The 138,977-nt window shown below is 42.8% G+C and overlaps 8 protein-coding genes across 10 annotated transcripts in view; 3 read left to right on the top strand and 5 right to left on the bottom strand.

The window, feature by feature from the left end:
• The window catches only part of disc1 (DISC1 scaffold protein), a 57,829-nt gene extending 43,314 nt beyond the window's left edge, over positions 1-14,515 (bottom strand). Inside the window, exons 1-6 of one of the 2 annotated variants that reach the window (XM_062519463.1) lie at positions 13,978-14,515; positions 8,342-9,432; positions 7,501-7,570; positions 5,005-5,158; positions 4,152-4,251; positions 2,629-2,861 (exon numbers count right to left, since the gene is read on the bottom strand). In XM_062519463.1, coding sequence (XP_062375447.1) covers positions 2,629-2,861; positions 4,152-4,251; positions 5,005-5,158; positions 7,501-7,570; positions 8,342-9,432; positions 13,978-14,071 — 1,742 coding nt within the window. In that variant the 5' untranslated portion in view covers positions 14,072-14,515. Of the gene's footprint in view, positions 1-2,628; positions 2,862-4,151; positions 4,252-5,004; positions 5,159-7,500; positions 7,571-8,341; positions 9,433-11,772; positions 11,899-13,977 lie in introns of those variants that run through there. The other variant, XM_062519464.1, reaches the window with a different exon arrangement.
• A 4,559-nt stretch (positions 14,516-19,074) lies between these two features.
• On the bottom strand, positions 19,075-30,037 carry tsnax (translin-associated factor X). Its single transcript, XM_062519860.1, has 6 exons — positions 29,729-30,037; positions 29,406-29,516; positions 28,994-29,108; positions 28,773-28,903; positions 22,154-22,275; positions 19,075-19,831 (listed from the first exon to the last, which is right to left on the bottom strand). Exons 1-6 carry the CDS (start codon positions 29,742-29,744, stop codon positions 19,451-19,453), a joined length of 876 nt encoding a protein of 291 aa, XP_062375844.1. The 5' UTR covers positions 29,745-30,037; the 3' UTR covers positions 19,075-19,450.
• A 1,266-nt stretch (positions 30,038-31,303) lies between these two features.
• Positions 31,304-52,780, top strand: egln1a (egl-9 family hypoxia-inducible factor 1a). Its single transcript, XM_062519460.1, has 5 exons — positions 31,304-32,143; positions 43,329-43,448; positions 48,418-48,557; positions 50,690-50,757; positions 51,234-52,780. The coding sequence occupies exons 1-5, from the start codon at positions 31,613-31,615 to the stop codon at positions 51,287-51,289; spliced, it is 915 nt and encodes a 304-aa protein (XP_062375444.1). The 5' UTR covers positions 31,304-31,612; the 3' UTR covers positions 51,290-52,780.
• A 993-nt stretch (positions 52,781-53,773) lies between these two features.
• On the top strand, positions 53,774-59,015 carry las1l (LAS1 like ribosome biogenesis factor). The gene is made up of 13 exons (XM_062519307.1): positions 53,774-54,236; positions 54,647-54,772; positions 54,899-54,968; positions 55,123-55,204; positions 55,471-55,641; positions 55,983-56,029; positions 56,391-56,500; positions 56,594-56,679; positions 57,390-57,590; positions 57,707-57,836; positions 58,031-58,368; positions 58,514-58,664; positions 58,766-59,015. Exons 1-13 carry the CDS (start codon positions 54,091-54,093, stop codon positions 58,854-58,856), a joined length of 1,749 nt encoding a protein of 582 aa, XP_062375291.1. The 5' UTR covers positions 53,774-54,090; the 3' UTR covers positions 58,857-59,015.
• Positions 59,016-88,553: 29,538 nt separating this feature from the next.
• Positions 88,554-94,304, bottom strand: tbp (TATA box binding protein). Its single transcript, XM_062519715.1, has 8 exons — positions 94,171-94,304; positions 93,206-93,405; positions 92,693-93,024; positions 92,443-92,530; positions 90,588-90,679; positions 90,043-90,210; positions 89,567-89,661; positions 88,554-89,451 (listed from the first exon to the last, which is right to left on the bottom strand). The coding sequence occupies exons 2-8, from the start codon at positions 93,257-93,259 to the stop codon at positions 89,372-89,374; spliced, it is 909 nt and encodes a 302-aa protein (XP_062375699.1). The 5' UTR covers positions 93,260-93,405; positions 94,171-94,304; the 3' UTR covers positions 88,554-89,371.
• Positions 94,305-95,434: 1,130 nt separating this feature from the next.
• Positions 95,435-98,939, bottom strand: psmb1 (proteasome 20S subunit beta 1). The gene is made up of 6 exons (XM_062519743.1): positions 98,746-98,939; positions 97,989-98,096; positions 97,769-97,850; positions 97,476-97,605; positions 95,871-95,977; positions 95,435-95,767 (listed from the first exon to the last, which is right to left on the bottom strand). Exons 1-6 carry the CDS (start codon positions 98,844-98,846, stop codon positions 95,582-95,584), a joined length of 714 nt encoding a protein of 237 aa, XP_062375727.1. The 5' UTR covers positions 98,847-98,939; the 3' UTR covers positions 95,435-95,581.
• A 335-nt stretch (positions 98,940-99,274) lies between these two features.
• On the top strand, positions 99,275-112,216 carry phf10 (PHD finger protein 10). Of its 2 annotated transcripts, none has more exons than XM_062519577.1 (12): positions 99,275-99,349; positions 101,789-101,901; positions 102,005-102,135; positions 102,228-102,311; positions 103,213-103,355; positions 103,660-103,800; positions 103,935-104,044; positions 105,539-105,689; positions 105,883-106,026; positions 109,628-109,736; positions 110,115-110,303; positions 111,879-112,216. In XM_062519577.1, exons 1-12 carry the CDS (start codon positions 99,281-99,283, stop codon positions 111,971-111,973), a joined length of 1,479 nt encoding a protein of 492 aa, XP_062375561.1. In that variant the 5' UTR covers positions 99,275-99,280; the 3' UTR covers positions 111,974-112,216. The 2 variants fall into 2 exon arrangements, with proteins under 2 accessions (XP_062375561.1, XP_062375559.1); XM_062519575.1 differs by having other exon boundaries at positions 103,657-103,800.
• Positions 112,217-137,490: 25,274 nt separating this feature from the next.
• fam120b (family with sequence similarity 120 member B) overlaps positions 137,491-138,977 on the bottom strand; it is a 15,582-nt gene continuing 14,095 nt past the window's right edge. Inside the window, exons 9-10 of the mRNA XM_062519843.1 lie at positions 138,538-138,598; positions 137,491-138,191 (exon numbers count right to left, since the gene is read on the bottom strand). Coding sequence (XP_062375827.1) covers positions 138,155-138,191; positions 138,538-138,598 — 98 coding nt within the window. The 3' untranslated portion in view covers positions 137,491-138,154. The remainder of the gene's footprint in view (positions 138,192-138,537; positions 138,599-138,977) is intronic.

Here is a 138,977-nt window from a genome sequence, read left to right as displayed (position 1 = left end):
GCGAATAATTTACACTGATAAAAGGAAAATAATAAGACACAGACCAAGAGAGATACAGCCAAACATATTACCCAGGCATCAACCTCAAACATATACCGAAAAGAACGGCCACGCCATGGCCAAAATCATTGGCAAGAAAGGAAATTGAAAGAATGCCTCGCAGCTCCCTTTTCGGTGGGCGAGCGCCAGCCATCGGAACAGCTGTAGCGCTGTCTGTTTAACAAATTCACAATAACAAAGGGATAATGAACATGATTAATAAGGCTGCCTGCTAGACAACATAGTCTGGCAGGGAAAGAGCAGGGACTCCGGGGCCCCAGCTGGGCAAAGCTGGTGAAACACTGCCTCCACTTGGCCACGGCCGGTACTGCCTCTCCAGGAAAGCCAAACCAGCACAAGCTAAAATCTTACTCTTCTACAGGTAGCTTGTTAATGACACGGTAACAGGGCACGTTTTTTTTTTTTTTTTACCCCGACTGTTGTGGTGAGAACCTGTCAAATATCAAATGTCAGAGAGACACCGGGGGTCACGGCACACAGACAGCCCGCTGACAGCCATAAACAGTCATCTGCATTTCCCCGCCGGAGGAGCAAAATGGCCAAGATTGCTTTCCATTACGCCTGCTCCGAGGCCATTAACTCAAGCTGGCATGTGCGAAAGAATTAATTTGCATCTGAGGAACAAATAATAAAAATTCATGGCGATGGTGACAGAAGCCACAGGAAGGTTCAATTTCATTTGCCAGCCAGGTAGGACAGGTGAGGAGGAGGTAGGGGGTGAAGAGATAGGATGGATAGAGGGACACAGAGAAAGAGATAGAAGTAGAGAGAAAGGCTGAGAGGGAATGAGAGCTGAGAGAGAACGAGAACGAGAAAGAAAGAAAGAGAGAGAGGGAGAGAGGGAGAGATGGAGAGAATAACCTGACCCAATATTATTTCCATCAAACTTCAAACAAACTGCCCCAGCCTCAGCCCACTTCTATCAGCTGAGCTGGATAAAAAGAAATCTCATTTCTAAAACTGTGTCCGGAAAATAAATCACTGTCACTGAAGGCCCCAGTTTTTGAGGTGACGTCTGTTTTCTGCAATTAAAAGTGTGTGTGTGTGTGTGTGTGTGTGTAAATGTGGGTGTGCGTGCTTTTTTTATCTTCTTTCTAGCTCTCTCACTTTTTCAAGGATCAAACCACACTAGCATATGACACCAGAAAATCTATTTCTCGAGAGCATCTGGGTCACTCAGTGAGAGAAAGCAGTCCAACTCACTGCAGTCAAGGGCTTGCATGATCACGAGACGATTAGACAACCTTTTAGCTCTCCCGATGCAGAAGCGTTGGATTACACACACCTATACTAGTGTTCTATTCACCATGGGATTTCTCAGACAGAGCACAGAGCTCAGTGTTATCCTGTACACGTCTACTCCATACAGATTCAGCCAAGTGGTCAGGGTGAACTTCTTAATAGCGGAGGCAATCTTTGCAAAAGGTCTTTTGCGTGATGGAGGATCCCTGATGCCGGCCATTATTAACCCCCACCTCAGACTGAGGAAATGTCACAGATGATATCGCTAAACACCAGCTAATGCAGCAGTGTGCATGGATTAGCTTTTAAATGTCAGCCTGGGAGATGACTGAGATAACGGTGAAGGCCACAAACAATAAAACGATTCATCTTCTTCTCTAAACAAACACTCAACAGTTTTCAAATCTGGGCTGAATCTATCACATCAAATCCACAATATCCAATGCAAGCTTAAGGCCCTCCTGCACATTGTCCTTATCATGGGTTGCTATGATGTGCATTTTCACAGCTCAGTGCTGCCCCCTGGCTGTGTGAAGGCTTCGCACAACCACTCTCTCGACGGGCCTATTCTATTTCTCACTCTAACTTCTCTGTATACCATCAGGAGGTGAAACAGTAGAGCAGCATTCTTTTTGAGGCTGAGGCACCAAAGGTGAACCCAAAAGACCAGGGCACACTGAGTTATGGTAACGTTGTCTCTGTACTTGTACTCATTAATCTAATCTGATCTATCTAATCTTCCATACATACAGTATGAGTGTTCATGAGATGAACACTAAAGAAATCAAGATGTTATACTATTCACAGATTGACAGGGAAGAGGTGCTGCTCAAGTTTTGAGACTCCTCACTGATCAGACTGGTTGCTAGACGTGATTTATTTGATGCTCGAGGAGGCAGGTGAAAGTTACAAAATCTCACAACCACTGGTAATAAACTATGGTGGCGAGCTTGCCTTGAAGGAGTCATGAGATTAATCTCATACACATCATGAAATCAAACTGAGAATGGTAGCCGCCTAAAGACCAACAACAACAAAAAAAGTTGTAAATCTCTACGTACAACCATTTTCAGTTAAGAAGCTGCATCATTGAGGCATTCAAAAATACCTCTCTAGCCTATTTCACAAGCCTGTACAACTGGTACAATTGTACATTGGGCTACTCAGAATTCCTCATCCAACCTCACTTTGCCTCACAGTACACCAGTGAGAACCACTGATCTTATCTCCAGTGCCAATTCCTGACCTTAGGCTCAAGCTGTCCTTCCCCACACTCTGCTCTCTGGCACCCTCTGGTGGTTAAGCTGGCCAGGCGCAGGCCCTCACCTGAGGAGCAGAGGTGGCGGCGAGAGGCAGATGCGCGTGCGGTGCTGCGAGCTGAGCAGGTCCTCCAGGGCGCGGCCCATCTGCCGGAGGAGCGCCGGGGTGCAGCTGCGCAGCACGGGGCCCTCCACCTCCTCCAGCTCCTGCTGCTGCTCCTCGCAGGCGATCCGCTCGTCCAGAGCCGCGCTGCGCTCCTCCAGCTCCGCCAGCCGCGCACGCAGCTCGCGCACCTCAGCCTGACAGAGAGAGAGAGAGAGAGAGCAAGAGAGAGAGAGAGAGAGAGAGAGAGTGAGAGAGAGTGAAAATGATGGGAGGGACGGGCACAGAATGAGGACAAGGCAAGGGGACCGCAATGAAAAGCAAAGCAATTTGGGGTTAAGTGCCTTATTGCTCAAGGGCACAATGGTGGCGGCCAGGAATTTTTCACAACTTTTCTGGCTCCTTAGCCACTACACTACCACTGCCCCAATAAGATAACTAGGGCATTTGACTTGTGTCCCTATATTTTTTAAATTTCATGAAATAGAATACTGCTACGTAGAATACTGCTACTGTACACAGTTCACAGTTACTTTTATTAAAGAAGTTGAATACAAACTAAGTACTAATACTAACAGATACTTTTGTATTTCTCATTTTACTCAACATAAATAAATAGGAAGTGGGCTGTAAGTAAAGGATGTGATAAAAAATAAAAATAAAAACATCAGAACATAATAGGGAATGGCGAGCAAGAGTCAGCTGTGTAAAGTCTCGTGTGGCGTAAACATGAGGCATTAGCACACAGGATCAATGCTTTACACAGATTGGCCACTTCTCCTCTCAACAAGCTTTTAACCAAGCAGTGCAGTACAATCACTTTACAGGCCATGCCATAATAGCAAGGACAGGTCTCAAGGTTCGGTCTTTAAAATGCAAGTCGAAAGCATCCATGCCTGGAGTCTAGGTGGTTGGTGCATTATAGCAATTAAATCAAGTCAATTTGATTAGCTGATTTATTGAAACTTATGTACCTTAAGGCTGATATAAAAATACTCTTATATATTTTTGAGCACTTCAGCGTGCCAGAATTACACTCTAGCAGCTGTCATAAAATCCAGTGCTCTGAGAATTAAACTGAGAAACCTCCAGAGTATTACAGCCCCTAAACACTGGATGTGCTTTCACAGAGACCATCCAGGGATTGCTATTATATTAGTGCTATATTAGTGTCCTGAATAGTCTCTTGAACTCTTTTAAGATTGAACATTAGTATGGGGAGGCTGCCCTTTGTTTCTACTACACAAGAGGCGCGATCAATGGGCATCATTCAAATGACTGCACGCTTGGATAGTCCTTCAACCAATCAGACCAATGATCCAGTGCATCTTTTGGATGCTTTTTTGGACGTTTCTGACAGGAGCCAAAGGTTCTGGCAGGAAACGGAGGATATAGACGCGCTGGTTTCCAGCCTGAGCTGCCAGGCGAAATCCAAATTCGCCAGAAGTTCAGGCAGGGTTCACCCAGCCTACTGTACTTGAACTCACCTCGACGAGCTGCTTCTCCTGAAGCAAGAGCTCCTTCCTCCGCTGGGGACTCTCTGTGCTGCTCGGGGTGTCCAGACATCCTGACGTCTCCGCCGTATCCCTTGAGGAGATGAAAGGAACATTTTGTTTGTTGGTCCTGATTTGTTTGTGTCTCTATGGAAGATGAATGGTTTCCTATTCTTATTATTCCTTATCATTATCTGAGAAATAAACCCATGGCTATGTTTTGGGCTCTCCCTGCTGCTCTTTGCTCAAGAAATACTCAGGAAGCTCAACCAGTATTTGGGCATGAAACTATAGCTCAAACAGACACACACACACACATACACACACACACACACACACACACACACACAAACACACACACACAAACACACACACACACACACACACACACACTCACACACACAAACAAACACACACAATGGAACCCGACGGTGGGTCCTCTTACATGCCATTCCAGCAGAGAGACAAGAGCAGGACTCCACCTGACTTCCTTCCTGCTTTAAAGCCTATTTTCAGACAGCCTCCTACTGGTGCTGCTCTTTACTCTCATACAAGAGGACTCAAACAGCTTTGGTCTGTACATTACGTGTATCAAATTGGTCAAATGTATAGACTAGTCAGTGTGAGTTTTATTAGCTCTATTTGTAAATTAGCATCAATAGTGTCTGTAGTCTAGTAGGAGAGAGGGGAGACACACAACTAGCAGATTCTCTGTAATGTGCACAAATTGTTTACAAAAAACTTATGTAGAACTAATTATACAGCAGATGTACTGTATTGTAACTGTATTCTAATGTGGGGTGAATGTGGTGGGTCATGTATGCAAGAAGGCAGCATGTGGACTAACCTGCATTCTGTGCTTGTCCTCTGGAGGGCGCTGTTGACAGCTGTGCTGAGCCGGTCCAGGAGGCCACACACGGCTGGGTGTCTGGAGGGGAGGCCCGGCTGGAGGGAAGCCCGCTCTCTCCTCAGCTCCTCCAACTTTTTCCCAAAGCGCTCCGCTAGGAATACGACATGCCACTTTATGTTAATGTCTCTCAATTCAGCTGCGGTGGATTTCAGGAAATACAATACTGTGTTGACCACTTTCCCTCTCCGGAGATTGAATGAAAACGTGCACTTTAAAAAGTTATGAATCTCTACAGACTGAATGTAACATTTACACTAACACACAGCCAAATATTCATGCACTCTCTCTCATGCACACAGGCGCGCTCGCACACACACACACACACATACACACACACATATGTGCACACACATACATGTACAGTGCACAGGTTTGTACCAGATAAATGCTCCATTTGGCAGCCATTCAATCTCTTCGAACCAGACTACCAGTGGTTCCAGAATGGTCTGTAACTCAATTACTATGTTCAGTTCAGTGTATTCTTTGTGGTTTCAATAGCCAATATGCCTATTTCGGTGTCTCACATCTGCCTGCTCTGAAAGCATTCCACTTTGAAAACTGAGCACCTCTATAATATTTTGCATCATTTTCAGGTACATTATCCCACTGACATTCCTGTACCAATGCAATCATATCTGCTTGAGCAGATGTTGTGGCTTTGCTTAAGCTAATACTGGCCTGCGCTGTGAGCCCACTTCCTGTTTTGAAATAGAAATAAATATCATAGCTGTGCACTTATACAACCAAACAAAGCAACCTCTGTCACTTCAAGTATGATATTATAAACACTGGTCTAAATTCAGCGGTTAGGTACAGTATTGTGCTTCACTGAGGGGGTTGGTATATGTACTGTACAGTATATGTCACAAGACGACAGCTGAGTACAGGAGGGATGATTGCAAACCAAAACAGACCTGACCTACTTATTATGCCCTTAGATAGTTCCAGGCCTCAGAAAAAAAACTCAAACAATTTATCGCTGTCATGGGATCTTCCTGTTTAAAAATGGTGACATGTGGGACTAATGTGGGTCAAAGTCAAACACGTGCCTTAGTCCATAAGACAGACACTGAGATGCCAGGGTATGGGACAACTACTGGGAGAATGAAAAATCTAACTGATAAGGCATCTACTTTTTTCAATAATCATTAATTGTGTGTCATAAGAGAACACTCAAAGACTTTCAAAGATGGTGACAAACTACAAACTGAAGTCAGTAATAGGCAAGACAGATGAGTTCATGCTGATATCAAAGCTAATTTTAGTGCTTTTCACACAATAAGAGAGCTAGAGAGAGAGAGCAGAGAGAGAGAGAGAGAGAGAGAGAGCAAAGAGGGGGAGGGAGAACCAAATGCCTCAATAAAGCAGGGATCACACTGGCCAGTGGCAAGCGGCAGGTTTCCTATTGTCCTTTATGGTTCGGGACTGGAGTGGTGGCAGTGCTAGCGTAACGCTGAACAAGCTGCGCGTTGAACTTAGTTCAACTTCCAAAGCACAACACGAGAGTATTCAATTATCAGTTTAGGCAAACCGCTTGTGTTACTTGGAACGAGATAGAACTCATTATGGTCTGAGCGTTGCATTACGCTTACCACTGACTGCCCCTTGGTTATTTCCAGTGTGATCCCTGCCTTAGCGCAGTGGTGGTCACATCTCATAAGTAGAGAGGGAGAGCGGATGTAATGAGATATGATGTGATGTCTGTTTGTCTCACTCTGACATGGCACTGACGGACAGACAGATAGACAGATCTGGGACAGCACATAGCAGATTATACTCTGCTGAAGATCTAACCACTACAACCCCCCACACCTGCCCCCTCCATTCACCAAGTGATGGTAATCAATATAGCTATGGTTTGAGAGTTGTGGGGGTTTTCTACAGTATTCCATCTGAACTGAAGATTGTTCATATCAGTTTTGCTTTTGACGCATGCCACATGATGTGAACACACAGTAAATGGAAATGGCCATATAAGAATGTCTGCAAGGGAATGTGCTCTCACAAATGACCACTGTACACGTGTAAATATATGTGTGTGCATGTGTGCGTATTTGGGATACAGTGCATTCATTGTAAAGAGGAAGCAAGGTTAAGCAGCTAATCTGAACCAGCATCAGTGTCACTTGTTCATGAGCTGCATCAAAGTGTGAGTAATGTCAGCAAAACCACACAAAAGCAGTCATCAATTTTCTCTCCGCCACCCTCATGAAGAACACCCAGAGACCTAACATGACCTTATATGGAAAAGGTTTAGGACAAAGCCATTCCTTTCCAAGGTCATGTACTAACAGATGTTGAGGTGCTGAACTTTTCTTTAAAGTTATTCAACCTTCAGTCCATAAAGTTAATTAAAAAAAATGGCTTTAGCGCCAGTTTTAAAGTAATTTAGCAAATATTAAATGAAGAGATGTTACTGTAAGTCGGATTTACCTGAATCATAGTCGTCATCCAGCACTGCCTTCTGCTGTAGTCTCTGAAGTTTCAACATCATGGATTCAATCTATAACATAATCAGATTTAAATGATCAAGCCCTCAAACATGGTTTCATGTTCATCATGTATAACAATCAACTTCTGCTTGAGGACATTCCATGCTAAATATAGATCACACGTCCTCAGAAAAACAACTTCTATTTCTACAGTTCAATATTTATATTACATATCACCATGGCCAGTTATTTTTCAACGGCATGCTTTTCCCACTGGATTTCTCTCTCGGCAGAGGAAATGGCTGGGAGTGTCTCTCCCATGTTCAGCAAGCATGATGACAGCAATACCACAGCAATACCACAACAATACTAATGTTGAAACAATTTTCATGACATAATGACTAGTTTCTCTTTTGTTCTAATTGCTCTCGTGTTCATTAAAATGTGGTTCGGATTAAATGTGCTTGTGAAAGGATTATGCTTTATGGTTTTGTGAACCAATTGAAAGCCTTCACAATGAACTTGTTGGCTGGTTATCCACACAGTCTAAAGGAGTTTTCCAAAATGGCTAAATGTGTTGCTTTCATGGATTTTAATGACCTACTTTCCCATATGGTCATTTCATTAAAATAACAACTTCCTGAGTGAAACGTTGCACAATTATTCACAGTCCTGTTCTACCATCAGTGTCTATAAAAACACAAAAGACTTGAGATGATCACAGTGTAATATCAGTGTGGATGGTACTTTCACGTCCTTCCAAGTCACATGACTTTGACCCTAAACCTAACATATATCTATCTCATTTTCTGTGCCTATTGCATTTAAGGGTAGCGGGGCACCTTAGTATTTGTTCGGGTGCTCTGCAGGCATTCCTGCAGCACGCCATCATACTTCTTCAGGAGGCCATCCCAGGTCTGGTCAGAGGACGGAGTGGTGCTCTCATACCCCGAGGTCATCGAGGTCATCGAGGTCAACGAGGACGCAGAGGCAGCGTCCGAGGAGTCCATGGACAGGGAGGACGTGAGCTCCGCATCCAGGGAGCAGCAGTCCGAGTCGGGCGGACTGTCCCTCGTGTCCGTCGAGGCCACGGAGGGCGACATCCTCTCCCGGCTGTTCCAGGGCATGATGCCAGCCCCCCTCCACGAGTCACCCGCTAGGTACAAATCCTGCATCTTCTCTACCCTCTTACAAGGCACAGAAGCAGGGTCCTCAGTGGCTAAACTTAAACCAGGGAGTGACTGACCTCCTGAGGTTTGACTTGTGGCCTGAGCACTGGCCCATGATTGCTCAGAGTTTCTAGTCCTTGATGGTGATTGGTCCCTTATCGCTAAATCGAGCCTGGTTTGCTCAGATCCGTAAGAGCTACCAAGTGAGTGGTCAAGTGCTGAAGATGTAAGTGTGTTTGAAGGAGGCTCAGGTGACAGTTGACCTACAGAGTCTTGAGAGGGAGAGTCAGTAAACGTTCCATCCAAGCTCCCGCTTGCATCCAGTGACATCTGAATGAAGCTGAAGCTGGAGTTGAAAGTGTCCCTCGCTGGAGAGGTCCGAGGAGACCCTGAGTGGTACGAGGAGCAGGACGGCGATCCTACACCGAACGAGCCCCTGCCTGAACAGCTGCCATCACGAGAGAAAGACAAGCTCCGCGTCCGACCGTTCTGGACCTCCGCTCCTCGCTCCTCTGCTGGCAGCGGCCGGTGACACTTGGCCTTGACGGGCGAAGAACCGCTGACTTGGCCAGCTCTCCTGGCACACGTGGCAGAGGCTTTGCGGGTCTCAGCACCGGGCTGCTGTCCGTTGGGCAGGCCGGGCGCTCTGTCCTCCTCTGCCCTGGTGACGGTGGCCAGCTGTCTAGTCAGCTCGGTCCTCATGTACCCTGGCCTTCGCTGGCTTCTCTTGCGGCAGACGCCAACCCCCGAGCCACCTGGGCCACCTGTCCACACGGAGAGATTACAGATTAGCACACTCACGGCAAATACCAATCAAGGGTAAACCACAGCGGCGAGAGCAGCATGAGGACTCGCTGGCTGTGTGCTACAGACTGTGTTAAATCAATCCTTCAGAGCGAATCGTGAAACTGCTGATTTAACATTCAGTTCACAAAGACTTTTACTTATCATTCTATAGTGAGACTGAAAGCATGAACAGAATAGCTTACGATAATTACGATGATACATGAAAATTATGATTCTATATGATTTTTGCTTTGCTTTGCAGCTACACTTTAATCAGTGTACATATCAAACATTATGCAATGTGCAAAATGGAACAAGCAAAAAGGAGACAAACATCACCAAAAGCAAGATTCAACACGACAAAAGCGGTACCACCACATATCAACGCATGACCAATTCATTCATCATTGACCCTATCATCATAAGAAATCACTTCATCTACCTTAATGCTAAACACTGTAGTTCTGGAGTTTCCCTGTTGTGCGTCTGGGCAAGAAAAACTCATGATGTGAAACGGCACAACGCATATCAAGTGACACTGCACACAGCTGAGGGTCCCATGTGTATGTGCCAGGGGAAGTACAAGTACGGCTAATATCTGTAAGTATGAAGCGTGACCATTGTGTGAGGCTAATCCAGCTGTTGCTAAATACCAGACTCACACAGTCATCTGCGCATAAAATTGGGAGACAAAGACAACGCACATAGCCAAAAGCATGGCGAGAAAGCAAGATTTTTTCAGAAAGGCATGTTTTCAGATTTCACTGCAAAAAAACGTTTGGGATGCGTTGTTATGCCAGCTTTACATAATTATTCAAGTGGCCAGTTTGATTTTTGCATTTATTTAATGTGGGCGGGTTCTTATTTTGAAGGAAGATGGGCTGCCGATTCAAACACAAATGTCTGAAAGTCGGTCTTGTTCTCTGTGAGAAAATACTGCAAGAGGAGGCACACTGGAAGCCTCAACAGCCTCTTTGTACTGTTCGCAGCTGTGGTACCCCCCTGCTCACACACACACACACACACACACACACACACACGCTGTCTCTCTCTCTCTCTCTGCGTCTGTCTCTAATTGTCCACTGCTTCTTGGCCTGTAGTAACTTTGGAGATGGTTGCTGTAATGTAGCCCTTTTGTAACAACAAGACCAGACCACAGCTGAACAAAGCAGGTTGAGTAGTGGAGAGAATACTTTGTCTTATAGTACATTTACTCTTAGACAACCAAAAACAACCACCAATATCCTATTCATACTGCATAATGATTTTTGCAGATTTGTTTATCTTTACATGTCTATAAATTGTCTTTATTACCTTTTATTGCCAATAAATGATTTGTTTATTAGCAACCACTGCATATCAAACCATAACAAAGCTTCATGTCCATGAAGTAACGACCAACAACCTTTAGACTGTTTAATGAGGTCATCACAAAGGAATGTCTTCTGCAGGCAGAACAGGGGAGGGGTGAGGGAGTTAATTGAGACGGAGCCCCATCAACATCCTCTTAGGAAGCTTGTGGAGTCAGCACGACAAAGACAGGCCATTGACCACAGACAACCCTTCTCTCTCTTCATCCTTCTACATCCCCCATTCTCCCCCTCACTCGTTCACTCCCCCCATCTCTCTCTCTCTCTTCTCTCTCACACACTCACACACACACACACACACACACACACTCTCCCCAGAGGATGCACCCCGATGTATCATATTACATAGGCCATTAGGAGAGTCTGAGTAAACTGGTTTCAATGTACAGCATCTGAGCTGAGCCTGAAGTGAAACATGAGCCCTACCATGTTCCATCTGCCACACGTATTGAGTGGCCCCAAGCTTTGTCAGAAGGATGAAAGTGGAAAACGTTACCATTCACACGTCAAACAAGCACAGACATTGGTTATAAAAGGGCCGGCCCTCCTTGCAAAAGGAAGGACATTTCTGCAATGCTCCCCATTTCTCAGCAGTACTGACCAGTCTGCTTTACTTGACTATGAAGTAAAATATCATGCCATCATGTAAAAATAGCTTTGTTCTTAAGAGCAAACAACAGTCAGCAGAAATTGCAGTTCCTATTAGTTGCTAACTTGCTACTGCTATGTCAGGTTGGCACATTTCAACCACACTGCGAATTGGTTGACATTCATAAACTGAATTACTGTTTGTTCCTCAAACATACCATGTATAACTCCACTGATACAACTGGCACTGCCATGAGAAACAAATAATTAAAATGCCATGGTAAGAAGGGCAGCATGTTACATAGCCACTAGTCCCCTTGAGAAGGAGGGGGTGCTGTTGATAGATGGCTGTGTATTTACCTTAGATGATTAAAGAGGCCTCTCCAGATCCCCCTCTGTTAAAACAAGCCTTCCCATTGGCTGTGTGCAGTTCTTCAGCACAAGGGTGCAGGAATGTGGAGAAGCTCGTAAAAAAGGAGAGAGTTTGAGGGGCAAAAGCATCAGTCTCTCAGACAGCGCATTCTTATGCGAGCGTGGCTCGTCTTTGAAGCTGACTCAGGGACAGCCCAAACTGTCACTTACAGCGAAGCCACCGAAAAAAAGGGGAAGTGAGAGAGGATATTTATTTCGCAACTATTTTCCTCCCCTCTTTTTTTTGAAACATGAAATGTGGCCAGTCAGAAGAAAGGCTGGTGCCTTCTCTGGAAAACATGCAAGAGGGCACATGGAAACAACCTTTGTCTTTGTGTTACTTTGTATCAATCTGTTTGAAATCCCCTCTGGTCCACTGTCTAAAAGATGTCATGTCCATGTCCAAAATCTAACTAAAATCAAAACAATGGAAGACAAGCGTTCAGGTTTTTCTTGAGAAATCATCTAAGAAAAGATTTGGTCATTTCTTGGTTGTTCTGTGGTTTTCTGTCTAGGAGACACCGGATTGAATTAATCTGTATATCTAATAATACTGAGCGAGTGTAGCAAATCAGCAAAGAAATTCCTTCCGTTGCCGTCTTGGCACTGCTGCGCACACACTTCCTCTTCAGACACAAGAGAGACATAAACCAGCAGAACATTTTGAATCCATACAAAGCTTCCCGGGGCTGGGTTCAACTGCTACTTACTCTGACACATCTACTGAAACTGAACTGAGCATCATGGGAACTGCCGAAACAAAAAAAAATGGACTCACACAGGTGGCGAAACCAATCCCTCTGATTTAGGATCAGTGGACAAATATGCAACATCTTGTATGAAATACCTCCATTGAGGTTCATCATCTGCCAAATACCATCTCTGATATATTAGAAGTCAAGTGGCTTATGTATAACTTCTGAGGGATTTAGAAAAGTGTGTGTGTGTGTGTGTGTGTGTGTGTGTGTGTGTGTGTGTGTGTGTGTGTGTGTGTGTGTGTGTGTGTGTGTGTGTGTGTGTGTGTGTGTGTGTGTGTCTGTGTGTGTGTGTGTGTGTGTGCGTGCGTGCGTGCGTGCATGCGTGCGTGTGGCAGGTATGGGTACCTGACAGCAGGCATCTATAAGCCTAGTGTCTGCTGACCCTAATCCCTTCCTTTGCTGAAGAGGTGCCAACCTGTCCCATCAGGCTTCAGGTTCATTCTGACTGCCACAGCATTCAACATATCACACACAATATTTGCACAACATTAAGACATTCTGTGGTTTCGGAAAGTTGCAATGTTCAGCAAATACTTGACTTTGTCAAACATCATTTGAGGTTGCAACAAGGTGGGATTACTTGATTAGAAAATCTAGGTTCAAATGTTCACTTTGGTTTATTGTATCTGGATTTCTTTGCGGTCTTGAGAGTAGAAATAACATTGTTTCTGAAAGTAAGATTCAAATCAGGGGCTCTAAGAGGTATTGCCATTGGAAAGACATTATGCTGACTCTAAAACCCTCATGAGAATTTCTCCGCAGTTTTGATAAAACTGTCCTGTTTTGCTGCTATTCTGATCCAGCTATTTAGTACAAGGCTACTGTTCTACTCATGGCAACATGCAGGGCATTGATGTCGATAATATGCATTGATTCGCTTTTGGTGACCTGAAAATGACTGTGTTCAACACACATGTAAAAGTCGGCTAGATGGGTTAAATAGTGGGCCCACTGAGCCATTCAAGGACCAGTTAAAAATAGGCTACATAAAAGCAAATAATGTCGGCAGTCTGCTGGTCCAATGGGGAAGAACATTAAGTAAGAGTAAACCATACTTTTTAACACTTAGTGTTGTTGTTTTTTTTAACTCTCCCAGTTAACACAAGACAAATGTAAGAAAGTATCCTTTTTTAAAGCGTCCACATGAACATAGGCTACAGTAACTTTGTCCTGGCATTGGCTCCTACAGAGCACATCTGCGTCAAGCCTAAGGTTCTTTAGATTTGACAAACATTGCTTCAGGCTAAAATAACATGGACACACACATTGCAGGACCTCTCTTGTGTAGAACTGAATTCAATATTGAATACATTCCAAATGTATGATTACAAAACTATAACCATAAGCTATAAGAACACAGGGACAGGGGGAAACGAGAAGATAAAGACACTATTACCATCCACAAATGTCGCACACCGGCGACACTGAACGCCGTCGGTGTTTGTCATCGATGTGTTCTGACATTCCAGTGTGACCATCCCGGCGAACATCTTGACCGAGAGCTTTAGAAAGCCTTTATGTTTTCCTCAACAGGATCTTCCACTGGCATGGTTCGGGGTGTGGGAAAAGTCGTGCTGCGAGGACTGCAACTAGTCTACGCCACTGAGATCATTTCCGTTAGTAGGCTACAGTTTTCCCATTAAAATAGGCATAGATTTGCGTCTCCCGATGGAAAAGAAAAACCAACAAGGTGGTAGGCTCAAAGGGTTGATGCAAGGGTTGTATTAAAGAAATCCAGACACACAAAAGCTAAAAATCAATGTCGTTGAAAGTCACGATTATATTCCCCAAGATTCGGTTGACACGTCGATCAAAAGTCAAATCTGTCAGATTGCGCAATGACGGACCGAAAGCAAAAGAAAGGCTCAGTCCACTGACCGGTGATAACGACGCGCACCGTTTCAATAATTTGATGGCTGATCTTGTAGTCGTTGGACGGGAGAGGGCACCCCTCTGCCCTTTGGTCCGTTATGTGTCTATGTGTCCTGGTATTATGTGGGAGTTCCTCCTACGTGTATAGGAATTTGACTCCGTGTTCCTTTTAGGCAGATCCTCACTGGCTAAATGGGAAATCCATTAGAATTACGCTGAAGCTGAGATCCTGCCGATTGGCAGCATAATGTACAGAGCCGGCTACTAGGCTACCATTAAGGATATATTATTTACATGTAGTAGCCTACTTTCAATATTATCTGTATATCCACATCTCTGGACATTTTATTGAAGACAGCAACATGTCGAAGAAGTCGGCTATGACAAAATATTTAGAAAAATATTTTTCAGAGTAGGCTGCTCATCTTGCAGTAGTCCAAGGACCCTAACTATAAGAATTTTATTGTATTTTTGGAACAAAATAAAATAGTAGACTAATATTGTAGCAATACTAAACTATAGATGGACTAGACCTATTATAGAATCAATTTTCTGTTTATGTAATTTACCGGACGCATTTTGTCCAAACATAAGACACACAAGACTGTTATAGGGTAAAGATAGGCTATATAGCGGTATTACAGATAGAAGTAATAGTCTACACAATCATTTAACTAAATCTTATAGTACTTTTATAGTTGTTTTTCATAAGGGGAAGGCCTACCAGGGGAAGTCCTACATCTTCCTAAGAATTCACAGTCTCACTCTCTTCTCCTCAACAAGACATGTGCACGACACGTCTTCCTTCTTTTTGGCCAATCTTTCAGACTGCCTGAACTTTTACTTCAGATGTGAATTCCTAGAGGCAACCAGCGGACAGTGGCTGTGAATACACAGAACTACTCTTTGTTAACATCACTGCAGCCCCTGGACATTCATTCCCGCCGTACTCACTGAGCATCTTATGGGCACAACGCAGCATCGAGCGAGGTCTGCTGACCAGCTAATTGTGACTAGCGCCTGAGGCCCATTATGATTAGAGGAAGGAAGACCTACCACTGGTAGGAAGATGACACAGCTGTCATATCAGCTGACTTCAACGCACATGCACTTCAGTTCTCAGTGTAAAGCTGGTACTGTAGATGTATGAAAGCTGCAGGAGAGGACAAGACAGTATATTTCATATGATAAGAACAAAAATGTCACTTTTTCACTATAAGGATCACTTTCGCTTTGGCATGAGAAAAAGGTATTTGTTTCGCCAAAGTGACCATACAGAAGAATGCATAGAACATGATATTTAGATGTGTATAAACATATAGATTTTAACTTAAAGAAAATAAATAACCATATATAATGGAGGACAAAAATACAATGTACGTGTATACATACTGTATGCTATACATACACACAGAGACCATAAATGTTTATGTCTTTTAAACCATTTACATTAAACTAGTCCCTCAGGTTATGGCATAGTGAAATATATTTTCACTATGCCACAGGCTCCCTGTCCCGAGAGCCATTTTTATCCAAGGTCCTCAATGGTTGGGTAGTTGGTTTTCAATTCATGGAAAAAGTAATTTTTTACTTAATTCTCTAGACTTTTCACAGTGAAGAAAAGAGTGCTCCGCCGTCTCAACCTGCCCTGTCTGGCAGTGACCACATGTTCTTTTGGCATACAGGTCTCTCTAGGTCTAGTTTCCATTGTAAGGGTGTGGTCACTGATCCTGTAATTGCCTCTGTTTTGTATCTCTGACAGAGATGAAATACTCTGCCTATGTATAATCTCATTTTAGGGTTAGATATAATTTCAATCTATTTTGGGTTATTTTGGTTTCTCTCTATATATATGTCACACAAACGAACAAACAAACAGACAAACAAACAAACACACATCTGTACCCAGGTGTAGCTAAATATGGAGTAGTGCAAAACTCTGACTGTGAAGTGCACAGGCAGACAGACAGACAAGCAGTGCTGTGTTTGGGTAAGTTACTTCCCCTTGCCAAACACCTGCCTATTTCGCAAAGCTTTCCCATGCAGTTGTGATTACTTGTGTATGGGAGCAGGAGGCTCTGTTCTCTTAGTTATCAGCTTTATCCCACTGTAGTTGGAAAGTTAGTGGAGAGTACATTGGCATGACAATGTGGCTGTTATGTGAACTGTTCTCGTGTGACCTGAAGTGAAACCTCTTCAATGGGGCTCCATTGGTTATTATCCTGTAATTCCACCATACGACCATCAATTGTGAAATAAATTATGAAATAATATTGGTATTATGGAATTATTCTGGTACATCCATTGTATGGCCAAAAGTATTGGAATACCAGGCCATTAAACCTACAGACACAGCCCATACATACAAGCAGGCTGGCAGAACCCTGCCTGACCCGCTGGCGAATTTGGATTTAGCCTGGCAGCTCAGGCTGGAACCCTAAACATCCATCTCCCCTGCTTCCTATCCAAAAGATGCACCCGGATCATTGGTCTGATTGGTTGAAGGATTATCCAAGCATACGGAGTCATTTAAACTATATGCCATTGCTCATGTCTCTTGTGCAGTAGAAATAAAGTGCAGACTACCCAGACTAATGTTCAATCTTTAAAGATAGAGCTTAGTATGGTGATAGCTAGACTAATACAACAGCTTCTTCTGTGGCTTTCCACAAGACTTTTGAGCATGCATTTTTGCCCAATCCATCCTAACAAGCATTTGTGAGTTCATCCACACCAAACTCACCCCACCAAGTCTTTATGGACCTTGCTTTATGACAGTACCAGCAGAGCTCTTCAGAATGTCCCATTCTGTCACAAATTGTGAACGCAGACTTCATGACTAGAGTAGGTGCTTGATTTTATACACCGGTGGCAATGGTCCGGTCTACATGAAACATATGAATTAAGTTATCTAGCAGTTAAGTGTCCCAAAACTTTTGTCCAAATAGTGCATTTTTAATGTGATGTGATATAGTTTAGTTCAACCCTTATCCAGCTCCACTGACATCATAAGTATATATACTATATCAGACAGGTATATAGAATGTTATCTTGTTGCATCTAAGTTCTTATAGATCAATATTTTTATATTCAGAGTAATATTTTACTACTAATACATATTAATGTAGTATATTAGTGCTTACAGACTAAATGCATTGTTTTTGTTGAGTGTGCTCCCCTCTCGTGCATACATTAAGTTATACATTATCATCATCCATTGTGTCTGACATGTAATGCTATGTCTTGTCATGTGGTTGAACTAAAAAAAATCAACCACCACTTTTGTCCACTAGGTGGCAAACTCTGACAAATCATTCTCTCTTCATCTCTCTCATGCTTACACACAGGAAAGATATTCAGAATTTGTTTAACTTTTCACACTTTGTTAATCATAACAATATTAAACAAATATAGTCAGAGATACATATAATCGCTTTAAAAAAACACACACCAACTCAAAATGTTGATTCACTGATGGCCCTGAAAAGTCCAGCAGCTGGCATCTGAGAAAGCACGACCCGCCAGACAGAGAGGGTGTTGTTCCCGCTTGAAAATGCTTGCATTCACACGCTGTGGCGCTCAGACCCGGAGCTCAGCTCTCCAGTTGTGTGCTTTGTCTTAAATTACAAAAAACATCTCTGTGCTGGAGAGAATTCTTAGCGATCCTTCTGTGCGCACGTTCCCACAGCCCCAAGTCTGGAGCAGTCCAGTTCCATGCTTTGATAATCTCAAAATCACAATCCACAGTGTGTTATGGAATGTGGATCATATTATATTTATAACTTTATGCACTATATTGATAGCTGCACAGCAACTCCATCAAAATGTAGCCTAAATAATGTCACAGTCTTAGGAAATCAGAGATTGTTACTTTAATCCAAAGTCTAGTTCCTCAATAAAATTATTGCAATATACGCAGTAAGTGTAATATTGTATATGTATAGAGAAAATATTTTAAAAAGTAAATGGAGAATTTAAGTCACAGCTCCAGCACCCAAAGTCTGAGCAATTGGATAATCAATTACATAAACGATTTCCTATTTAGAAATAAATGTATTCTACTGTAGATCCTTATTATGAAATTGAATCATGCCATGTTGGTAGATAGACAGACATGGTCATGCCCTCTAGCAGGGATAGGGAGGGCATCCGGGCAGCGCCACTCTCCTGGGTGGACTGGTATGTGTGGTACTCACAACATGCCAACAGCCAAGCACGTACCTCCCTCTCAAGTCAGACGTATCCAACAGCAACAACTGGAACGGTCGAGGACAATTGAAGCGTCTACCTGAGATTATCAGAGAGAGAACAGAAGAGTTCACATGCGAAACCCTCTAAACAGCACGTCTCTCAAAAATGAGATAACAATGGTGAGGGAACGTTCTCCACACATAATATACGTTAATCAAATTATTTCGATTGAAATATCCGAAATATCGATTTGTAGGCAAAACCCTGTAGGATCCTGATAAAAAAAATGCTATTTTAAAAGAAATCTGAACTTTTCAGATAGAGAATGCAGAAGAATAAACAGGACAGAAATACACATGTAGCCTAAACTCTCGCATACTTCCACAAACACCTTAGCACCCTCAAAAACAAACAAACAACAAAAAAACAGTACAGTTTGTAACAAAAAAAGTTTAATTAAAAAGTCATATACATTGAAGATCATATCAATGCTGCATTCCAATGCAAATATGTAAACCAATAAACTGAACAACATAAATCACATTTACATCATTATGAAATAGCAGTTTGCAACAAGCAAACAATACACTTTTCAACAAAGCCAACAACATTTCCTCATCGAACTAGAGATTGCATCAAGCTTGTAGAGACCCCACAACGCCCCCACACACCCCAAAACAAAATAACTACAAAAAAAAAAAAAACAACACCACATGGCTAGACATAAGGAAAACATGCTTGAATACTCATCCCATGCAGAACGTAACGAAATTAGCACGAGAAGGGAAGCACAGGCAGGCACTCTGCTAAGCCATGCCCTCATCTTGGTCCAGGAGCACGGCCCGGCTGGAGAAGACGTCGGCCAGCATGTGCTTGGGGATCTCGGAGCCGCGCACTCGCAGGGTGTAGCAGGCGTCCTCCACCTTGGCCAGGCTCTGTCGGAGCGTGTGCAGCTTCTTGGACACCTCGTACGGGCCCGTGTTGCCGATGTAGGCGAAGCCGTCGTGCACCTCGCGCAGGAAGCCGCCCAGCTGGAAGGGCGTGTCCATGTCGCCGTTGCCCACGCTGCTGATGCACATGCGCATCAGCTCGCCCGTCAGGTCGGCCACGCCCAGCAGGTAGTCCGTGGGGGTCACCTGGAAGGTCAGCACGGCCGGCTCCTGCCGCACGGCCACCTCCTCGTCACTCTGAGAGAGAAGAAAGAGGACAACGGATGGGTGTGGTGTGGTGTGGTGTTGTGTTGTGTTGTGTTGTGTTGTGTTGTGTTGTGTTGTGTTGTGTTGTGTTGTGTTGTGTTGTGTTGTGTTGTGTTGTGTTGTGTTGTGTTGTGTTGTGTTGTGTTGTGTTGTGTTGTGTTGTGTTGTGTTGTGTTGTGTTGTGTTGTGTTGTGTTGTGTTGTGTTGTGTTGTGTTGTGTTGTGTTGTGTTGTGTTGTGTTGTGTTGTGTTGTGTTGAAAAAAAGTCATTGTGATGATGAGCTTACGAAACAACAGAAACTGGAAGTACTACAAATACACTAAGATATTTTATTTAAAAAATGTTTGGCTGCTTCTGTTCTTCACTCAGGGTTACACAATTAAAGCACACATTTCCACCTTAATGTACTGTCTGCCTAGACTGGGTCAACTCTGCCTGACCTGCCGGCGAATCTGGATTTCGCCTGGCAGCTCAGGCTGGAAACCTGCACATCTATCTCCCCTGCTTCCTGTCCACAACCTTTGGATCCAATCACACGGAGTCATTTGAACGATGCCAATAGAGCTCGACAGTCCCGCCCCTACCGTGAGAGAGCATGCCTCTTGTGCAGTAGAAATTAAGTGCACACTCCCCATACTAAAAGATTGAGAGACGCTGGCTGGGCTACTTCAAAGAGACTAAACCCAGAGATGACCGGAGCACTCAGATTACTTAAGAACTTAGTTTATTGTGGTGCACAAAAAAAAGGCTTGAGCGCAAGTGACACCCCTCTTACAACTTAAAAGATTGAGCTTAGTATGGTGATAGCCAGACTACTGTCTGCCAGCCACAGTTAAACATTTGTGAAAGCTAATAAAACAGCATAAATGTGTAACACTAACACTTCAGAAATCATTTCAAAGTTTTGGTGGGGTGGTGGCAAAGGCATTCTTTTGTAAAGCCTTATTTAAATTTGTACACACTGGAAATCTTTTGAATTACATTATAAGACAAATGAAAGATATACTCAGTGGTTGTGGATGTATTCAGATTATTACCTTCGCCAAGGAGGTTATGTTTTCATCGGGGTTTGTTTGTTTGTCTGTCTGTCTGATTGTTTGTTTGTTTGTTTGCAAAATAACTCAAAAAGTTCTGGATTGATTTCGATGACATTTTCAGGGAAGGTCTGAAATGACCCAAGGAAGAAAATATTACATTTTGGGAGTGATCCAGGAGGCCGTTATGTTTTTGCTTTGCGGAGGTTTGCGCTCTCGGAGTGCTTTTCTAGTTATGCAATGCAATTAAAAAACTATGTCTATGGAGGCCCGAAATGGTCAAAGTTGTGATTTTGTCTTATGCGATGTCTCACGGAATGCAACACTATTGGGAGGGAATGCAGAAGTACTGTGAGGGAACAGAAAAGTAGCTCAAAAAATAAATGACAACCAAAAAGAGAAAAAAGGGTACAATGCATGCCTAACTTTATGGTTAATTAAAAGACATACATATATTCATCAAGGCATATTATCATTACTAGCATTATGGATTCAATTGGTCTGTATTGCCAATGCAACAGTTACAACCTGAAACGAAAGCCTTTTCATAGGCATTTCATAGAGAAATCTACCTTGAGATTACATCTACACCACATAACCAAAACAAACAACAACATAAAAAAAGATGTTGGTGCCCCCGTTACAGTAAGCACGTAGAATCCAAAAATATACCCCAGGCTGTTTGGCCAGGAGCCTAACGGCAGTTCTCCTCAAAAAATCTTGCCAGTGCAGCGTGCAGTAGCTCATCGTCTCGCGCTCAAAATAGAAAGCAGAGATAGCCGTTGGTGCCCATCTGATAAGCAGGGTGCAAGTGCTTTAAAAAACGTAGTCACTTTATTTCGGAAGTAAACAGACGGAAAGACAGACGGAGAAGGAAGGAGAAAGACTGCGAGGGTCAGAAAAAGAGGGTCAGAAAAAGGCTCAGTAAATGTACTGATTTTATATAATTTATATAATTTATATACAGGCACGGAGGAGAATAAAGCAAAACGCTGGAAGTCCACGTGTGGGTGAGGAAAAGACAGTAATGAATAACACAAAGAACAAAATTGATGCAGAGGGACAACTTCATTAATGACTAAAACTCAGCATAGGTCTCCATGCACTGACCAAAGTTTGTCCTGCACATATTACCTATAATTGCACATAGTAACTATAATTACTCTCTGCTATATATTATTGCTGAACTGCTGAAGCAAATATGAGGTTTTACGTTTAGCTACAGACAGATTGGGAGTTCTGCGTGGTGTTACGTGGTAGACTTGTACGGGAGGGATACCTTGGCATCTGTCTTCTCGCCCCTCATGAACACCAGCCGTGCATTGATCTCCTCCAGACTGATGAGGGTGCGATGCCTTATGAAGTGCTGGAAAGATACGGCCTCCACGTACTCCTGAATACCTGCAAAGGATGTGAATACGATACCTGAATATACAGCTCACAACACACATTAAAACAGCCTGTAGCTTTTTGGAATTGGAAGAAGGTATTGTTAATTATTCCATTGAAACCTTCTGAAGACACAAACAGCACATGCACTTGATTTGAGAAGCAGACATATCTTCTTCAGGAATGATCTAAGTAAGTTGAAACAAAAAGCTGCAGCTTTCTATCATGCCACATGGCAAAAGATTTCATGCACAAGTCACCAGATTAGACAGAGGTCAATATTTCCTTGCGCAATACCCAAATAACTAGAAAGTCTAAAAGTCCGTGGTTGACTTTTAACAGCTGCAATTAACATCAAAGGCCAACTCCAGCTAATACAGTTTACACAAGAGTAAAACACTCACTCATTCCCTCACTGTCTGCCTTTATGCTCAATGACTTTGGGAGACCAAACAGCAACAACAATCTCATGCTGCTGTTGACTTCAAAGCTATATACATATGAGCCTTGGGTTCGGCTCTCCTAACAGGAAAAGTGATAAGATTATCAAAGAGGATACAGCGGCATCCTTCAGCACACGCATCTCTTTGGAGGTTTACTTAACCAAACACACATCTATCCAAACAAGACTCACATTCCTACAGAGAGTCATTAAACAGGGGTGACTAGAATGGGATCATAGGAGTTTATTAAATAACCTTGCATACAAAACAGGGCTAGTGTTATATCAATGTTTTAGGTCACCAACAACCTAGAGGTTCAATACACTCTCTTTTTTTAGTCAATTTAAGCAAATAGCTCCTTGCAGTCTGTATTTTTAGTGTGTGCATTCTGTGCAATAAAACAACTCTGGTGTTTGTACACAGCCCTGAGCTCTATAAATGGAAAAGTAAACTAAACTGCCGGATATTTAGCAGATGCTTGCATCCGAAGCAACATAGACAGGAGATACTGGAATCAAATCGACCAATAGTCAGGTGGTGATTCTACTGCTGTTCCACCTCACCCAACGAAACATACTGGTAAGGACCAACTGATCAAGCCATAAACATGGACAGGGATATGACACAAAACCACACACACACACCTCACACAAAACTAAATTGATGATGGTATCCTAAAATGAAGGACACTATATAGATATAGACAATATATATATATATATATATATATATATATATATATATATTGCATATATATATATATATATAGGACACTATAACATTAATCGAGGCAACTTTATTGGTGACTATCTGACTTGCGCTATCATTCTTTCCCTAGCTTATTCGAAGACTAGTTTAACACTGGAAAAATAAGAATATTTTGTGTCAAATTCTTGTCATTTGGAAGACACAGATACCACCAAGCAAGCTATAATCCTTCCTCAATACCCAGCTGGGCAGTGGCCAAGAGACCACCTCTGTCCCCTAACGAGATTTATCTTTTGAAATCATCAGCCACCGTGCCAGTGGAAGATATTCCACCACTTTGAGCTAAAAATGAAGGATTAGTTATTTCCCCCTCACCCTCGCCTTCCATGAACAGATCGGCTAATCATATCTCTTTCCTTCTCTCTGGAGAGGTTACATTTGGTGCGTGCGGAAACGTGGTCAGCGAGCAGTCCTGTCCACCACACACACAGGGTCCCTGATGCCAACATTCAGGCTGGGCACTGATAAAGTCAGCTGTCATTATGCTGTTGGCGCCTGGCATTGCTTGGCTGGGTAAATAGAAAAGTCCAAAAAGGAGCTCCTGCCAAATGCTGACCACTAGTTGACCTCTATGTCCTGTCGACCCAACTGTCACAGCAATTCTTTTTGTGCTTGCTATCTGAACAATGCCTCTCAACACTCTCTATTTCCAATGGCTGGTGGTGTTGTGTTTGGTCCAGACACGCAACTCATTGCTGGATTGCTGTGTCCTTAGCATAGCGTCACCCCATTATTCAGGTTGACTGAATGTGTGGCTTTGAGTGGCAGAGGCCTAGAAAGCAAAGTAGGTAAAACAACACGTTAAAATGTCCCTCAAGAAGAGACTGTTACAGAACTGCGCCCAATCTGTAACACAAAGCCAGTTTGTCCCCATGACAGGTAGCCTCAGTTGCATAAAGCAATGTTCTTAATACGCATCATTAATACGTTACTAGTGCAGTGGTGTCAAACATGCCAGTACTGTAGAAAAATCCATAGCCCAACTTCAGGGATGCCTGCTTTAAAAATAGGATGATAGGGGAAAATATAATTGCAGCTAAGTATTCAATAATGAATACTGAATGTTATATTATAACGTATAAGCCTATAATTAAATTTAGGCATGGCTGCAAGTGTCATTTTTACAGATCAAAATGACATAAGCATAACAGCTGATAAGACTATATGTTTATTGTTAAGCTTATTGAATAACTTCCTGCTAGAGAAGACAAACGATTTTGTGGAATGATGCATCATCGTTTGGAATTTCATTTGCAAAGAGAGGACTTAACAATCTCTGGTAGGCAGCCTATAAGTGACATCACGCTCTGTCTGCCACCCCTCGTCTGTAGCTGACTGAAACAACATAAGCATATATGCTATAGCCTGTTTAGCCTATGCATAATTTAATGATGTAGAAGACACACCACTTTGTAGAAAGATGCATTATAATATGAGATTTACATCGATGTGACTCAAAAAAGCCTTTGATAGCATAAGTGACATGTCGCTCTGTCTGCCACTCGTTGTCTAGCTATGTGGCATTCTGAAAAGTACATTTACACAATTACATTTGGGACCATTAGCCTTGCACACAGAATTGATGTTTGTTTATTCAAACTCTCAAGTCAAGTAGCCTGCAGTTTATTGCACATCATTTTTACGTCATTTTGAATAGCCACTGCATACCCGTGTTTGTTGCCGTGTTATTGCAAAATCTGCAGAATCATTTTATGCAAGCAAACTGCATACAGGGAATCGCTATTGCTGATGTTTGGATGATTATCATGTTTGACATCTTGCATCTTGACCTTTCCTAAGCCCTGATTCAGTGCTGCCAAAATTCCGCTTACCCTCTGTGTCTCTGGTCCTGTGTTGTGCCGTGAGAGGGGGAGTGGATACAGTACAGCGATAAAGCAGAGAAAGTCAACGTGTGCTTTGTTTACTGATATATTCAATAATACATTTTGCATTACGTACCAAACAATGTAAAACTGGGCACTTACTCGTGCCTGTAGCAAGACACCGGTCAAGTTTGAAATCAATCAGACTAATGGTTCGACAGATATGCGGCGCACACACGCACACACCTGTAATTTATAGATAGGTGGGCTCTATGGAAACGAGGGGTAGCAGAGAGCAAGGCCAAAGTTTCTTTGATGAGTCCTTCAAAATGGTTTAAAGAACCATTTAGGGGTGCCATATGTGAAGCATGCAGGCGAATGATTTTTGGTTCTGTAGCACCTTTTTCCCCCCTATTCGTTCATTTGAAAAGGCTCATCGTATAAAGTGCACAGCATGTCTGTTTTCAACCTGATAAGACCTGTCTGTTCAGTAAATATGGTTTTAAAAAAAAGAGTCACTGTCCATTGGCTACCACTGGACAGTGGACATTACTCATCAGATCACCATCGTACGTGTCAGTCAGGTATTTAAAGGCTGCAGCAGCACTAACTGCAAAGACTGCAATGACTTGCCAATATCTAACACACCTGCTATGACTAGAGTAAAAAATACAGAGTTGCAATATTAGGGTTACCTTTGTTCTGACTTTTTCTGCAACATTTCAAGACCGCGCACACAAATGTAGTTTAGTAACCTTTCCAAACAATATACACCTGTAACTAAAGAAAATGTATGGCACATTTAAAAATGAGTAACTACCTATACAAAATCACTGTGTTCTGTGAAATTAACCTCATTTGATGGCCAACTTTCTACACAAAAAGAAGCACCACCACACAGCTGAAGCAGCAACATCCAAAACACATGTCGCATGTCCATGCATGCACATTTTCATGTGTTAAACAATGGCTCGGCTTATCTTGACCCAAAGAGGGGAAAAAAACCCTCAGTGTTTGAACCTGCAGTGATCACACTACACCATAAAAAGTGGTTTATCGGCTGTCTGGTGCGCTCTTCAAAGCTTCCCATATCAGTGGCAATTATTGTCAAATTTAGCCCTGCAATATCCGTAATGGCACTGTCACAAAAACAACACCATTAAACTTGCTGCCTTCCAACCCGGCTGGGTTTTTTTTATCAGCTTTCGTGTGAGAGGGTACACATAATAGTTCTCCCACACAATCTAATAAAGATGACAAAATAAAATCCATTAAAAAAAACCTAATTGATAGGAAGTGCCACTGGTCACGTCGCAAGGGATGAATCAGTGAATTCCCTGGGACCATAATCTAAAAACCACTTCCCACCAGCTGGCTATCAGCTAAAACGCTTAGCCCCCTCCCTCCTTGATGGCTTCCTCAGAAACACAACAGACCTTGTGTCTCCACTGCAGAGTGCAGAAGTGCTGATAGGGTACCAAGGGGACTTTATCTATAGTTGTTTCAGTCCCATTCTATCAGCTCTATGATGGATTTGCATGGTGTATACGTGGAATGGGTGCTCTCAGAAAATGACTCCCATATCAGTTCATTATGAAAAAGAAAACAGAGGAGGGTTTGGTCCTCTTATGAGGGGGAAACAGACCCAATCTGTGCGTTAATTGTGTGAACCTGCAGGCTGAGAGAGCTTTAATGTAACGACTGCAACAAATTTCTCTGATATGACATACCAGCTAATTGCATTCAAACAGATGTGGCTTGTTTTATAATATCTAAAAGAAAAACCTGGTGTGCAAAGATTTTATGTTCAGATCGGCTATAAATGATTTCTCACTGAAGTAGACTATGATCACAAATGGGGTATTGCGCATTTCCTCAAGAGTTCCGCAGGTGTGTTTTTATGCTGAATAACCAGCAACAGTCATAGGGTCCATTTAAATATGTTTCTACTGTAAGCTTCCAGTCCCATCTCCCCATTCCATTACACTGAATTAACGCTACCCGAAAAATCTCAAAATTATTATTAGTAAATGCACTAAGCATCAATTGCTTATTATGCACTCTGAGCAGAAGCAATGTCATGCCAGACTAAACTTTGAATTAGTCATGATGTACATGTGCAATACCTGCATGGCCAAAACATGTCTATATAATTCAAATAAATGGCAACCAGCAGTGCCACTGCTGGCCAATTCAGTGCCCTAAGCAAGTTGCTTTGTGGTGTTATAGCTTCATGATTTCCTTTTAAAAGTTTATTATATTACAAAGGAGATACACAATGACAAGCCAGCTGGATCTGCTACTCTCTTTGTCTCTCGCCTGCGCTTCCCTGTAGTAAATAAAGTTAGATTGGCTACGTGGTGGAGATTGAGTGAACCAAAAAAGGTCTCATCCTTGCATGCAACATGGTGTTGGTGCATTTTGACATTGAAAATGTTTTCGAGGAAGAGTGAAACGCAGTTTGCAGAAAACGTTACGATTTATTGGCAATATTTCTCCACCATGGTGTCCTACCCACAGAGTGTGATGCGTGTAGTCTGAGAGTCTGGGGACTCATAATTGGGATTTGTTTCCAACACTTGCATCATGACGGGCACCAACTTTGAAATCATTGGTCCAGCCTTACCAATCACATTGATCAGAGATTCCTAACATTACTTCGTAGTTCGCCTGAACTTTACAAACTGACAATAAACAGTATCAACAGTCGGGAAACAATACATGCGTGTCTACTGTATCTTTGCTGTAAATACATTTCTGCATTTTTTTTTTTCGTCAGAGGGAAATGGTTATGAACTATGGTGTTCCAGACTAGATCATTCCAAAAGAAGACCTAGGGTGGGGCTAGGCTAGGTATTGTGGGCCTAATGCAACGAAAACACAGATGACAGCCTGACTATGTCAGCGAAGGCTGCTCTGTTGATGATGTTTCTTGTGCAAAAAAATAGCTTTCTAGGTGATTTTGTTGAACTTTTTGTTGGGCACTAAGGCTACTGGCAGCATGTTATACCAAAAAGGAGGCCTCGACCAATCCAATGTACAACATGCGACACATTTGCAACGGCAGCCATCCAAAGTTGTTGTTGTGTCCCCCGCATTGTGCAATGTTTGATTGGTTTTCAGCTTGTCCCTGAAAACCATTGTCTTCGCAGAAAAATCTGTTCCATCTGGTGTAGGGCATTTTTGGGGAATTTTCTTCCAAATTCAAGGCATAGTATATAGCACATAGTTAAAAAGCACTGATCTTGCCATTACCCCACCTGAATCCAAGTATTATCAGGGCAAACTAATGATTTCGGAACTGAGCACTCAAGAATCTCTGGTAGAAGCCTTTCAGCGTATGGTCTTCTAATTAGTGATCACAACCTTAACTTGGCATCGCTGCAATCATGCCAACAGTGTTACAATGAATGCTGGTATATGTATAGTGCACAAAGGAGGCCCAGCAGTGGCTTGTGTTTGTGCACTCACTCACCAGGGGTGAAAGCTCTGTGGAACTGATACAAGTCTTCTCCTCTCAGCTCCTCAGCAATCTGCCCAATCTTCTGCCTCACACTGTCCAGCTTCCCATCAGCTTCTTCCAACACTTCCTCCACATTTGGAACACTGGGGATATCATAACATTTCCATTGTTTATAAAATAATCATCTCCTATAAAGTAGTGTGGATGGATATATGCAGTATATATTTTTTTACCTGGTAACTCTGTGAAGCAAAAATATAGTCCTCTTGCTTTCAATTGTGATGTCACGACTTATCTTGACCAGTCGCTCATACTTGTCATGTTTAGTGTCAAGCTCCTGCTGAAACGCTGACATGAAGAGGAAAGATAAACAAATGAGCCTATGCATAAGTATCAAACTGAGTCCAAAGATAAGACCAGGCAAGACCTTTTTAACAAGAACATTCTACGCATTTTATGATCAAACTATTCAAATCCCAGTGTTTCTGTACCCCTCAACGCTTGTCCAGTGTTAGACAAATGGCGTGAACTCTTTGACGCCAAAGAAGTTACGCAGCATGATTGGACAAGGATTAGGATTGGGTATCTCTGCTGAATAACGATCTTGGCCCACCGTAAGGCAGGGTGACAGGACAGGGCCTTTACCTTTGAAAGAACACAGCACAGCTGATGATGGATTAATGCTGGAAGTTTCACGTTGATCGTTCTTCTGAATCTGTGTACCATCGGCTTTCTTTTTGCGGGGACATCCTTCCCCTGATGAGAACAAAGATTATTTGACTCAGTTCAGTACGACAATGGGAAAATAAATACAAAGAAATCTGGAATAGCATGTTACATTGTAGCTATACAACCACTGTAAACATGCAATGCTGCAAGCAAGCCAACAAACGTGAGCGCATTTAGGAGATGTGTAGCCTAGGCTAAATGCGTGTAAAAGTCTTGTGAAGAAGACACCGACAACTTACCTTCTCTTTTACTCATGACTTGATTGTATCCCTGTGCCACTAGATAATAACAAGCTTCCAATGCCTCCAACAACAAAAAAGCAGATTTAAAAGACGACAACAATTCGGCGTGGGGTTCTTCGTTTGCTGTCGCCTACGTAACGTCAGTAGGCTATGGATGTGCATAGATCGCGGCAATGTCTTGTACACAAATATTAATTCACACAGGGATGAATTTCTTAATCCGGAAATAGGGGGAGATATATATATATATATTTGCAATAGTATTGCGTACTCAAGAGTCGAAAAACGTCTATCTAGTTTCAGCACTGGCATGTATAACAGATACCCTTCATTTCTAGGACTTGCGCCATATAAATGCGTAAAGAGTAGCCTAGTGCATTTTGGGAAATGTATTTTTCAACTACTCCCTGCAAACAATTCACAAAAGTTGAGCCTTATTGAATAACGTAGGGCTACAACATTTAGGGGATGACTGTTTAAACTTAAATGGTTAGATATGCTAACTCCCACAGTAGCTTATCATTCAAAAATGTGTGGCGTGCAGCTATACAATAATAGGCTAATAGGCCTATAGGAGTTTCAACAAGTGACATAGGCATCTTAAATTGCCTTAAGGGATAGAATAATGATAATAATGAGTATTACTATTATTTAAAGCCCCCACGACCACCACCACCCCAATAAATGAATAAATAAATGGATATCATAACGTTGTGGTAGGCTATCGATGAGAATAAAATGCTTGAATTAGGTGTTTTCGATTTCTCTTCGTCTATAACTGATAGGCATAAGCCTAAAACATGTGTAAATTAATGGCTTAAAATAAAAGGTCCAACGGTATTTGATGCAAAATTATCGCTGGTCTGTAGAGTAAAACATTTTGCAGTATGGTAACGTTCCATGTTTTAGAGGGCGCATTCCCTCTTGATTACACATATCAGATTACTACTTGCTTCTCCAGGAACCGTTCCACTGAGGAATCCTGCCAAATGTGTACGTGCCGCCCCGTGCCTCTTCATGGATCCCTGAATGAATGCCCGTCTGCAGTGCTGCACAAGCCTCAAGAGGCTGGTGCGAGTTTTTAGTAAATCCACAGGGGGCGGTGATGGTACACTATGTTATGTTGATTTGCCCAATCGTGCAACATCACTGCAGGTGTACAGATATGCAACTGCTGCAATGAATTGTCCTGAAGTATAGCCTAATGCTCGCAATGCTTTTGAGTGTCTCTAGGCCAGTTATAGAAAGTGAATGGCATATAGCCTAAACATTAAGGTGGAGATATTGGAAACGGCATATTATAATGGATATGTCCAAAAGTCCCTGTGCAGATAAAACATTGTACATTTAAAATCATTTGCAACAGTAGACGTGCCGCTATTCTTAACATATTATATAGGGTTGTTAGATCTGAAGAAGGGACATGGCCTAGTCTATTCTATGTCAAGGGTTTGCCAATTATGCACTCCTGTGTCCAGATTTGTGAATGTAGCGCATGGGCTTCTCACTGACTACAGAAGCGCTACGGTTCAGCTTTCGGTATGCTGACGTAGAAGAGGCAGGGTTTGTCCAAGAGAGTACGTGCAGGGCTCAGAAGTGAACGGCGCCATGCGATTGACTTATTAGACTGGGCAGGGAGTGAATGTTTCAAAGTCTCTAGATCTTTCGAAGTGCCACGGTCTATAGCTAGTCTATTAATGTACCACATCAGCATATATTAAGGACAGAAGAGAGCGCATGTGATGAATTCGTTGGGGCTTAGGGAGGGGGTTGGTTTCCTTGCGCTATGGTGTGACAGACAGTGGCTTACTTCTAAATGTAACTGTGACAGAATGCGTGGAAAGTCTTGGAATTAAAGGGATCCTGAGAATCCCGGCCAAAATGGAAAAATACGGCAAATTGGACCAAGAGCAAGACAAGCAGTGCTGCGAACTTTGCGGGAAAATGGAGAACCTGCTTAAATGTGGACGCTGCCGAAAGTCGTTTTACTGCTGCAAAGACCATCAGAAACAGGACTGGAAACAGCACAAGCTGAACTGCGTGGACGTTTCCGGGATAAATAACAACACAAAACCTAACGGTCAGACAAATAAGCGGCCTTTGGACAATTTAGTCACACGTAACATGAATGACCACGGCGTTTGCTTTCTTGACAACTTTCTGGGTGAGGAGACCGGCATGGCTATACTGGAAAACGTTGTAGCTCTCCATCAAACCGGCAAATTCACAGACGGACAGCTGGTCAGTCAGAGAAGCGATTCCACCAAAGACATTCGGGGAGATCAGATAGTATGGATCGAGGGGAACGAAGATGGATGTGAGAAGATCCGTCTTCTTATGAGTCGCATGGACGACCTCCTCAGACTTTGTAATGGTAGACTGGGAAACTACAGCATAAATGGCAGAACGAAAGTAAGTAGAGTGGTAAAGGTGCCAAAACTGCGAATTACGCGCACAAATTTATTCTGCAGGGCAGTTGCTAAAAATGGTCCTGTTGCTCATGAATCGTGCCTTCTGATACAATGATATGGCATTCATTCCCAAACTCTTAGTTCCTGCATGCAAGTCATATTTCACTTATTACTAACTTACTTCATGACATGCATCTAACAATCGCGCAAAGGTTTATCGTTGATTGCATAGTGGCCTAAATCACAATATTCACCCAAGTCTAAGGCGTGAGTCCTAATACCACTTGTTGCTTGTTATCAGGCTAATGTTGCCGTTTTTTCCTGATCAAATTGATCAGTGACTCTGGACTCCGAATAATCTGTTTGAACACATGGCCTAATATAGATTTCCAGGATTGGGATAGTTTGCAACACAAGACCTCGTTCCATCGCTTTCAGATTAAGACGATCAGTTAAAGAATAAAGGTGTACCCCCACCACACACACACACACACACACACACACACACACACACACACACACACACACACACACACACACCACAACAACAACACTGTCATTACAGAGGCATTACTGAATAGTTATAAATTAACCACATATTATTAATTTTTCATCATCCCCTTGTAGCTCGCTCACTCTCTTCTCTCTCCCAAACCTGCTCACATTGATGTGACGTCTTGTCCTTGATGATGATGATGAACTAAATTATGTCTGGTATACTCCCTGTCCTGATTCAGTTGTTCATATCCAGTTTCTCCCACACATGTCATTGACATAGGTGCATATTAGGGTAAAAGTACGCTATTCACTTCAGCATCTCTTTTCAGCAACAGGTGGCCATTTATCATGGGGCTGGACATCTTGCAGTGGCCACTAATTGTCATTGTCACTGTTAGTTATCTATGACCGTTTGTAGTTTAGTCGTATTGATCTGAGGCTTAGTGTCTGCAGGTTGACACCTACATGTTTATATACACAGAGATATACAATAAGCACAAGAAGAAGATCTGTATTCATGCTATGCTTGTTTACACTTAGCCAAGCAGAGGAGGCAGACTGCTTCTCTATGTGTTCTTCCCCTTAGCCTGCTGGAGTTCTGTAACCAGCCTTGTGGTGTTTAACATGTGTTTTATTTTAACCTGGGCCACATGCAGAGCAAATATATCTATATGGTAGTGACAGTTTTATTATTTTTATGGCAGAAGTGTATAAATGAAATTTGAGAAATGAGAAATTAGCGTGAAATTTAGAATGAAGAGACTTTGAAATGATTATCTCATGAACTCATTTGATAGTTGCCTATACAAACCCGAATAGGCAAAGGAATGCAGATATGTGACAGGCTACAGTATGGGAGAAGTCCTTAAGCATGCACAGAGGATCAGTAAGGAAGTCTAATGCATCATGGTTGATAGACTTAAACTTTTATCTCCATCTGTGATATGATGCACTCATACATACATACCATGTTGCTATATTTAGAAACAGAATAACATAATGGGTCATTATGTTATGGACTGGCCCTGACCGTTTGTCCACTTACAATGAATGCCAGTGTGATAGAACTGAGCCATTCCTACGTCATCCGGGTTATTCACTCAGATCCTATACACCCAACAATCATGAGTCTGCGGTCTATAGATCTACACACCTGCTAACACCAGGTGATGTACACAAATTCAAACAATGAAACCCTGTTAATCTGTCTTGCACTTAGCAGGTAACCTAGCTGCCGGGTGTTCAAATATCCTAACATCCATCTGAGTTGGGAACAGCGGACCCAAGACTCATAGAGCCAGACCCAGATTAATTTAATATAATAATAATAATAATAACTTGGACTTTGTCGCTTAACAAATGTGTGTGTTTTTTTTTTTTAACATGGGCAGGGACGGGGCAGAGCGGACATGGAGTAGACTATTCCAGAGTGTGGGAGCATTGACAGAGAAAGCCCTGTCCCCAAAAGTCCGCAACCCGGTTGAGCTTGAGCTTAGATTCTCCCTCCATTGCAGCGTGAAACAGCAGATTCGCGAGTCAGACTAGTCAGTGCATTTCAGACGTGAGTGAATTTTTCTCAAGCACTGTTTGTGAAAGCATAGCATGCTGTGCTCAGGTGAATTGACAAATTCATCCAGACGAGAGTAAGAAGTAAATATTGCAATAAGAAAGCAACTGTTCCACATGCAGAGTTGACTGAGTCTATGCATCCCTTTAAGGATCAGGGAATAGAGCTGGAAACATCACAGACACACTTACTGCTTAGCTGAGTTGAGTGGATCATTTTTCCTCCACAGCGCAAAACAGCAGACCTGTGGGTCACCCTGGAGGACTTGATTATGATTGATTGTGGGAGTCTCAGCCACTGTTTGTGATGATCTATAAGCATATAGCCTACAGTGCACAGATATTTTGACTGATTCAGTCAAGTCAAATATTGCTATATACAAACTGTACTTCCTCACTGTAGCCTATAGGTCTCAACTTTTAATTTATTAGGGCTGTTTGTAGCTGGAAGGGCTCATTCACCTTCGGAATTGCTGTACAGGTACTCTGGGTGATACTGACTCAAGTGACTCAAGGGAGATCGCGGGCCCATAAAAGGAGTCGAGTTTATCAGCTCTAAAAACCTGACATCTCAGAAGATGACCTTTGACCTAGATTTCTGGTGTGGGCTGGTGGGAAGTCACATGGTGTGAGCTTCAGAGAGCTACACTGTGCAGGGTCCCCCCCCTGCTTCCTCTCCAGGTCATTGTGACAGTTCAGTGGACACCTGTTGTTCACATTTGTACTTTAGCAAGCTTTCTGCTTGGCTTTGTGTCACAATATCTTGTTCCGGCATGGGAACATTGAGATGAGTTCACTGTGAGGATGTTTTGTTCACTTGTCCAGTGTCTAAGGTTTACCTTGAGAAAATCATGTGTTTTGGATTTTTTTTTGCAGCTGTCAGGATTTTTTTTTACAGATGTTCGTGAATGAAATAAGGGTAGGAAAAAGACCAAAAAGGATATCAGAAGTCGCTCCTGATCTCTTAGTTGTACTGTATATCCTTAAAATCTCATTAAGTCCAAAAGCATCACATTTTATCAGTCATTCCGCTGCTTGACATCCTCTACTGCCCCGTCACTGACTCATCAAAAGAATGGACGATTTGTAAGCTATCGTAGGCTGTTGTGCACACAACCATTCACAAACACACCCACATGCACTCCAAATAAACACAGCTGAGCGCAGCTAAGCAACAGGTATTTTAGCAGTTCAGTGAATCAAATAAATTATGGTCTAACCAATAAGCCTAATATTTTATTGATAAATATAGCAAATATAGACATAGCAGGATGTACAGTATCTCACTTCACTTTGCAGCAGGAGGAACCAGACCCTCTCTCTATACACACACCCTTCTCTGCTGTATAAACCACAACACTCTTATCTTTGTAGATCTCTCTTACCACTCACTCTTCCAAAGTGCTTAAGTTCATCTTCGTGTAAACCATTCTTTCTCCTCCTCTGTCTGTTATAGGAATGTGTGAATTCCTTTTTCTTTAGAAGAAGGAGATAAATATCTCTACTTTTAGAGTTCACAGCCATATATGGTGGAAAACATCCTTCTTAAACTACTTTACTTGAAAGTAGCATAGTCCATTGTTGCATCTGCAAAGGTACTGTGTGCTTCGACTATAGCTATTTTCGACATCATTATGTCAAGGTGCTTATTTGGTCTACATAAAACAAACTGTTTATTAGTAATGCACAATTTAGTTATAATCTAGGGCTGTAATAACATACCAATGTTCATGTGCCAGTCTGTGCCAGTCTGCGTGCTAGCCTGTCCACCCCATACAAATGTTTCTATAACCGGCCCTTTATGATACAGCATGTGGTGGGCGTTTGTCTTTTGGTTGATAGTCCTTGTTTCTGATAATGGTGCAGTACAGTGTATTTCAGTTGAAAAGGTAACTGAGTAATGATGAAGCCTTCTGATGTATATCTCTATCCATTGTTCTTACTCAACTGTAAAAAGAGAGGAGGGGACAACACAAACAGAAAGTAGGTCGTTACTTTAAACAGTGACTTCCTCTGAGAGCTGCACCCCTATGCAAGTGATAATATGCAAGTTATCCTCCGCCAGACCTCATCGTCATGTTTCCGTCACATCCAAGCTCATGCACACGCGCTCTCTCTCTCTCTCTCTCTTTCTCTCACTCTCACTCTCTCTCTCTTTCTCTCTTTCTTTCTTCAGGCTCGCTACTTTTTTGTCTTCCTGCAGACTGGCTGTTTGTGTTTGTGCTTGTGTTAGGGATAAGCATCTTTTCCGCTGCGGCAGGAGCAGAGCTCTCGTGCCTAAAAAACCAGGCCTCTGGCCTCTGGCCTCGTCCACTCCACTCGCCTCACCCTCAACTCAACTCAACGGCTCTGCTATCCTCTGGTGTCCCCGAGAACTGTCCCACGTTTCCAAATAGACTGATAGCATCGTTACCAACTGTACTGGATAGATATGCAGAGTCAACAGGGAAGTGAGTTTCTTATTTGAAGAATTAAGTAAGTAGTCCTAGAATAAAAGAGAATGTCAATGAAGACTTGCAATGAAAAAAAAGCTTTTAGTCTAAGACTATGCTTAATCCATGTCTGGGAAACTTGCCCATTATGGCTTGTGTTTCCTCTCTTTCTCTCTCTTTCTCTCTCTCTCTCTCAAATTCAAAATATCGCTTTATTAGCATGGTTGTATGACAGTGTTGCTACTGTAAAGCTATTGTAGTAACGTACAATAACACATAATAACACCATAAATTAAATTAGAAAAAATGCAAGGAGGGGGTACATTAGGATGGGGGTGGACATAAAGGATCTGGAATTGACAGCAGTAAAGAACAAGAGTGATAACAGGAATAATATGTGTGTGTGTGTGTGTGTGTGTGTGTGTTACAGACACAGATTTGTTTTAGTCCCTCAGATCCTCACATTTCAAGATAAATTGTGGTGCTAAGGCAGCAGGGTCAAGAAATATGGCCATTTTGTCATTGTTATAATCTTGAAAATGTGGGAAAAATATTTGGGATTTGAGGAAGTCTTAGATGTTCATGTTGCTCACACTGTAGAAAGAAGTGCTCCTCTGTCTTATAACCATCTCTGCCTGACAATGACCACATATTCTTTGTTCTCTTGGCAGCCAGGTTTTCTGTGTCTGCCTGTTTCTATTGCTAGATTGTGATCACTGAGCCTGTACTTGGTCAGGATATGCCTCTGCTTCGTATCTCTGATAGATATGACACACTCTTCCAATTCATATTCTTTTTTTAATATCAAATAGGGACACATGCTACTTTGGTTGGTCATTTGGTTTTCCAATGCTTTGAATAATCTTTTGCTTGATTCATTATTTTGTAGATGTTTGGGAAGCAAAGCTTGATGTTTATTTGTTATTGAGTTGGTTTCACAGCTTGGTGAGGTGACATCTTGGTTGATTGTACTGAAAATGCCACTGTGATAGTGTGCTTCCTCTGTGTGTTGTAATGCCTGTGTTATCCATGACAGGTTTACGGAATGCCTCTTTTTTTATCACATTTTTAAAATCTATTGCTTCAAGTACATATAATAAAAAATATATATAACCAAATATAAACAGGAACACATGTAAAAATAAGGCTGTGCCATTGGTGATCCTGCAATTACATTGTTGGTTTGTTGTATCGGTGTTTTTCTCTCTGCCTGACAGTTTACAGTTCATCTTACAGGCTGTTGAATTGGGTGTTGATATATTTATGGATTCAATTTTTGGAGGCCAAAGGTTAATCAAGGACACAGGCGACTTTTGGGACAAAAATAAACAGTGGCACGAGTAAGGCCTTTGTGGAATTGAACACTGTTTACATTTTACTTCTGTTATCAAATGATCAAACCAAATATTGTTGTTCCATTAATTAGTTGCTGTAAAAAGCCAAAGAAACTTTGGAACTGGCCTAGCTCAAAGATGTATGTTTGTTGTCCAGGGAAAATAGATGGCTTTTTATAACTATTGTCTATTTAACTATTTAATACTTCTTTCTGTAAAAATTTTACAATGATTTCCCTTTTCTCACAAGGCCAGCATGTGAAAAAAGTCTGAAAGAACATAAACAAACACCTTAGCTGAAGTTAGTTGGTTAGCAAAGCACCAAGCTGCTCATTGGAATTGCATTGCAATGTTGTTCATTTTTGCAAACAGAAGGGGTGATATTGCATCTCAAAGTTAGATTGTAAGTTAAGAAATATGTTGCTAAATAAGCATGTGGTTGATATAAAGAAAGACAGCCTACAGTAATATATGCTTTTTATTCTGCTTTTGAGATCCTGCACTGCATTCCTTTGGTTGGTTTGGTGAAGTCGTTTTTGCAGTATATTATCATATTGTTATACTCCATATTTACTGGAAGTGATGCTGTCTTCATGTTCAAGACCTCACTACCATGGCATAAATCCACTTTGAAAATGCTATTGCTTGCCTTGAGCATTGATGGTGTTGGACCAAAATGCAGAATGCTGCTGGGTTGTGTGTGTGCGTTAGTGTATGTGTGTATGTGTTTGTCTCCATGTGGGTTGGCTTTTGTGCAGAGAAAATAATCTTGTCCGGTGGGAGGTACTCAGAGTTCCCACAGCATTGGAGACATGACCACTAGACCCTTCACACCAGGAAATGCTCTCCTGATCTTACATCCTTAGACACAACGCTTCATTCGGATCGGATCTATTCAGTATTGTCCAAATGAATCACTTCCCTGTCTCTCATTTGTTATCTATTGCAGTATATTTACAACCCTTACTGGGAGTATGCCCCACTTCAGACTTAGAGACCAGCTGAATGGCAGTGCAGGCCAAATATGCCTTCTCAGTAATGTACACAGAGCTGCCTGGTCAGTGTCTTAATGAGCTGAGAGAGGAATGCGGAAGAGTGACTTTGCTTGCTTGGCAAGGCCATTATTCAACGCTAAATGCCTTCAACCCTGATGGTGTAAAAGTTGAGTAAGATGATTATCTCTCGTGATTACTCACACATCTATTGTTTAAAAAAGAGCACGGCTGGATATTAGACATTTCCACCCTTTCCAATTCAGTGCCACAACATATTATTTCCGGTGGTTTTAACGCGGCTACTGTGTCCACCGCTGCATGAGGTCTCCGAGACTCGCTGACTGACATGCCTTCATATCAGAGGCTGCCCGCCTCTCTCCGCCAGACCTGGACTTCTAACGTGGGCTGGTTTTCCCTTGTGACACAGGGGCTTAATGAGCAGGCTGCTAATCGTATTTCCATGATAAAGCTGATTCTGATTCTGATGATGTCCGACACCGGAGCAATAGTCATAGGAGTCAAGCATGTCTCCACAGTGGATTTGCTTTGGAGTTTTCAGGGCGATTTTGAAAACCCATTGCTCGCTGCAGTAGGGACTTTGAAGCTGAAAGCCTATTTGAAGGAATTAGTGTGTGTGTGTGTGTGTAGGGGGGGAGCATAAATTGTATACAGATGTGATTATGCTAATACTTTTGATTTACACTAAAGCTTTTATGAGTGTGCTTTGTACAGGTAAACACCAAACTACGCTAAATGAAAATTCGTAAATTATAGTGGACACAGGTCCAGAAATATGATGGAGTTAGTACTGTACTTGACTTTCAAATGGGCGTGAGAGGATTAATTTGCTAATACTGGCTCATTTAGAACGATGAAAACTATTTGTGTGGCTCAAGAGGGGCTTTGTGCCACATGCATTGTAAAGAGAGCAGAGTTAGAGACCACATACTGCACGAACAGCATGCAAAAGGCCACACATGGTAGCATGGGAGATGACCGGATGGCAGCAGACTGCATTGAATAAACGCAAGCCTTATGATCTCAGTGCATCCAAGGTCACAATGACCGTAGGCTGCCAATTAGTGAATAGTGAGCTGCTCTGTGGAGTACTGTACCAGTGGTCAGCGTAAGAAAGACCCTCACTAAGTATAACAGACACTGAGAACCCCACGTGTTGGTCGTTTTATGCCATATTGTTAGACGGAATTAAGGTGCAGAGGATTGTCTGAGTTTGCATTTTTGCAGTGTTTTTAATGTCTGTTCCCCCTATAGGGTCCCCCCCGTCTCCCATTTCGCCAGGCCGATCTCTGAGCGGGTCTCCATGCAAGGTCCTGTCTGACAGTGGGACAAACATGTTTACTCATCCCGGGGCTTTCCCCCCAGAGCAGGGCTGGACTGTGGAGAACAAGTGAACTTCCCTCACGCACTGCACGTAGCACAATCATTAAAATACTGCTCCTCTTGGAGGGAGGCCAACAGTGCAGAGTTTACATTAGTTCACCTCTCTCTCTCTCTTTCTCTCTCTCTCTCTCTCTCTCTCTCTCTCTCTCTCTTTCTCTCTCTCTTTTCTGTTTCTCTTTCTGTGTGCATGCGCGTGTGTGTGTGTGTGTGTGAGAGAGAGGGAGAGAGAGAGAGGGGGGCATCAGGGCTTGCTGAGCATGTGTCTGCGGGTAAGGGTTAAACAGGAAGTGCTGACACGCGCAGGAAACTGTTTCCAGTCAGCAGCGTGGTGCGCACCCCACACTCGGGACCCCCTAGCGTGCGGAAAATGACCCACCTACTCCACTCGAGCCCCAGCCCGATTGCAGACAACACCATGAGAAAGGCTCGCCTGACAGTGGCAGCGAAGCGCAACTTGCACCCACTCCCTGGATGTGGGTCGCAGAGAGATAGGGCTTTGAAATACTGATAAACGGTGCCCCCATCGTGACCGGTATCGAATGGACTGAAGCAAGAAGGGGTGTTGAGCGAGGCAGAAGAAAAACACTGATATGAAACGTGTGAGACGTGGTCGACGTGTATATATTCGCATGGCACTTTTTAGAATGACCTTCAATACAATGACGAATACAGTAATGTACACAAGGGTGTACATTATGTAAGGCGTATAGGGGTTAAGGGACGTAGTTTGAAGAATATACAGAAGGTATGGGATTTTTTGAAGACTTGTTTGCAGTCATCTTTGCATTGACAGATTGAATTTGAATACAGACATTTTGCACCAGTTTTCTTCATTTCTACTAGTTCGTAAATAAACTCAACTCTAGTGAATATTCTCATCATTTAGGATATTCCGTGTGCAATTCACTCATGTCTGTGGCTTTGCGTCATATCTCTGTACACGAAAATCTGTCTTGTTGACTTTTTTTTTACTCACCCTCAAACCTCCGGTTCAAATGAGACGAGCCTCCCACTCTCTTTCTCTCTCTCTCTCGCTCTCTCTCTCTCTGAGGAGGAGGAGGAGGAGGAGGTGGGTTTTACAGTAAATACTCATGCCTTGTTACTTTTGGCACTCGTCCATCTACAAGCACTTACTCCACAGCTTGTTTATAATAATGTTGCTATGGATGTTGTTTGTGTGAGTGCATGGTAGAAGGCGGAAGAACTGTGTCATGTAGATGCAACTGGGCAGATAAAGAGAGCGAACGTGCCAGTTCCACTCACATCATAAATGCCTTGTTGCCTTGTAATCTATTCTCAAGGCAGGTAAAAAGAAAAGTCCAGTGTCTCTGTTATAATGTCAGTTGAATATTTTAGCCATAAATGAATGTGAAATAGAAGTTTTGCAGTGCATGTCATACATATCGCCTGCTGAAATATCTTTGTACAGTACAAGATTTGGAGTAAGACAATTATACAAAACATTTCCCCCAACTCTTAAGGATCTACAGTTATGAGTGCAGCAATAAATTTCAATCAGTCAGGTGTTTTTTTGGTGCAGGGCTTGATACCCGGGAGAAATGTTGTAAACATTTTAGTTTTTCTTATGATAATGTAACCTATATGGTGCACTCAGCTCAAAGCAAGTTTGACTGACTGCGGCAGTGAATCATAGATTTCCTTCCCTGCACAGACCAGATGTCTGTTTGACTCCCTCTCTGCTTTCTAAGTCTTTGTTGACATGTTCCTTTCTCCTTTTCCCCCACGCTATGCTTGGGATCATGATTTCTCCAGCCTCGGGTCAAACTGAGCTTGAACTGCGGATGTTGTGGTCACCAAGACCTGGGTCTTCAACCATGACAGAATCAAGTGAATATGCCCCTGTGGAATTCAGTCTGAAAAATACCAAACAGAGCCTTCTAAAAATTCTAGAATTTCGAAAATACACAATTCATGTTGCTACACTGTTACCCGCCGATGAAATCTCAGATACCAAGTGTGGTATAGTATCAATTTGTCACTCATATTTCTCTTATGGTTTCTTTCATTCAACTTTCTAACAAGCTCTGAAAGGTTTGGACAACAGTTGACCTTTGACATACTTATTAACTGTAAAAAATGATGTAAAACATCAAATGTTGCAGTAAAACATATCACGTGTAGTTTAAAGACGTGCCAGCGTACACCTGCAGCTGTGTGGTCATAGTTTCCAGAAAGTCAATTCAGCAACCCCATTTCAGGGATATTATTCACATAGACATCATGTGTAAACATAAGCGTTCAGTCATTTCCTGAGCAGCTTTTCTATCAGCATGTGCAGCAGTGTACCTTCTCAGATCAGTTGTTTTACAGATGCATTTGTGCAGGAGGTACATGATGGGGACACTACTGTATATTGTGACTTCTGTATACTCTGCATTGTATTCACTACAAGTCAAAAGTTTGGATGCATTACACACACACTCATAGTTTTTTTGTTTTTTTTTACTATTTCCTACATTGTGTTCCGTCATACTATGTCTTCAGTATTGCTCTACAACATTCTATATAATTATATAGCCTATATAAATGTTTCATATTTTATATCCTTCATCAGTTAGCTTTGTATGAGACAGTATGAGAATTCTTTCAAGACGGTTGGAAACCCATTTCAGAGACTGAACAAAAGATGTCTACTAAATTCAAAGTAAATAAAAAATTGCCTTTGGTTTGGCACTATTGTGCTTACTGCATCATTCCATATGTGCTACATAACTTTCTGTATTGTTCTACTCTGTAAAAAAAGGTAAAAAGTAAAGAAAAAATACATTAATAAGTTGGTGTGTCCAAACTTTTGACTGTTTGTGTACTTCTACAATGTAAATCTACAATGTGATGCATTTGTTTACAAGTTGAAATCAGCCTGCATTGATATGGAATTTCATCACTGGACACAATTCAAGCAAACGTCTAACCAAAGTCTTCTGTTTTAAATGTTACAGGCAATGGTTGCATGTTACCCAGGTGAAGGAAAAGGGTATGTGCGTCATGTGGATAACCCCAATGGCGATGGGAGATGTGTCACCTGTATATATTATCTAAACAAGGACTGGGATGCCAAGGTACGTCAATGAGATTCTCTGCCTTCACAGAGACAAAGTGTTTTATTGTATGAATGCAAAAGCTTAGAGACATTACCAAGTTTCTATTCTATTCTATTTTATTTTATTCTACTCTAATCTATTCTATTCTAAACAATTATAATTACAATTTCATTTCCATTTAAACTTTTGTTACATTAATACCATGCTTCAGTGAACATCCAGGTTACTGACACACTGCTGTTAGAATATGATTAATGTTGATCTACCATAATCATTTGTAGCTGATGTGCTCTCATGGTGTACTTAGCTTGGCTAGCATTAGTCTTTTTCATACTGTAGGTCAGCATAACAAAAAGGAGCTGCCAGGTGGTGATTGACTTACTTGTCACCAGCTTTATGCTTCTTGGCCTGTCACATTCGTTTTGTAAACAAATCCACATGTACCGTGTCGAAGTGTACAACGAAGTGTACACCAGTCATGTAAAATACATGCTTGCAACTGCAGAAGGAGCCGAGTGGCAAAAGAAACCCTTCATTGGATATATTTAACCAAAGTCCTTATTGACCCCTTCACAGTCCATGTCACAGGAAAATGTGCACGCTTATCATAATCATCCATCCCATTGAACTGTGTGTGTGTCTATGTATGTATGTGTGTGTGTGTGTGTGTGTGTGTGTGTGTGTGTGTGTGTGAGAGAGAATTGACTGAAACATCAAGAAAACATCAAGAAAAATGCCTACTTGTACTTAGCCTGACGTCGTCATACTCAATTCTAGTCAGAATTAGGGTCTGGTACTGCTCCGTTTGGATACAGGGCTTCCTCTTCTCCACAAATGCCTTAACATTATTGTCTGGTTATTGCTCTGTCAATATCTTGTACAACAGATGTGATGGCGAAATCTAAATGTCTAGCTAATGTTTTATCAGCAACCTACATCCGTCGTCTCTCAGCCACAGTTGCATTTTCAACTCAGCTTCAGCAAAACTGTTCAGGTGTTCTGGTCCGAACCATGACTCCGAACTGCTCTGGTTCAGGCATAGTTGCACCATAACGGAACAAGTCCAGCCCTAGTAACTTGTACTACTTGCCTTACAGGAAGTGTTGGGATATGTGTAGACAACAGCCATATTGGCGATACGAAAGCGCCCCATACATTTCTGTGGAGGATTCTTTGGGTGCCTCCTCTGTGTCTCCACATTAGAAAGTCTCTGCTTTAACGTCCCCTGCCCAGTTCTAAGTTCTGTTGTCTATTTACACTGTAGTTTGATGGTCTATTTGATCAAGTGCTTCATCACAGACAGATGGAATACCTCTGCTCGGAAATTATTGATACAGACACCCTTTAGGGGAATTTCAGTTTTGTGTTCCACTGAAGCCTGGTCAGTTCTGCCACATGATACATAAATTGCTGACTTGCACAAGTTTTACATCGGGTTTCTCTAAGCACAGCACGCTGGCTGGTTTTATCTGGTATGTTTTGGAAAATCCTCAAGGCTGTAGTCGGGGTCGGAAAAATGTGCCACAGTAACTTTCCTCAACTACTGCCATTACGACTATCCCAAAGCACTCCACAGGGTCCCTTGCAAATTATATCTACTTGCAGTTTACCTAATACCTCCCTATAGATCCACTACAGATGCCATATCATACACACTCCACACCAACCCTAGCACATCTAGACAACATAAACTGCTATGTCAGGCGGCTTTTTGTGGAAAGCTTGTGATTTATCATTGGCGTCCCATCCAATGTCTTCCGCAAGGTAAGACTCAGCAGCACCCACCTGTTCAACTGAATTTAGGATTTTCTCAGGCCCCAGTATGTGCGTATTGCCAGTAACACCCAACTTAACCTTGATCCTCAACACCGGCACCCCAGAGGGACCTGTTCTGAGCCTGCTGCTGTACTTCTCCTTGTTTACAAATGACCGTGTAAGTCAGACACAGCTCCAATACTGTCATTTAAAGTTCACTGACAATATCACCCTTTTGAGTGTGATCAGCAGCGCTGATGAGACGGTCCTCAAGAGAGGAGGTTAGGCGGCTGGCGAAGTGGAGCAAGGACAACAATCTTGCTCTCAATGTCAGCAAAGCTAAGCAGGTGGTAATTGACTTAAAAAAAAACAGGATACAGCTCACACCCCCTATACCGAACTGGGAACACTGTTGAACGGAGTCAGAAGCTTTAGATTACTTGGGGCCACCCTGAGTGATGACATCAAGAGGACAGAGCACGCAGCAGCAGTCTCAAAATGCGCCCATCAATGCCGTCACTTCTTCAGGCATCTGTAGAAAGTTCAGATGGCCACTATTACCAGCCGTGCAGCCGTGGCCTACTGGTTAGGGCTTCGGGCTTGTAACCTGAGGGTTGCCGGTTCGATCCCCGACCAGTCCACGGCTGAAGTGCCCTTGAGCAAGGCACCTAACCCCTCACTGCTCCCAGAGCGCCGCTGGTTGGGCAGGCAGCTCACTGCTCTGGGTTGTGTGATTCACCTCACTGTGTGTTCACTGTGTGCTGTGTGTTAAATTCGGTTAAATTGGGTTAAATGCAGAGAACGGAATTTCCCTCACGGGATCAAAAAAGTATATATTCTATTCTATTATACTCAGCAGTTTTCACAGGTGTGCTGTGGGGTCCCTCCTCATAGGATGCATTGCATCCTGGTTTAGCAGCTGCACTGCAAGGGACATGAAAGCCAGAGACGGTTTATAAAGCTATACGATCTTTGTGAAAGCCCTACAAAGGGTGACTAAATCAGCACCAAGAATGATAGGCACACAGCTCCTTGCCATTCAGGGCACCTAGATCACAAGCTGAAAACAAGGCACATTATGAAAGACTGTAGCCACGCTGAACTGGCTCATTTCTCCTGTCTGCCCTCTGGTAAACGGCTCAGAGCTATCCGCACAGGCACTATGACACTCAAGGACCGTTTCTATCCTTATGCCGTGAGACTAAAATGCACTCATTAACATGCACGTACTGCCCATTTTTTGTCTGTTTTATAAATACAGTATATACAGTATATATATTCCAAGTATGTGAAGAAGCATTCAAGGAAGAATTCCATTGTATTTGGTACACCATCTTTAACATAAGACACTAAACGCTAAAACTAAACACTAAACTTGTTTTGGAACATCTTGATCTAAAAGAAGGCTGTGGAAAACATTCAATTCTGACAACCTTGAGTAGATACAGTACAAGCGTGACCAATGTTGATAACAAATCCAATAAGCAATGCGTATGACAACTGTTTTGTAAAAGAAGTGAAAGCAAAGACCTTCGTTCAAATTCGCCAAATGTGAAACAGAGGCATGCACCAATACACAATACAATGCACTCTCTGAGAGAGGTCAGTTGTCGGCCTTGATAATACAGTGATATCAAGAAACTGAATGTGGCCATGTCTCCACAAATGAATTGTTTTGTAACTGTCATTCTCTCAGAAGCCTGAGAATCTTTCAGGGCAGGAAAAGAGATTCATGTCAGTATTTTCTGTGCTAGAAATCTCTTTACTAGTCTCTGAACGAGTGGCATTCCTCAGTATAAATAGGTGTTTGGTAACTTGCGCTGGCAGGTGTCTGAAATACTCGCTTAATTCTTAACCTATTATAGGCATAAGATAGGACAGACTTTCTTGGTATAGTATGTGAGGACAGTGAGAACATGCTCTCTTAGTGTTGTCATCGGCAACAAACTGTCTCCTGTCCTGACTGGATGAGAATGGATCACACAAAGCCCAGGGCTACACAGGCCCAGTCCCAGTTAGTGAGGCTGGGCCGTGACAGGCATCTGCTGATGGGAACTACGATCCAGCTGCTTCCCCAAGGGGTAGCGAGGAAGCGACACTGTGAACGCACCCCAAATGCTCTTCCCAAGAGCGCCCCACACGCATGCACAACCCTAGGGCCTGTTCCAGATGGACTGGAAACCCTATATTTCCTGGATAACAGCAGGGACCCAAAATAGTATGCAAAAACGTGCTATCTGGGGAGAGGATAGTGTTAATCTAACAACACAGCCTTGGATTACGTGAAACGTTTAGATACTGCAAATGTTTTGTTTTCTGGGTTTTGTTTGTGTGTGAGCACATGTGTGAGAACAAACAAGGCAAGTTAGAGTAGATTTATTTGTACAAATTTTAAACACAGAAATTCAGGAAAGACCCGAGTGTTTTTTGTAGCCATGATGAAATAGTGGAAACAAATCAATGAATATTAAGTGAATAGTGAATAGGTAAGCACCTCTGTTGTCACATTAGCATTATTGAGGTGCTAAGTTACAGACAAGGAATATTTGGGCACATTGTGCATTGTGTCCGGAACACTGTTGTCCAAACAGCTTCTAGAGTGTACTTACCTGTACGAATAAAGTAGCCTATATGCATGATGGGTAAGGTGATGGACAGAACCACCCACTGCACCTTCTGAATGGAGTTCTGCAGCGTGGCGTGAGTTGTGTGTGACTCCACCCTCTCGACCCCTGTGAAGTGTGTGTGCGTGTGAGCGTTGTGGCCTCGGGGACCGTGCGTGTGAAAGGTTAATCCTCTCCCTTCTTCTGCGGCGGCCTTTTTCCCCTCGCGCCGGCCGTTATCCTGCGAGCGCACTTTTCCTGTGGATTATTCTCTCCGGCCCTCCTCAGGAAAGCCGTTCCCTGCTGGCGTTTCCTATCCTGGACGCTCCTCTTCATCCAGGGTAGCGTTCATGCGTGTGTGCATGCGTTCAGGCCTACATTCTTGTGTGTGTGTGTGTGTGTGTGTGTGTGTGTGTGTGTGTGAGAGAGTCTTTAGAGGTGTGTGTGTGTGTGTGTGTGTGAGAGAGAGAGATTTAGAGGTACAACATAATAGTTTTCATTCTCTTGTGCTTTCTGTTGTGTGAAGGGTAACCCTTAATGATATTTACGGCCTTGCAGGGAGTAGCATAAATCAATGTGCTGCTGCAGTGGTCAGTTTTGTAAAAAAAAAATGTCTTTCTTTCTTCAAGGCACAAGGAGGTCTTCTACGAATATTTCCAGAAGGCAAGGCTAACTGTACAATAGACATTGAACCCAAGTTTGACCGGTTGCTGCTGTTCTGGTCTGATAGACGGAACCCCCATGAGGTGCAGCCTGCACATGCCACCAGGTGAGAAAACTTTCTAGCACACACACACACACACACACACACGTACACACACGTACGCACGCATAGTACACGCCCAGGTGTGTGGGCAGGGCATTTTGAATTCCAGTGGTGGAAAAGTTCAGCATCAGAAAGTAAAAGTCCAACCATGTATTGGATCTACCTGTGCACTCACCAATTAGCTGCTCTACCTGGCTGAAGAGTTGTGCTAATTAAAAGCAGCTAGGGTTAGTTATAAAGTTATAAAGACTGCAAAGCGAGATATTTCAAGTCTTTATTTGTTATAATTTTGATGATTATGGCTTAAATCTTATGAAACCCCTCAAATTCAAAGAAGCAGCTTGTTTTAGTGAATGGTTGGCACAGATACAGGTGAAACTCAAAAGTTCATTTATTTGAGTAATTCAACTCAAAAGGTGAAGCTAATAAGTTATAAAGACTTTAATCAAGACTGATTAAATCAAAGCGAGATATTTAAAGTCTTTATTTGTTATAATTTTGATGATTATGGCTTAAATCTTATGAAACCCCCAAATTCAAACTAGAATATTACATGAAATCAATGTAAGGACTTTTAATCCAGACATGTATTTATGGACACACTATGGTTTGTGGCCCTTTGCATGAATTACTGCCTCAATGCGGCATGGCATGGATTGGACGCTATTCACTGTATAGCACTATGGAAGATCAGGATGCTTCAGTAGCCTCCCTCAGCTCTTCTGCATACTGTAGTTTGGTCTCATGTCTGTCATCTTTCTCTTGGTAATGCGCCATAGATTCTCTATCCGGTTCAGGTCAGGCGAGTTCGCTAGGCCAATCAAGCACTGTAATCCCGGTCATTGAACCAGGTTTTAGTACTTCTGTTAGTGTGGGCAGGTGCCAAGTCTTGCTGGAAAATGAAGTCAGCATGTATTGTGTACACATGCATGTCTGCTGAAAGAAGCATGAAGTTCTCTAAAATGTCCAGGTAGATGATTGCGTTGACTCTGGACTTCATAAAGCACAGTGGAACGACACCAGCACATGGCATGGCTCCCCAAATCAACACAAATTGTGGAAACTTCTCACTCGACTTCAAGCATCTTGGATTGTGTCTCCATTCGTCCCTCCTCCAGACCTTGGTTTCCAAATGAGATGCAACATTTTCTTTCATCAGAAAAGAGGACTTTGGACCACTGAGCAACAGACCCGTTCTTTTTTTTTTCTTTAGCCCAGGTAAGATGCTCCTGACATTGTTTGTTGTTCAGAAGCGGCTTTACAAGAGGAACACAACATATGAAGCCTATATTCAGGAATCGCCGGTGTGTGGTAGCTCTTGATGCAGTAACTCCAGCCTCAGTCCACTCGTTGTGAAGCTACCCCACACTTTTGAATGGCCTTTTCCTGGCAATCCTCTCCAGGCTGCGGTCAGCCCTGCTGCTTGTGTACCTTCTTCTTCCACACTTTTCCCTTCCACTTAATTTTCTGTTAATATGCTTTGATATGAGAACTACCCACTTCATTTTCAATTGACCATTGAGGCTTTCCCTCTTTGTGGAGAGTGTCAGTGACGGTTTTCTGCACAACTTTCAGGTCAGGAGTCTTCCCAATGATTGTGAATTGAACCAGACTGAGAGACCATCTAAAGGTTTAGGAACCCTTTACAGGTGTTTTGGATTAATTAGCTGATAGACTGTGTTACTTTGAGCCTTGAACTTTTCCACAATATTCTAATTTTCTGAGATTTTGAATTTGGGGTTTTGATCAGCTGTAAGCCATAATCATAAAAAATATCACAAATAAAGTCTTGAAATATCTCACATTGCATGTAATGAGTCTACATACAGTATATATTAGTTTCACCTCTTAAATTGGACTACTGATATAAATGAACTTTTGCACAATATTCTAATTTTTCGAATTTCACCTGTATGTGGTAGGACTTTTACTTTCTGAAGTTGGACTTTTCCACCTCTGTTAAATTATTTCTAATTAGCTTCTTTTATTCACATTCTGAATTGTTCATCCATAATGTGGGGCATATTTCTCCATGTCTTTGTCCTTTGTGTGCAAATCTTGTTGTGCAAGCATGTCTCTCTCCTCCTTCATATTTGGTTTGAGATGCTTCTGACTTTTGTTCCTCATCTTTGCAGGTATGCTATTACTGTGTGGTATTTTGATGGAGATGAGAGAGCACGAGCTAAAGAAAAATATTTAACAGGTATTTTAAATATACCGGCATTTATTTATGTTTATGTTAATGTAATGTATTTTGGCTCATGCTTTTGTCCAATGACAGTATAGAAGCACTACACTATTAGTTAAAGATAAGACTATTTACAGTGATCTAATAATAGATCATATTAAAGTTGAAAAACTGACATTGTCATTAATAATAATAATAATAATAATAAATCAACAAATAAAGAGTTTTCATATGAACAAAAAACATAAACATGCAAACCATAACTCTTTGAGATAAGTAATTCATTAAGTGCAGGTGAACAGATAAGTCTTTAAACATTTCTTGAAATATCTAAAACTATCACAAGACTGTACATTAGGTAATAATAACTCATTGATTGATGATTGATTATGTAACCATTCAGTCATCCATTCATAATGCACACAAAGGAACAAATGGCTTATACTAAGTAATTGATTACTTAGATCCATGTTTGTTTGGGTGTTTTACAGGTGCTGGAGAGAAAGGTGTGAAGATGGATATGAATAAACCATCTGATGCCACATAATCCTACTGAAGAATTCCACCCCCTCTGCAGTGTGCCCAGATAGTGGAGGGAGGACATTGAAGTGTTTGCCAACAACATTGAAATATGTATCAAAGACTATGAGAACAATGAAAGAAAAAGAGATAGCATTTGTTTCTGCAGTCATATATCCACTTGCTGAGCTTGACTGCAGACCCATTGTGCAACAAAGATTATTGTCTGTTTTATTTTCTTTCATTGATGTAATGTGAAGAAAAGAAGATATATTGTTAACCCAGAATTCTATTTTGTCCTGCTCTTGCTGCTTTGGCTCATTTTCCCTCAGTAAGGTACAATGCTCAGGTTTATGTTCATGCTTTGTAAAAAACAAGTTGCAATGATTTTTTTTTTCGAAGCATTAAAAGGTTTTGCTCGAAGCCCACATGTGTGAACCGTACAATACATGTTCTGACAGCACTTTAACTCCGGATGCCAGGAATCCGGTGAATCTGGATCTTTCAAGATGCCTGAGCTCTTCTCCCTCCCTTTGTAACGTGTACACGGTGAGGCAAAGAACTATCCACCAACTTAAATTGCTGTGATCAAACAAAAAAAAAGTAAAAATGAATATAACACTGATACGGGTAAAAATAGGAGAATGCCACCGTTTCACTGTTTTATTGTGTTCAATGCAAGTGTCTAGCTTGTAATGGGAATGTTGCTACTGCAAAATCATCAGAAACACAGTGTTAAAGACTGATTTCTGACTGCACAAAATCATTCAGAATAGTGTAAACAATGCAAATAACCTACATATTACATGCATGCCTTAATTCTTTTGGTAGGCCTAAGGTTTAATTGAATATATATTTTTCAACAAATTGCGATTAAGACTTTAATATCACACAATGTCAAAGTTACAACTTAATCTGTCCTGATATGTTGAATGGGTCCATAACACTCAAATAATGGTGTATGATCATTAAGATGACAGTGGTTGGTGTCCTAAATTAAAATGATATCCAGAACATCCGAATTACACTTCATTCCTCATGCATACTGAATAAAGGTCCTGAAACCAATCAAAAGAGGGTTGAAGTCAGTGGCTATATTTGTAAATATCAAGATAAGAACTATTGACGACTGTCATGTCCATGATGCATGATCTGGATAATCCACTATCCAGAATGCTTCCTCCCTTCTCTCCCTCACAGTGGTGATGAAAACAACATGTCTTTCAATTCACTGACTTGTTTGGCAAACTATTCTTTCCCCATTGCATTGCCTTGCCATAGCACCAATCTAATGTTTGTCTGAATAAAATATGCTATGTGATGACATGGTGGCTGGATTATTTATGGTTCATGACACCAACTAACCAGTCAATAAAACAAATAGCAGGCTGAAACACTCACCCATGAAGAAAATATATTTGAAAAGAATTCTGATTTTTGAGGAATTATTATTTCTTTGCTCAGAAATAATCATTCATTATACAAGTGTGTGTGTGTGTGTGTGTGTGTGTGTGTGTGTGTGTGTGCGTGTGCATAATTTAAAAGTCGGTAAACTAATGCAGTCTTTATTAGAAAATAGCCAGGTCGCTTGAATTGGATGAAATAACTGTAACAATGTAACAACTTGGATGAAATAATTATTCATTATTTGTGTCACAATTTTTAAGAAAAGATGTCAGTTGTCCATAATTACATGCAGAGTTTACAAAGTGCACATTGCCTCCTTGTGGAATCTGAAGTACATAGCAGTGAGAAAACTGAATGTTAGGGAATTACACAAGAAAACCTAGTCTGTCCCACTCCCTACTGTTTCATCATTCTCAGGGAGTGGATATTTCAGTCTGCCGCAGTTAATTAAAAGTGTCTGCTAAATGTAATGTAATGTAATTAAAATACATGTAATCAAATAAGTATGGCATAAACAACTTTACTGAATGGTCAAATCTGGTCAAGGAACATGCATAGCCCATTCCATCTCTCAGGTTCATGCAAATAAAAGAAAAAAAAGATTCCCACAGAGGAGAGTTTTGTCTTGATAATTTCTCACATTCATCCATAGAGAGATCATCAAGCCAATCAAGGAAGATGCAGCAATGGAATAGGTAGCCTGCTGTTAAATTATTATGAAATTCTAGAAGGCACAAACTTGCTACACACCTTTCCTCCTGAGAGATCGATCATCAATTTGAATATTGTGTAATATTCGTTTACAGAAGACTCTGTTGTAAGAAAATATAGTGAGGGTATGATAGTCATGTTTGTAGCCCATTTAAATCTAGGCTATGGAAAATGAATAGGACTATGAATTCATCCAAGAATGAAATTAAACATTTAAGGACGGACGATAAAGAAAAATGAAAAAAATAAAAACAGTATATGGTCTAAAAATCCTGTTTTTAATTTAACTAGGCACTAACTCCTAGGCCTATATTTTCACCATGATTTTCACAGAAGAGGGGACTTTTATTTCAGTTGAACCGGAAACAATTCGCTGCGCGATCTACTACTGTTGCGCTCCACCTTCCGCTGTAGAAGATAGCTAGCTAGCATCATTCCTGCGTTTATATTAGATACATTTTATTTCAGTCAGTGGTTGGTAAACACGATAGCGTAGAATTACTCGAATGGTTTGTAAACATTTCTCATAGGTAATTCGGTCCAGAAATGGACAGAATTAGGTAACGGCAACGCGGAACCTTTATTTGGATGCCCATGAATGATCAAGACCATTTGTGGCATCCCACACCGTAGATCGTGTAACGTTGACCTACGTGTTTATCGTGGTAACACGTTTCATCTGTTGCAGTTTACCTTACTTTGGTAATAAAAATGAAGAATAAACCGGCAACCAAGATGCGCCATGTAGTAGCCTGGATGAACAAAGCGGAGTGGGACCAGGTATTGGACTACTTGTACTCTAAAGATGCTGCCTTACAGAATCATGCACTTCAGAGAATATCTGCATGGAAAGGAAGGTGAGTTGCCATGCAAGTTGTCTTTCTACAATTAACTATCTTGTATGCCAAAATGTGCATATTCTTTAACTTTATAACATAACTGCGTTTGTCGGTAAATGTCTGGTCGAATTTGATATGTAGGCTTCGCCTGGAGACAATAGTATTGATCAAGGCTTCTTGTCAGATAAATTGACGAAACATGACGTTACCTCCCCTGTGACGAATTGTTGTCTGAACTCAATTCTGAATAGTTCATAAACCAAACCCTACTGTGCTAGTAGGTTATTTGGTTTCTCATTTCCTCCTTCACTCCTTGGTGACAAGTTGTGGATTATCGTTCTGTGATAGGCTACTTAAAATGTTCCTCACTACAGCCAGACTATTAAATGCTTTGATCTGATCTAGTTTCTGTCCTTTTGATCTGTCAGGTTTGGACACAATACGCCTGTTGCAGTGGAGAGCACAGCTGATCTTGTACGATGTCAAGTCCTGGATAATTCAGGGCAACTAGACTCTGATGACCTGGTGTTGCTTTATGGAATGGCTCTTGTGAGGTGATGTGAATAGACAATATGATAATAGCAATTAAATTGACTTTAAAATCACACACTGTCACACTATCACACTGATACATTTTGAATATTTCCCCATACCTGACAAATTATAATTTGCTCTGCCAGGTTTGTTAACCTTATTACAGAACGGAAACAGGGACGAGTAGCCAAACCTCTGAGACGTCTGGCGTGTCATGTAAGTTGTTGCATTTATTTTCAAACAGCCCTGATATTTTATTAATAGGACATTAAATGACAGTACTTAACTGTTGTTCTAAACCACTGTATGTGACGACTCAGAACATTGATAACATTTAATGTCTCATTATGCCCACTCCTTTATTTTCTAGATGAACATTCCAGAATGGATTGTAAACCTGAGACATGATCTCACTCATCGGCGACTTCCATCGCTCAAATGGTGCCGAAAAGGTTAGTGTGAGTTTTAGGAGTTTTAGGTCAAGGTTATATATTGTGCTGCGAGTGTCAAGTATGGTAAATTTCAGAATGTTGAGAGTACACTGCAAGTTTACTAACACTTGCCCATTTCTGTGTGTTTACACTCAGGCGTGTACATTCCTGAGCCCATCAGTGGCACTTATGTCAGCCATGTTATTAAAGCTGATATACTGGGTTGAATATCAGTGTTGTTCTGATGCTCGTGTTGGTAATCTGTGATTTCTCTTGGCCTGTCCCAGGCTGTGCTTTTGTGTTGCAGTGGCTCCAGCAGGAGTACTGGTCCAGACAGCTGGGCAGTCGGCTGGCAGAGGACTGGGACTCGGACTCTGAGCAAGAAGAAGATGATGAGTCCTGGGCACGGAGACGAGAGGAAGAGCTCCTCACTCGACAGAAAGAGACCGAGAACCACAGTAAGTGGAGTGCCTGAGGGAGACCTTTTTAGGATAGTCAATTTGCATATGAAGTGTTTGGTTCCAAAACGCTATATCATCCATTTTAATGAATGTTTTAAGATTTAATATTTTAAATGTAATAAATCATTTTTTACATTTTTTTTTTCAAAGTAATTGGGTTACTCTTGATTTATTTGTACTCAATCAAAACAACACATTTGCAATTTGGAGCGTTTTGGAACCAAACTCTTCATATATTTCTATCTGCTGTATTTTATGTCTTTGCTAGAAAAAATGCTTGAAATGTATGTGAGATACATGAAAACATGACATCTGTATTATCTTCTCAACACTTCCAGAAAAAGCTAGAGAACTGCTTATTTCTTATGAAAAGGAACGGTTTCAGGTAAATATCTAAGATTTTTACTTTACACCCTCAGACTACATACCTGTAGTTCGCTTACAACAATCATAGTAATTTATCACAGTGCATAATTAGTCACCAGCACATAAATGATGTTTTCTAAACAAAGTTCGGGAGGAGCCTTTAGGGATGATTGACAGCAATTAACTCATCCGCCTCCCGCTGGAGTATTTAAGCCGGCCTCCTTTTCCTTATGCCAAACGCCCCGGTGTTCGCTTAAGCCTTAAGGCATTCCAGGACCGCATGGCCAGCTACCTAGCCAAACATGCTCTTAACGTTACACCCAAGCATAACGATCATACTGACGGGCGAACTAGTGAATGAATGATTTATTTGGTTGCAGATGTTTGAGGAGTGGCTGAAACACGGGTCACCACATGGTGGATGGCTGGAGCCCAGTGCTGACCTCAGCTGGATCTTGAAGCAAATTAAGCTTTTTGCAACAGACTCAAGGTTTGTGAATCCTCTTTATGACTCGTTTTTTTAACTCAAGGTCTTGTCCTGGAAATTGGTGTTAAAGTTTGTACATGTGTTTATTTTCTGTAGAGAAATCTTAACTGACACATTGCTTCAGGATGGATTCCTTATACCTACGCCAGAACAGCTGGAATCCCTGGATATTGATGTAACAGGTGAATATTGTTCATATTCATTGCTCTCCAGATTTCATGTCCCCACAGCATTGTGCAGTAATGGTTGAAGGTGATTCAAGGAATAGTTAAATGAAAACAGAAAGACCCGGCTGTATTATTCTTTATTTAGATTTTAGATAGATTTATTTGTCACATAACAGTATACAACGGGTAGTGAATTGTAAGCCTGATTAGCTAATGACTGTGTTCCTATTGGACTCTAAGCCAAAAATACCTTTAAGTTATTCAGTCATACATGTTTGTCTTCCAACCAAACAAAAGGTTTGGGCTGGCTATGAACAATACTGTTCAAGATATTACTGCCCAATCATGGCGTCCCAGACCATGTGTTCTCTAGGCTACAAAACTAACAATATCAGGGGCTGAAAAATAGGAAGACAGGTTTTGAAAGTAAACATTTTACCAGCCTTGATTTTGGGACCCATTCATGATATAGACATGGTCTGAAGAAAATCTGAGACATTGTAGCAACAACTTTATATGATTTGACACGGAATGTCCCAGCTAGCCTTCTGAAATCCGTAATCAGCAAAAAAACCAGACTCATACATTTTCTGTACAGAGCTTTGAATTCCTTCTCGCTTAGTGTTGATGCACCAAAAGACACACTAAAGTGAAATGTCTTTATACTGTACTTATATAACATAATAATAACTTGGGGTATGTTTCTCTGTTTTTCTCACCAACAGGATGTTTTGATCCACTGAGACCCTGTGTTCCACGTGTGTTCCTACAGTTTTGGCTGCCCCTGCTAAAGGCCTTGAACAAAGTAACCTTCATCCGCCGTGTACTTGAAAAGCTCTTTGTTGAGCTCTCGGTTGAACCAGACCCCCACAGAAGCTATTACCTCTCTGCGTGGATCTCAGAGGTTGTGCTCTGTAACAGCAAGAGTAAGACCCCATTATCTGAGTGTCATAGTCTGATGACTGGTCTTGAATGGTTTCACTGTAATATACACTTTAGCATTATTTTTTTTCTTCCCATCTCACTCTTTGTACTTTTTCAGGCTTATTTAAAGTGAAGAAGAAATCACAAATGATGGAGCTATTTGTGAACAGAATGCAACTCGGGTGGCAGCAACTCTTAACAGCTTGTTTAAATTCCCCATGCACTGCAACGCCCTACCTTCTGCAGTTGTGAGTGGAATCTCTTTCTCTGTTTTTGTATATGTCTGATTTTCTGATCACACACTAACATGCAATGTCTTATAATGCATATCATTTGGTTTCTCTCTCTGTCTCTCTGCCTCTCTTTCTCTCTTTCTTTCTTACACACACATATGCACACATCTACTTGTCTTTGAGTTTAATGTGCATTCAAACCCCCTCAGGTTACTAAAAGACATGGATGAGCCTCCTCCACCAGACACACAGGAGAAGCTACTCCGCCTGTGCAGCATCTACACGCAGGGAGAATTCCATGACAGCGAAGATACCCGCGGTCACCACGACCCTTCCAAACCGGTTTACACCTTGCAGAACCTGAAGGAAAAACTTAGGAGAGACGGTAGCTCCACCCATGGACGGGGAGCAGGACCGTCGTTGTCCAATCGTGGTGCCTCGTCAGCACAAAGCCTTCCCACTGAGGACCTTCAGGAGAAGCTGAGTGCCAGTGTCCTAGAGGAGAGACAGGCCGCACTGCGTGGATCGCCATGGCAAGTGTGCACAGGTGAGCGATTTATACTAATGCGTAAATGTTAACTTTATGTGGTGACCTTGAGTGCCAAGAAAGGCGCCTTTAAATAAAATGTATTATTATTATTATTGTCATATGCATGCATTGCTTAATGCTATTTGATCAATGTGCCGTCTAGATAAAGTCCCGTGGAAGTTTTACCCCCTGGGAAAGGTTCCCGGCCAGTCAGAGGACCCTTCATCTTTGATGGTGGAGACGTACTCCACCCTCGCAGTCTTTGATCAACAGGTTGAGCTTGACAAAGCTCCCCAACACCATAATAATCCAAGGTAAAATGGTATTGTAATATCACCAACATCATTCTTGAAATTGATATTTCAAAAACTGTGTGTGTTAAACAATCTGTTTGTGTTCGTTTGTTTCTTTTAAGTATTCACGGCCAGAACAGAACAGGTTCTGATGGACAGCTTTGGAGCCTTGCTGAACTGAACAAACTCAAATCTGGACTGAAGCTCTTTTGACTCCCTTCATTTTTTTTTATTTGCTGGTCATTTCCTAGCCTTCCCACGCTGTACTTGTACATATTTTTGGCTGAAAACAGTGGAGTCTTCTGTAAGACCTGAACTCTCGTACAACTTGTAGGCTTCGTTTGTTTCATAAAATAAAATCATTTTCCAGTTTTTGTATGGTGTTTTGATGCACATTCGACATCCAATAGTTCAGACAATAAAGAATTGCTTAATAGAAGCATGAGCATTTTATTCATCTTTGGTATGAGTATTATCAGGGAGTGGAGTTTTTGTTATTCAAATGTCAGATATTTCAAGGAGTTTTATAATGGCAACACTATGGTAAAATGTGTCACTTTTTGAAGGATGCTTTATCAAGCAACTAGTTTTGATATCATGTTCACATTTATTTTAAAGGTAAATTACCATGTGAAAGACTGATAAATGCATGTGTTGTTCCCACAAGCCAGGATATGCAATATGGACTTCTGTTTCAGGCTGGCCCATAGCCCAATAAATATAGCCCAAAATCCAATAAAATCTTTCACAGCACGACATTACTGACTTCATTTTGAATAAGAAAAAGACTACTCTATGTTCTGTCTATCAGACCAATTCACCCTTTAAAAATTGATCAGTTGTACATTTTCATTACTAATTTAGAAGTATTACTTGATGAGCAGGGGTATTTTAACATTACAGCCATCGCTTTTACATAAAGCTTAATCAAAATTGACAATCTGACCCAAACGTCATAGATACATCTCTAGCATCAATGTTAGAAGATGTACATTCAGTATACTGAAAAAGAGTACTTGAAGGAACATAATGAAAACTGTTGGGAAAGGCTAGTCTGTCTCAGGTAGATCTACACTACACAGCAACCAATAATGGAAAAGGGGCAGGCTGCACAACTGATGCGATGCAGATGTCCAGCAGGTGTCAGGGCAATGCTGCAGAGTGACGGGTCAGCTACACCTGACACTAAACTCACTGGTTGGAACTATTTGAGCAGAAAATGGATGAATACAGAAAACAAAATGCAATCAAGTAGTCAGAAGTAGGCCTACGCTTCAATTTTTAAATAAGTTACGTCATTGTAACTTGATAAAGGTCAGGATATGGCTCGGTTGTGAGCAGTCCACCAAATCATCACTCGGTCATGGCATGTCACGTAGGCTACCACCAGTCTCTAGATGTGTTTCTCACTTTTACTTTGAAATTGTGGTCAGCATCCCTTTCATCACGATTCCACGAATAAACTTCCGCTTTTACCGCGAATAGTTTGAAACGGAATAAAGTATCCCAAGAGAAGAGAAGACCTAGGGCTGTGTCAGGAGTGTAGACTAGGCAAGCTATATAATATATTTTCTTGTTCAGAGATTTTCAGAAACGCTATTCAAATCCCTGCTTGAGGTAGGCTATGCCATTTTGTCTATGTTTTGTTGCTGAATGCTGAAAAGTGTAGCCTACCTGGATATCATGAGTGCCATCGATTGTTGTTGCTAACGTGAATTGTGAGGGACACAATTATAATATAGGATAAAACGAGCAGCTTAATGTGTAGCCTAACACTGATTAACTTAATAACACTGCACATTTTGATAGCCAACTCTTTGACACAAACATAGGCCATAGAAATAAACATTTATGTTTATTTCTATGACCATAGGCAACATGTTTGTGGGCGGCATGTAACTTTGCTGTGCTCTTGGGGGTGCAAAAGTTGCATCACCAAGGTCTGGAGCTGGCTCGAGGGTCATAAAACTATTAGCCCTTGGTTTGTATCCATGTGCTAACTTCTTATACATCGTGTATAAGATCAATAACCTAGATTGTGTATAAAATCAAGCATATAGATTGTGAATGCAGACAGCATGGTTCAGACTGCTTGATTAATACACCTGTGGAAAGGGACCTGATGAAACCCATGAGTCATTTAAATATACATGAAATTTAGTCATATGCAATTTTTGCTGACATATTTACAAAACATTATTATATGCAGCAAAACATTATTATATGCAGCATTATGAAAACAAGAATGGTTAAACATTTTATAGCCTATAATAAAACAAAAACATGTGCCACATGTATTCAGTGTAATTACTATGTATATGTAGGCCTATCCTACAATTAGCCTACATCAATATATTTACTAAAATCTGTAGCAGGTAAATATCGGATGGTGGCTTTTTTCCGTCCTATAATGTGAGTGTCTGTAGCCTACAACGGTAGATTAATTGGAGAGACGCAGCGCCCGCCCCATGTAGGCTAATTCACATAGACAGTAAAAGATAGGCTAATTAGGTAATTTATCGTTTACTTATCGTTGCCCTTATCAGACATTCTCTGGTTGTCGACCTACCGAAAAATTACCCATTATCTCGAAGAGCTGTAAACAGGTCTACCGTTAACCAACTTTGTTTGCGTTTTCTCCCCGTTTCATAGGCTAGTTCCCACTGATCTGAGCTAGACATAAAAAAGTCCAGCCTACAGTATCTTTTCTATCATAGCCTACTTCCATTGCAACTCGGTGGACATGTTAAGTTAGCCGTAACATCACCTACACAGTAACCCCATGGCAATGAATGACTATCAGTGTCAGTAATGTGACATGTAAACATGAACAGCATTTTGTCATCGTTGTCATTGACCGTGGTGTGTTTAGCCAGCAAGATGTTATCAGTGTTCAAAATAGAGAGACGCTGGGAATGGTTGTGCTCATCGTGTCAGAAAATAGCAATTTTATCAGTGATCATCATAGCACTGCATCAGCGCAAGTTTGGTTCGAAACGTTCAGGGGATGGGGATTTTACTCGATCCTTCCTCACTGTAGTGTCCCGCTGTGTTAATATGACCATGCTGATGCTAACAGCTCCCTCAAATCTGTCTTTCATGCATGTAGGCTAGCTTATGCAAATGCGTAAAAGGCTCGTAACTGAAAACACGTTAACAACTATCTGAGCTTCACTGCTGCAAGTAACTTGTCTGTATGCTTTGCCATGCAACAAACCAGCTAGCTTATGATAAACAAAAACATACCTTTTATTTGTTTAGTCCATTGAAAGTTATCCACATATTAAACAAGGGAAATTATATGGATAAGCAGTTGCACTACATCCCACTTTAGAAGCCGTTTTCAGAGTGAAACACTTAGCCTACTAGATGAGCATTACGCATAGCCTACAATGCTATGTTGACATGTTAGTAAAGTTACATGCCCAGCAAACGTCACGTCATAAAAAGTGTAGCCTACAAGCGCAAAAACGTGCTTCTGCTAAATTTCCAAACGCAATCACAAAGATGAGACTGTCTGTCAGTGCCAAAGAACGACTGGCTGTAACGCTCAGATTCTTGGCAACAGGTTTGCTCTTTGCATTACTGAACTTATGTCACTGCAATTCATGCTTCACATCCCTTAGCCGACATTGATAGCCCATTGATCTAACGTTAAGGCAAAACATCAAAATCTGATCACAGTAAATGGGCGGAAAGAAAAAACATAAAACTGAGACAAGATGTATGAATATGTAGATGTGCTAATGCTCAGTGGCCTGCCAATTTATTTCCATAACCCTCGTTTGAGCAGATTATTAAACGAGATTTGCTCATAACCTAGGCTACTGAAAGCAGTGAACACCTACAGTGTATAGGCTAATGAAAGGAGGTGCTCGGAAGCATGGGCGAGTTCCGCAACCAAAACAAACAACAAAGACGTGTTTTATTTTGAATTATTAAAGAAAGAGAAAACGCGCTTTACAGAGCTAGGTGCAAAACTGTCCCATGCGCCAGCTGCTCCGCACAGTAGACCACTTTGTCTGAAGTTCAGTGTAGGCTAGGCTAGACATCAGTGAAATAGAACGGCTCTTGCAGTGACGACGTTCTATGTCCCGACTGAAATATCAAACATGTTTGATAACCCCGATTTTACGATCGTACGGAAGCCGAGAGAGGCCACGTCATGTCATTATTTTTTTAACCTCGTTATCTCGAGATATCGAAATAATTAATTTGTGATCTCGGGAAAACGACACAATTAAGTCGAGATCTCGAGAAAACAACGCATTAGTGCTCTCACGACTGACACCCCCTTTTTGCTAGGCTTTGCTAGTTTGTAGCCTAGGCTCCGTTGGCTTGTCTGGAATAGGCTAATCGACCAGCTGATGGGAACATTTTGATCAGGGGTTGACGCACTGCGTGTCATAATTGGGAATCATTTTAAGATTAGTCCACGGCAATTCCGCATCTTTATCAGCGGCGATACATGTAAACATCATTTTCCGATTGCCTTAACCAGAATAAGGTCATTTTCGGAATAAGCATAACCGGAATGAAATAGGTGGAGTATTCCGATCATATTCTGGTTATTTAGGTGCATTCTAGACATGTAAACACCTTATTCGGAATAATGACGTTCTATTGGAATATTCACGGTGTTTCGCGACAATTAAACACAGCATTATGGCAAATATAACAACAAACTGTTTGACGGCCCATGGTATTTCTTCTATCGCGACAGTAAAAGAAAAGATAAAGACCTTCTGGCGGCAAACTTTTCAAAGTTATTTATAAGCGGGGCCTCAGAAAAGATGTCGAGAATGAAGAAGCGAGGAAGAAATACGTTAGACAGCATAGTAGCGACATACAGTAGCCTAGGCCTAGCTTAGCTAGTGATAAAGTTACTATGGAAACATTCAGGGAAGGCACGTTAGAACTTTCATTAATCAGAGTATGCTGCGTGTCATGTAAACGGGAATATGAACGGAGTATTCTTTTAATAACTCATGTAAACACCTTATTCTGAATATTGTCAATATTCAGAATAAGGTCCATATTCGGAATATTAATGTCCATGTAAACGCACTCACTCATAGACCTAAAAGTAACGTCTGACCCCTCTCAAAGCATCATAAATCACGTCCTACTCCCTTCAACCGCGGCCAAATTAGCTTGAAGTTAGACATTCGCCAGACATTCAAAACATCGCTAGTTCTCCATTCCACCCTGAATAATAGCCTAGCCTACTCAAGGTACGATGTTCAGGCCTACTTGTATTTAGTTGTGAACATCGCACTTTTAGTTTATTCAGCGTGGAATGAGATAGAGAACTAGCGATGTTTTGAATTTCTGGCGACTGTCTAATTTCAAGCTAACTTAACCGCGAGCTCCCACCGCCACCGCCTTCATCAGGCAAAATAACAGCAGTTACGTTTCTTGGTCGTTTTCCCGTGATCACCAATTAATTGTGTCGTTTTCTCGAGATCACAAATTAATTATTTCGATATCTCGAGATAACGAGGTTAAAAAAATAATGATATGACGTGGCCTCTCTCGGCTTCCGTACGATCGGGTACTTTTGGAACGTGTAGAATTCTATCTCAGAACACTCGGCGAGAAAGGCAGATCGGGTCCGATTGTCGGCCCTGTCCAAGCTACCATGGAAACGCCACCCCCGATTGTCGGAGGGGGCAGATCGGGACTAGAATCGTTGCGATTCTCTTGTAGTGTGGGGTCAGCTTAAGCGCTTTAGAATCTTTGATCGGAATAGCCGTTGTTTGCTACTTTTCATTGGGAAGATATTACGGTCAATCCGAATGACCGTATACATGAGCGTTCATTCGGAATAGGAATGGACTACACCACCTCTTCTATTCCGATCACAATTCTGATCGGATCAGGATTTTCATTCCGATTGAGGTGTTTATATGACGATTTTTATTCCGATTGAGCTGTTTTTTCCGTTTCTAATCGGAATAGAAGTGTCCATGTAAACGGGGCTATGTTAAACCTGAAAATGAGCAAGTAAACAATTACAGTATTCCGGAACGCTCATTAGAAAGTCTAGGTGCATTCCAAGGAGACAAATTTCAACATCCAACATCACAAACAAAGGAAAACTGCTGCAGTTCTGAGGTGCTGGTGCTTACGGAGCCTGAGGACTTAAATCAGCAAGGCCGTGTTTGCCATCTTCTCGGATACAGAACTCAAGTGAACAAGAGACTAGTCCACAACAGGAGAATGAGAAAGAAACTTGTACAGGTGCAAAAGACATGAGCAAGTCCTGTTCGTTTTGTGATAATGTCTTGGTAAACTGCAGCTGTGCACAGGCTCACAGGCAGACACACACTGGGAAGAAGCGGTACATGTGTCCCACTTGTGGGATGGAATTTGCATTCAAGTGCCGGTTAAAAATCCACACGGGTATCCACGCAGGTGAACAAAAGTTGTCCCAACCACGATTTACCTGCAGCCAGTGTGACAAGACCTTTGCCTACTCTAGTGGTTTGCGGGTTCACATGCGGGCACACAATGGAGAGAGGCCATACCAATGCCACACCTGTGGTAAGAACTTCTCCCGATCAGATAACCTGGCTCTGCATATGAAATACCACAAAATGGCACTGACAGGTGAGCGTCCGTTTGAGTGCGATAAGTGTGGAAAGAAATTAACAAGCCGAGGCTTTCTTCAGCTGCACAAGGAAAGGCTGCATGGCTCTCTTACAACAGAGAGAGGAGAGAGAGAGAGGGTGTTCTCCTGTGGCAGCTGTGGCAAAGCATTCACGAAGAAGCAGTATCTAAGAAGCCATGAGGCCACACACACTGACAGGAGGCCATACATGTGCACATTGTGTGGCCACAGCTTCCAGCGCAATGACGGTCTCACAAAGCACATGCGGATCCACTCCGGGGAGAGACCCTACAGCTGTGGGCAATGTGGGAAAACTTTTCCTTATGCACAGTCTCTGAAAAGTCACCTGAACCTTCACAAAAAAGCAGTATAGATAAATTGGTGCTCTTTTTCTGTTATAAATAAAACACAAAAATCTGTTGATTTATTTTGTTTGAGCTACTGGTAATTTATGTTTATTTCTATGACCATAGGCAACATGTTTGGGGGCGGCATGTAACTTTGCTGTGCTCTTGGAGGTGCAAAGGTTGCATCACCAAGGTCTGGAGCTGGCTCGAGGGTCATAAAACTATTAGCCCTTGGTGTGTATAACTATCCATGTGTTAACTATCCTTTCAACATGTTATTTCACAGATGACACATCAGATTATAAAACATGTATTTATTATAAAAAGGTAATGCCATAACTATTGCTGAAGACTATTTTACTTTATGTTAGATACAATCTTCACACAAATAAACTATGTCTATAAATAATAATCTGTTTGTGATTATATGAACATTTGATGATCTTGTTATATGCCAATGATAGGCTTAGAAATGAAGGATGTACTGTAACTACAGCTTGGGAACCAAGTCTGCAACATACACAAAACAACATATTACTTTTGACAACATATTGCACTTGCAGTAATATAGCTGGGCCAGTTGTCATAGATTCCATTTATTCATCATCGGACAGGTTTATGAATGATGAAGGCTGCATTTATCAAATGAAATATGTAAACCAAGGGCAAGCACAAAACTAGATAGCATTTTTTTTTTGTACCTTTTCATCGACATATTACTATGGTTTGTTGCAGCTTAACATCCTGACTAAATTATATGAAACATGAGATAATGTGTGTGTTGCAGGCTAGTGCTTTGTCATTCTTGACTGAATTTAGGCCTACAGAATATGATATAGTGCAGTGAATGGGGCATTCTTTTGCTGTATTATGAATCCACATTAATAGGCTACAAGACTGACGACGGGCAACTTTTACTTTGAAAATCTGGACTGTCTGTTAATGGTCCTGTGCCATGGTCATGGTTTATTATGGTCATCATGAGTCTGTCAAAAACATTCTGGTATGGGTTGCTTAAAAAGACAAGACTTTGGATCATAGGGTCAATATAGAACGCTTTAGATCACATGTTTTTGTTGATAGGTTCTCAAGCTCCACTCTCTTAGACAGGTCCTGAATAAATAAATCTGCTACCACAAGCAAAACGGTGGGTCCGGAAGTGGACTGCTGGAAAAACAATGAGTAAAATGCAACGTTTCCCCTCTGCTTCTTAAAATGGTGGCCAAAGTATATATGAGGGCACTATTATCATTAAATCTTCGTAAATAAATAGCGAGAGGTCATTCAACATAATGGTAGCTCGTATGGACCAAGGCAACTGAACCTATGAGATATGAATATGACCGGTGGTGTGAAACTAGGTGGACACTTTAAGCAACTCAAATTAGTTTTTCACCATAAAATAATTCATTTTGATACTGCACCGATTTCAAACATGGAGAGTCTCTGACATAGCCTGACAAGCCAGACCCACTGCCGCTAGAGGCGTCTAGATTTCTAGGCTATCTCTGACACTGATGCACACACAGAACACCTAGTTTTGCACTATGTAATGTCATGGGTAGGAGTGTGAATTTGTTTGTTGGTTTAAGATGATTTGCTTACTCCTTAAACACTAAATGGAGCCCAATGTGCTGAAACCAGACACATTGCAGTGTACCTCACCTTGCATGTAATTGTCATGAATTTTTCAGATTTTTTAGAATAATCCACCCCTCAGGATACAATAGGTCTGACATTATTTCTTGATTGAATATTGACTGTCTGTTCTAAACCAATCAAACAATTTTGCTTTCTCCATAGGACTGCCAACAGAGCCATAGACTGAGGCTGAACCAGTATCAGGGTGATGAATCCACATTCTATTCGTATCCGAAGCACCTCAACCCCATCCTCCAAACTAAAACTGAAGGATGGAAGTGAAAGTGCCAGCAAAGCTTGTTCTGATACAAAGACAGGTGAATGTATTCTGGTTCCCATCAGAGTGAAACCAGAACCAGATTTAGATCCATACTTTCTGTCACTCGAGTTACTCTCAAGAGAATCAGCCGCCCATCCAGATGATCACAAGGTGAAGTTTGACCTTTTGGATCTCAAATCGGAGATAAAGTCAGAACTACCCACTGATAAACATCTATGTTTTGAAGTTGCTGACATGATTGGGGAAGACTGTGTTAAACCTGTGAATGACCAAGTAAATAACTATAGTATTCTGAATCTAGAACATTCAGAGAAAAGTCTGGGTGCATTGCCAGAAGAAAAACTACAGCATCCAACTCCACAAGTAGAAGATCACAGGAGTGCTGAGGTGTTGGTGCTTGCTGAGCCCGAGGGTTTGAATCAGGAAGGCCGTGTTTGCCATCTTCTGAGATACAGAACCCGAGTCAACAACAGACTTATTACACAACAGCATAGTGAGAAAGAAACTTGTGAAGATACAAGACGTGAAACTTATAAAGCAAGGAGGAAACAGGGAAACTTGAAACAGTGTATGTGCTCGCTTTGTGGTAAAATCCTCGCCAACTGTGGTGGTTTGCAGGTACACGTGCGGATACACACAGGGGAGAAGCCATACGTGTGCCCCACTTGTGGGAGGGCGTTTGGTCGCTCTGACTGGCTGAAACATCACATGAGGATCCACACTGGACTACAAAAGCCGGCCAAACCGCATCAATTCCAATGCAGCCAGTGTGACAAGAGCTTTGCCAAGGCCTCTGGCCTTCAATACCACATGCGGCGCCACACACGGGAAAGGCCATATGCTTGCCATCTATGTGAGAAACGCTTCATCGACGTTAGTGATTTGAACCAGCACGCCATGTGCCACTCAAACATCAGGCCTTTTGTTTGCACTGAGTGTGGGAGCAGCTTTCAACGGCGGTGCACGCTAGAAAAACACCAGCGGATCCACACCGGGGAGAAGCCCTACAAATGCCCAGAATGCGGAAAAGCCTTCCCATATAAATACAGCTTTACTACACACTTGAGGACCCATACAAAATGAACTATACAGATTGAATTAGCAACAAAAGCAGTCAAGAATGGGTTTTTTTTCCCACAGGAATACTTATGGCTGTTTGGGATATTGTTTGAGTACATGAGGAACAGCAAAAGAGGTATTGGTTTGGGACAAGTGCATGGAAATATACTGTTCAAGTTCCAAGGTATACCACAAAGACTACTCTCAAGACCTATGACATTGCTTTCTTTTTTCTTCTTTTTTTCGTCTTTTTCTACTCAACCCAAAGGATTTTTTATTTAGTGATAAGAATCCTACATTTGCAATTATTCAGTATCAACTTTGGCTATACCTTGTATCAAGTTACATCTAGGCCTATTCAATTGAAATATATTAAGCTTTAAACACCAAATGTTCTGTTATACTATTTCTCATTTAGTAAGATTCTGTATTTTTACATTTAAAATGATACAATGATTGTTGTTTCTTGTTATTTTCTGTTACAAATTTTTCCACACTATCAGTGTTTTGTGAATCATCTGAGTCTCTGTTTACTTTTATAGTGTCAAGGTAACCACACTTCATATCTGAAGCTCTCTGAGTGGAGATATCCTGAGATATCCCCATTCTGGAATGCCTCTGGTCAAAGATGAATAGTTGAACTAGACACCTCTATGCCTTAATCTTTGTAGGATCATCCTAAATCGTGCACATGTGGGCCATGAGGGTGAACCGATCTTTTAATATTATTACCTCCAGCATACAGGAGCCTAAGCCTACTGTCAAATGAAAATACAACTTGGCTAATTTAATTATATATTGCAAAACTGGTTTTAACTCACAGGCTGCTAGGCAGGGAGGATACTAAAAGATAACTTTATGACCTCATTGAACAGGTGAGCTGAATCAGGTTTATTTTGCCAAGTGAGTTAGTTCACATGAGAATATGGTTTTGACTGAATGTTGATTCTCAGTAGGAATGTGTAAATCTGTCATGTGGCAGATGACCCCAATTATACCCATTCAAAACCCACGTGTAAGTGGAGGCAATATGTCAGAATTCTACATGTGTTATTGTTGTGGCACCTTGACCAGTAAACTAAATATGTGCCTCACTCGTGCATATATGTAGTGAGAGGGAGAGAGGGAGAGCTACCTCTACCTGCCCACTGTTATTATGCTAAGAAGAAGCCTTCTTTCATCTTTGAAGGATTTGATTAGGCAGTGTGGTGTTTTTTCATGATTCAAATAATGTATTCATGCATGGTAAGCAAGTTTGGGCCTGTTGCATTTGCTGTAGGCTTCGAGACCCACTGTATTTGCTGTAATTGTTTTGGGCCTAATGCATTTGCTGTCAGAGCCAAGGCCATTACTATCTTGAGCAAACCAGACCAACAGTCAGGAGAGTGGGGCTTGGGAAAACACGTGTGGATGTTCGAAGGTCAGGGGAGAGGCAAGCTTATCGGCGGGTGGAGAGAGAGAGCACAGATAGTGAGCTGCATGATACTGAAGTGAACAAGATGAGAAGAACCTTTCTTTTGTGCGTATAATATTATGCATGATGGAGAGGTGATTTCCACCAATACACTTGACCTTCCTTGACGCTGATTGGCTAAAGGGTGTTTCGGAATGGCACGAGAGGGGCACTTCTCAGTACCAAGGGGTATGAAAAGATAGGCCATAGCCATCCAGAGTCGGATCTCATCAGGGGCCCCAGCGAATTACATCTCACCTTCAAGAGTCCTCAGAGATCTCCTGTCTGCATCGTCTCCTTCGGACGCCATATTCCAGAGTGCTAATTAGTATATAGTGAAGTGTTAATTGTTAATTGGATTCGGACAGCAGGATACATGACAGCAGGGCTCCATTCTACCAAGCAGGAATCCTCGGCTCTGAGAAACAGCCATGGACTGGTGGCTTTGGAGGCTGGTTACAACTTTAGAGACTTTTAAGTTGAAAGCAAAAATTTGTTGACTGGTACACTGATTTCACTCATTGCATGGGTAAGTCTTGCCATTTCAACACATTTAAAGCGGCATTCAAACACTTGATGACCTGCAGCATTCAAACACTGCGATGACCTGCCTCAAAAATGTCTAAACCTACATTTCACCAGCAATTATTTTACCGCTATGGATGGACCGAGATTCATTATCACGACATATACGGCTATCTGGTTGACAAGCCCAGTGGCTATACACACCAAAAAGTAGTATGAGTAGGCATTGTTGTTGAAGTTTCCTTGACATTTCAGTCAATTCAAACACGAGTCAAACAGCCAAAGCCTGTTATACTGAAACATAATGGAAATCATGCCAATTGCACAAAACCAGCTCTGACCAGATGGAAAATATACTAGCCCAAACATAACAACATTCCTTCGACCCATGTTATCACAATGTTCTTGAGCAACAGGGCAGAGTGACCTTGAGCTTAAAAAGACACAGGCCTAAGCCTCCCTTTAGTGTCAACATCTGGTCAGACTTTTGATAGACAGTTATGGACCATGCATACCGTTGTATACACACAGGAGTAACATATGAACACATCAGAATGAGAATACCCCAGAATTACACCATACACCCAATTTATGTATCTCCAATATAGTAATTGGCACCAAAGTAAGGAAGAAGATGGAATATGCCACAGTTCATGTTGCAATGATTTAGGTGGTTGAATAAATGCTGTGCCCTGTGTATAAAATGTGCTACAGTGGAGGAAATAATTATTTGATTCCTCACTGAAGTTTGCCCAATGACAAAGAAATTGACAGTCAATCATTTTAATGGTAGATTTACCAAATCAGTGAGGGATACCATAATGATTTCCTCCACTGTAATAAACAAAATTGCTTTGTCTATATTTAAGTAGAAATGTTCATTGCAATGACTTGAATAATCATTGTTTTTTTTTTCTTTGATATTCAGAGATTTTTTCTGCAAATATGTTGGCTTGAGAGGAGTCCTTAGATGAACGCTGAATCAGACAAAGTCCAAATCAATATCTAAGAGTGCCATGAGTGGCATGAAAAACTGACACTGGAACACGCTGGATTTCCAACCACACAGACAATGGAGACTGCAGATCAAGAAACTGACCTGGCTACAGCACAACATCTTGGAGCAGAGATTAAGAATGACTCTAACCCCACTGTTAGCTCTAATCCTGCACCAGAAGATGTGCTTTTAACAGTCAAATCAGAGCCAGACTTGAGTCCTTACATTTGTACTGAGAAATTGTTATTTGAGAAGGACAGTTGTAGTCTAGACAATCCGGACACTGAACTTGAATTTTCTGACCTCAAATCTGAGATTAAATCAGAAATGGACACAGATGAGCAAATGTCTTTGGAACTTGCAGAAAGTATTGTGAATCCATTCCAGGACTGTATAACATCCAAGGTTGAAGTTGATGAGGCTGATGAAATGTATGACAATAACGCTGACCATTCAGTGGCCAGTTTAAATGCCCTCCAAGAGGAATGTGCCCAGGAGGCGCGGGGACTTAACCATGACACTGAAGTGTTGACGCTGACTGAACCTAAGGAGTCAAATCAGGAAGGCCATGTTTGTCATGTTCTGAGGTACACACGCAAGGCTAAACCTGGAGCGAGAGAAGCTGCTGAACCAAAGACACAATCTGATTTAATTAAACACCTTTGCTTGCATTGTGGGAAAAGCTTCAGAAATGCTTATGATTTGGGGGTCCACATGAGGATACACAATGGCGAGGGACCCTTCATCTGTCCCACCTGTGGGGAAGCATTTACTGTATATGCGAGGCTCACATGAGAAATCACATTCGTAAGCACCCTGGAGAAAAGCCATACGTGTGTGTGGACATGCCTTCCGAAGGTCAGACTCTCTCACTGATCACATGCGGATCCACACCGGTGAGAAGAAAGACATCCCGAGAAGGTTCTTGTGTGAGAAATGTGGAAAAAGATTCACTAAGCCATATATGCTTTTCTGGCACCAGCAAAGGCACTTGGAGCACAGGCCCTTTACCTGCAAGCGGTGCCACATGGGATTCAAAGTGCGACAGGACCTGCAGCAACACCAGAAGAGGCATATGGACGTGAGGCCCTATGTGTGCAAGGAGTGTGGGCACTGCTTCAGGAGAGGGTACTGCCTAATGAAACACCAGCGCACCCACATTAAACAGAAACCTTACAGCTGCCCGCACTGTCCAAAAGCATACGGCTCCAGACAATCACTTGTATACCACATGAAATGTCATACTAATTGATTCTTTTGTTCATCAGTCACAATACAGCGCAGGGGGGGCTCTCAGTTGGCAGTTGCTTTACATGTGTTTTTTGCAACAATTCAGCCATTACAGAACTTCAAGGAGTGGGCAGTAAAGTCTAGAAGCACCTCAGGTCTGGCTTTCCTCTGTCTAGAAACATTACTATATCACTACATCAAAGCATGCCACTGACGTGACTGGTTGGTGAAGGAGAATGCTTAATCCTAGCCAGCTAGTTGAGCAGTGATGCTATGCTTTTGTGAGAGCGCACACCTTTTTATGAAAGCAAACGTTTCCTTGCCAGACCTTTACAAAATACAAAATATGACCGCTGTGTAATTCATTGTAAATAAACATAAAAACAAAATAAACAAATAAACACTAAACATACCTGGCTGTCACTCAAGAACATCAGTGTGTGAAAAACAGAATGCTTTGATTTACAAATCATGTTAACTCTATATTTAATTGAGAATAGTTCAAAGACATCAATGTTGAAGGACAGAAATTGTGTTGGTTTTTAGGAATACTGGTATGTTAAATTTTAATTCCATGTGTTCTTACATGTATTCATTGGGCCTTGTCAAAGAGAATGCATGTAGGCCTACCCAATGCTGCAGGTGGATGAGGTCACATTTGAGGCCTCAAAGATAGGCTATGAGCCGGAATGTCTGTCAGTGTCACCACCAGTGTTGGGAGTAACGAGTTACAAAAGTAATGTAATTACTGTAATGTATTGCTTTTTGCTGTAACGCAGTAATGTAAGGCATTCCAAAATCGAAATGGGTAATGTGTAACTCGTTACAAAGGTCAGTAACGCAAGTTACATTGCAATTAAGTGGTGTTTTGTTTTTATACAATCGCCACGCGAGATCAGTAGCAGCTAGAGGAGAAACAATCCACGCAAATAAAGGCCTAGAATGTTTTTTTTCTTATTTGAAAAAGATGGCTGAAGCTGAAGCAGGCTCGACGTCGGACAGTACATGTTCAAGATGGACATACTTTAATTACTTTCAGTTTGTTAGAGATAAAGATATGAGGATGGGACATATTAAGTGCACTATGTGCGAAACCAAAAGATCTACCGCAATAGCACAAGTAATTTCACGAAACGTTTAGAGCGATACCAGGCTAACATTAGCCTACGTGAGTAAAAAGAAAGCAAACGAGAGGAGACTATACAAAGCAGCTATAAATTATCCCGTTCCGCGATGCCACTTGAACCTCAAGAAGTAAGGAGACTTGTGGAAGAGTAGCCTATGGTTGAAGATATGCATCCGCTGTCAGCAGTGGAGTCACCAGCTTTTAGCAAGACCCCCGTCCAGACTAGCAAGGTAAGGTGTTGTTGCCTCAACAGGTTGTCACTGCTGTACAGTAAATAACAACATCATGTCAATCTGTGATCCAAACAAAAACGTCTGTTAAACCCAATAAACATAGCAATAAATAGTAGCTGCCACAAGTCTCTTTACTTCCTGAGGTTCAAGTGGAATAGAAATGCAAAAAAAGTGTATCTTGTCAGGTCTTTGGCTTTAGGTTATAATATAGTGGGCACTGATTTTAATGAAGGCTAGGTATAAAGTTACCGTATCTCTAGTGCAATTTATCAGACTAACCCTTTGTCGGTTTCAAAAAATTCTGCCTATGATTAAACTGGATTAAGCATAATAAGCTACATAATATATGTATATATATATATATATAAAGTTTATATTAAAGTTTATATGAAAGTAACTCAAAAGTAATGCAGTAGTAGTGTAATGCATTACAATTCAGAGACAGTAATATTGTAGTGTAACATACTGTAGCGTGCCAGCATAGGCAGTCCCTAGTTATGAGTTCCCACAATGCTGTGCGAAGCATATGTGAATGTTAATGTTGATAACTGTTGAGTACTACAATGTTGTTTACGGTAATGCATTATCTTGAATGTTGTGGCTGTGTTCTGTAGTCACTAGAGTGCTTATTACTGGTGTGTGCTTCTAGCACAGCCTTATACAGAGGTACAGTCCTGGGGCATTAGGGCCGGGTCTGTCCCTATGTGTGTGTGTTCAGTGTATAGGAGATTCAATAAAAACACTCTGAAGAAATCATTCCCGCTCTTTGTTGCAAAACGCTACATTGGTGTCAGAAGTGGGATGTCGACCCCCTCAGTCATTTGTAACATGTCAACTGGACACCCCGAAACCCCGGCCCTGAAGAGCCTCTTGCCGAGACGGCTGTACGACAGCGTCCAACCTAAAGGCCATCTGCTGGGTCCGGGAGATGGAGCCAGCATGCCGCGCTGTGTCAGCGAAGAGTGCCATCAGCCACCTCTGGAACCGTCAAGCCAAATAAATGAAGAACCTCGCGGAATGCCTCGCTGGCCACAACCCGCCCTCCTTGGGAACATCGAGCACCGGTCCAGCGCGAGAACGACGGAGACCAGTCGCCGACCCAGCACGAAGTTGCCACGATACAACGGCGACAGTCCGCTGGAGACGTACTTAATCCAAGTTCGGCTGGCAGCCAGGTTAAACAGCTGGTCAGCAGAGGAGACTGGTGTGCAGGTGGCGTTGGCGCTGGAAGGAAAGGCCCTGCAGGTGCTAGAGGACCTCCCCCCTGAAGAACAAGCTAGTTGGCCCGGGATCAAAGCGGCCTTACAGCGGAGATATGGCCGGCGAGTCTTCACAGATGACGCCCGAGACCAACTGGCCTCCAGGCGCAGGAGCGAGAAGGAAAGTTTGGGCGCGTTCGCAGCAGACCTTCGTCTGTATGCACGGCGAGGCTATCCGGCGTTCAGCCCCAGCCAACAGGAGGAGTTGGCACTGCAGGCATTCGTGCGAGGAGTGCAGCCGGAGCGGCTGAGGGAGCACATCCGCCTGACCACCCCCAGCTCGCTGGTCGCAGCACTGGATGAGGCCGAGCGAGTGGAGCACATTTTGTGCCCAACCGAACCGAAACATCGGGTACGCCAAGTGGAAGTGAGAGAAGAGGAGGAAGACCTGGAGATGACACGACAAGCCACCACAACGACTAACCGACCACGACGCAGCCAACGAGACTCGAGGAGGGCGGCGAGGAACGACGGGTGTTATCGTTGTGGGGAGGTGGGACACATTGCCAGGAACTGTCCTGCTCCTTCTCCTGCGCCTCGCCCGCCCGTCCCGCAGTCAAACTAAAGGAGGATGACACGACGGGGGGGATGTCATCTTCAATATCGCCCACCTCCCTAAATCAAGACTATATACGGCTTGGGCGGTTGGGGCAGGCTAAAGGACTGTATGTGAACTGTGTGCTAGATGGGGTCCGGGGTCACGCATTGATTGACACGGGCTCGACCATATCGCTTGTGCGACCGGGCATTCTGCCAGACACTGCGACCACGAGACCTCCAGGTTGGGAGGAAACGAAGACACGTATCACCACCGTCACTGGCGAACAGGCTGAACTGTATGGGAAGAAAGCGGTGAATGTGTGCATTAACGGGAGGATGGTTCGCCACCAGCTTTGGCTGGCCCGAATCCAAGATGAGTGTATCCTTGGCCTGGATTTTTTTGGAGAGATGGGGGGCTGTGGTGGATATCTCCCAAGCAACGCTCCACCTGGGCTCGGACACTGTAACGCTCCACACGGCGGGAGAGAAGGAGCTGAAAGCCAGCAGAACCAGCACGGCAGCTGCAGTGGCAATTAGAGTGTGGATCGGGCCGTTTTTTTCTGTCCGCGATCGACCCGAACCCGACAGCGCAGTGATCGAATCCGACCCGAACCCGACAGGCATTAAGATATTTGTGTCCGAGCCCGACCGGGCCCGACACAGTTCAAATCACACTATTTGCATAGGCATACTAATGACACACGTGGATATTGCTTGTGTGGAAAGTCCGATTGTATCAATTGAAAGGCATTCGGAAACATCAGCACAGATAAGCGGAGCCATGAGCACACACACACACACACGAAGCAAGAAGTGCACACGTTAGAACAAGAGGCCGGGCACAGTTATGTAGGCTATGTCTACATGCTATGATTTCCCTCTCTCGTTTTTGATGGTCTTAAACTCTCCAGAGGCTAACTTCTGTTTGCAATCTTCCATCTTAGCACGGCTCACAACTGCACTTACTGTACGTGTTTCGTTGTCGCATTCAATAGAAAAATCTCGCGCACAGGAGGAAATATGTTATGCTGTTAGGATCAGGAATCAAGATAATCAGGATAATCTATTACAAACCTATCACAAAAACGAACATCAAGTGAAATAAGCTGTTTTTCATTTTACATTTCAAATGTTTTATCGCGCTGGTGTGTCCGGGTCCGACCCGAGCCCGAACATAAGTTCTAAATATTTGTCCGACTCCGACCGAACCCGTCGGGTTCCGACGGGTCCCGTCGGGCTTCGGTCGGGTATCCATGCTCTAGTGGCAATGGAGCGGGTTGACCATTTCCCGCTTCAAGGGCCTGAGGCCACTCCCCTTCTCAGTCGAAGTTTTCAACAAGGTCCGCCTGTCAAGTTTTCACCCAAACAGACCTCGCCCACTAGAAAGAGACGTCACCGAGGGCGAAAACGAAGGCAAACAGCGCGGCGTGCTATCTCAACCGGCCCGAGCACAACAACGTCTGGGACTTTTAGCCAACCTCAACCGAGCCGGGGCACTGCCCGCTCTGCAGAGACGAGACTGGCTATCGAAGATGTGTGCTTGCGCAGCTCTGAGGGGCTGGAGGACCATCAGCGCAACCAGGTACGGGATCTACTTGAACGTTATGCCGATATCTTCGCCGCGAGGGATGAGGACTGCACCCGCACAAGTTTGGTTCAGCACGAGATCGACACTGGAGACGCCCGGCCCATTCGACTTCGCCCCCGCCGACTACCGCTTGCCAAGAGAACGGCAGCAGAGGAGAAGATAAAGGAGATGGCTGAGTCGGGTGTGATTGAACCGAGCAATAGCCCATGGGCGGCACCTGCAGTACTCGTTCGAAAAAAAGACAATTCTTGGCGATTCTGCGTTGACTACAGGCGCCTCAATCAGGTAACAAAAAAAGACTCATATCCCCTGCCTCGCATCGATGACGCTTTGGATAGTATCTCGGGCTCCAGCTGGTTTAGTTCGCTTGACCTACGTAGCGGGTATTGGCAGATTGAACTCGCCCCTGAAGCCCGCCCTAAGACTGCGTTTACGATAGGCCAGGGGTTATGGCAGTTCCGAGTGTTACCTTTCGGACTATGTAACGGGCCGGCGAATTTTGAACGGTTAATGGAGCGAGTCCTAGCGGGTATTCCCCGTAGCTGTTGCGTAGTGTACTTAGACGATATTCTGTGTCATGCGGACAGTTTTTCATCGGCTTTGGATAGCCTGGGGAAGGTGTTCGATGCTATTCGCGGGGCGGGACTGAAACTGCACCCTAAAAAGTGCCACCTATTCCGGAGACAGACTGCGTTCCTGGGCCATGTCATAGGGGCAGAGGGGGTCGCTACTGATCCCGTTAAAGTGGACACTGTGAAAAACTGGCCTGTGCCGCACAACGGGTCAGAGCTCCGTAGTTTTCTAGGTCTGGCGTCCTATTATCGACGGTTCATTCAGGATTTTGCTACGGTCGCTAACCCGCTACATCAGCTGACACACAAAGGGCAGCCGTTCTCGTGGTCTCAGGACTGTGATGTTGCGTTCAGTCAGCTCCGGAGAGCGCTGTGTGAGGCCCCGGTACTTGCTTTCCCCAACCCACTGCTATCTTTCACCCTCGACACGGATGCCAGCGACGTGGGGGTCGGCGCAGTTCTCTCTCAGGAGGGAGAACAGGGGGAACAAGTAATAGCGTACTTCAGCCGGTCACTCAGTCGGGCAGAGCGAAATTATTGCGTAACCCGACGAGAGCTGTTAGCAGTGGTGCTGGGTATCCGCCACTTCCGTACGTACTTGTATGGCAAGCATTTCCTGTTAAGAACTGATCATGCCTCACTCACCTGGCTTCTGAGTTTTAAGGAGCCAGAGGGCCAGCTAGCTCGGTGGCTAGAGACTCTGCAAGACTATGATTTTGAGATTCGCCACCGAGCAGGCAGGTTACACGGCAATGCAGACGCTTTGTCCAGGCGTCCTTGTGTGGCGGAGCAGTGCCGCCATTGTCAGCGCAAAGAGGAGAGCAGACTGGGTGATGCCAGTCCAGAGCTCCAGATCGTCCGTCGTCTGCGGGCCGGGCCATCGGTGAGCGCCGCACCCCAGCACGGCACAGCCAGCAGAGCCAGCAGAGAGGCGGCGGCGAGCATCGCACCCCAGCACGGCACAGCCAGCAGAGAGGCGGCGGCGAGCATCGCACCCCAGCACGGCACAGCCAGCAGAGCCAGCAGAGAGGCGGCGGCGAGCATCGCACCCCAGCACGGCACAGCCAGCAGAGAGGCGGCGGCGAGCATCGCACCCCAGCACGGCACAGCCAGCAGAGCCAGCAGAGAGGCGGCGGCGAGCATCGCACCCCAGCACGGCACAGCCAGCAGAGCCAGCAGAGAGGCGGCGGCGAGCATCGCACCCCAGCACGGCACAGCCAGCAGAGAGGCGGCGACGAGCATCGCACCCCAGCACGGCACAGCCAGCAGAGAGGCGGCGGCGAGCATCGCACCCCAGCCAGGCGGGATCGGCGGAGGGGATGTGGGTGTGGTGTCGCAGACCTGCAGAGCCACGAACGTAGGAGCAGGCTTACAGACAGGGCCGTTGGACATGATTGCTGCGGAGGAGTTGCAGGAGGCTCAAGCAGAAGACCCCGTCCTCACCCGTGTCTTGTCCTGGGTCGAGGCGGGGCAACGGCCACCGTGGACTGATGTCTCTGCACTGGACCCTGAGACCAAGGCATTTCACTCACAGTGGCTTGCCATGGTTTTATGCAATGGGCTTCTGTATCGACGCTGGCGGGCTCCTGACGGACAGTTTGACATTTTCCAGTTGTTAGTTCCAGCCAGTCTGCGAGCTCGTGTGTTGGAGCTGGTGCACGGTGCAGTGGGGGCTGCTCACTTCGGCATTTCTAAGACACTCCACCGCTTGAGAAGCCACTTCTACTGGCCTGGATGCCGACACGACGTGCAACTCTATGTGCACTGCTGTGACCCCTGCACAGCCAAGAAGGGGCCTACACAACGTTCCCACGCTCCGTTGCAGCAGTATGCAGTGGGGGCTCCCATGGAGCGGGTAGCTGTGGACGTTCTTGGTCCGTTTCCCCTCTCTGACCTGGGGAACCGCTACGTCATTGTGGCCATGGACTATTTTACAAAGTGGCCCGAGGCGTATGCAGTACCTGATCAGAGTGCTCCTACAACAGCGGATAAGTTAGTCATGGAGATGTTTTGCCGTTTCGGAGCTCCGGGAGAGCTCCACAGTGACCAGGGGCGGAATTTCGAGGCGGAGGTGTTCGCCGAGGTCTGCCGGCGGCTAGGTGTCCGTAAAACACGGACGACACCGCTCCACCCACAAAGTGACGGGCTGGTGGAGCGGTTCAACCGGACACTTGCTGTACAGTTGGCCATCTTGACAGACCGCCGGCAGCAGGACTGGGACCGTCATTTGCCCCTGGTCCTTTGGGCATACCGGACTGCGGTACAGGAATCAACTAAGTGTACTCCCGCAGCCCTAATGTTTGGACGGGAGTTGCGCACACCCATTGACTTGGTGTTCGGTGCACCCCCCGAGCCCGAAATTGGAGGCAAGCCTGGTATGGACTATTACAGACAATTGCGCGAGAGGCTGAGAGAGGTGCACGAGATGGCCAGACGAGCCATGGGTGCTGCTGGCGTGAAGCAAAAGCGGGCTTATGACACACGTTGCTGCGGCCAGGAGTTCCAGGCCGGTGACCAGGTCTGGGTATTCTGCCCAGACAGGAAAAAGGGCATATCCCCTAAGCTGTCAAGCCAGTGGGTAGGACCGTGTGGTGTATTGGAGAGACTGTCAGACGTGGTCTACCGAGTCCAGATAGTGGGGCGTCGGAGGTCTGTGGCTCTCCATCGGGACCGGCTGGCCCCATACCGGCCACAAGCACAAGCTGAGGTGCAAAATGACTGCGAGGCAGCGGCCACTATCCCAACACCTGCACCGTCTCCACCAGCAGCATCAGCTGGGCGCTCACAGCGGCCACACCGGGTGCCGGCACGCCTGCAGGATTTTGTGTTGAAGGCTTGGGTTGATGAGGACACTGACCAGCCTTAGTGGGGGCTATGTAGCGTGCCAGCATAGGCAGTCCCTAGTTATGAGTTCCCACAATGCTGTGCGAAGCATATGTGAATGTTAATGTTGATAACTGTTGAGTACTACAATGTTGTTTACGGTAATGCATTATCTTGAATGTTGTGGCTGTGTTCTGTAGTCACTAGAGTGCTTATTACTGGTGTGTGCTTCTAGCACAGCCTTATACAGAGGTACAGTCCTGGGGCATTAGGGCCGGGTCTGTCCCTATGTGTGTGTGTTCAGTGTATAGGAGATTCAATAAAAAACACTCTGAAGAAATCATTCCTGCTCTTTGTTGCAAAACGCTACAATACTTTGAAATGACAGTAACATGTAATACATAATATATTACGTTTTTGAAGTAACTTGCCCAACACTGGCACCACTGTAGAGTCTGGATACACATGCTCGAATCTGCTTCTACGAGTTTCAGCAGTTGTTTTTGTCAGGCTGAAACATTTCAAAATCATGATTTTGTTTTCAAACTTTATTTTCTTCTATTATGTTTTTTTGCTTTCAAAACTGCATTTTTGGTTTGACTTTATTTTTCTTTGATTGAATAATAAAGAAACAAATATATCTCCATACCAGCTCCCTGGTTATTTTTGTAGTGTATAGCCTACTTAGCCCTACGCCTGTCTTGCTGACACATACCCCCTTTCCACCGCCACGAACCAGGTGCTGGTTCCGGGCTGGTGCTAGTGCCAGTTCGGTGCTGGTGCTACCTGCCGATTATTCAAGAACCAGCTCGCTTTTCCACAGACTGAGTTCCAGAGTAGTGCTGCGTCGCTACGTCACTGTTTACGTGTGCTTTTGTATCCCAAAACAACCAGCAGAAATGGAGATGTGGTGGAAAAACTTATTACGATTAACTTTGAGCACAAAAAGCTCAAATGTCGAGAGAGTTCAACTGTATCACTGTATCCATTTGTGGAATAAAACCGGACGTGCCCTATGTTGCATATTTATTGCAGTCGCTAGAAAAGCATGTTAGCCAACATTAGCACTTGATTAGCACCCGTTGTTATGGTTATGACCATACTACGCTGCTTTTTTTGCTGCTAACGTTAGCCTGACCAGAAACACCACAGTAGTTATATCAGCATGCTAGGTTGCTATGTTTTGGTCAACAAGCTAACAAGCTAACTTTACCGTTCGGGAGCTTACAGCAACCTGCAATGATCTGTGTGTCCGGGACACATTTGTGTCGCATATAAACAATAAACCGTATCAAAATTAGCCATTAAAAGTGGTCAAGAAACCTTTATTCACATTGAATATTTCCAGTTAGACCCCTGGAGCTGCCGCCATTGTTTTCAGATTTTTTTTGTTACTCCCGCCTCTGTGGACAACGCAAGCTTCTGATTTGCTGACGTAACTGGTTCTTATCTCTGGTCCAGCTCAAAGTTGGTGCTGAATTGGAACCAGTTTTCCTGGCCCAGAGCCAGGTTATTTTGTGTGGAAAAGCAAAGAACCGGTTCCAGACTTGGCACTGGCTCCGAACCAGCACCAGAATCGCGTCGGTGGAAAAGAGGCTATATATATTTTTTTTTTCCCCCTCATCAACTAGCCTACAAGTTTGCTGCTGAACATCGTTGCTGTTCAAGGTGCTGAAAATGAGCAATTCTCTTCATTTATTGATCTACCTCTCAGAATTAAATTAGGACACTACATGTGTTAGGCTATATTTTATGTTTCCATATTAAATAGGCCTAGTTCAGAATGAAATCTCCGAGACAGGTTTCAACTGCTTGCCGTTTATTATTCCGATGCATGTGTGTCATTAAACAGGTTCCCCCTAATTGACCATTAACATAACGTTCCTCTTAAAGAGGTAGCACTCTATTCAGTGCACGACATCCCCCCTTTACTGGGATATAACCTCCTACTAAATAAACATGTATTCACCCAAGTATATCAACTTATCTACAGCATTTAAACTTACAGAATAACCTATCCATAACCTTCAAACACTGGTTACCATTATTCCCATAGGCTATAACGAATCTGTTTTAGTACAGCAAACATTTGCATTGACAAAGAAGTCAATAATTCTTTTTTTTTTTTCCAATCAAACATGTGACTTAAGTAATGACAAAGTCTCTCAGTCTCTCAGGTGGTCTTCTGTGTTGTTGAGGCCTAAGAAGAGGTGTGGGAGGACTGCTCTGTTCAGCTTGCATGGCAGGACAGCTGTAAGAGTCCATAGCTGGTTGTTGCTCTGGGTTTGGCTCAGTCTCCCTGTTGCTCACTTCTTCTGCTCTTTGTAAGTCTGTAATGTACTTCTTCACACTGGTTGTGTTTCTGCTGTACTGGGCTCCGGCAGGTGATTCCACGGTTACTTTGTTCCCATACTTGCTAACTACTGTATGTGGAGTTTTGTTGAATGTTGTGGTCAACTTATCCACTTTCTCTTGTCTCAACAGAACTTGATCTCCAACATCCACATCAGAGTATTCTGCTCTTCTCTGCTCATCAGCGTACAGCTTGTACTTCCCTTTCTGTTCCGCATCTTTGTCGCTTACTTCCAGATCCATTTGAGCAGATGTGATCTCCGGCAGCTTGCCTCCCATTTTCCTATTGCACAGGAGTTCCGCTGGACTTTTCCCTGTTGTGTTGTGTGTGATTCCTCTGTACACAGTGACATATCGTCTGAGCTCCTTCTGTCAAGTCCATCTGACAGAAATTCTGCAATTCGGATGCGTTTCATGATTGAAGCATTCTGCCGCTCCACTTGACCATTGGCTTGAGCCCACTTTGGTGTTGTTCTCACATGTGTAATTCCATTCTCAGCACAATAATTCCTGAATTCATCTGACTTGAATTGTGGTCCATTATCAGATTTCAATGTCACAGGTAGTCATCTACAGTATTATGTTGCAGGTTGCTCCAGAGTCTATGAGTAGTTTTAGGTTAACTCCTCCCAGTCCCAGGCACACATTCAGTCTATTTTGCATCAACTTGTCTTTCACCAGAAACGCATAGTCTGCCTGTTCTTCCCCATTATTCACAGTTTGTTTTCTGTTATTTTTGGTCTTGCATACTTTGGAAAAGTGATCATTCCCATTACATTTATGGCACTTCTGACCTCTAGCTGGGCATTTCTGATCTTTGCCAAAGTGATCTGTATTTCCACATCTATAGCAATGCTATGGTTGGAGACTGTTCGAGGCAGGACACTTTGCTGAGGCCTTGAAATATGCGGAGGCTGTCAGCGCGATCCTTTTAGCTCATTCAGTTAGACCATGACCAGTTCTGACCAAACTTCTGGAGGTGAGAAGTATTTCAAGCCTTTTCAGTAAACCCTAAAGTGTGAAGCACTGACTCATTCATGCTAAGAGGCTCTTATGGTTGGTGTACTTCAGCAGAGCCAAACATTTGGGTTTTCTCTCTGGTGCTCATATTGGTTCCTTTCTGACATTTGGCAGCTGTGTGAGGCACTATGTGCTGTACTGCCTATCTACTTCCCGTGCTGGATAGAGCCTCCCTGGATGGCCACACTGCGGAAGCTGGGTAATGACTCACCCCATGAGGACCTCGGTGAGCCTGACCATGGTTCAGAACAGCCTGATCAAGTGGTGCCACTGGACAATGAGATTCAGGTCTCCGCTCAGGACGGCGGGAGGGAAATGTCCAGATCAGAGTCCTCCACTCAACTCCAGGATGTCTCTGAAGCCCAGTGTGTAGCAACTTCTGCACAGGAGGCCCTGCCACTGGACAGTGAGACTCAGGTCTCCGCCGAGGACAGTGGGATGGAAATGTCCAGATCAGAGTCCTCCGCTCAACTCCAAGACTTCTCTGAAGCCCAGTGTCCAGCGTTACTTTCTACGCAGGAGGCCTTGCCACTGGATAATGAGACTCAGGTCTCTGCTCAGGATGGCGGGATAGAAATGTCCAGGTCAGAATCGTCGACTTACCTCCAGGACGTCTCTGAAGCTCTCTGTGAAGCATAGTTCAGCACAGGAGGCCCTGCCTTTGCATGTTGAGAAAGAGGAGAGTGGTCACCTCTCCCCTGTGGAGATGGGGGAGGGGGATGAGCACTGCCTCTCAGAGGACACTGGCCCGGACTCCTTCACTGAGCCAAAGAGACACCAAAAAAGGGAGACACCAAAAAAGAAAAAGTCTGGCATGAAGGTTTGTACATCTCCATCGCACTGAAATGTGCTTATGCCTGCTACATTTGCCTTTTGGTCTTCTTTTGTCTTTGAGGGCCAGATGTACGGACACACATAGAAAGCGAACCTACTTTTACTAAGGGAAAATATTTCACTGCAAAACAGACTTTCATGGGCAGTTTTCGCGGGCAGTTTTCGGGGAATACCTAGCCTGGCACGCCCTCCCAGTGACGTAACACCTTCGGCTTTTCTTGTCTCTGGTCTGGTCAACTGCTAATCGGGAAGGATTTCTGACCCCTTTTGGTCGAGAACCAATCAACTTTGAGCAGCCCCAACTGCTCTGGGTAGAGGCGTGTTCAAGGCAGAGGAAAGAGTGTTGTTATTGGTTTAAACTCGGCAAACCGCTTTCTGACATCGACCAGTAGCAAATCGAGGCACTTAAAGGAGGCGGGTCAACCAGCGCTTGGAGAAACCGTGTTAGCACAGGCTCTTGGTCAGACTAAAGTCTCGCAGAGCCTTTGAAAGTCGATGGTAATCAGGCTAGGGAATACCTACTTAGGTGCATTTTACGTTTCTCCTCCCATCTTTTTACACAAAACTCCCCCTGACAATCCTATCAATGCATATGCATGACACGGAAGAGTGTAAATTGCTATTCTCAGCTCTGCACATTTTCCTTTTTGTGGCCTGTTTGTACATACCTTGCCATGTCTTTACTTGCATGTTGCAAAACAAATACGCCTGAAGTGGGAGCAAAAGAGTTTGTGCATCTGGCCCTGTGTGTCATGTTATGATGTGACCTTATGATGGAATGTTTGTTTGGTTTCAGCGGTTTTGGATTCGCTGTTTTGGATGGTGTGGCAAAGCACAGGACTAATTCTGCTAGAGTTTCTATCTCAGTGAGGTTAATACAATGAACAGAGCTTCAAATAAACATGGTGGTTTATGCAAAAATCATGAAGTTGGTCAAAGTAGAAACACGTGCAGAACGCCAGAGAGAAAGTGCGGCCTGGAGGCCAGTCTCGTGCACAACACCAAGCAACATTTACTGTATACTGTAAATTACATGAAGATCCATCAGCACTGACATCACTCTCATTACCAACTCCCATACTGTCTGTCCGATGTACTGTATGTGATTTTGTATGTTTGTAGAAAAGGTATGTGTTTAGTATTACTCCCCAGTGTCTGATGATTTGTGCTGATATGGTCTCCCAGCTTTCCTTTTATGTAGGCTCGGCGAGTCGGCTGCTGGTTGAAGAAAATAATAGCATAATAATAAAAAAGCATAAAAAAGCAGTATAGTGATGTCCAGTTTTGTGCTGTAATTATTTGAACTTATAATAATAATAATAATAAAAATGATGATTATAATAATTATAATCTCTTCAGATCTCAGGGAAAATGGGTGGGAGTTAAAATATTTTTTGAAACAGAAGCGGTCTCGTTCTCTTCCTGTTTCCATACACAACTGATGGTGAGGTGCTGGATAAGTGAAACATTTTTTATTAAAAGTGTGGATTAGAGCCCGCTGATATGGCGGTTCTACCCAGGCATGGCAACTTCTGATGTCACTCATTTTATAAGAGTGAAGTTTCCTAAGGAAGCAGCCTCTGTGTTGTACAGTGCCGAATTTGACACGGCATCACCAAGGTGCAGAGCTGGTGTATAATAGAGTGACAGCCGCAGGGAAGTTAGCTTCCTTTTGAACCTGTTGGTCCAGGTAAGGAGAGACCTGTAACGCCCCCTGGAGTGAAATGGAGTGAACAGTCTTTGATGATGATGCTGTGCGCCTGTGGGGAGTGAGGCAGATGACCCAGTACTTTTGGCAATACAGTGTATATTGTAACTGTTTAAGTTGTGTAAAAGCACATCATGAAATATTGAAAGAAATGTGAAAAATAGAATAATAATTTAAAAAACGAGAAAAAAACCCCCCTCCGATCTTGGAAGCTAAACAGCGTCAGGCCTGCTTAGTACTTGGATAGGAGACCGTCTGGGAATACCAGGTGCCGTAAGCATTTCATTTTTCTACAAATCCATTTAGTCTACCTTCACCTGCTTGCATGCACACCTGAGATTGATGAGGGGGTCCAAGTATGCTAACGCTGAAATTGATTTTTTTTTTTTTTTACAAAAAAATATAATCAAGCAGCTCCAAGTACCTAGAACAAAATGCTGCAGTGACAGTTCTTACTAAAACCAAGAACAGACCACATCACTGTCCCTGTGCCTGTTTTCAATAACTTTAGGAATTTATCAGCCTTGTTAACTACATGTCCCGCAAAGCGGTACAAAATATGACTGCCGCTCAATCCTGCACATTCTCTCCGCAAAAAGAAACCACATTTGTCAATTTGTGTCAATCTCCTACTCCATGCCCTACTGAAACTTTTATGTATGTAAATGAATGTGTGCATGTGTGCTTCTCTGTCTGAGTTTTCGCTTGTGAGTGTGTGAGGTAGGGGTAATGGTGTGTGTGTCTGTTTATGTGTGTGCATGTGTGTAGGTGCATTTGTGCATATGCGCATGTACTGTTCGTGTTTATGTGTGTGCGTGCAGGTGCTTGTGTATGCCTGCCTATACTGTGTGTGTGTGTCTCTTTGTGTGTGTGTACGTGCATGTGTACGTACCTGTGTATGTGTGTGTGTGTGTGTGCGTGCTTCGTTGCACGGTGCTCATAACAACCCTCCATCAGAATAAAACATGGTGAAGCAGTATTTAGCTGCTATGAAGTTGAGCACTGAACCAACTTCCAGACTACAATAAATATTCTTTCTCATCATTTGTATAACCAGCTGCACTCTGTTATTTCTTTTTATATTTTCAGGCTTTTATTTATTGTTTGTTCTCCTGTTTTCTGACAGTGTAAAGCTTTTGAATTCCCTTTGTGTATGAAATGTGCTACATAAATTGCCTTGCTTGTACGGTGTGTAGCTTATACACCCAACAAACTGCAGCTCTACATGTTAAGTCTGTTCAAATCTGTTAACAGATCATGACCTCATGGAAACACCACTATAATTAAGTATCTGTGCGCCCCAGTAGAAATTGATTTTTTCACTATGGCATCAAGTTTGTCTTTGCTATGCTATGTTTTTTTTTTTTAATTATTTAACAGTTCCTAATTAGTCTGAACCCTCCCACATGTCAGATAAGTGACTAACAATACCTTTGTAACTCATGAAAAACGGTTTTCGATTTAATTTCACTTAATGTGTATGGAGTAAAATATTCCTTTCACTTAAACTTGTAAACCATTGGAAGTCTACAAAGTGCAACATTAAAACTTCTCAAATTAGCAATGCAATTGCAAAGGTCTACATAGACGAAGGTCAGACGATCAAATGCTCATCTTGTGTAATACTCCCCTCACATTGATTTAACATGTCATTTCATATAACCACAATGGTTAAACAAATCTTAAATGGAGAGCCAACTGGACAAGATCTTTGGTAAGTTAAGGGTTTATTTTTGCCCATGATAGAACTGATGAACAGGGCAAAAAACTACAAGTGATCACAGAAGAGTGCTTTTTGAAAAGGGGCAAGATGGAAAACCAAGCCATAAAACGATATCGCTCATGATATAATGTACAAAGAAATGACAGAACTGTGACAAATGCATTTCATTCATATTAAAAAAAACCAAAACAGATTACATATTCTAAAACCATAAATTAAATAAAAGATTAAAACAAAAAAGGCCTGTCGGGCCACCGCAACCCCGCACTCCCATTCAGAACAGCTTTTCTTACAAAGACTAGAATCAGGAGAAGATTCATGTACCACCATTATAAGAACAGGTTGAAGCCATTCAAAAGGTACATGACACAGATTCAGCCACATTCAAAACATTACCTATTTTTTAAATGGTTCACACATTGTTAAGTACTTCAAATATGCCAAGAAACAGAACTCCGCCATATGTACATTTTAAACATCAACCGGAACGAGGAATGTGTGAATGGGTACAGAAATGACTAAAACTAACATGTTAAAATGTTTTCCCTAAAATGTGACTGACCGATGAACAGGCTTGGAGAACCACCTTTAAAAGCAATTAAAAAGGCAAAACGCATCAGTTCAAGCAAATTTCTCCTCCTGGATTGGCCACACCTGTAGGGTGACTTGACGGAGCCCTAGAAGTATATACACAAACATACTTACATTCATACATATCAATGCAACTGTACAGGCCTAATAAAAAATGTCCAAAAGTATCCGATCACAGCATAAAGGAGTCAAAAGATCCCATCGTGCAGGATCCTTATGTTGTTTTCCTAAATCCTTTCAAGATGGGGTAGATGTTTTCAAATGCTTCATAGATTTCTCCTCTAACCTTTGCGCCTTTTGGAAAAAAGAAGACACAGTTTAAATCAATGAGTAGTTGAGACGAGGAGATAAGAGCAGAAATGATTGTGCAGTTTTCAAAAATATAAATAACTTGAAGGGAAATGCTCACCTGTGAGTACAACTTTACCAGATACGAATATCAGAAGCACAATTCTAGGCTTGATCATTCTGTAAATTAATCCAGGAAATAATTCGGGCTCATAGCTGAATATGGCAGAAAGAAAAGAGCAACAAAGGTTCATAATTTAACAATGACAAATAACTTGAGGGAACACCAATAAACTATGTCTTGCTCTGTAATTATAAAAACAAGCTTTTTTGCTTTTTTTTTTTAAATTCTATAACCATTGAATGTGCTTATCTGAAATGTTTCACTCACATTAATTTCAATGACTGGTGAAAAGCAGTGTTTGTGTATGTGCAAGTGCTACAAAAATGTAGTGATGATACACAGACATGGCTCTATAAATGAAGCACCTTCTACTTAGCTTCACACAGTTGTAGTGATGGAGACATTGTCAGTTCAGCTCAAATATTACCCTACATTTACCAGAATAGAAGCCAAAGTGGCTTAATCAGACCTACCTGCTGAACTGTTGGTGGGTGAGTACCAGCCCTTCCAACCTAATAGGGAACTTCACATCACAGCTGCCAACCATGTTCTGTATTTTGAAGTCAAGGAATTTCGCAGGGAAACCCAACTTCTGCACTACTCTGGCGTATTTCCTGGCTGCAAGGCGTGACTGCTCCTCACTGTAAGGCGGAAACAAACAAGACATCCATTTTGGTTGGTCTCAAAAGTTCTGAACTTTGGAGACCTGAAAGACTTGGACTTTGACGGTCATGCTGACCACATCCAAAAATAACTGAATAAATTCTAGAAAAGAAAGTTAACAGACTAACTATTATATACATACTATGCTGACATATAAACAAAAAGATCAAGAGTCAAAATACAGAAACACTACACTATCATTTGGAAAGTGAAGTCTTAAATTCATTACTTACACCAATGAACAGACTCATACAAAAGGTCAAAATAATTTCCATTATTTAATACCAGATATTCTATTATGAATTTGGGTGTTTGAAGAGATTGCGGTGCAAATCCTAATGACAAATGTGTTTACCTCTTGGCTCCTGTGCACACCATTTTTCCTGAGCTGAAGATGAGGGCAGTCGTTCTGGGCTCTCGTATTCTCATGATGACTGCAGCAAAACGCTGGAAAATAGGACCAGACAAATTAGCTGTATGTAAATATTAGGGGTGTAAAGATTCACTGATAAGGATCAGACACAGACTTTAATGTGAAAGTCATGCAAATCATGCTACTTTCAAAGTGATGCATCTACACGGCGTCTGGTATAGCCTTCAATTAGCCCATTTCACAGTGTCCAGGTGTCTGGCCTAGTTGATGTTAATAATGCCTTAATTGGCAGGGTAAAACATCTTCCTGTTTTTGTCTTTCCTGTAGACTGAGCTGTTCCAGAGGAAGTTAGTTTACACCATGGAGGTATTATAAGAACTGGAGAAAGTGAACAAGTCCCTCCCCCATTCATTTCAATGGGAATGCTAGGCTAGTGAAAATGGCCAAAATTGAACTATTTTTTCAGGCTTCAACATGGCGTTTCAAGGGGCTTGTTTCCAGTGCCGTTTTACTTAGCCAATTAAGTGCCAGGTTACTGATTGACGTAAGGTACAGAAGGAGAGCTCGTGCCCACACAAAGCTCGTGCATGAGCCGAGAGTGGAACAGCCACCAATCAGCATGAGGAAAACGGCACCGGACACGATGTATTTCTGGAAATATTCTGGAAAATGGCGACGAGGAAGTGCCTTGCTAATCGGCGAAGCTAATCAGTAAAATCCTGACCCCCTGGTTTACACAGTGGCGACATCTTGTGAAATGGGCTAATTAGGGTAGAAGCGTGAACTACAGTAGTCCTGCAAAATCCTCAACACAAACATGGTGAAAAGTGAAGTCATTCAACATTATTCAGTGAGTCTATGTGCCGTAACCACTAGCTTCTAACCTAACTTCTAGGCTGCCACAAATATTGTAGCCCTGACTATGTGGTAACTGCTCAGCCTCCTTCAGAATGCACTCCTGCAGGGGTTCCTTCCTCCAGTACGGTTTTAAGTTAATTCTCAAAATGTGTGCTTGTAACCTACTTATTTATAAAGGAAAATCCAAACTACCCCTCACCCAGACTGTTTTTAACTGGCCTTTGCTCAAAGAAGTGTGACACAAATGAAGTCAACAGATGTTGTAATAATAGGCCTATTGATTTTGTTTAGAGTGGCTTTTCAGAGTTCATTACATCAAATTGTTTGTCCTGTCTGCGAATCTAAATCAACCAAGTCTTTAGTCCTTTTCAAAATTCTTAATGCAAGTCAGGAGGCTAGATGTCTTCCATTGCACCCATACCATAAACTAACAGAAATACTTAGGGTTCCTCAGTATCTTGTGAAACATACACTATCTGATACTTATTTGACAACTATAAAATCAGCTTACTTTAATTCAGAATTGAAAATAAATGTTGACACAAAAATTTTAGGGCTGGTTCATAGCTTACACAAGATATGTGGACACAGTTCACAACAAAAGGCTCAGGTACATTTTGAAGTGCCTTCCCATAGTCTATGCATGCAAGCTACACAGACGATGCAAACACCCATCGGAAACACATGACATGACACTCAGCCTTGTGTCGCATTACAAAAAATCAAGAGATTTTGCCACGCAAGTAGGTGCCAAACCCTTCTTGTATACAGTAGCTGGGTGCAGTCGCCAAGCTTATGTAGACCATCAATAAGGCCACAGCTCAATCACATCATAATCGAATCACAATGAATCGTTCTATATTAATATCAAGTATCTTACATGAAGATGTGTCGGATAGTCTTACAAAGGAGAGATGCAAACAACTAGTAAATACAGTCTAAACTTGGTCAAGCAATACATCTTTTATACAAGCTTTACCTTTGGGTTGTACTCAGCATTTCTGGCCCGCAACGCTATCGTTTTCAAGTCTAATTTGCACCCCAAGTTGACTGTGGACACAATATTTCTGGGGAAGGGAAAAGCAAAGTTAAAAGATGCAAATCCAGACTGGAAATCACAGTCCACTACAGGAGTAAGGTTGTACCCAAAATCATTAAATTAACACCACCCTAACCACATCATTTGGCAAAATTAAGATTGAACTAGTAAGTTTCAAATCATAACTCACTGAAGCTGGGGGACAATGCCAGAACTTTCTGATGCAGGTGTGGCAGGGGTGATTGGGGTCATGGGCGTGAGAGGGGTGGTGTTGTAGAGTGGCGTGTTGCCAGGCAGTGCCGTTGTTGTGGTGATGGCCTGGGAGTGATAAAGTTGGGGGGTCTGTCCGGATGTGCCTGCAACCCCCCCTTGTTGTGCCGAGGTCTGCTGTTGCTGCTGCTGTAGCCTCTGGTGCTCCTCCAGTGCAGACAGACTGTTGGTGTTCGTCACAGGCTGTGGAGTCAGCCCAGTGCCATAAGGCATCATGGGACTGAAGATTGGAGGACCAGGTGTCATTACACTCTGGGGGAAGAGAAAAGAAAAGGACCATAAGTAACAATAGTCACAATAATTGCTTGAGTCTCCTTTTTGTGCTCTGATTTTATGCTGTAAATTGTAAAGTCTTTCTGGCTTCTTCTGTAGAGAGTTAAGCAATCACAAGCATTTCCCAAGTATTACTTTGTAATGCATTACAATAGGTCACCTGGGGGGAGGCAAGTCCTTGGGCGAAAGGGGGCAAACTGTTGTTCTGCTCCATTGCTCTTAAAACAGAAGCCAACACCAGCCAATGAGCCCAGGGTAAGTCCTGTTGCAATGTCACACCACACTCCCCTTTAGTGTTTCAAACGCCAGGCAGAGATGCTTTCCACTCAACCCTCCTTCCAGAAACACTCACATGGAAACCTGTTAAATAAACACAAAACATGTATAATATACATGACCCACGTGTTCATCATGTGAAGGTGACGCAGGGTGAAAGACTGTTAGATCAGTCTGTAACATTTGCTAATGTTTGTCGTGGAACATGAATCTGTTTCTTACTAACTAAGGTCACCTGTAAGCAAGCCTCCAAGCCCATACTCTGTCAGTCATGCCAGCTGTAACTAAAGAGGCACAGCACGTATCATCCTAGCAGAAGATGGGTAACGTTATAGCTAGTTAGATAGCGGATTATGAAAGGTTAAAAGACAAACAGTCAGCGACTGTATGAACTAAACATTACACCGGTGCTGCAGTAGTAGCCCGGATCCAAAACAGCTGAACAAACGTTTGAACTGCTTACTCGAAAACGTTAACGTTACGTGTTGTCTATCTACAAAAAAAGTAATTCGGGAAACTGGCTAACATTACATGCCACGTTAACGAGGCTGGCTAATACAAGGGTATTTATGCACTGGCGGTGTCCAGGTCTTTCGGATTTTAAAACAAATAGGCAATTAAAACAAGACTACGTTAACCACCGGCTAAATGTATCTACCTATCTAACGAAGTAACATTAACTTAGCTTCATGGGCATGCAATGCTAGTTGGCTAACCCTACGTTATTAAGTTAGCTATGCAGTCAGCTAAGTGGCAGTAACTTGCACTTTTTCTACAACCTTCTCTTTGTGCATTATTCAGACAATAAAAAACAGGCAATACGAATCGGAAATACTGGTAAATGTTTACCTGCTCTCCAACCTTTTGTGAAAATTAAAATCCCAGACTATGTTAGCATAACGCCAAGAAGTCTCACAAATCTCTTGCGCGCAAAACACGAGCTTCCTCTTGTTCTGTTATAAGGACTTCCGACGACAGCTAGGGGCGCCAAAAAGCCCAAATAGCTTGACAGAGGGGGTTCTCAACCTTTTCGGAGCTAAGAAACCTTTCTTTTACAGTCTTTTTTTTTACTGTGAGAAACACCAAAGGTTAAGCCAGACCAAAACATCAAAATACGCTCAAATTATATATAATAAGCTCATTATAAGGTATAGGCTGAATTCTTATTCTTATGTTGTTTTAGTGTTCATGAGCTGAAATCACGACAGGCACATACCAATATAGCCAAATGTTGACTAAGCTTTTCATACAAGATGCTGTGTCATTCATGCATTTAAAAATAACTGTGTCATGAATCAAAAATCCATGGCACACCTCACAACAGTGCTGGTGGAGAACCACTGGTGGCATACACTAAAGCTAATCCCACCTATGACATAATTATATCTCTATCTATCTATCTATAAGAGAAATTATTTTGGAATAGCAATCCCATGTTTAACGCTAACATGTGTACTTCCAGTGTACTTCCAATTATATATTTTATTGACAAATCATTACAAAGCCAGACAGCCCTAGACATCCCTGGTGTTGAAGGGATGTAAGAACCATCAGTGAGAATAAGGCCTAATAAGCCTCACTGCAAACATAACTACATTGATAGATGATGCATTTGTTGTGCAAGAGCAGGATATCTGCACATTTTAATGCACGAATTTCATAGCAAAACCAACAAAATGTCCTTCGATACGGTCGACTTTGTTGGAGAGGGGATCAGCCATTCTATTCTGGTCCACATCAAATGCAATTCCATACATGTTAGGGCATCTTCAGGCCTTCCATATCAAAAACTTAATGAAAAGATGTTTTAAGGATTTGTGAGGAGACTGAAGAGGTTACAGCTTTATGGATAATCTGACCATGAAGGTTTTAATCTACAGTATGTAAGATCCTGAGCAGCATTCCTTCTCTGAGGCAGTGGCAAACTAGCCTGGCTAACGCCTCCCACTTCTCAAATGAAATTGAAATCACCGCGCAAGGCAGTATGGGAAAACCCAGGCTAGTGGCAAACAGAATAACAACAAATACACCTATATTCTTTAATGGGAAAATGCTTTTCTAAATTATAATAATAATAATAATAATAATAATAATAATAAGTATCATCAGTCGGTATTGTCAACATTCTGATATTTTATTTTCAGAAAGAATGTAAAAAGAACAGTGTGACCAAATAAACTATTCAATGGAAATAGCAGTCAGGAGACAATAATAATGAGCAAAGTTTGGTGAGGGGGAAAAAAACAAAACGCTGGTTGGATCAGTCTTTCCTGAGCGGAACAATCTCCTCTCTGATGCCGTCCTTTGTGACGATGCAGATCTTGAGGGCATCGCCGGTGTACACGTCCCTCTCTGCTGCCGAGATGAAGACGTCCTTTACCAGCTGCACCGCCTTCTCCTGGGTCAGTGGAACATGCTGCACATTCTCCATGTTCTTGAAGCCAATCTGAGGATCAGAACATAGGATTATAAAAAGGGGGGAGTGGGGGTTAGGTTAAGAGACATCGGGAAATTAGTGGGGTCCATATTCTGCACAGTTGGTTAAGTACCTGGTTGTCTAGCAAGGGTTGCAGCATGGCACTGGCTGAGCCTCCTGCTTTGTAAGTGTCTCGCTGATATGATCCCACTGGGTCGAAACTGTAGACAGCTCCTTTCCCTTTAGAATGACAGAATAAGACAGAATAAAAAACATTTGATATGAAAAAACAAAAATCTGATTGGTGATATTCCCCAAAACATAGGTTGCAATCATCTGAGCTGACAGGAAGCATATCAATTTGTATAGCCAACACCTAGAGAGTAGTCTGGCTATCACCAGACTAAGCTCAATCTTTTAAGATTGAACATTGTATTTCTACTGCCCAAGAGGGGGCACAGTTCAAATGACTTGGTGCACAATTGGATAGTCCTTCAACCAATCAGACCAACGATTCCGGTGCGCCTGGTGGATAAGCCAGTCTGTGATTGGTTCCAGCAAATGTGGACAGGAAGCAGGAGAGATAAAATGTGCAGGTTTCCAGCCTGAACTGCAGGGTGAAATCCAGTCGCTGGCAGATCGGGCTGGGTTTACCCAGTCTACCGGGAGAGGATATAAGATCCAAAATAGATGTGCCACCACTCAACAACTAATCAAACATCAACATGTTCAAATTAAAATAGAAATGTATTCAGTAGCCAAATGGTCATCATTTTTCACACTTGTAATCTAACAGCATACTAAAAGTTGTTTGAAACTAATCTAGGCGTACTGCATTCAAATCCATTGGCTGGCGCATCAATTTGTGCCGTAAAAGTTACTGTTGGCACAGTTACGTTTTTCTTTTTTTTTTGTCATTTTTGAAATCTAAGTTTGGATACAAAACACTTACAAGTACATAACAATAATTTTCTTAACAAAAATAAACTGAATACTTTCTTATGACATGGGAAATCAACAGTTTCATATAAGTCTGCATTTTCAGATATTAGAACTTCTAAAATGGAGAGGGGTTGCGTTTTCTAACTGGTTGCAGCAGTGACTCATCATTCTGAGCTCTATTGATGATGCCATTTTTAGTAGTTGGGCACAAGCTGACCTAAGATTGAACAAAGTTTGTGATGACTGAATTAACTTAGATTAACTGTATTGGAACCAAAATCTCAGTTTTTACATATCAGGGCAAATTAACCTAGAGATCAGGGTTAGACAGAGGATTTGTTAAACTCGTTTTTTTAGAATTCACAGGAACACACCATGCAACTTTGTTGTACCATGCAGGAACATCATCCTTTTTGTCAGCTCTTGAAACAGTGGGTACCAAACGGGTACCCATCACATTAAAAGTTGACCAAGGGTTTATATACCAATTCTTAGATTTTGCTTCTTAGTTTTTGTTTACTGCTATGGGTTGGGAAGTCATAGTACCCAGCCAAAAGCACAAGGAATTGTACATCTTGTCCACTCTATAACTGAATCTGAATATAATAATAGTTGATGAGAAAGACAAACACTGAAAGTATCATTGACAGGTCATGTCTTCATTTGACAATGATCGGATCTGGGCATTTTTTTTTTTCAAATACGAGAAAATTAACGTCTTGTTGCCAGACCACGTCTCATTTGAGAAAAGCCAGACTAGCACAAATGTATCTCCATATGAACAAGTTGTACTTACCCTCCTCATCCAGACCACCGATGATGTTGTACACATAGTAAGGGAAAAATCTCCGCCCATACAGAATTGTTGACAGCATGGCAGCAATGGCTCCACTTGTCATGCTCTTGTTATTTGAGTGCTTGTACATCTGAAGGCAAATAAGGCTAACATTTCACTTTCATCTCCAATTGGACACATGATACTCTCAGTTGATATAGACAACAATAAACTGAAAGAAAGGGTTGTAATACCGAGGTAAAGGGAAACAAACAAATTGAGGGAAGGCAAAGCTTATTGAATAGTCATCTCACCTTGAGCCTGGCATCGATGATTTTGGTCAGAGTAAGGCAATCACCATGAAATCCACTGCAGCCAATTACTGTTGTGTCAGTCCTGAAAATGAATCAGTCAATTTATCCCCTTGGCCTCCAAAACCTGTGCAGCTTTAATCCTAACAAGATCTCACTTAATGACGCATCTGTCACACAAGGGTGCCTTATGCAGTGCAGTTCAGTAAGTATGGGTACTCACAGCGTGTAGCATTTTGGAGAGTCCCGACTGTGGATAGAGTAACCCTCACTCAGACGAGTATCAGAGGCAACAATGGCAAAGTCCTCACCAGCAACAGCCAACACAGTCCTGTGGAGATAAACATGTGTAACGTTACCTTAAACTAATGGCATTGCAGCATTGAATCGAACTGTCAACTAAATTACTGTATTGACGACACAGCCCTGGAAAATGTTTTAATGTGCAAAGTGAAAGTCAGGTTAAGACATTTACAAACGTTGGCCAACATGGCTAATACACTAAGCTGTCAAAGCAACCGTAACATTAGCTAACAATGGGAGACAACAGCAATCCAAATGTTATGAGTTTTTTAAGACGTCATACTTGCTCGAGTAATATCATCCAAAGGCCATTTATAAGCATCCATCAATTTGCTAACAGAAGTAAACTTACGCTAGCAAGTTCTCCACAACAGATTTGATAGGGCTAACATCAAATCCTACAATCATCGTTCATTAACATTAGTGGTATTACCAGAGAGAGTTTAGGGGGATCTTTGGAGTTAATTATCGACATCTGGGAGAAAATGTATTGTTTATGTGATACTTAATATGAAACCTAAACTAAATACAGACTTAAAGTTATCTAGCAAACACGTTTGTGTATCTTTTCAACATCAGCTTGCACTCGCTTCCTTGGTAGCATTGCTAGCAAAACTAGCTAGGTTACTTCAGCTAACGTTGATTAAAACGAAACTAACATTGGATTTTGTACTTACCCTCCGTTGAAAGAATAGGGAGAGAATCTGTGCTCTACTGGACCAGAATAGTGATAATCTTTCATTTTCCCATTGGCATCATATGAACTTGTTGAAAGCATTATTGCCACTCTTAAACACAGCTAACGTTACAAGAAAAGCATTCGAACTGAAAGAAATACCGCTGTCTCACTGCAATATGGCTGACACGGGACATGCACTTTGTTAGGCTTGTTACTCCCTAGATTGCTGCCCCCAAGCGGCGTGGAAGTCAAACGAGCTGGAGAATACCCGGAAAATACAGATGACTCTTATTTTGCAATATTGTTTCAACTGGTTGCAGCTGCACCAAAATGTCAATAATTTATTTACATTGATCAATTAATTATATTAGAAAAGGTTCAGGGAATATTCAGGACGACTACAACAGCTTTTCACTGAGTTGTCGAGTTGCTCCTGTGCATCGCCCAAGAAAACGTACTTCCGGTTAGCTTCGACGAAACTTTTATTTTGAAGCATCTTGTTTATGCCACTGCCCGCCATTGAAATGACCAAAATGGCAACTGTACTCTCACCGAGACAGTGCGACAGTGGTCCTGCGACACCTGGAACGCAATCTTTAAAGGTATAAATTCACACGCAATTGTGAAATCATCTTTAACAGTCTAAACATTAACGTTACTGAGATTACATTCGAATATAATTATTTTTTTCTGTGTTTGTTGATGGATCATCCCGCCTTTGTTTCATTCATCCTAGTTTAGCCGTTGATCACGACGTCGTTAGCTTTCGACCATAACATTTGGCTAGGCTGCTGAGATAGCATAATACTCTCGTTTATGGCAAATATGCTGTTTGAATCACCTAAGGAATGATTAACGTTATCCCATTAGAGAGACACCATATCACTTTGATGTAGTAAGAGAAAAGTTTATGCTGAAGGGACATGCCATTATTATCAACATTACAGCATAATGAACCTGCATTCTGCTTATGAGCAAAGCTAGTAACGTTACGTTTCACATTGTATTGTTATATGTTATATGTTATATGTGTAATGGTAATGTATTTGATGTTGACTTCACCTAACGCTATCAGGCAACCGGCATGAATGATCTGTGTGTTTGATTTAAATGCTGTTAACGTTCGATATTTCCCGAACCCCAGATCAGTGCCTCCAGAGGTCTGCACAGTGGGCAGTGTAGTGCAGGGGTGGCCAACCAGTCTAGCATGAAGAGCCAAAAAAAAATCTACAAAAGTCAAAAGAGCCGCACAACAAAAAAGGCGTCCATACTACAACAGCATAACATTAGGCCTACAGTTATAGCTCCTTTGTTTTTCATTTAAAGTAAGACATTTGGCAGATGCTCAATGATCATTGATAAATGATCATTGGAAAATGAAAAAAGATCAGACACACATCAAATCCCCCCTCACTGAATGACTTATTGGCATGAGCAATGCTCCAACACCTGATAATGCAATCAATGTCAAGTGTTCAGTTAACTTAAAATAAACAAAAAGAAAACGAGTGACTGACGTCTATAGCCATTACCAGCCTATTGCAAAAGTATGTAGGAAATGTTCAGGTTTGAAGCTTTATGAATCAGTGGCATACCAAGTACCAAACGAATGTGTAGGCTAGAAACATATCACCTCCGCAAATGAGGTTATGTTTTCATCGGGGTTTGTCTGTTTGTTAAGCAAGATGTTAAGCGGAGGCGCGAGATGTTAAGCAGGATGCGCGAGGCGGAGGTTCGCGATCTCAGAGTGCTTTTGTTTTGATTACCGTACTTTGATATATTAACCAGAGGGGTTATGCTACAAAACGATAAATGGTCCTTTTCAATGGCACGTGTTCCTTCTACTTACGATTAGCTTCAGGGTATTCCTGATTGCAACAGTAGCATTAAACCTGGCTGAAGAATAAACACGTCTGCTTCGTTTTGGCCAATTCCTATCCATATCATGACGGTAAAATGATTATTGTTAACTATTAAATTACTTTTGGCAATAGGCTACTATCAAATTCTGAAATTAGTTTTTATTTACCGGAAATAAAGGCTATTTCAAAAGGAAAACGTTTAGGTCCGAGGAGAAGTCAGAACATCAGTTGAGCAGCCGCGAGCCGCACGAGAGGAGGCAAAGAGCCGCATGTGGCTCGCGAGCCGCGGGTTGGCCACCGCTGGTGTAGTGCTACTGTACTACGCATGATGGATGTCTTTAACTCTCAAGAGAACTCATGGGAACTTTTAACAGCTATGTGATCATAAGAAAAACACTTCTTAGTGAGACTAATTGGGATGAAAGATGTCATTAGCTTGGGACTTGAGCAGTGGTCAAAGCTCATGTGATGACTCCAGAGTGTTCCAAAGTGATGGGAATGTCATGGTATGAAGGCAGGTGCACAGCGTTGAGCTGCCCCTCCTTTGAAGTCCTTATGCCTCTAAGTAAAAAGTTAAAAATGGATAAGAAAGACATATAGGGGCTAAAAAGTTAGGCAAGTCTAAACTGTTTTTGGCACACATGCACCCCTCATACATAGTACCCACTGTGTAAGCTCCTGGAGGCAGTTTTATGATCTGACGTTGACTCACTTGGTCAGGTCTAGACTCAGCAATGTACTGTGGTTGTCAAATGCAGTCAGATGAGTCTGCATATATGAAATGCATAATCTCTGCATATGAAATGGTAAACCATACGAAAGTGGTTTAGGCAGCATAAGGGATCATTTTCACAGACACATTGACCAACCTGACCTCAAACCTATTGAAAGCCTTTCTTGTTGTTATCCATACAAGATATTGATGAAAAATGAATGCCACTAGTGTTGTTATATTTAGTAACTAAGGTTGTCAGAACAATGGCATGGCAAATGGGAGCTGTAATCAAAGCTTGTCCAACAAAATATTTGAATGTGCCACTTCTTTGGCTAGACAGTGTATAAAATTAACTTAGAAGAGTTGTTGATTGTAATTGAGTTTAATGACAATGTTATGCCATTCTTTATCAGCTCCCTTCTAAGATTAGAATCATTATTTACTGTTGCCTGCTTGCCTTTTAGGATGACAACTTCACAGAGGAGAACTCTAATGATGGCAGCCAAGCCCCTAAAAGACGCCGCATGGGCTCCGGGGATAGCTCTAGGAGTTGTGACACATCTAGTCAAGAGCTTGGGTAATTTTAACACATTTATTACCATTCAATGCTATTATGTTGACTCATTGCTGGTAAACTTCCTTTGCAACAGTTATCTCCAATAACATTTCATCCCCAACAGACCCACTTATTTTCCTGCGGAAAACCTAACAGAATACAAATGGCCACCAGATGACACAGGAGAGTACTATATGTTACAAGAGCAAGTTAGCGAGTACCTTGGTGTGACCTCATTTAAACGTAAATATCCAGGTAGGCCTGTATCTTCCTACTAGAGCACAAATAACTACACATAATCAATTTGCAAAAGCAGAAGAAGAAACTGTGTGTTTTGCTTCTCAAAGACTTGGAGAGGAGGGACCTTTCTCACAAGGAGAAGCTGTACTTGAGGGAACAAAATGTCATCACAGAAACACAGTGTACTCTAGGTAAGTTTGTTTCTGTTTTTGGTGAGGTCTGTCTGTCTGTGTGAACTATGCAAGTTAGATTAATTTGCCTTAACTGATCAGCTTCGGAGTCATTGGAATGGTTATTTGACTTATTTTAGGTTGAATGATGGCTGTCTCGCTTCCTCTAGCGCCTGTGAGCCGGAAAAACACGTTTCCAAGTTTGTACCACCGGGTCGGTGCTGACAAACCGAAAGTTTCGCAGTCTCGCAATCATGCTCACGAAAAGGCAGACTGACCGATTGAGAAGTGTTGTAAAATATACTTGCTAAAGCTTTAGGGGAAGCTCTGCAGAGAAACATGCAAGCGTAAAACGAGAAAACAGCGAAGAAATTGCCAAACCTGCATAGTTCCTCTTTAAGTGAGATATTACGGACTTTGCTTTGTGTGAAGTCCAGCAACGTTCCTTAGCTATTCTTAAATCACTAATCATAACTCGCGACTTCCTTGGGCTAATTACTCACATGTAACAGACATCTGATTTCATTGACAATGAATTAATCAATCAACGTGAATAATCAATGAAAACCAATGCATGTTCACAATTATTCCCCTGTTTTTTTACGCCCTTTTCCAACTGCCAAAGGCATCTCTTCTGCTGTTTTTAGCAATTTCCTAAAAATGCACTTTAGTTGTGGTTATGTTGCTTGGCTGTCGCCTTTGTCCAAAGTGACTTACAACAATAACCATTATCACAACAAAGTAATAGTAATGCAATGAAGAACTGTATCACAAGTGCTGCCTGATCAATTGGGTTGTTAGTTCTTGTTATGTTGAATGCCTGTTTGTTGCAGCTTCACACTTTATTTATTTTCATATCAATTTCAGTGCATATATATACACATACAGTACATACCAACTGCATTTTTTTATTTATTCATAGGTCTCACTGCTCTGCGAAGTGATGAAGTGATAGACCTAATGATAAAGGAATATCCAGCCAAACATGCGGAGTATTCAGTCATTCTCCAGGAACGGGAGCGACAGAGGATAGCAAAAGAGTACTCCGTCAGTACTCAAAGTGCAGTGAGTTAAGCATCTCTCTCTTTTGTATTGTTCAGCCTCTTCTGCTTGTCCTTCTTCACTTTAGCCAATCAAAGCTATGCTAAGTTATCGAATCTCAATTTTTTTTTTAAACTAACAACAAAACATATCATTAAAGTGCTGTATTTCATTATGTATCTGAAATGTATGCATGTTGCTGTCTATTCTGTCGAATAAAACTTTCCTGTATGCTACAATCAAAATATAGGCCTGCAGACAGGCACCTGGTAGTCAGACTTTTTTTTTAACATCTCCCTTGTGTAAAAATATAACCTTTTGCCAGCAGCAACAAACACCACAGAAAGTGGAGGCAAGCAAAGTGCCAGAGTACATCAAGAAAGCTGCCAAGAAAGCTGCCGAGTTCAACAGCAACTTCAACAGAGAGCGTATGGAGGAGAGACGAGCGTACTTCGACCTTCAGACACATGTAAGATGAAGTCATCATTGAGAGGATGTTAGCATCCATAGCATGTCATGGTGCGTTCTATTTTTGTCAATTGTTGAGTTGATGTGGGTTGTTTACATAAAGTATTCTTCACTTCAAAACCCGCTGTTTTACAGATAATCCAGGTTCCTCAGGGCAAATATAAAATATTACCCCCAGAGCAGACAAAGACGGGACCATACCCTGTGGCTCTAATACCTGGGCAGTTTCAGGACTACTTTAAAAGGTATGTCAACCAACTGAAGTGAAATTAACACAGTTAACAGAAATGTTTCTGATCACTCAGAATTAGAGGAACGACAAGTTCATGGTGATTAAAACGTTTGAAATATATATATATATATATATATATATACTGTATATAAAACAAAAGAGTCAACATTAAAGTATTTTGAATACATTTGAAACAATACCTTGTAATTACAAGTAATTACAGTCATAATTGCAATCATTTGAGTCATTAATTCATTCATTTTGTAAGTTGTTATGAATCAGCACCTTTGTTTCATCACAAATCAGATTTGGGAACGCATTTCTCATGTTGTGAAAAAAAAATGGATCAGGTATTAGAAATATCATGTCTCCTAAATGACTACATTTTGATTGTCATTTCTCACTTACTTTGTATGTTGCTCAGGATAAAAGCATCTATCAAATAGATGAGTGTAATAGATGAAAGAAATTGCACAAGTACAATGCAAATATCATCCTTTAACCAGAGAGGGTTAAAGCGGAGCGAGAGGCGCAAACGTTCGATCACCTCCGCGTTCTGTCTTCGCAAAGGGGAGGGGGGCTAAATCCCCATTTAAGCAGACCTCCGTTACATTCGAACTGAACTGCTTGCCAATCTGACAGAGATTGATATCCCACTATGACGTCTTTGCGGCACGCCTCTTTAAAGGGATAATCCGGAGTGAAATGCACTTTAGATCAATTTTTCGGACTATTGGGAGTACATACGTTGAGTTGACACCAAAATCATGTCATTCGGATGTATTTTGAGAAAGTTCGCGCTCACCGTTTTTAGCCAAAACTCGTTAGCCTGGAAGTGACCGGGGCGTGTCCTTTCGCCGCTACAAAACGCTATTTTTATACCTCTTCTACTGTTCCAAACAACACTACACTTACGTGGTAGTGAGTAGAGGTTCCCTAAAGCCAAACCGAAGTATCCGCACGTCTTTATGTGGTCGGATAGAGAGTCCAGAATGAATTTAATCGAGTCCGTACCTTTCCGGAAATGTTAGTAAAGTGTTGTGAAAACGTTGCTAGCTGCAACAGCGACATTTCCGGAAAGGTACTGACTCGATTAAATTCATTCTGGACTCTCTATCCAACCACATAAAGACGTGGGGATACTTCGGTTTGGCTTTATGGACCCTCTACTCACTACCACGTAAGTGTAGTGTTGTTTGGAACAGTAGAAGAGGTATAAAAATAGCGTTTTGTAGCGGCGAAATGACATGCCCGAGTCACCTCCAGGCTAACGAGTTTTGGCTAAAAACGGTGAGCTCGAACTTTCTCAAAATACATCCGAATGACATGATTTTGGTGTCAACTCAACGTATGTACTCCCAATAGTCCGAAAAATTGATCTAAAGTGCATTTCACTCCGGATTATCCCTTTAAGCAGACAGGAACTGTTCGAATTTTGCTTCCATAGAGATGCATTATGTTGCTCTATCTTGTCAGTAATGAAGGACCTTTGCTTTAACCTATACAGGTACTCTCCCAACGAGTTACGCTATCTGCCCCTGAACACTGCTTTGTATGAGCCTCCTCTGGATCCAGAGCTTCCAGCACTTGACAGCGATGGAGACTCCGATGACGCAGATGGAGAAAAAGGAGACGGCAAGAAAAACAAAGGCTCATCAGTAAGAAGCTAATCTTTGTGTGTGTGCGTGTGTGTGTGTGTGTGTGTGTGTGTGTGTGTGTGTGTGTGTGCACCTCTCTTTAAAGTAAAAGTCAGCGTTCCTACGGAGGCATTCCACATTGACTTTAAGGTCAAAAGATATAAGAAAATGTCTCTTCCTTTCTTTAACCAAATAGTTGAACTTGTCTTTACAGGACAGTTCATCGGGAAACACGTCTGATGGAGACAGCCAGGATGGTGGAGTCCCGTCCAAAGGCAAAGCCAAGGATCGCACATCTACCCAGGGCAAAGACAGCACCCCGCGCACCCATCAACACAAATCCCTGTCCGGGTACAAGGTAGAAGAAAAAAGCCCCTGATCTTCTTTTTTTTGATACAACTTTTTTTTCCCCTCGACAGCACTTTTCTCCTCCAGCACCCTTCCCCATCCTCTTCTAACCCTCCAACACACCCCTCTTCAGCGGAGAAATCACTTTTTTTTTTTTTTTTGCAGTCCGAGTTAGAACTTCTGATGTTGCGTTTCTCTCACACACACACACGCACATATACACACTCGCACTCCTCCAGAGGACTGTAGCTCCTGCTGTGACTCTTTTGATCACCAGTGGAACTTGCCTTCCCCCCCTTTTGACAGTCAGCCTTCCCTCCGCACTCTCCAATCCGATGGAGCAGATCCTTACACCCAGCATAGAGGTGTGGAGCAATAATCGTTTCCTCTCAACCCTTCTGGCTACAGAGGCTTTTTGGGGGGCGTGGAAGTTGAGGAAGTTTCTTTGAGGCACTTTTTTTTTATTTTTACAGTTACGTAGCCCTCAACTGTAAATGTTTTTTTTTGTTTGTTTGTTTTTTTAAATGTTTGTCTTGTTTATTATTATTAATTTTGTTACATAACTTTAATTTGAATGTCCTTAAATACCTCTATGCTGCTCTCTTGCCTATTGAACCTAATGGCAAAGAAGCAGACGTGTGTGGCTGCTAGAACCATTCACCTTTTACCTTCTTTTACCCTTCAAAAATAGGATTTATAAGCTACAGAATTTTATAAAAGCACTAAGTAGATGATACAAGTTTTTGAAAGTCATGCTTTCAACATCACTGCCGTATGTTTTGAAATATGAACATACACATATTATGTTTTTGATGCAGTATGAGTATTGTTTGACATTGTATTTTTTAGATATTGAATAGAACTTGAGTGTATGAAGACAGTGATTTCATACTATCAACTGTGTAGGATGCCTTGCTTGATATAACCATTTTTTATTTTTGGGTTGGCCTGATAGCTTCCGATATGTGTAATTTTTGTTTTTCATTTTGAAGTTGAAGATCTACTTTATGGCAATCTTGATAACAGAAAGCACCTAAAAGCAATAACACTAGCTCTAACGTTTACTAGCAAACTAAAAAAAACAGTAGTTCAGCATCAACAAGAAAAAGTAAACAAATATTTTTTGACCTATTTAAAAGCTTAAAAAGGCTTTCAATTTCATGTTACATTGATTTTTTTTTTTATGGTTTTCATAATGTTAATAGCAGCAGGGTGCCAAAGGTAAACTGGGTGGTCGTAAGTTGGTTTGCACTCTGCACTTTTCTTTTCCAACCTTTCAGTTTTCCTAGAATGCCTCTACATCCTCTGAACCCTTCTCATCCCAAAGAATCTATTTTTGATTTGCTTTCAAAAAAGCTCATTCCTGAAGAATATAGAGAGGTGAAATATTACAACAGGCCATGTTTTAAAGCAGAAGTTCAGTGTTTTTAGACCTTGGATCTATTTTACCTCTCTAGGAGGTCTACAGTTTCGTTTGGGACCAAAACGTTGTCATGTCGGTGTCATTTGAGTAAGAATGTGCATTTACAATGAAATGGCATGTTGCATAGTCTTGGCGGAAATGTTGCTAAGTAAAAACTAAATCACTCCTTTAAGCCACTGACTAGGCTCAAATATTACACTTCTATGCTACTGTGCATTACCAGTTGTTGTGCCAGTCTCCGCCTTCTTGCAAGGAGAGAGTCCATACAAGTCGACTACTGAACTCTTCTCCTTTTTTAAGCTACTGACGGTAGTTTGCAAAGACTGTTGTGACCAGAAGAAGACTAAGGTCATCTACTGACTATACAAACAGTCCTTTTTTTTTTTTTAATAACCTTTCATTAGACTTACAAGATAAGAATACTTTGGTTTGTCGGCAGGGACTTTCTCCAAAGTAGCATAGCAGCATAGTGGCTACTTTGTTATCTACTTTGATGTGGCGACACTGATGCACTATTTGGTTGTAAATGCATGATACAGTCTTACTCAAAATGGCACCAATTAATATAGCTTTGATCTCAAACGAAAATGTTTGACCTGTTATTATCCAAAAATTGACTAGGTTGAAAATATTCTCTTTTTAATATGCCTGTTCAGTCTTTACTTCATAACTTCCTTCAGTTTTCCCCATTTGTTTCCTCTATTCCTCTTTTTTTGGTTTATCATGCACTCCAAACATCTTTGGAGTTGGTTAGCCTGACTGATTCTTAATGGCCTCTTCCCTGTTTTATTCCTAAATTTCATATGTTGTCATGCACTTGTCATGCAGAATATCTATTGGTCATGATAGATTCATTTTTATTTTGTTCATATTCGGAGGCAATTTCCAATTATGACTCAATATCATATAACAAGCTTTTGAGCTGGTTTTGTCAAATTAGAAATCTCCTAATACAAATCCTCTCCCAATACAGCTTCTGTTGATCCTCAGTTATCAAGAATGGTGTCAGTACTTTGTCTTTGGTCTCCTTCCCATTTTTTTTATAATACACCTGCTGAACAACTTGATCGGGAGAACTATTTTTAAAAAGGATTTCTTTTCCCCTTTGAATCAATGAAGATGCTGTGTTTGTTTGGCCCTTAAGCACCTACCCTGGCACCATAGCAACAAGCTGCTGTTATTTAGACATCTGATAACGGTCGATATGTTCAACAGTTTTGTGTCTCCTCCTCAGTTCAATCTCTTCTTTCTTTCTTTCTTTCTTTCTTTCTTTCTTTCTTTTGTTCTTTCTTTCATGCTCTCTGATATAAATGTTTATTCCTTCAAAGTTGTAAGTCTTTAGACTTGGTTAGAAAGTTTATGTCCGTATCGGGATAGTTCATCACCGTTACACATTTAAATAAAACGGTTTGAAACCAATGTAGATGGCCAATGGAGGGTTTCTTTCAAATTATGCATGTACTGAATGCATATTTTGTTTGAAATAAATTAGTGTCAGAATATGGGAGACAATCCACACACTTTAGAGCATGGATGTAGATCTTGATCTGTGTATGTAACCAGAATAACCTTTATTTTCAGAATTTACAGATTCATTTGATATCCTGTATAGAAAAAAGAGGTGTGTGATATCAATAATGTCTATAAAGCATCAAAAGCCACCAGATATCTCTGGCAGTAGTAACACAACTGCTGTGAAATCTCGGTATCAGTATTTACATACTGTACAACTGTTCAGAATTCTTATCTGGTGGCCTTGCTGCTAGGTGTCCTCTTTCACAGGTCCATCAAATGTCATATCAATGAATATAGTTTAATATAGTTATTGTTTAATATGAACTTTTGGAATTTGGTGTTACAATTGTTCTTCCTGTCTGTAAAGGTCTCTGCAAAGCTTGGTTTATCGTGATCAGATCTGTCACCACTCTGCTGTGTTCAAGATTCTGTGTGTATTGCATGCCACCAGAAATGCTGTGACCAGATGGTGTTATATTTAGAATGAAGTTAAGAAATAGCATACAGTCAAAGCCTTTTCACATTATCCTGGAATCTTGAACATGTCAAGGTTGACCTGAATAAATCTGGAAAAAGAAGGAAAGGAAAGAAAACAATTAGTTTTGAGTACATGTCATGAAGTGCTCTTGGCTTTGTTGCCATGTTTTTTTATCGCGTTGTTCTGCCCTTGCAGCATAAGATCACTCCCAATGATTTTTGTGGCATATGCCAGAAGGGTAAGGAGTCCAACAAGAGGGGCAAGGCCGAGGCCCTCATAAACTGCTCGCAGTGCAAGAACAGTGGTAAGCGCACACCTAACACTCTATGTTTAGACAACATAAACAATCCAGTAGTCAGAGCAATATCTAGGATTTAATCACCTTTAAAAAAATAGATTTGTTATTGCTATGCTATGCATTCTAAGGTGATCTGTTGATAGTCTGTTTTTATAGTAATTGCAAAAAAGATGTAGTGTGCACAAGAACATGAACACTCACTAATATTGTATTCATAAAATGACAGGGGGGTCCTCATGAAATTCCTGTGTAATAGCGGTCTGTCCACATAATTATGTTTCGAGGCCCTATAAATTGAGTCATGTAATAATATATATCCATAGAGTGATGTGGTTTTGTAAGGTTGAATGATTGTGTGTGTGTGTGTGTGTGTGCACGCATCAGGTCATCCGTCGTGTTTGGACATGAGTGCGGAGCTGGTGGCCATGATCAAGACGTACCCGTGGCAGTGCATGGAGTGCAAGACCTGCACTGTGTGTGCGCAGCCCCACCACGAGGAGGAGATGATGTTCTGCGACAAGTGTGACCGCGGCTTCCACACATTCTGTGTGGGAATGGACTCTATCCCTAAGGGTATAATACGGGCTTTCACGCTCCTTTTTTCCCCCCTTCCCACCCTTTTATCTTTTGTGGCCGTCACCTTCCTGCCTTGCTTTATTGCCTTTTAATGGTCCTAGTACTTCTGTGATCTCTCTTGTTCTTCTCTTTTTTACTTTCATTTCATTTTAATTTAATCATCATCTTTTTTTTTGGCTTTTCATGATTGTTTTTTGTTCTCTATTAATGCCCCCTTTGGTACTCAAACCATTGTACGCAAAAAAAAAGGTATGTACATTGTTTCCAACCAAGTATGGGTTTTGTTTGAGATATTTACAGGAGAGGTGTTAAATTCCTTGCCTGTAAGTAGGGGATTTCCCACAGTGACCAAACAACAGCCAAGCCTATTTAACATCACACAACATGATGCAGGACACAGTGACAATTGGTTGGCGGCAGTCGCAAACGCGCCGCGTCTCGTACCCAGGATCCGCTACGTCCTTCTCCCACAGTGGCACATGCGCTGACAGTAGCCTGAGTGCCCAACCGCAGAACCTAAGCAACAAAAACAAAATGAGCAAACAAAGCAAAACATAAACAGACCGACCCTCGATGGAGGCACCCACAAATCCCTACAAATTCTTCGGTTAGTCCCCTTTGTTGCTGAGGTCGTTTATGATCCAATCAGCAACGTGACCAGGCAAAATGGAAGCCCTTGATACATGGAATAACAAATTCTTCATTCATTCCTTTTCGTTGCTGGAGCCATTTATAATCTGACGGGCAACATAACCAAACAAACAACCTATCTCCACTGGTCTTGTGACTGCTTGCCACCCACGTCCCCTTACTTCTGCTGCCAGTTCTGCACATTGACTCTATGTAAAAAGGTTCTGCATCCTTTGACCTCTTCCTCTCAAATGCTTCCTTCGTCACATTTTCAAACAGAATAGTTAGCTGAATAAAAAGGATGTGCTCACACTCCGAACATAACACCACGTCTGGTCTCAAAGCTGTCACAATAATACTCTGTGGAACTTGCCGTTGCCTTCTGACATCCACTAGGAGTTTGCAATCCTGTGCTGCGCCCCATCTTCCTGTATCACTAGTATTTGTCTAGGTATGTTTCATTATGGCTCGTGGAGCACAGGTTCACAAATACCATACTGGCAGACCAGATGTGTAAATATGTCCCTTGTCTATGAAAGACATGGAACACTTAAGCATTTAACTCTGAACTTGACCTCAGAGCAGTTTTGAACCTGGCTATCTTTTTTAATGGTAGTAAAACTCTTTTTATGGTATAGATAACTTTAAAAAAAAAAAAAAAAAAGTTTAACAACAATCACCTTAGAGCAGTTTGGTCCATTCCATAGTGAGAAACATACACACATGCGAGTCTCTGCGTTGCAGGTTGTCTCGTGGAAAATTATGGAATGTGGCAGTTCCTAAATATCCAAATGGCAATTTACTGGCTGGCTGAAAATGAACAGGTCTTTGTGGTTGACCAACACAGGATGTCTTACAGTCTGGTTCATCTAAAAAAACACTACAGTATTTACACTAAGTGCAAACATCCACCCAATGGTATTTTTGTGTTCTGTTTTGCAGGTTGCTGGGCCTGTGAGATCTGCAACAAGGAATTCTCCACTCCAAAGAAAAAAGGGGGGAAGACGCCAAAAAAGGGGAAATCAACCCCTAAGTGAATTAAAATTTAGAGCATTTTGAATAAGCTGTCCAATGTTATTTTCAGGTGATATTTTGATACAATGAATTGTTTATATTTGTTCTGGACTTTCGTATTGCTCAAGGTGCTACAATCATGTACTGTAAATAGTGTCATGCCTTGTTTTAAGTGTACTGTACATCCTCATTTTTGTATCAGCTAAAAATAAACAATGTTTGTCAGGTACCGTCTTTTATAAAAAATAAAGTTTTGGATAATCAGATCACTTTTCTCCTCTCAGTTGCAGTCCTTTGCTTTTAGGATGAATAGGAGTAGACCCTTAGCTCCGAGCAGGGTTCCCAAGGGTCATGGAATTTCTGGAATACCATGGAATTTTAGAAAGAAATCATTTTTGGGGCAATGTCAAGGAATATCGTTGAATTTTGTCATTTCACGCAGAATTAGTGCATACAGCTTCACTGTTAGTTTGAGTAGGCCAATTGTGTTTATTCAGTGCTCATTCATTCATCTCTCTCACTCTAAAAAGTTAAAGTGCTACGTGGGTGCTCTGAAATCATTGGTCTGTATATTGTACAATTCATTATATAGTAAGTCATGGAAATTCAGGTTTTTGTGCCAGGAAAAGTCGTGGAATTTCACAATTGGTTTAGTGTGGGAACCCTGTCTTAGACACCTACTGTACAGTACACACACACAAAACAGAGAGACACTCAAAGGAGAAATTCAGGATGGAATGAATAGAATCAAAATATCCTGTTAAAAACCTTTGATTAAAATACACTATGTCAGCCAAATGAATCCAGAATTATGCTTTGTCTAATGTTCAGATTGAGAATTGTAAATCAGTGCACATCAGATATGTACAGTAGCTATAGAAAGTCATTATACCCTTTTAAAAAAGTTACTTTTTTGGTCTTACAGCCAAAACATTTTTTTCCAGTTTTATTTACAAATGTAGCTGTACAACATCAAAATAATGGAAAAATCTTCCTTGAATTGTTTTTAAAATGCAGTCAAATTCTGTGGGGAACGGCAATGGACTAACTCTTCAAGTCAATCCACAGATTTTCTTTAGGATTTAAGTCAGAGCTCTGACTTGGCCACTCAAGGACATTCACCTTCCTATCCTTAAGCCACTGCTTTGCTCTTTTGGCAGTGTGTTTAGGATCATTGTCATATTAGAAGGTGAATGACCTACCCATCTTCAGCTGTCTAGCAGAGGGACGCAGGTTTTCCTCAAGAATTTGGGTGTACTTGGCAGCATCCATTTTCCCTTCTATCCTGACCAATTGCCCAGTCCCTGCTGAAGAGAAACATTCCCAAAACATAATGTCGCTCCCGCCATGCTTCAAAGGAAGGTATGGTGTGTTTTGGGTGGTGTAGGGGGGGGAATAATAAGATAAACAGCTAGAGCGAGAGAAAAACACCAAAGCTCCAGCTGGTATATTTAACAGCTGGCAGCCTATATTGGCCTGAGCAAGTCACCTGCAAGACGAGCAGCCCTTCACCATGACTGAGTGACCGTGCTCCCGCCACAAATCAGAGATATCCTGTTACGCTCTCCTTTCAGTCTCCTTTTCCGTTGATCTCTTTCCCCTCTCACCATTGTAGTTTTTTTCCCCCCCTTCTCACCATTTTAGTCTTTTTCCCTTCTTTTATGCCTAGCACGCCAACACATCTGTAAACTTGTCTGCCCTAATTCTCCTATCAGCGTGCTATAAGCTGTTTTGAAATGAACATTTAAGGCCTGTCTCACCTTCCCCTGTCTGTCTGTCTGTCTGTGGTGAGGTAATGCGGCAGATGGCACCTGGCGAGTGTAGTGAAAGCAATAGGTGACATACGTGCGTCTGTCTCTCTTCACAAGTGTGTAGGTGTGTGTGTGAGTGTGTGTGTGTGTGTCAGCTTTCCCTTGTTACATGATAGGTGTGTGTGCTGGACAGCGGCCGCAGAGGATCCATGCACCGATGCTCGCGTAGCTGAATGGCAGCCGCCAGCCGCCCCCCCACCCCCCACCCCCCACCCCCTCCCCATTCAGCAGCCGGTGTTTGTGTGCAGGGAGCCCTGGGCCTGGACACAATGGCATGCTTGTAAGCGCGCAGCTAAGTGGCTTAACCAGGGCAGCACGGGCCTGCGTGAGGATCTGGGGCAGGACCTCTGGGACCCCGGCCCAACCCGGCCTCTTATCCCGGGCCAGCTCAGAGGCGGGCGGCTGGCTGGCGCAACGCTGGCAGTTACGGTGTCAGTTTGTCTGCCCGTCCAACCGCCCTGGCGTGGAGTGCACCTGCCTTTGTGCGCCTGACAGATATCAAGTTGGTATGGGCCGAAGGAGACTGAGGGATCAGGTGAGGGTAAAACCTGAGGTGGTACCACTGGTAGATTTTGCATGGCTCCTTCCTGGTCATCCTCTTTGGACAATCTCAGCTAGTTGTAAAGTACAGAAAGAGAACACAGTCCTTCTCTTTCATTGAAATGTATCTAAATAAGAACTATTAAGTGAAATAAGCACTATGTTAAGTGGGAGAAAGTAATTTGCCAGAGTGTCGCTCCCACTGTAGAGAACAATTGTCCATGGAGGTCATTAATTGACCACTAGATGGCGACCAAGTGTCACTGTCTTGTTTTCTCCCAGTGATTCTTAGTTTGTTTTGCTTTTGGTGGTGGTAGTGGGGGGGTACTACTGAGGTGAATGTAATAGTTCACAAATGCTCTTTTTATGTTGTCCATTGTTTCTGAATTGATAGGGTGTGTTTATCATTATGGAAATACACATCTGTAGTCAGTAAGCGGGCCATCATCATTTCAACTTCAGCTTTGAGAAATGGCACTGAACTCATTGGTCATTACAACAAATCTGAATCAAACTAAATTTGCTTCAAGAAAGAAGTAGGCCTAAACTGGTTTTCCACTCATCAGAGTACATCCCTGAGCTGGTAGAAGTCCATCAACATAATTTCCCTCCTGAACAGATAGGGGGCAGTCATTCTCAGTGTGTTCTTTGAGTTCAGACGTTTCTGGGGAAGTGTCAAAAAGAAAACAAATGACATTGTTGACTTTTTACCTATTGGTCTCAAAATGTTAGATTTCCAAAAACAGAACTTACAATCAATGATAATCTATTATCATAATAATATATGGCACAGATTTTCAAGAATGTACACCACAACATGTCTGAAATGTCTACAGGCACTTCTGTCTCAAACATATTGATTGTGTGTGTGTGTGTGTGTGTGTGTGTGTGTGTGTGTGTGTGTGTGTGTGTGTGTATGACTCTGTGTGTGTGTGTGTGTGTGTGTGTGTGTGTGTGTGTGTGTGTGTGTGAAAGAAACACTGCAACTCGCGTGAGTATATTGTGAGTCATCTGAACTGATCCCTTGTGCTGTGAACACCCATACACATGCTGTGAACATGTCACTGCCGCGTTTGTCGCAATTGACTCGGGGGCACTGGCAGCCACCTCCCCTGAGAACAGGGCCTTTGGGCTCCACTCGCCATCTTCTCAGGGAAAAGCAAGACCAGGAGGCGGCTGAGAGGAAAAGAGGAGGAAAAAAAGAGAAAAGCTGCCACTTCTTTGGCCTCCCCAGAAAGTCTCCCGGGGAGGGGGGCTGCCCCTAACACTGCCTGAAAAATGGGGGTCCCTGCTGTGATTGACATCTCGAAAGGACCCTGTCCAGATGGAGAGGTGTGAGAACCAGTCTTCCAGCAATAGAGGGTTGCCGAGGGGAAAGAGAGAATGGGGTGTGTGTGTGTTTGTGTTTGTGTGTGTGTGTGTGTGTGTGTGTGTGTGTGTGTGTGTGTGTGTGTGTGTGTGTAAGTGTGTTTGTGTTTGTGTGTGTGTGTGTGTGTGTGTGTGTGTGTGTGTAGGGGGGGGGGGGACTGCAGTCTCTTCTTCAACTGCTGAGTCACATGAAGCCTTTTGTATGGAGGGCAGCAGCTGATGTGCATAAACACAGCCGCGCACACGGCCCTTTGCGTGGGACCGACGTGGCACTTTCGCGGCTCAGTAATCAGCAAAGGCAACAATGGCGGAGCCTTGAGGCTGGCCGGCCGTCCAGCCTGCACACCGCTCGCACAATACAATCACAACATCCTGAAGCGCAGCTTCACGTGACCCCACACACACACACACACACACACACACACACACACACAGGCCGTGTTGTGATGCGTGGCCCCCAGGTTCTTCTCAAGCTTCCGAGTATCCTGCTCTGTGTTGGTAAACACCAGAGGCGTTAGCGAAATCCAACTTGATGAAAACTGGTGAAGTTTCGGGGCCTGCATATATTCATTTGCCCCACCCCACCCTGACAATTTAGACCCATAACACAGGGGGCTAATCAGACTGGATTTGCAGGGCTTAACTCCCATCTATCTCTCTTTTTAATAATACCCACACACACCCCAAACTTGCAGGGGCTGTTGGGTGGGGGGTATGTGGGTAGGTGAGGGGGATTAAGAGGGGAACAAGGATTCCTCTCCTCTCTCACGGATCCTCTCTCTCTCTCTCTCACCCCTTCACACTCTCTCTTCCCCTCTTTCTGCTTGATGTGAGCAACTGATGACCCAGAGATGGCTGATCCCCTGGGGGATTAGTGCTCTCTCCGGGCCCTGTGGCTGTGAGGACGCTGCCATCTGCCACCGGGGCATATTCAGCCCGAGAGCCCCGGCAGAAGGCTGCGTCATTTGTTTATTTAAATGGAGAACTTAACTTTCCCAGGACAGTATGACCCCCGCCAGGCCCTGTCCTTTGTGCGCTACTGTCTGCCGCGCCTGCTCCGCACCGTGCCGCACCGCACCCGCGCCGCGTCCGCGCGCCGGGGCCAACGCAAAGGAACGAGACGCATTTTAAGTGAGCCGTGGCCGATCCGCGCTTCCACCCCAATGATGGATATCCTCTGGACAATGTAGCAGCCGAGGCAAAGGGGTGTGGAGGGGAGTTCCGTGGGATTCTCTGGTGGGGGAGGGGGGGGGGGGAGTGTGGCGATGGTGAGGGTGTCCTGTGTGAGCTGTGCGAATGCAAATCAGTGCAGATAGACAAGAGTCTGTGATCGAGATGGGAAAGGCCCTGGAGTTCGGCCCTCAGGGTCCCGCTCAAGTCTCCTGTTGCAAAACAGGGAGGAAAATGGCACATAGAAGCACGATGTTGCACAATCTGGGTTCGTCTAAACAGAGTCAATGCCCTCAAAACCATAAAAAATATATATTTTCTGGTATTTTCTCCCACTTGAAAACTCTGAACCCATGTCAGGTATTCGGTCATATCCTCGTTTCCTCTTTTAGGATCTGTGCTGCACAGCAAAGTCTGGTTCTTTCCGAACTTTCATTGTTTGTCCTTAGCTGTCTTGGTGGCCTGTTGCTCAAGAAATTGATTGCTTGAGCATCCTCCATTCAGGCCAATGATGAGTAAGGGAAATACCCATCTCTTGTTTATTTTTTCTTATATGTGTGTGTGTGTGTGTGTTTACAAGAAACAATATTTAAAAAGGTCACTGATTTCCAATGAGTCATGCAACAACAAAAAAAACATGTTACTGTTCCTATATAGGTGTTTTGAATTGCAGGCTCTTGGAGGAATTTTAATTGCTGCTGTCCAGCCGTCCTTGGCAGTCTGTAGTGTCTGCTCTCCAGTGACCACCAGGGACGTGTCTTTTCCAGTATGGTACATTAGTCACGTCCTGCTTGCTTGTGTCTGTATCCACGTCTGATTATTTGTTCGTGCATAAATATGTACACAAGATGGATATGTACATCTTCTGTATACAGTGGCTATAGTAAGTATTCATACCCATGCTAAAGTTGACTAAAAAGAGGAATATAAAATCATCTTTTGAGAATTGATTGTAATGCCTTAATTCAAAAAATGAGTAAAAATCAAACCGCTAAGGACACTAATTTTCTTTGTGATTGAAGAATGTATCGTAAATAGATAAATGTTCTTCCTTAAATACAGGGAGCATAAGTAATTGACCCCTATGTTAAATTCCCATAGGAGCAGGAGGATTTTTAATATGTTTTTATTTTTAAAGGCCAGCTATTTCATGGATCCAGGATATTATGCATCCTGATAAAGTTCCCTTGGCCTTTGGAATTAAAATAGCCCCACATCATCACATACCCTTCACCATAGCTAGAGACTGGCATGGTGCTTTTTCCAGTTAGCCTATTAGCCTGTTTGATTTGCATTGAGCTCAATGAGCATCAAACAGGCTAATAGGCTAACTGGAAAAAGCACCATGCCAATCTCTAGCTATGGTGAAGGGTATGTGATGATGTGGGGCTGTTTTAATTCCAAAGGCCAAGAGAACTTTATCAGGATGCATAATATCCTGGATCCATGAAATAGCTGGCCTTTAAAAATAAAAACATATAAAAAATCCTCCTGCTCCTATGGGAATTTAACATAGGGGTCAATTACTTATGCTCCCTGTATTTAAGGAAGAACATTTATCTATTTATGATACATTCTTCAATCACAAAGAAAATTAGTGTCCTTAGCGGTTTGATTTTTACTCATTTTTTGAATTAAGGCATTACAATCAATTCTCAAAAGATGATTTTATATTCCTCTTTTTAGTCAACTTTAGCATGGGTATGAATACTTACTATAGCCACTGTATGTGTATGTTCTGTATACGTCAATGTTGCTTGTCTATATCTGCATTGGTCACTTTCATTATTCCTTTCCTTCTCAGTCTGTCTGTCTTCCTCCCACCCACCCTTCCTTCCTTCCTCTCATTCTTTTCTTTCTCTTTCTCTACCAGAGTAAAATGATATTAAACGACAGCATTTCCTGCATGTTTCCCTGGTTGTGTGTTATGGCTGGAATCTGGAGAGACCGACCACGAACAGGAACCCAACGGTGGCTGCTGCCAGCCTGTCTTTGGTAAGCAGCGAGCGCTGCCGTGCCAAATAGGTCTTGAGGGGGATTAGGAAGTGACAGGCACGAGTGCCCTGCTATCGGTCCAAACCTGCGAATGAAATACCACGGCCCAGGGCGAGGAGAGAGCAAGGAGATGCTTGACTGTCACCAGCGGTGGAATCTTTTTTTCTTAGTTGCACCTCTCTGTTACTGTCCGCCAGCATGTACCAAATGATGCCTCTCTCAAGATGGCCGGCCGTGGGTGTGAAGACCATTTGGGAATGAGCAGACGAAAGTAAAATCTGGATAGCAAGTCAACCTCTCTCTCTCACTCTCACTCCCAGTCTTTCAGCTGTCTGGCCATCTCTTCTCTTTAATATGTTTGTTTTCTCACCTTAGATGCCGCTTGTGGCGGTAGAAGAAAGTGACTGTGAAAACTTGCAGCTCACCTGTCGCGTGTCCCCTGCCCACATTCCTTGACGCCTTGCGCCTTGGCCCAGCTGCGTCTGGTTGCGATGCCACTGACCAGGCCCAGGCCCAGGCCTCCGGGGCCCTCAGCCAGCGCAGGCGTGCAGGCCTGGGAAAGAGCCTCTCGCCGGACCCGTGTCGACGCGTGGAGGTGATGAGTAAACACATTATGTGGACACAGCGAGGATTTATGAGCTCCTTGCCAGGAGTCCTCGCACTCATTTCCACTCCAGTGTTATTGTTGCTGCTGCTACTGCTGTTGTTGTTGTTTTTGTTTTGTCGTGTTTTTGTTTTTTTCTGCACCCCCCCCCCCCCCCTCTGCCAGCAGCCAGTCACCCTCTTGTTTGTGGAGAGGAGGGGTCAACAGGCCCGGTGAGGACTCTGTCTGAGCCCTGCGTGGCCTGTGTGAACCTCTACTGCACTCCAGTCATGTAACTCAATTACAGGGTACCCACTCACGCCCGGCAGACAGTCAAACAGTGTGCGGCGCTTAAGGCCAATGCATTAAGTCTCATCCATCTTTTGCTGTCCCATTACGCAGGGTGTTTCCCACATATTATGGACTCCTCATTCATCTCCAGCACTCTATGAAGGCTTGACTAACGTTTTTGAATGAGACAGTGGGAAAAAAAAAAACCCAAACAGTGGCACTCCAGGTCCTTTTTCCTCTTTTTTTATCGCCTTGTCTGGAAATTTACTGTTTTTCTGTTTTTTTTTTGTTCAGCAGGACTCTTTTGATGAGTTATTTATAATTTTTATTGTTGTTTTTGACAGGAAAGGTTGACAGGCCAAACCCATTCTCCAGGATATCCTCTCCCGGACTTGTCTTGGGCATACAGGCTTTGTGGATTTTTACCTCTCCTCACAGCTTGTGATTTTCTGTGAGTAATACCCTGTAAAATGATGCGGTTTCATTCAAATGAAACCATATAAATGACTGATTTCCATGAAACTATATTATTTAGGATACCATATATAGGACAAAACCTGGTTAGAATGCTAGTAAATATGAAGAGGGGCCTTTCACAGCTACTTGTTAATGTATGAAATAAAATAAAATAAAATAAAAAAATGAATGAATGAATGAATGAATGAAAAAATGAAATTAATTTTGCTCTCAGAATTGATTTTTGAAATGAAAAGATAGGAAGTTGAATCAATCTAGTATTTACTTATTTATCTATCTTACTTCCATCACAAAGCGCACCTACAATTAGATTTACCTGCACGTTGCCTCTTGATCACACTACTTAATATAACATTAACGGCGCAGAATAATGATCTGGATAACAGTGATAATATGAGCTAATGAGCCTCAAACAGTCTCTAATTCTCCAAGATCAAAGGAGAACAAATATTTGTCCCGAGAAGTTTTAATCCATCATTAGATTGGTCAAAGCAGATCGGAGAGGTGCAAAAGTATAATGAGCAAGTTAGTGACTAGACGACAGTGTTAAAGATGGAGTGAGAGATTCTAAAGTTTGTCCTTGTCACCTATGCAGGGTGTCTCTCAGCACTGGTATGTTCTCAAATACATTTGTGTTGCTTTTATTTAATTAAGAATGAAACTTGTGTTGCTCTCACAAATAAAATAATTGGGCACCATAAATAAATTTGTTTTACCCAAAACAAATCAGTTCTGCATCATGTACAAAAGCTCAGCGTGTGTCAGTACTACTGTCTATGATTGCAGTTAGGTGCATCCATTTTCAAAGCTGAAACCCTTTGATCTTTCATTTTTAACCCTTTCCCCTAAAGCCACTTCACCTGAAACACACATACACACACACACACACTCACACACACACTACCCCTCCCTTTTGCTCTCACACTGCTAGGCTACACGGCCCACTTCCTATTCATCATCTCTATTTTGACACATGGGCTCATTAAAGGGGCACAGGAGGTGTGTGTGTGTGTGTGTGTGTGTGTGTGTGTGTGTGTGTGTGTGTGTATGTGTCACCACTTGGGTGTGAGGCAGGGGCCCAGCCCTCTCTGGTCTTAATGGCAGGTCTCACTTCAGTGCTGCCTGTTATCAGGACGGCCCGACACCTGAGGACAGAGTAGCGTTAATGTTAACACAGGCCAGCTACCTGCCTCTCCTGACTACTGCATTATCACAGCTTGGCGGTAGAAGGACACTCTCGTGCCCCTGTCTGCTTTTCCTCACGGACCCTAGAGTTCGAAATACCTCCGTAATGGTTTTTTTTCCGTAACGTTTGCGCTTTACCAGAGAGACGGGTAGCAACCAACAAAACAGTCGCAAATACACTACATTCCTGTTAAGGTGAAAGTTGAACTTTCTCTTTTGAACCAAACTCTTTTATGCATCTCTCTGCTTTTTCCCCAGCAGTGACGAAACTTGGCTGAAGGGAACTCTTTGTGTAGAGAAAAGTATAGTTGTGTCGCTTCCCAGCCAAACAATAGGTTTATGTGTCATTCTGATTCGGTGACATTTGTGATTGAGGAGGTGAAAAAATGAACATGAAATGTTAAGCTGTTTTTTATTTGATGTGACAAACTAATGGGTGTACTTGATAGAAAATACTTGTTCCCATCTTAACATGAACAATGTTCAGCCATTCAGTCCATTGACATTGAGCAAATGTGACAGAGTTGAATCATGATGGGGTTGAACATTTTCTGCTGATTCTGGATACTAGCAGCCATCAGTGTGCCACATTGAGTAAGTCATTTTAGATATCGATATCCTAGCTATAAAAACACTTTTCAGTAAAACTTTCTTATGAGTTTCCCCCATAACAGTGTTGAGCAATTTTAGTGTATTTTGATCAATGTTCTGAAACGTTTTAACAGTAGTATATCTTGGGACACTGACTAAGGCTATGTACACACGTAGCCGGGTATTTTTAAAACCGAATATTTCCCCCCCTCCGTTTATAAAATAATTTTATCCACATTACCTCGTTTTGGGGAAGAAAACCTTCCACACATAACCAAACATCTGCGGTTTCAAGGCACTCAGATCTATGCTTCTGCAGTGAACAGAGGTCGCACGTTTGACGTCAGAGCAGATTTGTTGTGGTTTTGGCGCATATTCTGACGTTCAAAACCGCAGATCTCCGGTTATCTCTGGCTACACGTCAATTTATAAACAGAGAATTCGCAGATCTCCACTTTGCCCGGAGTTTTTTTTAAACATTCGGTTATGCGTTGTCATGTGGATGACAGGTCCAAACGTAGACAAATACCTTCGGTTAAGCAGATACCCGGCTACGTGTGTACGGGGCCTAATTAAATATCACCAAATCTGTAGAATGACTCGTCTAAATAATCAAAATGTTCAAATGTTCATCTTTATTTGTATTACTATTCATGTTATGTGTTACCAAGTAATGCTTAATTTAATGCATCCTCTGAACATTAATAATATATCAATACTAATGACGCATCTTATTTATAAAGTGCTTTATCATTTAATCAAAGCACTGATAAATATAGCGTATATGTAATGTAACGTAAACATAACTTGACTATTGTCACTGTCATTCACTACTCTGCTGGCAGCCACATGTTAAAGAAGAGTGAGAGGCATGTGGCGTATAATGCATTGCTGCATAGGCTGGAGTGTTGTGTCAGCGTTCCCCCCAAAACCCTAAACTTGACCTTTTGTTCCACTCCACTCCTTCACGTTTTCAAAAGATGTCTAAAGATGTTCCTGACACATGCAAAGACACATGTGCAATGAAAAGCTGGTTAGTGAACCCTGTCTATTTCTCTTTCACTCGCTCTCTGTTTCATTCTCTCCGTCTCTGTCTCTGTCTCTCTTTCTCTCTCTCTCTCCGTCTCACTGATGGTCTGTCTTTCTCTCTGTCTCTTTAACATCTGATTGCTATGGTGTAAAATTGAATTACCCGATTACAATGCACACATCCCCCTAGTGGAAGATGGCTTTCCCATACATCCACAAGGGTGGGGGAGCCAAGCACACAGGGCAGACACCAGCTTGTGGGAAAAGAGATATAATTTAATCAGATTGCCCAAAAGAGGCCATGCTGCTTTTTTTTTTTCTCATGCAGTGTTCCACCAAAATAAAACAAGTTAATGCATTGAGTGACGGTAGGAGGGGGGGGGGGGGGGGGGGGGATATGCAAATGTGGACTTTATAAGGTTAGCAGGCTTTATTTGAGGGTGGATAAACTGGTGCCTGCAAACCAAATAAAAGGACAAAAGACGTCAAAGCAAACACATAGAGGGCCACTCAACAAATTCGTGTCAGCAAAGCTAAAATTAAAGTCATTATCGCGTCCATATGCGCATAGGCCTACTGTGCATTAAGACAATCTGGGCAGGATAATACAGAATGCAGACCCCTTAAACAACAGCCAAGCCTGGGACAGAACTATTCCCTGATCTGGACTGGGTGTGCCAGATCTGTCCTGGACCAGGCCACGTATTCCACCGTTACTCAAGTCAAAGTGAACGGAGCATTCTACAGCATTATGAAGAGCTGTGCAATAAAAGGGATCTATTCCACTGTTAGTCAAGGTGAATCAAACAATGAGAACACAAATGTTTTTTTAAAGTGTATGTGTTTATTGTGGTTTGCCAGTGAAATGATAACTGGATGAATGATGGTCAATGGCTTTAAGGCATGCAGATGGTATGCTTTGTATAAATGTGGCATGCATGTGACATTCTATACATTCTATACCTGATGTTTTGATTTGCCCAGTAGCTGAGTTCTTAAAAACTGCCATAAATAGATAGAGCATTCACTGGGCTGGAGCGCAGAGAGATACTCAACAGGCCCCCAAATACAAGGCAGGGAGACCTTTCTCCTCGCCGTCAACTGTCACTGTGTTATCAAGCATGTACACGGGTAATAATAAGGCCAACATCTCCACCACTTAACCCCTGTAGTGACTGACAGGGGTGACAACATTATCAGAGGAGGAAATGGAAGACGGGTAAGCTGGAAGCTCTGGGTCTAAAAACAGCCTGCAATCAGGCAATCTCAGATACAGTAGGTATCTCTGACCAAGCGACAGAAAAATCAGGGACACATCTTGGCTTCCTTTACAGAGGACATTCTTTCTCTTTCTCTCTCCACCACACACACTTGTTTGTGGAGAGAGTTTGTGTAAGAAGCGATACAAATTGTACTCGAACACTCAAATATTTTTTTGAAATGGCTGAATTCACAATGTAATAGTACTGCATGGAAAATAATTTATGGCAACAGTAAAATGTGCAGACAGACATTGTGGTTTCCAATGACAAGCTCATTATCATACTGTTGTGTTCCTTTCATCTGAAGCCTACTGTCCTCAGACAGGTAGTCTGCACGTCCCGACTAGACTTCAGAAGCAGAAACAATTCCCCTTCACCCCGAACACTAAAAAGGGAATCGTCCTCCTCGTCTCCCCCAAATATACACCTTTCTCTCTGAATGAGATGTTATTTCTGTCTCAGTCCCACTTGGGCCTTTGTGACACAGTCCTCGGTGGGCAATTAGAATGTATGGGAGTTGTCCCGAGGTGAGAATGGGGCTCATTCACACCAGGATGGTGGTGGCGGCCACAGGAACATCTCGCACTCCTGCCCGCCTCCCAGGTTTTAACGGCCCATCACAGGTCTGGGACCTTCAATACCAATACCCAATACCTTCACCACCAACCAACCCGCCACAATCTCAGGGTTGTTCTCTGTTATTTCTATGTGTAGCCTTCTTGTTATTAGACTTGGAAGAAGACCACTAAACAGGCTAAATCAGGACTGACAAAAAAATAATAATGAAATGTACAAAAAGTATTAACAAATCCAGTCAAAATGATGCAATACTAGGGGTATCACCATGCAGAATAGGGGAGTATTTTTGTTATCCACCTGATGACTATACTGATCCCTTAGGGCAAATTAGGATGCATTTTTAGCACATATATATACAGTCTATGTTTACCATGTATTACCACCTATAAAGTTAGCGTTGCACTGTGACTTTCTCTAAGGGAGAAAAGAGACCAATAACTTTTGAAGGAGAATCCATGAGATACCTCTGTTTCACATCCTTCTGCTTTACCGTAATTTCCCAACTATGAGCTGTGGCTTATACATTGATTTTGCAAAATATTCTCATCTATGAGGTTAATACACAAGGGCAACTAATATGGTATTAATATGGTTTTGTTTCTTTTAACTTGCATTAAACACGGTCTTTCGGCTTATACACAATGCGGCTAATACACAGGAAATTACTGTAGATACCATCTAAATGTGGGATAAAACAAAAGGGGTCACTCCACAGCGACTCCTTGTCTTTACAGGGCAGGTGCGGAGGGTCTATTATCACCTGGCTGCTTAATTAGAGTCTCTATTATAGAACAACGCGGAGTCTCCAGGTCCTCCCCAGGGAAGCACAATGAGCATCGGCACTCACGGGATGCTGTTTGGCACTTGGCTGTGAAGGGAAGCCCACAGCTCCAATCAAAGCAGGGGAGAGAGTTTGGGGGAGGAGGGGGGGGGCAGTTACCTGACTCATGGGGGTATTGGGGATGGGAGGTGAGTTATAGCTTATTCACCAGCTATCACATGCTGAACGAGTTCCACCTACAAGCCTGTTTGAGGCGTTCTTCCCTCTCCATCAAATCAAATAAAAACGTTTTACGAGGGATTCCATGACCGGGTTAATATTTCACATAGGATATTACCCAAACACCTCTCTCACACAGACAGACACACACACACACACACACACACACACACACACACACACCCTCTGTATCAGTCTTGGGAGAGGATAAAGCGAGGGCACAACAGAGGGAGGAGGAGGGGGAGGCGACTTTTTCGTCAGCGGCCCCTGGAGGCCCCAGCCCCTATGGGTAATATTTTATGTCTGCTGAGACAGTAATGTCCTGTAAAAGATCTGCACTTCCTGTGACACATCACGGCGGATTAGCACCGAGGTGGAGCCCGCCTCAGAGCTCAGGGCTTGGTCAAGGGAGGAGGCCCGGTGCAGAAAGCCAAGGAGCAGTTGTGGAAAATGTGATTTGTGACTCGTGTAATTTCACCACCATTTCCCCCGTCGGGAGACATTCTTCATTGGTCAGGGGGTGATAAATTCTTTTCAGAAGTGCCCAAATTATGCAGTCTCGTTCTGGAAATCACAGCATACCTTGACTGCTTAATTGAGATCTTGTCAAAAAAAAAACTAAAATAAAAGGAAATCTCTTTCTATCCAATTATTGAAAAGAAAATGTATCCTCAAGCTAATGCACAGGAGACATTTTTGAACATATGTTTTCATTCAGAAATCATTATCTAATTATTATCTATGTTCACAAAAGGATAAAAAAATAACTTAATGTAGAAAATGGTCATGCAGTCAGGTAAAATGTACACAACACGTGTTCTCGCTTCTCTAGCAGGACCCAGCCCCAATGCACACCCCGCACAGCCCAACAACATCAGGCCACATATCACATGACATACAGTCTAACTGTACTGCCACATAAATGGACCTTTTATTGTTTCCTGTCCGAAGATCGGATCTAAGCCTCCCGAAACAAAACAGGGTGTTTAACATTACCATGACTATAGGAGATCTGAGGAGAGAAATAAAAGTCCCCACAACTGATCTTCATGCTCTCACTTTTAACGCTGTCGCATCTCATCTCCCTGACCACTGAGCTTCAAAGATCAAGGCAACACCTCCATTCAGAGTGGAAACACATCCTCCGATGTGAATCGCGGACAGTGCTGGTGCTAAGACTCTATTTATTGGTGCCCGGGGCCGGGATCAAAGGGCACAACTGCTCAGGGGAACAGCCGGTGATTTTCCTTCCCCCAGTGATTTATCGTTTGGTGGGGGTGCCCTGAGAATGGGGAGCCACCTGAGGAAAGAAGTGGCTGAGTGGTGGTGGGGGGGGCACCCGCTTTCTTTCTGGGCATCCTCCCTCCGTTCTGGGGAGGTAAAGGGGTCATGGGGGAGACAGTGGCATGTAACCCCGGGATCCGCCACCCCTCACCAACCCCTCACCCCCCCCCCCCAACAGTCCATGCATGAGACGGACATAAGATCAGAGGAAGTGAGCTGGAAATCTCCAGGTGCCATCTGTGTGGAATTAAAGCATTCACAGTTAAGTGCTACCCCCGCCACCGGTATGGAAGGAACAGAAGTTTCCATGGAAAAAAAGAGAAGTAAAAAAAAAAAAAAAAAACAAGTAAGAGAAAGGAGGATTTAAAAGGGGAAAAAGAAGCCCAAGGGGCACGGTGAGGGTGAGAAACGCGTGTGCCACGCATTGATAGGATTGTGGAGTGTGTGTGTGTGCATGTGTGTGTGTGTGTGTGTGTGCGTGTGTTGGGGGGGGGGGGGGGGTGAGAGTGTCTAATTTGCACTATTTTGAACTCTGTTGTTTGGCTCCAGAGGGGGTATCTCTGGGGCCCGACTACAAAGCCCCTTGAGCTCAGCAGAAGCCAGTGCCACAGCTCCTCACTGGGTCAACTTAAGACGTGCGAAAATGGTCACGGGACCCCTGCCTGGACCTCGGACGCTCTCAGCGCACTCCAGATGTCCTTGCGGGGCCCTTTGTGTATATGTGTGAGAGACAGTGTGTGTTTGCACAGAGTGTACGTGTGCATATGTGTGTGCACCACTTGGATGTGTTCATGTGCTGTGTAACAGCCAGCCATGTCCCCTTTAAAAAGCTCCAGAGACATAATAACGCATAATGACCAAGGGAGACGGCCACCAATTCCTATTTGTAACAGCATAAATCTGAAGCAGATGAAAGAACTGGCATTTTTTTCTATCATTTGCCTATGTCATTAAGAGTAATTGGGGGGTTCGGGGTGGGAAGCGACATTCCATGTGTTCGGTGATATTCTGCTGAACTGCCATTGGGTTTCGTGTGGGGAATGTGTGGAAAGAGACTGGATACTTTAACTATGGCATTTGAAACAACAAAAATGTACCAAATCCTTGGACATGCCACGCAAGTCAATTTTCTTGATTGAGAAGTGTGGCATATTCAAGATGCGCCCGAATGCCTATATGATGAAATCTTATAATCTTCCCTATATGACAATCAGCATAATTGAATTAGTAAAATAAATCATTAAAACCGATGTTTAAGTGTTTTGTGCAACACAACATGTTTAATAGATATCAACTACAGCTGTTTTTTTCTCCTGTTGTTCATTTTGTGGCGAGATGGCTACCGCCATTATGGCCCATAATGACTTATCATAATATGACTCATTTAGAAGAATGACCCAAAAGCTGGAACCAACTTGCTGCTGAGCAAGGCTATAGCTAGATCTCAACCGCTGGCTGTCAATCTGCTATGGTGCTTAATTTGAGTGTAAGAGGCTAGCATCACGAGGCTGTCCTGAGCACAGTAAAAAGACTGGGAGTGCAACAAGGCCCCCCTCACAGCATGGGCTCGGGCTGTTCTTGTGTGGCAGACCTTGAGTCAGTGCCTCTGTGCAAAAGGATGCCATTTATAAACATTGCCACCTAAATATAGCCAAGGGATGGTGGCTTTCTCCTAAGTCTTCCTGTTAGGAAAAGAGCTATTTAAATGTCACTGTGTCGGATGGAGAGAGTAAGAGTGAGAGGGGAAAAATAGGAAGGAGAAAGGGAGGAGAGAGAGAGAGAGAGGGAGGTGGGTGAGTGGTGAGGGGGAGCCAAGACTGCGAAACAAAACAGGGAGAAAAGACTACATAATGAGAGACCACTTTTTGAATGTGACACCGATTTACCCTCTCTGTAGCCTTTTATTGACTTTTATTGTCCTGCTGGGGCAGCTCCAAGAGCCTCACAGCAAAATAGATTTGAATCATCGGCGGAGCACTGGTTTGGGTTTGTTTGCTACCAAAGCACTGCGGGTCCTCAAGAGGTGACCACTACATGCAATCTTTGAGGTTTTTCTCTCTCTCTGTCTCTGTCTCTGTCTCTCTGTCTCTCTTTCTCTCTCTCTCTCTCTCTTTACTGACTCTCCCCACCCTCCACAACACATACACAAACACACACACACACACACACACACACACACACACACACACACACACACAGAGAGAGACTCACTCTTTCTTCTTCTTTCTGGTGGAGGGAGAGATTTGCCGACGAGTCTGACTGGACTTGCAGGCTCCAGTAAATCATATGCCTATTTGCCTTAATACTCGCCTTGTCTGGGAAGCTCGAGTCAGCCATTGTGGTAGAACGTCTAATTGCCCTTTACCAAGGGGAGTGGGGTTTTAGGGTTTTTTCCCCCCCCTTCATCTGTGTATAACCAGCAAACGGCAGAAAATAAAAGCCACACACTGTATATGCATCCATGTTCTGGAGCACAGTGTACGCAGTGTTCGTACGCCATCGGGCCTAACAGGGAGTCCTTCCACTGATGACAAAAAAGCCCTAACTGCATAATCATTTAATTGTGAGCCATGTGTCGAAGTGGCTCTCGCTTCTCAGACTCCCCTCATCTGGTGTCCCCCCGTAACATATGTCTCAATTACGCCGAGTGCATGTGTTCAAAAACAGCCCACGGTCCCTGCCAGGGACGCCTGAGCCGCAGTCGTCGTCGTAGCCCATGCTCTGCGGAGCATCATCAAATGGGGTTCAGAGTGGTGCTGTTGTCCTGTCTCTGGCACGGCTCTGCAGATTGCGCGCCCGCACGCCTCAAGGGGCAGTCGGGCCGCGGCCGGTGCCAAAGGGGCCGCTGTTTGTGAGTCCCGCCATTGTTTCGGCGCCCGGGGATGGCGCAGCTGCTGTCCCAACAGTCTCCAGCCGGCCAGAGTCCACCAGTAAATCTGGTCACTCTGGCTTCAATGAGCTCCTTTTTTTTGTGAGCTCGAACCAAGAGAGGCCATAAGCTGTAGCGCACAGGCTGAGAGAGTCTGAGAACTATTCACACGGAACCTGCGTCTGTTCAGTACGTCGTTGGAGCGTTTCCACAAAAACAAATGCGACGCATCCTCGAGATGCAATATTCACATAAAAGACCAGGAGCAGTTGTGGAGGCACGCACAATACAGTATGCGACCATACAAGATCAGCTCTATTTATCACTCTTGGTCTGAATTCTGTGGTATGCTGTCTTGTGGAGTAGCAGCAGCAACACACTTAGTACTTGGGAAAGGTATGCCAACAGTTACGTACGCAAACATTCTCAAACACTTGGTCAAAAAGCAAGTACAGGTTCAAGACTAAATCTGTTATGTGTTGTCGTGTGTGGTGTCTTAAGCTACTGGGATCAATAAAGTATCTATCTGTCTGTCTGTCTGTCTGTCTGTCTGTCTGTCTGTCTGTCAATCTATCTATCCATCTATCTATCTATCGCTGATAATGTGGGTTTCCTTGACCTTCTGCTTCCCTCTGCTCCCCCCTAGACTATCCCCCTAAGGCAACTAGCCTTATTATCCCTCAGGCTCCTCAACAGTTCCCTTTAACTGTATATCACATTGCACATGTTATATATCACATACATGTAGCACTTTTCTGTTTTTTTCCACTTCTGGTAGACACAAACTGCAAGTCATTGTCTTTGCACCTGAGGTCTGCACAAGGACAATAAAGTTGAAGCAAATCTAATCTAATCTAACTCTTACATGTGGCATGTTGCTCAGCGATTAGTTAGCATGTTGTTTTCATAATGTGCTAACTACTGTGCCGAAGATGGGCGGAAGGGCGTTTGGGGTTGGGGTTTGGGCTCCTTGTTACAGTCTCACTGGGGCTTTTCATTAAGAGGGGGTTTGATGTGAAACCACCCACCACTTCACAAAGCGACGCACAGGACTGTAGTGATGTCAAATGTGTTTGAACTCTACTGTGAGAGGCTGGAGGCATTTGAGGCTCCGGGAAATAGACTCTGAGCTGAATATGACCTTTAGGAAACGCTGGTTGATTGGCACAGTCTGTGATGTCATCCTATTTTACAATCAGTGCAGATTTTGGAGCTGATGAATGAATTGTTTTACCTGGTCTTATGGCTGTGGTAAAACATGTAAAAGTTAGTTTACTTTTTCACCAGATGTTAAATCAGAGTGTCCAGCATCTGATAACAGTCTGTGATCAACATTTGGATCCAACTTATACTGTAGATATTGATGCATGAAGACAATATTAAGTATAAAACCTTTCATGTTATTCAAATCTTAATCATTCACACCTGGGATGAATAAAAAGAGCAGACACTGAACCAATTACAGCCTTTCAATCTTTTCCAAATTTATTGGCTTGCTTGCTTCATAGCCAATATCATTATCACCTCAGCCAACCTGACAATTTGAACACACCACTTCAGACACACCATGTCTTTAAACATCTAAGATGCCATTACCCAACAAATGAGGCCCACGTTTTAGAGACTTAAAGATGCTCGACTTTCGACTCCCCAAGCCCAGTAATTCATGCACACTCCCTGGCATATGGTCACCAGGACTGGGAAACAGCAGACACGGGCAAACGGGAGACATGGTGGGTGGGGGCACGTGGGGAGACCCTCCTGGAATGACAAAAAAAAAAAAAAAGAATAGAAAAAAAAAACTTGACTTCTGGAGGAGCGACTGCAGCCAGGCGGCTGGAGTTGACCTGAGAGGAAGCGAACAGACTGCATCCAAAAGTCCCTTTCAGGATTCTGTTTCCTCCGCCATTCACTGGCCCTGTCCTCGCCCCTTTGTGCCGGAGCACTCCTGGCCCGTCCCTTTGTGGATCGGGTTAACCGGGCAGTGGCAGTTACAAACAGCGACACCGAACACCGACAGCCTGGGAGCCACGTACAGTAGTCCTCTACAATGGGGCCTTCAATGGCAGAGACCTACCCGTTGGGACATGGCTACTGGTGACCATTTCCCTTGAGAGTCATTTGTGTGTGTGTGTGTGTGCGCAACAATGGAAGTCAGCAAAGATCTGCCAGTGGAATGAGACATATGAAACGTAAAAATGATGTAATTTAGCAATTCCAGATGGATTTCTTGTATTTCACCTGAAAAGTCAAAATGTAACCTCCAAGACTGGAACTGAACTTTATGAGGGTAATTACACCACTAGTAATTACTATGATAGTGCTATAACATTCAACAACATAAACAACAAGCTTGAATAAATAAAAAAAAACTACGTACAGATGTTTAGAATTACTGAGAGGAGATGGGGAAAGAGGGAAACACTGGATGTCCATTGAGGTATATACTGACAGAATGCTGCCAAATGAAGAAAATTCATAGTCATTTGTGAAGTAAAAATAATTCAGTATCTATGCAGATCATGGCATGTCACCAGCAGTTCTAGTTCTCTTGTACCAAAACATCAACACCTGCTTTTTGTAGGTTGAATCAAAGTTAGATCCAGTGGTTAAATACCAGAGACCGCCAGTTATTATCTCTTGACCCGAGGCTGTATATACAAACACACAAGACATGCCCTAAAAGATAGCCTGCCATTATCTAATATACAAACAACAACAACAATAACAACATGAAAAACAACCGTTGCAAGCAAACAAAGTTGAGGTGAGGAAAACTACAAAACACTGAGTGAATGGGGGGGTGTGTGGGGTGGTGGGGGCTCTCCCAGGAAATGTTTGTAGGACTGTCCCTTTGAATGGGCCAATCGCCACGGCAACAGGATCACTTCATCAGTTGAGCGTCCGAGTGAACAGATGGCGGGTGAGCAACAGGCAGCATATGTTCCAATGAGCAGTGGCCCACTGGCCACAAAATGGAGGCTGGCACCAACACATAACCTGACATTTCCTGCTCTGTCGCCACACAGCCTGCTCGCGCACCACAAAGAGAGATTAGCCCCTCGTAACAGAGGAGAATAGCGACAGAGAGAATGATAGAAGAAGAAGAAGGGGGAAAAAGAAGAATGTGTCTTTTATAAGGCAAATTAGTAACAGTTCGTCGCATCTCTCTGCTGTCCCCAACTTAACCAAGCTGGGATGGCCGGAGCCATATATCACCAGGGAGGCTGGGAAAGAGGAGGACTGGACTGTCTCTGCTGACTGAAATATGTCCCCCTCTACAACAGGCTGGCCTCTTCTCTGAAAGGTGTTTTATGGCTATGTAGAAGAGATGGAGGTTGTCATAGGATGAGTCTCAGGCCAGCATACTGACACAGACAGCAACAGGGTCTCTTGAGACTATATGAGGATACTATTAAGGGAAAAATGAAGCCTTATTTTTCAAATTAAACCGCCATTAAGGGCCATGCCGTGATTTTATCTCCTATTCGTTTGAACGGGTTTCCTGATGGAGTATACAGACATTTGACAGTCATGACATGTGAAATGACCACTGCTGTTTGTAAAAAGCATGTTGACAGCAGAAACACAGACAAGCTACACAAATCTATTTTTGCAGTAACCAGGAAGTTCTGACAATCAACAGAAAGAGGGCTCCCCTTCAATTATCACTTCAATATGCACATTCAAAAACAAGAACATAACCACGCTATCTGTCCAAATCTGTTAAGGTCTAATACCACAAACCACACATAAACGCATTTCGAGATGTCAGGGCTTTGAGTCAATGCTTTTCTCCTCTTTGAGATATACATCCAACTTTCTCTGCATAAAAGCAACAGCATGACACTCCTAAATCCACACAAGCTTCATAAGTTTTTGCTTGTCAATTCAATGGAATTCATAAACACATATCAAAGAGGTTAAAACCCACAACCATTTATTATCACAGTGTCATGCATATAGCCAAAGGCTTTCTCGCATCATTGTATGAGAGATCTGTGTCAAGAGTTCCAGATGACCTCTCCTTAAACAGAAAGTGCTACCAGTGTGTCGACTCATTTCGAAGCGGCGGTGATAATTGCCCTTGCGTTTGTGCAGCGAAAACCACCCTCTGGCAAAGCTTCCCTTTGGCTTTGGAGCTGACCCTTTGGAAGCTAATATTATTAGCCCCACTCACTCCCCCCCCTCCAAACCACTGAAGTGCCTTGAAAACAACAACAAAAAAAGAGAAACCAGGGCCCAGAACTGCTGACTCCTTTTCAGCGCAATGTTCTTGTTTGCCCCTCTTTGCTGGCGTGGTGTAAGTCAATGTGCAATTACAGGAGGGGGGAGAGAAGAGAATCTGGAGCTGGGTTGCTCGCAGCATTTACTGGCCATTTATTTTTAGACTGGTGCAGTAAATATCGGTTGCTCTGTTTGTTGCGCATAGTCATCGGTGCTCTGATTGCCACTTTGTGCATATGAATGACTGAGATGACTGTCTTTAATGTAATACTCTAGCGAGCAGTGTGCCGTGAATTATGAGTCTGCACAACTTTCACATCTTCACCTTGGACTCCGCTCTGTTTGTGTCGCTCATTTGGTCGTGTGCTGGGAAGCAGTTCTCGAACAGTCCTGGATCATTTTTAACTAGAAAAGTGTGTGTTTTGACTCAAGAATTCAAATTCTTGCTCCTAAAAAGGGAGGGTCATTATAGAAAACAGATTCTGACAATCTGTAATTATCATGATTGCCACCATCATCCCAAGTAAACATGTCTATATTCATTCTACAGCCATCATTTTTATCACTGTAATGAACGCACATTAAGACGGATCAAAGCCGCAGAGTAAGCTTTCGGGCAATCAACACCCCATAATACTCACACAGAATAAACAATTACAGCATAGGAGGGTTTCTTGTCTTCTGTTTTCTTTTCTCCTCTGGCGCAGGATAATGGCGCTTACCCCTGGGCCTAGCCTGCCTCACTTCCCTTAAAGACCACGACCCACATCCAGCCAGAACAACTAACCCCAAACTCAAACCAGCAGCCGGCAAAGGCTTTCATTTTATTTCTAGGGGAGACGGCAAGAGGAAAGACAGACAGAGACAGACGAGACAGAGAGAGAGAGAGAGAGAGAGTGAAGGAGTGACAGATAGAGTAAGAGAAAGAGAGAACAAGAGAGAGAGAGAGAGAGAGCGTGTATGACGGTGGGGGTTCTTGGGTAGTTCAAGAGCCAATGATTATCGAGTCCTCACTCTCTCTGCCCCTGTTCCCTACCAGTGAGGAAGCAGAGATGACAACATGCCAAAGCCTAGGTTCCTGTGGCAGACAACTACCCCCTCTGACCATCCGCCCCCCTGTCCACCAGCCACCCATGGCTCCCCTCATCCTGGTGCAGCCCGAACAGACAGCCGTCTCTCCCGCAAACCCACCTCCACCCCCCCTTCCCCTCCACCCCCCGACACGCACGACTGAGCCCCGTCCCGCCACACTACACTGGGCCTGCCGCGCCGCGCCGAGCCACACCACAGCCAGGCACCATGGGCACCGCAGCCCCCCTCACGGTACCTCTCCAGGCCTGGCCCCCCGGCGTCGGTCCCAGACCACAGCGCACCACACCACAGAGCAGCGCAGCGATCGCTGCAGCGCCGCACCGCGCTCTGGCTGCTATATTTACAGCGCACGGCACGCAGCACCATAATTAAACAGATAATTGTGACTATTATGTGAAAAATAAAAAAAGAAAAACAGTCAGTTTTTTGTTGTTGTTACTTCTTTTTTTCTCTCTCTCATGGTGTATTTTTGAAGCAAATGGCTCTTTTTTGGTAACCAAGAGGGCCCAAAAGCTGCTGTGAACTTCGGAGTTTATTTGCTTGAGTATTTTTTCCCCCTCTGTCTGAGTTTAAAATGTGACATGGTGCAAGGCATGTGTTTTTGCTCTCACTCACAGATGCAGACCTATTTCTGGGCAGCCACCTTAAGATTTTTCGGTATTTGTTTTGTACACTATAAACAGCCCTGAAAATACATAGTAACCCCTACCATTTCCCAATCATTACTCACAAAGGAGCATGTCCCTCCCTCCATATTCAAACCTTTTCACCCACCTCAGCACTGAACCCACTGAGTACATCCATGACCTCATAGCCATTGTGGCTCGCCAGCTTATTCTTTATCTTTCACAGCTTTTCTTTCACTTTTTTTTTTTAATAAATCAATCGCTTCCATTTCCTGTACAGCCTATACAGTTTTCTGCCGTGAGTCATGTGTTTGTGTTAGCGCTATTTTTCATGTCAGCGAGCGCTTTGGTTTTTCTGTAGATAAGGGGAAAGAGCTGTTCTCTGACCACTTGAGCGGTGGAACTTTCTCTCCATATCCTATTTCCGCTCGTGGAGTCATATCATGGCAGCCCGTGAGAGGAGGGTCTGACCACTGCATGGGCAGAGAGAAATCCCTACTTTTTTTTATGATGCTCTGTGAAGGCATCTGACTGATATTTATCATGTGTGGGCATGGCACAAAAAAAAGCAGCTCCTGGTAAATCCATTAAGAACTGGGAACGAGGAACCTCTGCTCACAGAGATGTCCAAGTTTTAGAGGGCATACGGTACACTGTTGTCTGTGGGTTCCTTTACACAGAGACAGTTGGGATTATAAAGGTTATAAAGTGACTGCTACTCTTCTGTCCTGATGCTTTTTTAAAAAACTGACCTGACAGCACACTGTGAAATTAGCTTCGCCTCCAAATCAAAGTCAGCACAAGTAGCCCGAGCAGCATCCCCAATCTATCAAAACACACAAACACACACACACACAGTCAACACGACGTGTCAAAAGGCAACCCCCCTCCCGCCCCCCCCCTCACCCTCTCAGCTGCCTCATGGCATGTGACTAATCCCAGTGATCACCACACTGATGTACATTATCATAACACATTTACTCTTTCACAGCTAGCGAAGGGAACTGATCCAAGCTCATCTCAACCCCCACCCCCCCTCCTTTCTTTCTAGAGACTGTTCCATATGCCAGTGCCTGACAGACGTCTGCATGACTCCAGTGAAACTGGACCCCCTCCAAGCCGCACGGGCGGATAGATAAGGGCTCATCTGGGACTAATTATGGCAGGCAGAATATTCATCAGCGGGCGATTTCTTGGCCCGCGTGGCAGGGCTCTTCCCTTTATTGTCACCGATCCATATGACCCGTTAAGAAGGGAAGACACATGTCAACCAACGAGACATGAGGGGGTTAAGTAAATACAAAAATATGTTTTGTGTGCCACTTACGGTCTCTGAAACTCTGCTCGGAAACTCTGCTCTGAAAAGCATTTCAATCAAGAGGATATGAGGATGTGTTTTTGAAAATATGCTTACTTGTTTCTTTCCATCTTTTTAGTTTTACATGAAAGATGCACTCTATGATTCAAATTCACTTTTGCTAAAAATAGTTGTGCTCAGCAGCCAATCAAATTTCAGTCCTTCTTTCCATGCTGTTGATTCAAAGTGGTCCAAACCATAATATTCTGTTTCCCATGATCCCTGGATCCATGGAGTTTATTTGAGCTGAGACATAGAATGAGCAACTAGCAAAAACTATATGGGATTACACTTGAGAATTGTGCCTTTAAAACTGAATACATCTGACTACCTTTTGAGACCCATGTCAGTTATAATGTGCACAATGGCATAGGGAAGACTGAGGGGTGACTCTGCACTTACAACAGGTTCTCTGTAGGTTAAGAACTCTGTGGGGCTTGGGGGGGGGGGGGGGGGGGGGTTCCTCCTGGTCTCACATGTCTGTGCTTTGCCCAAAGGGACCCCATGAATCTTCCACACCTCACTGCGATTCCAGCCAGGCATTCTGCGAGTCCAAGTCCTTATCCTTCGTCTCTCCCGGATGTCCTGACAGAGCTCTGAGCGAAGTCAAAACAAAGTGGCGAGGGAAGACGGATGTTGCCGAAAGTGGCGTCCTCTGGGGTTTCCTCCATCACGATTCCTATCACACAGCCTTGAAAGTCCCTCCTTGCCCCCCACACCGACTCCTCCCAAGCCCTTACAAACTGTTCTAGAAGTGCCAAGCAGTGACAGGAGATGACTTTCACCCTCTGGTTTTGAGTTGTCTTTATTGACCAGTTTCATTGCGGTTGACATTGTTTGTGTGAAGCCTTCTAAACCTGGTGGCGGCTCATGGACAGTAGGGCCTGGGGTTAGGCTGAGGCCATCTACAATAGAAGAGAATGGGTAAGACATGTTAGACAGAATGGTGTACACTAGGAGAAAAACAAAGCAGCCAATAATTCACTGACGACTGCACATCAAACAGGAGTCATTATCACATTATCACATAATAATATTATTATACTCACACAGATGTGTACTCACACTAATTAATGAGTTACTAACTGGTACAGAAACTGAGTGGAAGATCATAAAATGTAGCTGTAAAAATGTAGCTGTACAATCTGATATATGAATACCAGCTTACCATGGTCGGTACATACATACATTTGCTTGAACGTTTAACGGTTAGTATTACTATGAACAACAACTTTGACAAATAGTCTTCACCTTGGAGCTAACCGATATCTCCTCCTTTCTGGACGACGTGCACCTGATCGAGATCCACGACCTAAATGAGAAGTGATACAGATATTAAAGGCGCAGTAAGGGATTCTGCGGGATTTCAAGCCTGTAACATTTTTCGTCACATTCAGAAGTCATCTCTTCACAACCATTAGCTGCCCTTTCCGTGAGTACACTGTAAAGAAATGCAGTCTCTATAGGCAGCCCAGGCTCCGTAAACTGGAAGCAAACAAACTGGAAACAAAATCAAAGCCTTGCCGTGGAATGTCTCTGGGAAGACTGAAGGTAGGAGGGAGCTACCTATCTGGTGTGTTTCGTTTGGTCCTTGGTTAAAATATAATTGTATGATGTTTTTGCACAAAAGCATCTGCTAATACATGTAAACATAAACACAAACAAACACAACTGCCTGCGAAATCGCTGAC

The sequence above is a fragment of the Sardina pilchardus genome, chromosome 18, assembly GCF_963854185.1.
Source record: "Sardina pilchardus chromosome 18, fSarPil1.1, whole genome shotgun sequence".
In the NCBI taxonomy this organism is placed as follows: domain Eukaryota; kingdom Metazoa; phylum Chordata; class Actinopteri; order Clupeiformes; family Clupeidae; genus Sardina; species Sardina pilchardus.
Note: the sequence above shows the minus strand (reverse complement) of the source record. Positions and strands in the feature narration are given on the sequence as shown.

Coding starts and splice junctions, on each gene's coding strand:
- tsnax (XM_062519860.1), bottom strand. Junction 28,904..28,993: donor TTGCTTCACAGAGTTACCAG/GTAAAAAAATAT, acceptor TGATATCCCCAG/TGTTCCAAATGTGGAGGAAG. Junction 19,832..22,153: donor GCGAGAAGACAGATGCCAAG/GTATCCCTCCCG, acceptor CTTCTCTCTCAG/AGTGACGAGGAGGTGGCCGT.
- egln1a (XM_062519460.1), top strand. CDS start 31,613: ATGGAAAAATACGGCAAATTGGACCAAGAGCAAGACAAGCAGTGCTGC. Junction 43,449..48,417: donor ACAAGGACTGGGATGCCAAG/GTACGTCAATGA, acceptor TCTTTCTTCAAG/GCACAAGGAGGTCTTCTACG. Junction 48,558..50,689: donor CAGCCTGCACATGCCACCAG/GTGAGAAAACTT, acceptor TCATCTTTGCAG/GTATGCTATTACTGTGTGGT.
- las1l (XM_062519307.1), top strand. CDS start 54,091: ATGAAGAATAAACCGGCAACCAAGATGCGCCATGTAGTAGCCTGGATG. Junction 55,642..55,982: donor GAAAGAGACCGAGAACCACA/GTAAGTGGAGTG, acceptor CAACACTTCCAG/AAAAAGCTAGAGAACTGCTT. Junction 58,665..58,765: donor CAACACCATAATAATCCAAG/GTAAAATGGTAT, acceptor GTTTCTTTTAAG/TATTCACGGCCAGAACAGAA.
- tbp (XM_062519715.1), bottom strand. CDS start 93,259: ATGGAGCAGAACAACAGTTTGCCCCCTTTCGCCCAAGGACTTGCCTCC. Junction 92,531..92,692: donor GGCATTGTCCCCCAGCTTCA/GTGAGTTATGAT, acceptor TCCCTTCCCCAG/AAATATTGTGTCCACAGTCA. Junction 90,211..90,587: donor GTGTGCACAGGAGCCAAGAG/GTAAACACATTT, acceptor TCCGCCTTACAG/TGAGGAGCAGTCACGCCTTG.
- psmb1 (XM_062519743.1), bottom strand. CDS start 98,846: ATGCTTTCAACAAGTTCATATGATGCCAATGGGAAAATGAAAGATTAT. Junction 98,097..98,745: donor CCCTATTCTTTCAACGGAGG/GTAAGTACAAAA, acceptor TTATCTCCACAG/GACTGTGTTGGCTGTTGCTG. Junction 97,851..97,988: donor TCTCCAAAATGCTACACGCT/GTGAGTACCCAT, acceptor ATTCATTTTCAG/GACTGACACAACAGTAATTG.
- phf10 (XM_062519575.1), top strand. CDS start 99,281: ATGGCAACTGTACTCTCACCGAGACAGTGCGACAGTGGTCCTGCGACA. Junction 102,312..103,212: donor AGAAACACAGTGTACTCTAG/GTAAGTTTGTTT, acceptor ATTTATTCATAG/GTCTCACTGCTCTGCGAAGT. Junction 106,027..109,627: donor AATCCCTGTCCGGGTACAAG/GTAGAAGAAAAA, acceptor CTGCCCTTGCAG/CATAAGATCACTCCCAATGA.